We start from the raw sequence: 133338 nt of genomic DNA, 5'->3' as shown, positions 1-133338 counted from the left end.
GGTCAGTCACGCAAATAACAGTGTGAGGGCCGGGGCCGCGCGGGGGGGCGGGGGCCCGCTGCTGGCTGCGTGACAGTGATAGGGACTGGCTGTGCCGCCTACTCTGATCCGGCAGGAGGAGGCGGCGGCAGAGGCTGGCTCCTTACTCTGCGTGCAGGCGGCTGCTGCTGCTCAGCCTCTGCCTGGCGCTGCCGGGGAGCCCCTGCGGCCAAACCCCACTCCCGGGGGACAGCCAGATTTGGAGTGAATCAGATCACACAGTGCCCACTCTTGGATACCGCTCTGGGGGAAGTCTGGCGGGGCTGTGTGCTGGGATCTGAGGAGGCTGGAAGCCGTAAGCGGGAGGCTTGGCCGTGACATTTGCCCCTTGCTTACTTGCCTGTTTTCTGGGAAAGTCAGGGTAGGGCGTGGGCAGGTCGAAACAGCTCCTGAATAGTCCTGTTTCTTTACTGAGTTTCTGGAAAAGGCACTTCTTAACCTGGTATGAGCGAAGCTGTAAATGCGTGTCGATACCTCAGCTTCCTCCAACCCTCCCTCCCGCACCGCTCTTCCTCTCACTGGCTCACCTTGAACCCTGACGGCGGTGCTCCGCAGCACCCACTACTAGATCTTCTCCTCCCTGCTGATTCCCAGGAGCTATGGCTTTTCTGTTTCTTGGCTACTGTCCAGCAATCATTTTACAGACCTTAACCCTTTCCACACCCTTGTACTTGAAAGTACTGTAACTGTAACCACCAATAAACCTGAATGGAGATGTTCACTAAAGCAAATACACTGGCAAGAACCCACCTTCTTCCCCGCAGGTGCATTTCTGCACGTTGTTTGAGACTTAAAAGACAATTGCTTCTGTGAAGAAACTAAGGAAAGGCAAATTAGACATTGTATCTCTATTCAAATTCACTTAGAATACCCGACATCCCCTTTCCACAAAGGAGTCATCTGGAGAGACCTAGGAATAATTTAGCTTCGGAGTCTTGAAGTGAGTGAAATCTTTACGTACGTGTGTGTGTGTGTATATATATATATATATATATATATATATATATATATATGTATATATTTCAAATATATATATGAAATTGAAACCTACAGTGTTCTGGAATTCAGAAGAGAGATACTAAGTGAACACAAAGGTTTACTTTGGTCATATTGGGACCTTCCTTGATTATTGTCATTTTAGGATACAGATCCTTCCCCTGGGCCTGTTAAGACATACAGCCTGACACTTCTTTTCTCTTCCCTTTCTGATTTTAGCCCTACTCCATGATTTCTTTCAGTAGTCCTGAGTCCACTTACAAAAATGAGCTGTGCCACAAACTTCTTGTAGCACACAGCTTGTGTATGTGTTGCCTCTCAGTATGTTGAAACTCCTTTGGAATTCCACAGTGCAGGAAGGCCAGTGTCCTCATCCCAAGACATCATTTGCAAAAAGTGGACAGTGTTCCCTTAGCCAGGTCACCCTGTGGTAAGTGAAACAAATTAGATCCCTTGTGTGGGAAAAATTCACTTCTTTTCCAAAGTGGGTTGTTGAACTACATTTAAGAATGTGCTGGCTGGGTCCAGTGGCTCATGCCTGTAATCCCAACACTTTGGGAGGCCGAGGCGGGCAGATCACCTGAGATCAAGAGTTCGAGACCAGCCTGGCCAACATGGTGAACCCTCATCTCTACTAAAAATACAAAAAGAAAAAAAATTAGCCGGGCCTGGTGGCGCACACCTGTAGTCCCAGCTACTCCGGGAGGCTGAGGTAGGAGAATCGCTTGAACCCAGGAGGCGGAGGTTGCAGTGAGCCAAGATCGTGCCACCGCACTCAAGCCTGGGCAACAGAGGGAGACTCCATCTCAAAAAAAAAAGAATGCGCTAATGATACATTTTGGAAGCCCCTTTCTTATTTCCTCCACTGTGAGGTCATTTCATGACTCAGGTGACTGTAATTGATCAGAGTGTTATTTTACATATGAATAACCCTGAAGATTTTGAATCTTCTTTGTACACTAGAGTGTAGTACGTAGTATGTAGTTGAGTAGACATTCACTAGTATCTTTCAGAGGATCTGTAAATACCTAGGGTTAGCATCTTGTGGCAGAAGCTGCCCCTGTGTCAGTTGTTACTGGCATGCCTCCAGGCCCTACCGTGTGCCGTCTAATTTTGTGCACTCCTTATTCCAGTGTTTCTTAAAGGGAAGACATACCCAAATTCCTGGATGTGCTGAAACCTATTATCATCTCTGTAGGCTCTACCTGGACATCTGCTCTTTAAACAAATATCCCAGGTGACTTGAATAAATATCAACATTTTAAAATATTAAAATACTAAAATAAATATTTGATTTGAGAACCTTGTTTATTCCTTCGTTTTGAAAATTTGAGAACCCCTGTTTATTTGTTCCTTTCCTCCTCTTCCTTTCTTATATGTATCTATTTCTATTTCCTTTTCTATTTCCTTTCTCCTTTTTTTTTTTTTTTTTTTTTGAGACGGAGTCTCGCTCTGTCACCCAGGCTGTAGTGCAGTGGCACGATCTCGGCTCACTGCAACCTCTGCCTCCCAGGTTCAAGTGGTTCTCCTGCCTCAGTCTCCTGAGTAGCTGGGATTACAGGCACGCACCACCACGCCCAGCTAATTTTTGTATTTTTAGTAGAGATGGAGTCTCACCATGTTGGTCAGGCTGGTCTCGAACTCCTGACCTTGTGATCCACCCGCCTCGGCCTCCCAAAGTGCTGGGATTACAGGCATGAGCCACAGCGCCCGGCCTATATTTTCTACCTCTCATTTTTGTGCTCACTTCCCCTTCTACACTGCTTGCACACAGGCTTTGCAGGGAAGGAGTGATCCCTAAAAAAGAGGATGAAGCTGGCCAATAGTCTTCTATAAATGACATGAGCATACCTCATAACTACAGCACTAAGAAGTATGGGCAAGTCAAATAAAAATCATATATGCCTGAAAAAAAATCACTGTAATTGATGTTGTATATGAATTGTAATATGTGAGAAGCTTACTAGTTTATGATCTCAAAATACACAGATACAGAATTTTTTCTATGTAGGAACATTTCAAAATGCAAATTTCAATGTATTAATTTCAACAACTATAGTGTTATTGTCATTTTTCTTCCAAACAGTGAGATGTACTAGTGATGTACTGGTAGTATACTAGTGATGTAGTAGTGATGTACTAGTAGTGTAATAGTGATGTACTAAGGCTGTGATAGTTATTTAAAAGATAAAGTACTATATGAGATTTTTGGTGTCTCAAATGGCTTACAATCTATTTGAGAGGCTCAAAAGTACACACATGCAACATTAAAACAGGAACCTGAGGAAACGTGTAGGGAGGCTTTAAGTGTGTTTGTCAGCGATAAGCAGAATTTGGTTCATTTCTATCTAGTTTTCCTCTTGCTTATCTCTACTTTCTAATCTGTTGTGATTATGAGTTGGATGTCTTTTTTAAAATCTGAAAAACAAACAGTATGTCATAATAAAAGATTTCCTTTTTGTTGTTATTTATATATTTATGATTGTAGCTGATCAGTCTTGCTCTGTCGCTCAGGCAGGAGTGCAGTGATGAGATCTCGGCTCACTGCAAGCTCCATCTCCCGGGTTCAGGCCATTCTCCTGCCTCAGCCCCCCGAGTAGCTGGGACTACAGGTGCCTGCCACCACGCCTGGCTAATTTTTTTTGTATTTTTAGTACAGACAGGGTTTCACTGTGTTAGCCAGGATGGTCTTGATCTCCTGACCTCGTGATCCACCCGCTTCGGCCTCCCAAAGCGCTGGGATTACAGGCGTGAGCCAAGCTCCTTTTAAACAGGTTTGAACATATACTACCCACATAGATCAGGAAGCAAAAGCAAATCCTCCACCAAGGATAAAGGATTCCACCCAGACCTCATAGAATTTCTACATATAAAGCCTAGGCAAACATGAGCTCACAATCCAAATTACAAAACAAATGAAGAAAAAGGCCATTGTGAGCAAGAGAAAGTAGAGGGAAAAAAATTTTTTAAAACCTACACAGCCAAATTAGATTCTCAATCTGAAAAAAGAACAGATCAAGAAAAGAATAGGCCCATTTCACTTATGAATATAGACGCAAAAATTATAGGTAAAATACTAGCAAACTAAATCCAACATGCTTATTACAGTGAGCTAGAAGAAACCTTAAAATGTATTTCCCTGTCTTTAGAATGCACTTATCCGACTAGCCACCTATCTAGTCCTCTATCATGAAAACATAATAGGTCAGGTAGAATTTACTCCAGAAATTCAGGTATGATTTAACATCAGAAAGTCTATCAATATAATCCATCTCAAAAGACTAAGAAAAAGCATTTGAGAGAGTATATCACTTACTAATGATAAAAACTTTTATAAGATTAGGAATAGAAGGAAATTTACTTAATCTTACAAAGGACCAAAATGTACAGCAAGTACATTACTTAATGGATTAACTTTAAACACATTCCACATAAGTTTGAGATCAAGATAATGTTGCCTCTACTATTTAATATGACGCTGAAAGTTCTGGCTAACAGAATGATATTTTTTAAAGGAGGAGGAAATTAAATAGAAGAATTAGAAGGAAGGAAACAAAATTTGGATTGTTTGCAGTAATATGATCAACCACATAAAACATCCAATAGAAACAGCAAGCTATTAGAAATAATAAGCGTTCAGCAAGGTGACAGAGATGTTGTTCTCCCCTTCTTCCATAATACTAGGTTTTTTAGCAGGGCACAGGGCCAACCAGAATAAAAACATTTGCCAGCCTCCCTTGCAGCTAAGTATTGTCATGTCCCAGGCAACAGGTTGTAAGCAGAAGTAGTGCATACATCCTTAAAGGGAGAAAGTGTGCCTTCATCCTCTTTCCTGTCATCTGGAATGCAGACATAATGGCTGCAGTGTTAGCAGTCATCTTAGATCATAAGCTGACCTTGGATAGGGAAGCCACACATGGCAGAGCAACAAGACAGAAGACACCTGCTATAGCAGTACCAGCCCTGAGGTATCTACTCACCAATCTTCTTGAATTTCTTGAATAAACTTCTGTCTCATCATGACACTTTTATTTTAGTTTGTGTTTGTGTGTTTGCATTACTTATAGCCAAATCTAATCCCAACTGATATATCAAGATTCCCAAATAGAAAATCAATTCATGGCCCTGCATGGTGGCAACACTTTGGGAGGCTAAGGCAGGTGGATCATCTGAGGTCAGGAGTTAGAGGCCAGCCTGGCCAACATGATGAAAAACCCTGTGTCTACTAAAAATACAAAAATTAGCCCGGTGTGGTTGTGCATGCCTGAGTCCCAGCTACTCAGGAGGCTGAGGCACGAGAATTGCTTGAAGGATCAGAGGTGGAGGTTGCAGTGAACCGAGATCACGCCACTGCACTCCAGGCTCGGCAACAAAGTGAGACTCGGTTGCAAAAAAAAAAAAAGAAAAAGAAAATCAATTCATGGAAACTGAAAGTATTCATTCACACTTACACTAACAAACTAGAAAATAAGATACTATTTATAAAAGCAACAAAACTATAAAGTATCCAGGAATTAACATATTTAAATTTATTGAAGGAATTCAAAGGAAACCCAAATAAAGGTATATATAATGTTTATGGATAAGATGATGTAACATTATTAAGATCTCAGTTATCTCTAAATGTGTTTATAAATTCAATGCAAACCAAACTTGTAGCAAGATTTGGGGAATTTAAACATATTCTAAAATGCACATGGAAGACTAAATTTCTTTATAAGTTGGTAATTTTTGATAGTAGCAGACATACAGAACCATGAAACAGAATAGAGAACTCAGAAACAACTCATTTACGTAAGAGAATCTGATATGTGATCATGGTAACACCACAAATCCATGAGGAAATCATGTTGAGTTAGTCAGCTATTGCTTGCTGCAATAATAATATTATATAACAGATAATCCCAACTTATCAGTGGCTTATGGTAGTCATTTATTTTTCTCCCTTACGGGTCTATATATGAACTGAGATTCAGCTCATCTCATCTGGGCTCCTTAAGACTTGGCTGGGTTCAGCTGAATTCAGCTGGACTTGGCTTCAGGATGCAGGTCAGGTTCAAGTCTTCACCACATGTCTCCTTCTGGCACTGCCAGAAGCTCAAGAGGTCAAGCCAAATCATTCAAATACATTTAACACCTCTCCTCTCATCATATCCACCAACATTCCATTGGCCAAACAAGTCATATGGCCAAGTTGAACATCAATAGTGGAAGGTAGTGCAAAACTTCATGCCAAGGGGCACAGGTGTATAATTGTAGAGCCAGGAGCACAAGAAGGATTGGGAACAATAATCCAATCTAACACAGAGATTTAGTTTCATAGATAATGTCGGGGAAATTGGTTCACCATGAGAAAAATATAAAATTAAACCACTATCTCATACCATATGCAAAGGTGAGCTCTACATTAACATTAATAACAACCACAAAAAAAAAACCTAAAAGTAAAAGGTAAAACTAATAGAAATTAAAAATAGTAGAATAGCTTTGTAATCTTAGGGTAGAAAAAAGAAGAAAAGCATTTAAACAAGACTCAAAGCATAAACTATAAAATCAAAAAAAGATGAACTTGATGACATCAAAATTTTAAACTGTTCTGTTCAACAAAAAACATCATAGACAAGTTTAGAGAAAGTTGATAGATTGGAAAGTATTTTCAAAGTCTGAAGCCAACAAAAGATTAATATCTAGAATATACAGTAATAAGAATTCCTACAAATAACTGAGAAAACAAAGAAATGCAATAGAAAAATAGCCAAAGGATATGAACAGGCAGATTTATAGAAGGGAACCTTGAGAGACTAACAAATAGATGAAGAGATATCCAACGTCACTTATAATCAGATAACTGTACATTAAAACACCAAAACACTTACTTACATCTATTAAATAGGCAAAGATGTGAAAGTTGAGTAATATCAAGTGTTGCCTAGGATAGGAAGAAATTTGAATCCTCCTGCTTTATTATTGGGAGTTAAGTCCTGGTACAATCATTTTGGAGCATTAACTAACAATACTTAATGAAATATAGAATGTAGTAGAATGTATTTTTCCCGATGACCCAGCAGTTCCACTCCTAGGAATGTGCACCCCTAAGAAGCTCTTGCACAAGTCCATAAGTGACCACAGTTGAGGTGTTCATCACAGCAGTGCTTGAGCTAGCCAGATATTGAAGGCAACCTTAGCATATACATCACCAGCACAATGGGTAAGTACGAGGTAATGGATGCCATGGAACAACATGCAGCTGTTGGAAGTAATGCACTAAGTGTACATTTTGCAACATGGATACATTTTTTTAAATGTTTTATGAATTTTTTAAAAAAAGTAAACAGAACAAGATCAGGTAAGCCCCAGGCCTTTGAATGTCTTTCCTTATAGGGTACATCTCTTTGTTTTTCATTTCTGCTTTTAGCTGGGACACTTTGAGGGAAGAGTAGGGTAGGTATTGTCACAATTCATTTCTGACAAATATTTTCTTCCAGTTCTCACATGACGTTGAGGCAGATTTTCATTCAGTCCCCAGGCCCCCATGGTTTCTACCCTCATAGCATCCACCATCATCTTCCTGCTCCCCTTTTGCTTGTTTAAAAGACATTTATCGATTATATGTTTTCTTCCCAGGCTGGGTGCAAGATGAGTGATGGCTGTTGAGGAGTGGGCCACAGTCCGAGATATAGAAAACAATCCTGCTACTCTGCTACTCGTATCTGCTCACGTCCCCATTTCTAAGTTAAAAACATACAAACAGACCAGATGTGGTGGCTCACGCCTATAATCCCAGTACTTTGGGAGGCCGAGGTGGGCAGATCACTTGAGGTCAGGAGTTTGAGACCAGCCTGGCCAACATGGTGAAACCCTGTCTGCATTAAAAATACAAAAATTGGCTGGGTGCAGTGGCTCATGCCTGTAATCCCAGCACTTTGGGAGGCCGAGGCAGGTGGATTACCTGGTCACGAGGTCAGGAGATCGAGACCATCCTGGTTAACACGGTGAAACCCCGTCTCTACTAAAAATACAAAAACAAAATTAGCCAGGTGTGGTGGCGGGCACCTGTAGTCCCAGCTACTCGGGAGGCTGAGGCAGGAGAATGGCGTGAACCCGGGAGGCGGAGCTTGCAGTGAGCTGAGATCGTGCCACTGCACTCCAGCCTGGGCAACAGAGTGAGACTCCATCTCAAAAAAAAAAAACACCCAAACAGTCCTGGATTTTTAAAAGTTGTAAGACTGATCTAAACATATATTTGCTTATATATCTTTGTACACCTCTTAATGTGCTATCAGTTCTAATAATAACCATAAGGATAAAACAATAACAGTGATTGTAATATCAACTTTGTGTCAATAAGCAAGCAGTAGGCACAAGGGCCATTTAGAGTTGAGAAGCACGAGATGAAAAAAGAGAGTTAGCCAAAGAAGTTTAGTTAAATATCAGAAATAGCTCCCTGAAATCAGGATTGATGAACAAATGGAGTTACCAAAAGGCTGGGGATACATGGGTAGCTTTCTGAAAAAAAAATTTAAGGGTTTTCTAGCTAAAGACAGGGGAATGGATGAGATGGTTCTTGAAGTTTCTCCCAGCCGTGTTAGGTTATGAGCCCTCCAGTAGGCATGTTAAAAACAAAATCGTTTCCCACAAAGATATGCTCAGAATAACGCCTGTTGGAATTATGCGGCTTTAAAAGCCAGTCTCTGCCCGAAGCTTTTCTTAAGGGCTATTACCAGTATACTAAATTCTGACCCTTAGTAACGGCTAGGATTTCATGGCACTCAAACTCTCACATGCAGGAGCTTGCCTGAGCTCAGGTAGGGAGCTCTACAGGAAGGCCCCTGTTGTGAGGCCCAGCTGCTCACACCCTTTCCTGGTGGACTAGCAGCAGCTGCAGGCAATTCTCCAGCAAGCTTTGGGTCCCTGAATCTTGCGGAAGCCAGAATATGATCCTGCGGGGATGACTGTTCTTGGGATCTCATTTCTTACTATTCTCGCCTAGGGTCTGTAACACTCACCACTAGCTCCCAATACTGGGGCCTTAATGTTAGCTTGCATCTGTTTCATAAACTTGACCCTAAAAGGTCTAATGATTTATCCAACTGCAGTTTCTGTAACTCCTAGGAGCTGTTGATCAGTCATTCCATATTTGCTCAATAATTACTTACTGAGTTCCAGGGAGCCTTGAGAGACGTATTTGGAAAAGTAGACTGAGTCCAGATTATAGAGCATTAGATGCCTGGTTAAGAATTTCAATTTTTGGGATAAGACAATAAGGACCCTCTGGTGGTGGTTGAGAACTGTAAAAGCACAATGAAGAGTGTTTTAAATTTAATTGAACAGGCCGGTCACAGTGGCTCACGCCTATAATCCTAGCACTTTGGGAGCACGAGGCAGGCGGATCACTTGAGGTCAGGAGTTCGAAACCAGCCTGGCTAACATGGTGAAACCCCGTCTCTACTAAAAATACCAAAAAAATGACCAGGCATAGTGGCTCACGCCTGTAATCCTAGCACTTTGGGAGGCCGAGGCGGGTGGATCACGAGGTCAGGAGATCGAGACCATCCTGGCTAACACGGTGAAACCCCATCTCTACTAAAAATACAAAAAATTAGCCGAGTGTGGTGGCGGGCGCCTGTAGTCCCAGCTACTCGGGAGGCTGAGGCAGGAGAATGGTGTGAACCTGGGAGGCAGAGCTTGCAGTGAGCCGAGATCATGCCACTGCACTTCAGCCTGGGCAACAGAGCGAGACTCTGTCTCTTAAAAAAAAAAAAAAAAAAAAGAGAAAAGAAAAATTAGCCGGGGTTGGTTGGTGGCGGATTCCTGTAATCCCAGCTACAGGAAGCTGAGGCAGGAGAATTGCTTGAACCCGGGAGGTAGAGGTTGCAGTGAGCCAGGATTGCGCCACTGCACTCCAGCCTGGGCTATAGGGCAAGACTCCGTCTCAAAAAACAAAACAAAACAAAACAAAACAAAACAAAACAAAAAAAATTAATTGAACAAACACTTGTTGAGGAAAGGGACAAACAGCTATTAGGTCCTTATTACAAGAAACAAGGAAAGCACTGTGTTAAACCCAGGAGGAAGACAAAAAAGTCCTTGCCTTCAAGGAATTTACAGCTGCTAGATTTTGTTCTGTTTTTGTTTTTAATATAGGGGGGTCGTGTTTTGAGGTATTAACCAGTGTGGCTTTCCTGCATTTCCTATACTCCTGTCTGTTTTCTTGGGGTACAGAGGTAGCACAGCAGAGATTTAGAAACAAAGAAGAGAATCGATTCTTGATTTATAGTTTTCAAAATGAACGTTAAGAACTCACAACAGAGACAATAGTTTTAAAGAAGAAGCATGGGTTTTCATAAGTTACAATGCAACATAAATGACAGATTTGGAAGCAGGACCAGCTACATAATTCGTGGAGCTTGGAAATAAAAAAGGGCTGTTAAAGTACTAGAATATAAAGATGTTCCCTTTCTTCTGTAGTGTGTCTCTGAACTTGTGGTGTGGGTTTTTTTCATTTATTTAATGTCATTCTAAGTTAAAAAAATGGGAAATTTAATGTATTAGCTTGACTTTTATTGTTCATTTTTATATTGTGCACTACCAGTTTTAAGTGCAAATAGAAGAGCATTCACTTTATATGTGGAATCACTGAAATTATCCAGTTCATATTTCATAGTTTGTACATGCATATGCATTTTGTTCTTACCAGAATATTGGAAACACTGCACAACCAGCTCAATTGCTTTTATTCCTTGACATGTAAGCATTCTACCAACACTCCATCTTCAGCTTAGTGATGAGCAAGGAACGGCTGAAAGGAAAAAGAACTATACAGTGCCCAATATTTCCCATTTCTTCTATGTCTTCATGTTCAGCATATGTGATTAGCTAATACAGGGAAATATAACAAGTAAGAAAAGATATATGATCCATTTCCCTGGTCATTCCCATTTTTTAGAATGCATTGCCTTTTTTTCCGCATTGAAAACAAGTTCTGGTTTGAATGGAAAATGTGACCTCTCAGGGCTGTCAGCACCCCCACTTACCAATCAAAGATGAAACACACATGTCACTGAACCTCCAAACCTTGTAAGACAACCAGAATTCTGGGCTTGTGGGGCAGCGAGGAACAGCAGATGTACAGCTGATGAATATCTCCTCTGCTCGTGCGCCATTGTCCCAGCAGACATCACCTACAAATCATAGGTTCAAAAGGAAAATGAAGACTTTCAAGACAGCACAGCAGAGTCTTAAAACAAACCTGGGCCCTTCTGAGTGTGAGGCCCTGTACAACTGCAAGGGATCTGTAATGCCAGCCATGTCTGGAAGAATAAATGAAGAGCCAGGCTACCTAGCTGCAGACAAGATAATGATGCTGTGGACTGAGGGTAGGAAAGAAAGCCGGGGGCTCTAGATACGAATGTATCTCTGAGAAAGCGGGATCTGAGTCGTGATCTTGGCTTCAACACTCCCATCTACCCATAGGTCATGCCCCAGAAACCCCTGGGAGGTTGGAAAATGAAAGCAGGAAAGAGCTGCTGTACGTTGCTGCCAAGGCTTTATATAATCCATTGAAACCTTGGAAAATATAGAAAATCCCAATAAAATAATTAAACTATCTATAATCTTACCGTTCGGAGAGAGTCACTTTTAGAATTTTGGTTCATAAGTGATTTGAAATATATTTGTACAAAATTTGTAAATGTAACAATATATGGTAATCATTTCTCATAATACTGCATGTGCTTCTAGAAAATGATTTTTAATTCAACACTGCTTTTTAAGGTGAGTATTTGGTGGTGGTTTGTACAATGAATTCTGGAGGAAACAATCTGACAACCGAGAGCCTGGTCAGGAGAGAAACACAAGAATCCAAGAGGGGAACTATGGAGGCTTGCAGTGGGAAGAGGAAGGAAAGGACTGGATGGGGCTTAAAAAGATAGTGAAAAAAGCAAGTCACCAAAGCTTCTATCTATATATAGCTCAAAAGCAGACAAAATTAAACACCACGTTATTCAGTAATATATATGTAGGCAGTAAAACTACATAGAAAGATGAAATCCAGGATGATAGCTCCTAGGGTGGGGCCAGGGAGGCAAATGTGTTCAGAAATGGGCTCACAGTGGCTTCCAAGAGGCCAGTAATGTTCTATTTCTTAAGCTGGGTGATAGACACACGAGTGTCGATTTATGATTATTTTTTAAGCTGTACACTTTCATTTAGTATACTCTTTTGTGTGCATGATATAATATAGGCCTATATATCTTAGCCCAATTCCAAAAGATAAGGTTTTCCCCAGCCTCAGTCTCTGCATCCTGAGGTTTTGCCAGACAGGTTACAGAAACTGAGGCTCTTCCGGGAAAACACCCAACTTCTTCACCACCCACAGAATTTAATCTTGTTGCTCTCAAGTAGCTGACTGGAATATATTTGTCTGAAAGGTTATGTCTGAGCTGAGGCCAGCACCAACGCAGGAATGCACCAGAATATAGATACGCAGACATACATGGATACACAGCAGACCTAACCATGTGTGGCCAGGACTGGAAAAGCTTTCTGCTCTGGAAGTGTCTTCCTTGTAGCATGAACAGCAGGTACATGGCATGCTTTTCCAGCTTCAGGACAGCCACCCCTAACCAAATCTAGGATGTGGAAGGGGAGGAGTAGCTGCCAAGTATGTTATAAAGTCCTCTTCAGGTTATAGCATATCTGCAGGATCCTCAAGGACAAGTACGTTGTGATCTTGCCTTTCCCGTATCCCAACTGGATAGACATGCTACATGAGATACTTTCAGCAGCCTTACAAACGTTTCTTATTCTAATATACAGAATATGTTTTATTCTAATATATGAATATTGCATACTCACATATAATATATTAAATATATAATATACATATCACTGACACCTAAAAGCCATGATTATTGCTTAGAGCAAAGCTAAACTGAAGTAGAGAGCAAAGGTAGCCTGAATTAATGTTTTTAAAAGCTTTCCAAAAGAAAGGTCCCTATAAATAGCATAGCTGGCGCATAGAGAGAGTACAAATCATGAAAGTGGTCTACTTTGGTGGAAAGTTTGCACAGGAATTTTGTGGTTCTTAAGAAAGTGGAATATGGGCAGTGAGCAGCCCTACTCTATGACCCTAAACACAACTTGTGACCCAAGAGACTATTGTAAATCTCTCCCCATTCCAATAATAAATCTATTTTGAGCTCTTCTTATCTGCCAGGCTCTGGTAAAGTGCTCTGTGTACATTAGCTCATATACAGATACACTCAAAATATTTCCATTTATTCAAATATATCCCTCCTCCTCTTCTTCCTCTTTGTCTTCATCAAAATCTTCATCACAGGGCATTAATGCTGGGTCCTCTGAAGGGAAACTGCCCTGGCAGCATCAATCCTGCACCCTTTCCTATTGTACTGAAGAGTAACAACACTAACTTATATAAACTTACGTAAGAAACACCTACAATGGAACTGAAAACAAATCATTTGGCTTATTTCTGGCATGACTCCTGTAGTGCACAACCCCTTTTCTATCTCGATGCCTGTGCTTTTTCACTTTTGTAACAGGCAGAAGCACTGTGTACACATTACCTCACTGGAATATTTTGGAATCTAACTACTTGATCTCTAGTACAGAAAGCCATTGTAGGAAATGTGAATTCTGATAAACAGATCTTTGTTTTAAGTTACACTCTGGTGTAACATAAAATTGATGTTATAAATTTTTTACATAATTATTTTATAACAGATACTCAGTAGACCTTCAACTCTGCCGTTACTTCCATTCATAACATGCCACAAGAATAGAGGAAAAAATATGAACAACAGAATGCTTTTTAAAATGCTGGTAACACAGGTCTACCAAGCTTTGAGCAAAGGATTTCTATGGTGATTCATAGATTAGGTCCAGCTAGGTTGAGAGTGCTGAGAAAGAACAGTACGGAGGTTCCTCAAAAAACTAAAAACAGAACTACCATCTGATCCAGCAATCCCACTTCTAGATATATACCCAAAATAAAGGAAATCAGTATCTCAGTGAGATATTTGCACTCCCATGTTTATTGCAGCACTATTCACAATAGCCAAAACTTGGAAGCAACGTGAATGTCCATTACCAGATGAATGGATAAAGAAAATGTGGTACATATACACAATGGAGAAGTATTCAGCCATAAAAAAGAATGAGATCCTGTCATTTTCAACAACATGGATGGGACTGGAAGACATTATGTTAAGTGAAATAAGCCAGACAAAGAAAGACAAACTTCAGATGTTCTTACTCATTTGTGGGAGGTAAAAATTAAAACAATTGAACTCATGGAGATAGAGAGTAGAATGACGGTTACCAGAGGCTGGGAAAGGTAGTCGGGGATGGCAGAAGTGGGGATGGCTAATGGGTACAAAACTAGAGTTAGAATGAATAAGATCTGGTATTTGATAGCACAACAGGGTGATTACAGTCAACAATAATTCACTGCACATTTAAAAATAAGAGTATAATTGGAATGTTTCTTTTAGTATAAACTGAAAGAAAGTTAAGTGCTTGAGGTATACCCTATTTACTCTGATGTGATAAATATGTATTGTATGCCTATATCAAAATATTTCATGTACTCCATAAAATATACACCTACTGTGTACCCATAAAAATTTTTTAAAAAGCATGCTAAGGATGAAAGATTAGCTTTGTTTGTTTCCCAGTAAACTTCTCTAAAATGATAATCCCAAAACAGAACTTCTACAAATATTGAGTGTCTAGTATGTACCCTCAGGTCTCCACAGACAAGCAAAAGAGGAAACTGAAGATTTCCCTCCAAAGATTAACTCACCTATAAATTAAAGAGAGATCTGCCTGCCATATGTGCCCAAATTTAGAAAAAAAAATAAGGGTATTTTTAGTTAAAAAAATTTTTAATAGATGATACATACTCAATTCCAAGATACAAAAGGATAGATCATGGAAAATAATTTTCTCTCCCATCCTAGCCTCTCAGTTACCTCCCAGAAGGCAAACATTGTTACAGGTTTCATATATATAATTTGAATATATATACAAGTTCATATATACCATGTATACTTATTTTTCTAATGTAAATCATAGTAGTTTATATTGTTTCTGCACCTTTCTTTTTTCACTTAACAATATCTTGAAGATACTTCCCTATCAGTACAAAAAGGGATTGTTTTAATCTTCTTCAAGGCCATATAACAGTTCGTTATATAGATGTACCATGATTGTGGGACATTAATATTGTTTCTAACCTTTTGCTAGTACACACATTGCAACAACCAATGACTTCACATGTAAGTACTGCATCTGTAGCATAAACTCCTAGAAATGAAATGACTGGATCCAAGGGTAAGTGCAGTTGCCAAATTGTCTTTCATGAGGGTCCTACCATCAAATGGGTGTTTTATAATGCACTGTAACAATTGCTATTGTGGTTGTTCTTTAAGTACTCATACAGTGCTAGGGCACAGTACTCTCCTCAGCAAAACCATGTAATAATGCTGTTTTTACAGACACCCCCCACTTCATAGACTAGTTGTTAGCAAGAACAGTACATTGTATGCTACTCTACTTGAATTTTGTGGTTATACAATAATTGGCATGGTAACCAAGCCATGGTTTAGCTAGGCTTTTAAAAACAAACCTATATCTATATATGTATATCCAATCCTTTTTCTTAATAAATCAAAAAGGCAGTCGACTCTGGAGTATGTGGAGTTCAGAAAGTGAAACTGACTAGAAACCAAGATGAAAGATAATCAGGCTTCCTCTTCAGTGCTGACTGCAGCAGACCAACCAAATTATAAGAAATAAATTACCGTTAAAAAAGTACCCGTTTTAATTACTGCAAATGTTAACGTGACTAGGTAAGAATTATTTTTAATCACCTATAATTACACGGTTAGTGTACAGCTAAAAGCACGAAGTCAGTATCCAAAAGCCACAATTAAAAAAAAAAACAACACTAAGACAAACTTTGCTTTTATTTGAAATGTGCAATATTTTTCCTTTAGTTGCTCTCTCTTCCCGAATAAATTCTACGTTTAGAATTGCTAGGGTTCCGCAGATACAGAAAGCCAGCTAGAAACATCCCTTCCCTGAATTCGATGGGTTTACGTCTTATCCAGCCTGAGCAAACTCTTGGCGAGTATTTCATGAACTCACAAGAGACGAATTTGACATATTTAGAAGGGATGTAAAATAAAGTAGAGTAGGTTTTAAAGCTTTAGAAAATTGGGGAATTCCTTGGGCCAGAGAGAGATCATTAGACCTGCAATTAATACTTGGAATTACAAAGGGATACACAAAATTGAATTCTTCCCGATCATTGTGTATTAGCATCTCCCATTCTAGGTAGGATTTTTCGTTCACGATGAAGGCAAGGAGAGGGAGGGCGAGCTAGGTCTGCGGTTGGAGGAGTGTCTATAAATAGAAGGTGAAGTGTTCTAATACCGACAGGGTGCGTCATAGCGTCCCTCCCCCGAGCCGAAAGCGCCCAGGCAGCCCGCGGGAGCCACTGCGCGGCACCGGGACGCCCGCCCGGCTTCCCGCTCCCCGCCCTGGCCCGCGCCCCGCTCCCTCCTAGGAGCTGGAGACTGCAGGCAGGGGCAGGGGACCCGGTCCCCTGCAGAACCCGAGCTCAGGGTTGCGTTAGACCCACTCCGGGGCACACGGTCTTCAGCGGAGGGACGGCGGAGCGCGAAGGACCGGGGCGCCCCTGCTCGGGTGGCAGCCGATCGCCGCCTGCCGCATCCCCCGGCTGCCTCCTCCGTCCGGTCCTACCTCCTCCCTGCCTGCGAAGGGAGAACAATAACCCAAGTGCGCCTGGGAAGCGGAGACACTGGGAGGCGGGCAGACAATGCGAGGGAGTTGCGAGGGGACAGCCCCAGCGCACCGCGAGTTCCCGCCGTGTCCCAGCCGCGCCCGAGGGCTTGGCCTGGGGCAAGCGGGCCGCGGGGGCGCAGTAAGAGGCTACGTGGAAGATAATTTAGGTCTCTTGAAATCTAAAATCTCACAGCGTCTGTTCAAGGCCGGGGAGAATTTCCTCTAGTCTAGATAGAACATCAGCAGTTGGTTAAAATACACACAGACATGTGTGTATTTGGGTCCTTTTCTATTTTGGATCTGAATCTCTAAAGTCACTTGGAATTTCCATAAGCCTGTCTTTTTGTAAACAGATTTTTCTGGGATTCCCCCACCCCGACTCCTGTCTTACGCTGCTTGTTCTTCCAGCTTGACCCTGTCCAGGTATCCCTCCCTCTCTCCCTCCCTCCTTTTCCTCCTTCCCTCTCTCCCTATACACACACATTTGCCCCAGTTTGCACCATTTTTTTTTTTTTTTTTGGTGCTGCAATTCTTTCTCCCTTTTGATTGGCGCTTTCTTTGGGTTCTTCTGCCGTTTTCGAAGTGCTGGTTTTATTTCCATTCCTCTCATAATTTGTTTTCTCCAATTCATTTCCTTTTTTTTTTTTTTGGTCACAAGTAACTGTATCTGCATGAATTTTTCTTCCTACTGCCATAAGTTCTGTCCCCTTAAGGACTCAAGCCTTCCTGGGGGGCGGAGGGGACAAGAGAATTTCATTGCATTTTATCCGAGGGAAATAATGTGTTGTAGTTCCACTTTCAGGGAGTCAGGGATACTGGGATTTTATACTTATATATGGGTCAAACCATCTTAGCTGAATAAATCACAAACCTCTGTAATATCTAGGGTGCATGGGTGCTTGCTTACAATAAAAAGGCATGCAGGAAAAGCGGGGGGGGGGGAAGTATTTTCAAATTAGGTCACTAAATAGAGATTTTACAACATCCGCTTATTATTATTATTATTATTTAGAGATGGGATCTCACCATGTTGCTTAGGCCGGTCTCCAACACCTGGCCTCAAGGGATACTCCCAACTTGGCCTCTCAAAAGTGCTGGGATTACAGGTGTGAGCCAGCATGCCACCCTCCACTTATCTTAAAGCAAAATTTTGATTATGTAGTATGTGAAAGAGACTGGCATCTTTCATTCACCCATGAAGTGCCATCTCCTTGGTCTCATTTTTTGCATTTGTCCTCATCTGCGGAATGTCTGGCCACTTTGCTGTTTCCTCTGGGTGTGGCTTAGAGTACAAAGTACAACCCTTTATCAACCAAGCAAATCAGAAATAGCTCCTAGATGTGGGACCTGAGAAAAAAATCAGGCAAAAGAATGGTTAACATTTTAACAAAAAGCATGCCGTTTGTGGCTAAAATATTTGGAGGTAAGAAGGCACGTGAGTGGTCCCGGGGTGAGGGGGCGAGGTAGGAGTGGGGGTTGTGCAATTATGATAAATATCTAGGAGGCAGCTTTCTTTGCCAGGACTGACCCCCAGGTTGGGCAGGGCCTGGACATAGCGCAGATCACGTTTCTCTGCAAGTGATACCAGATAGAAATGAATGTGGTGCAGCCATGACAGAAAAACCTACAACCAGTGGCAGCAATGACAACATGCAGAGACGAGGAAGAGTCATCCAGCTGAGGAGACAGAAGTGCAGGGTAACTGACAGGTTTGTCTTTGTGGGCACCAGCTGTGGATCGGGGGCCCTTCCTCCATCCTGCCATCTCTTTTGCCTGCCTGAGTTACCAAACCTGCTTTCTGCCAGCCAGGACCTAGATTGAAAGGGGATCAAGAACAAGCTATAGGTCTTGAGCAATCCTAGCCCCACATGCCAGCCTCATACCCCTCAAAACATTGTAAATATATGGGCGTCCAAAAGTCAGGTTCTAGCCAGCAGGGTTAAGACTCTAAAATAATAATCATATTGTATCAGTATTGAAATTTATTTTATGCTAGGTACTCTGCTATGTGCTTTAACACAGTATCTCATTTAATCTATGTGCTTTAATAAATCTCAGTATCTCATTTAGCAACAAGAGGACTTTGAGATATATATTAATACTCTTATTTTACACATGAGAAAACCAAAGCAGAGAGTAGTGATTAAGGGTTTATTTGCCTTTGGTCACAAGGCTAATGAGCAGTAGACCAGGACTCAAACCCTTGTCTTGCTCCAAAGCCTGTAATATGAACCCCTCTGAACAAGGAGGAGATAAAGGCAGTTCCCAACCAGGAGGACCTGAAAACTCATCCTCTAGTGAGGGACAGTTGCAGTAGCTCTCTCTTATTTATCAGTTAGGGGCCCAGGTCTGTGTTTACAGAGGTCTACAATTTTGCAAAGAGAGCACTATGACAATCACCTTTGTTCCTTTGGAACTTGATTCAGGTCCTTTTAAGGAGAATCTGTAAACCTGAAAGAGCAAGGATTTCTGAGAGGACCCTAAACTGTCCTGAGCTGTGCTATCAAGTTTGGGGAGCCAAGCCTTTATCCGCACAGAGCAGGAGAGTTGGCTCCTTCCAGCAGCAAGAGAGCAGATCCATTACCAGGAGCAGTCGCGGCAACAGTAGCTGTCAGCAGTGATGAGGCAGGCCCCGAGCAAGACGCCGCAGCTTGGGCAGCAGTGGCAAAAGATCAGGGTGGGGAGCAGTACAGTTGTAGTGGGAAGAGCCTTGATCAGAGACAGGTTGGCAACAGCCCCAGAGATGAGCCAACACTTAGGTCAGCAGACATCGGAGGAGTCCCAGACCCTACCGGGTTGAGTGCAGGCAGCCACAGGCTGGAGGTGTTTGACTAGAAAAGAACAGTAGAACTGCAGTACTTAACAAGGACTCTGGAGCCAGCCTGCCTGCATTCACACCCTGCCTCCATCCCATCCCCACTCTGTGACCTTAGACAATTTCATTAACCTCTCTGTGCCTTAGTTTTCTTATCTGCAAAATGGAGATAATAATGCCACTAATACCTCCCTCATAGGGCTGCTGTAAGGGCTAAATTATGGAAGGCTCACAACGGACCGTCTTGGGCACATTGTAAGTCCTCTCTCAGTGTAAGGTGTTCTTATGATAATTATTCAGCATGAACAGGCTGAGCCCCCTGGAACTGACAGGGTAGGAGGGCAACAGGGAGAGTCCCACTTGGGGTGTCTATTCGCCCAGTAAGAAGATAAAGCAAAACCAGATAAAAGACTGGTGGAGTTGGAACTCCAACAAAAGACTGGGTAGAAGTTTAAGTGTAGCTTAAGACCCTAATTCCTCCCCACCACTCCACTCTAGCCCCTGCCTTTTCTGTGCTGAAGACCCTGAAATGCAAATTCCACAGAATGAACAGCAGTCTGGGTGAGTAAACCAAGCATTGGACTAAGTGACAGAAGAGTTGAGTTTAAGTACAGGTTGTACCCTTGAGTACGTCACTTAACTTCTTTGAGCTTAAATTTCCACGTTTGTAAAATGAATTAGGATGAACTCTGGGGTTGGGGTGGATCTTCCCATCATCCTTCCCTTCTTCCAGAAACTGTTTCTCTCCAGCCCCCAACTATTGGGATTACCATTTTCTTACATGACTCCGTCGCCCTGACCACAGTTGATCGGTCCATGAGTGGGCACCTGACACAAGCTGGGCCAATCAGAGGACTTCCCTGGGATTTTTTTTTGTTTTGAACTGGTACTGAGAAAAATCAGCACCTCTGTGGTGGTGAGTCTATAAAAGTAGGTAGAGTGGATCTCAGGACCATTTGGCAGCCCTATTTTCACCCTGTGAAGTCTAAGAAGCAAACATGCAGTGAAAAGCAGAGACAAGAGATAGGTCCCTCTGATGGCATTTGTATCAAGTGTTTCTGAGACCCACGTGTACCCTTGCCTTGCCTGCAGTTAAGTGGGACACTCAGATGTCCTTCCAATTGATTCGCCCCTTTTACCTAAGCTGGATCAAGTTTGTTTTCTGTCACTTGCGAAACGCTGGTTGATACAGACTAGTTTATTTCTAAGATACCTTCAACTCTAAATGTTTATGATTTATATAAAAAATTAATGAATGGTGTTCAAATAGAACTGTGTCTCTGAATTGTGGATATTCATGTGGAATAAACAAAGGTTTGTTAAAAAAAACTCTCATTTAACTCACTTAAAAGGGTAGACTAGGTTAAAGATGATCTCTAGTCTTTTATTATATCTAAATGAAAGAAAGAAATAGGTCAAGAGCTGGTGTTTTGGCAAACTGTGAGGAAATCAGCCATCAAGTTATAAAAATTGATTTCAAAACTGTTGATGTGGTGACCTGGTTTTGAAATGGAATTCATTTTTTCCTGTGACCAGTATAACACAAGAGGAGATTAGTAACTTTGGCTTGATGAAGACCAATAATTTAGAAAGGCTGGGTCACAATGTGGGTATTTTGACCTAAGTTACCTACATTGACTGTCTACACTACATAATTAGTAATGAGTGAGTAAAATCTCACTTTTGATTTAAACAGATAATGTAAATAGCTAAGTCTCCCACTTCTGGTTTTTACTCTAATCTATCCACCTGTCTGTGTATTATTAAAAATAACTTACATTTTAGCTTTTGGTAAATAATTTTTATTTAGGCTTCTTGAGAATTTATGGATTTCAATATGTAAAATTTTACATTTTTCCCATGGTAAAATAACTCAGTTATCTGATGACAACAATATCTATTTCATATTTTAAAATGTCCTAAAAATGAGCCCCCAAAACCTTTCTATTTCTAATGACCTCTTCTCAATATTAAATTTGAAATGTATACACATGTGTCTATACTTACATCTGTAATGTGTCTCAATATTTTCATCCTACTATAGTAAATTCTTGGTAATTAGTGGTAGTGGGGGATGGTGCTTTCATAGGTAATGTTAATTGAAATCCATAGAAAATTATGAGTTCTCATTTTTGCTGTTATTGTGGTTTTAATCTCCTCCCCGGGGGGAAAAAACTTTAAACCAGAGTTGAAATGTGTAGTAGAAAAATTAGCTATTTGGGTTTCACCCACTCTTGGCCCACTTTTCTTAGTGGATGACCTCCCAAGATGTAAAACTGTAGGTAAATGAGAAGTGGGAAGAGGCAGAGGAGACTGGAGATTGTATATACCATTACTGAAATGTTAATACATTTGAATAACAAAATATTGGTGATGTGGGCTAAACCCAGGATATAGTGGCACCTGTTTACTAGCCTCAGACTCCCAAGATCCTCATCTGGAGCCGAGCGCAAAAACCCGGCTCTCCACATCATCCTTACTTACAAGTCGAAGCCCATGTAGCTGTAACTACTTTCGCTTTCTTTCCGCTTAATAACTCTTGTATAATCCTTCCAGTCTGGGAATTCCTAACCAGCAGTCAGCTGTTCTCAGTAGCCTAAACTATATATAATACAATAACCCTTTCCACCTCTACTTCGCCCCTCGCCCTTCTCCAGCTTGAACTGCTCAGGGACCTTCTCACTCTGCTCTGATGTCCATCATGTCTTGGCCGCAGAGTGTCTTGCTCAGTTGACTATTTCTTGCCTTATGTTTTGGTACCACTTCATTACAGAGGATCACTGCAGGACAGGTTTTCTAGGAGACAGCCCGTGGGTGGGGCCTGAGCAGGGAGCTCTTCCGGATTCATGGCTGATCTTGGCTTTTAATCTTCTTTTGCTCTGATTACTGTGTATGGCCACGGGTGCCAATCATTTGTGCTTGTCCTTGGTACAGTTCCTGTTTTTGCCCAGGACACTTTGGATCATTCTCAGTACCCTTTATCCACCCTTTCCTACTCACACAGCTAGAAATACCCAGCTCTACCTTGCAGATAGAAATACAGGCATACCTCAGAGATATAGCAGGTCTAATTCCAGACCACTGCAATAAAGCGAGTCATCCTAATTTTTTTTGGCTTTCCCAGTGCATATAAAAGTTGTATTTACACTATGCTTGGTCTATTAAGAGTGCAACAGCATACATCTAAAAAACAATGTGCATACTGTAATTTAAAAATACTTTATTGCTAAAAAAAAATTGCTATGATCATCGGCGCCTTCATTGAATCACAATCGTTTTTGCTGGTGGAGGATCCTGACTTGATATTGATGGCTGCTGACTGATCAGGGTGGTGACTGCTGAAGGTTGGGATGATTGTGGCAATTTCTTAAAATAAGACAACAATGAGTTTGCAACATTGATTGACTCTCCCTTTCAGGGAAGATTTCTCGATAGCAAGCAATGCTGTTTGAGAGCATTTACCTACAGTAGAACTTCTTTCAAAATTGCAGCCAATTGTCTCAAACCCTGCCACTGCTTTATCAACTAAGTTGATGTAATATTCTAAATCCTTTGTTATCATTTCAACAATGTTCACAGAATCTTCACCAGGAGTAGATTCTATTTCAAGAAACCACTTTCTTTCCTTATCTGTAAGAAGCATTCATTCAAGTTTTATCATGAGGTTTTGGCAATTCAGTCACATCTTCAGGCTCCACTTCTAATTCCAGTTCTCTTGCTATTTACATCACCTCTGCAGTTACTTCCTCCACTGAAGTCTTGAACTTCTGAAGTCAGTCATGAAGATTGAAATCATCTTCTTTGAAACTCCTGTTAATGTTGATATTTTGGGCTCCTCCCATGCATCATGAATGTTCTTAATGTCATCTTGAATGGCTCATCCTTTCCAGAAGGTTTTCAATTTTCATTGCTCAGATCCATCAGAGGAATCACTATCTGTGACAGCTATAGCTTTATGAAATGTATTTTTTTTAATATTAAGACTTGAAAGTCAGGCCAGGCGTGGTGGCTCATGACTGATCCCAGCCTTTAGGAGGCTGAAGCCGGAGGATTACTTGAGCCTAGGAATTTGAGACCAGCCTGGGAAACATAGGGGGACCTTGTCTCTACAAAAAAAATTAAAAATTAGAGCAACATAGTGATGCATGCCTGTGGTCCCAGCTACTCAGGAAGCTGAGGTGGGAGGATGGCTTAGGCCCAGGAGGTTGATGCTGCAGTGAGCCACGATTGCACCACTGCACTCCAGCCTGGGTGACAGGGTGAGACTTTGTCTGAAAAAAAAAAAAAAAAGAAAGACTTGAAAGTCAAAATTACTCCTTGCTCCATGGGCTGAAGATGGATGTTGTTTTAGTGAGCATGAAAACAACATTAATCTTCTTGTACATCTCCATTGGAGCTCTTGAGTGACCAGGTACATCGTAAATGAGCAGAAATCTTTTTTTTTTTCCTCTCTGAGCAGTAGGTCTCAACAGTGAGCTTAAAATATTCAGTAAACCATGCTGTAAACAGATGTGCTGTTCTCCAGGCTTTGTTTTTCCATTTATAGAGCACAGGCAGAGTAGATTTAGCATCATTCTTAAGGGCCCTAGGATTTTCAGAATGATAAATGAGCATTTGCTCTGACTTAAAGTCATCAGCTGCATTAGCCCCTAGCAAGAGTCAGCTTGTCCTTTGAAGCTTTGAAGACAGGCATTGGCTTTTCTCCAGCTATGAAAGCCCCAGATGGCATCTTCTTCCAATAGAAGGCTGTTTTGTCTACATGGAAAATCTATTGTTTAATGTAGACATTTTTATCAATGGTCTGAGCTAGATCTGGATAACTCACTGCAGCATCTCCATCAGCACTTGCTGCTTCACCTTGCACTTTTATATTATGGAGATGACTTCTTTCCTTAAATTTCATGAAACAATCTCTGCTAGCTTCAAACTTTTCTTCAGCAGCTTTCTCATCTCTGTTAGCCTTCATAGAATTGAAAAGAGTTAGGGCTTTGCTCTGGATTAGGCTTTGGCTTAAGGGAATGTTGTGGCTGGTTTGATCTTTTGTCCAGACCACTGAAACGTTCTCCATGTCAGTAATAAGTCTGTTTCACTTTCTTGTCATTTGTGTTTTCAGTTGAGTAGCACTTCTAATTTCTTCAAGAACTTTTCCTTTGAATTCACAACTTGGCAAAAGAAGCCTTGCTTTCAGTGTATCTTGGCTTTTGATGTGCCTTCCTCACTAAGCTTATTCATTTTTAGCTTTTTATTTAAAGGGAGAGATATGTGACTCTTTCACTTGAACACTTTGAGGCCATTGCAGAGTTACTAATTGGCCTAATTTTAATATTTTTGTGTCTCAGAGAATAGGGATACCCAAGGTGGGAGAAAGAGAGGGGCAGGGAATGGCTGGTCAGTGGGGTAGATCACTATAACAAATAGAATAACTACAAAACATTTGAAATACTGTGAGAATTACCAATATGTGACACGAAGACACAAAGGGAGCACACACTGTTGGGAAAATGGCACTGATAGACTTGCTCAAGGCAAGGTTGCCACAAACCTTCAATTTGTAAAAAGAAAAATACTCAGTAGAAGAAGCCAAAACCCTGTCTGCATCTACAGAGAATTACGTACCCTCACTTTATATATAGATACAAATTCAAAAGAGGAAACAGAGCACCCATGTATGTCAACCGTGGCTCTCCTGTTTGGTTCACATTGAGCATGGGAAGACAGACAGTCAATAGACTAGTACAGAGGTGTGCAAGTGGTGGCCTGCAAATCCTAAACAGTGGGCAAACAAATTTAGAATAATCTGTGAAATGTGTTTCTACTGCACGGTAACATACAGTCACTACAATGACGTTAGCCAGGGGGTAGTGCTACTGGGTGAGAGCTGTGTACAGCTTGCTGCCAATACATTAAATACTAAAGGAGTTACACCTAATACTAGAATATGGGTAGATGCATGTAAATGTATGGCCAGGGAAATAAGCTGGTGATACCCCCGAGAAAACTGTAGACACTTTTATAGTTAATGTGAGACGTTGCTTTGTAATTACTTCTCGCTTATTTAGTCCTGTTTTGAATCTTTCAGTCTCTTCCAGTGCACAACCAAATTTTCAGGAATTTGGAAATGTGTCACGAGCACACAAAAGACACTGGATTTGAACAAATGTGAGTTATCATATGGTGTGGACTAAAACCATGTGAAACCAAGAGCAATAGCATTAAGATGGGTGATGAGGAGCAAGGGAAAATGGAAATGGCGAGACTGTGGCCAGTGTTAGGCAGACATTTCGGCAGATCTACATTCCGCCGTGAGAACAGACATGGGGACAAAAGCCCAGACCTGGTAGGTTCCTTAACCTGTGATGCGAGTGAGGACTACAGGAAATCATTCATTCATTCATTCATTCATTCATCTTTAAGCCCATTAAATAAGTATTACTGAGCCTCTATCATATGCCACATGTTGTGTCCTGGGAGATGAAGACATCACAATAAGAAAAACTGTGTCTGTCCTCATTGAGCTGTTGTCCTAGCTAGGGAGATGGACACAAACCAAGTAAACTGAGAAAACAAGGACAAGTAACAGTGTGTTATGAAGAAAGCCAACAAGGGGCTGAGATATAGAATGGTGTGTTTGGGAGATGTTATGGATTGAATGTTTACATCCTCCCAAAATTCATATGTTGAAGCCTTAACTCCCAATGTGATGGTATTTGGAGATGAGATCTTTGGAAGGTAATTAGGCCATGACCATGGAGCCCTAAGGATGGGATATGTGCCTTTATAAGATGAGACCAGAGTGCTCTCTCTCTCTCTGTTTCTCTCCAAGCAGGCACAAAGAAGGGGTCATGTGTGTGCATGCCTACCAGCCTGAAAGAGGCCTCACCCAAAACTGGCCATGCTGGCGCCCTGATCTCAGACTTCCAACCTCTAGAATGTTGTGTAAGCCACCCAGTCCACAGAATTTTATTATTGCAACTCGAGCAATAATACAGAAGGGAAGACTTGTAGTAGAGAGGGTAAGCTGGGAAGGCTTCTAAGACCTCCTAAGTTTGACTTCCCTCCTCAGCTCTTAGCACCCAGCAAAACAGCCTCTGGCGTTACATGGAGACTCCAGTTAGAGAAGCTCTGTATGTGGCCCTGTATCAAGTAAAAGGTCTTTATATTTTTTCAAATGGATGAAGAGTGGTAGGGGATCACCAGTGCAGTTCAGAATAACCTCATAAAGAGTGCTCAAAGTTTCTCAGAGGTGAAAAAAGAAAGTCTATTACTTAGGAGAACCAGTAGTGAGTGGTGTCAGAGACGTAAAAGGAGGGGATTTCAAAGATTGTAGTTAGATCATGTTAATTGATGTTTTGGTAAAGAAGCAAATATGTTACTACATCACAATTTACATGTGGATACCTTCCATTCCTATTCTCCCTTCTGTCTTTACATTTCTCTTTACCCTATCACTAACATGCTGTGTATTTTAGTGATTTTTCTGTCTGTCCTATGAGACTATAAACTCCCTGAGGGCAGAGATTTTTGTCTGCTTTTTTCACGGCTGTATCTCAGAGCCTAGAACAGGCCTTAACCAGCACATAGTTGAACAAATGCTCAACAAACAGCTGTTGATCAACTGACTGATTTTTCAGTTGACTGACTGACTCTTTTCTGAATAAAGCCATAAGCCCCTTTGTCATACAAATTCCCTCATGTCCCTTAAAACACACCTAGCAGATGTCAGATGTGTTGCAGATGACCAAGTGGATGTTGGTGATTGAACTGTCTGTCCAGAGTCCTGGACCTGACCTTTCAGGCCTCTTTTTTTTTCTCCTATTAACCCACGACTTACTGACCCTGAGAGAAATAGAGTCTGGATTGAAGACAAGCTGGTGTCCTGTAAAGAATGAGCACATAAAACAGTTCAGCAAGTGGCTTCTTTGATTTACTTGTGAAAAAAAATAACAACAAAACATTTCAGCAAGGATACCACTCCCAGGTGGCTATGCAGGCAGCACTGAAGTGTAAAGGCACTCCTGAGGCCACGATTGTGCCAGATTTCCCCCTTTGTGAAATGAAACAGATATGACCCTACCTTGCAAGGTGGTTGTCAAAATCAGGGCATGGTAAATGCAAAGTATCCATGGCAATGCTTATACACAGGATGTGTTCACTAAATGATGATGATTTGAGAACGAAGTTGGGCAGCCCTCATCCAGTGCAGCCTCAGCATTGCTAGTAATAAATATGTGACCCATTCTAAAGCTCACTTGGCAGCCTTATCTGATATAGATTCTGAGGTCACAGTCATTTCTTAAGGCCACAAGACCATGCCAAGACCCACTCAGGTATTTCACGCAGCTTATTTCCTTCCTCGTCCAGCAGCATCAATGACTTTGGACATTAAACATTGGAAGAATGCTTCTGTGTCATACTTTAAAACTGATTAGGACTGTGTCCAAAAATAACGTCAAAAGAATTCTCCAGTTTCCAGATAGGAGCCAGTGCTGTGAGCTGTCCTAATACCACAGATAAAACAAGAGGGGTGCTGCCATCTTTTCTGGGAGAGTGAATTCTCCTCTTTATATATGGAGGAAAAATTGTCTGCAGTGAGGAAATCATTGATTAATCCCACATTGGTTGCCTTTTCCTCTGAAAGTTTTACTTTTCCTTTCTTCCCTTTTTCTTTTTCTTTCTTTCTTTCTTTTCTTTCTTTTTTTTTTTTTTGAGATGGAGTTTCTCTCTTGTTTCCCAGGTTGGAGTGCAATGGCGTGATCTCGGCTCACTGCAACCTCCACCTCCCGGATTCAAGCGATTCTCCTGCCTCAGCCTTCTGAGTAGCTGGGATTACAGGCATGCACCGCCATGCCCAGCTAATTTTGTATTTTTAATAGAGAAGGGGTTTCTCCATGTTGGTCAGGCTGGTCTCGAACTCCCGACCTCAGGTGATCCATCTGCCTCGGCCTCCCAAAGTGCTGAGATTACAGGCGTGAGCCACTGCGCCCGGCTCTTTCCTCCCTTTTTCAAAAATTCCCATCCAATTATTACTTCCTCTCAGCTCCTCCCTATTAATCACTTTCCTGTTTGCTGACTTTCCTTTTCTCTCTCATGTTTGCCTGCTGTACTTAATCTTTGGTGAATCACTTTATTTTTTCACTTGCCTACTCCACAGTTCTTCCGAGTGAGATCTGAAGTTCTTTAGCTCCTTTTCTCTCTTGTGTGGCTCTTCTGACCTTTAAGATACAGTGGCTATCACTCTGGCTCACAATGCTCCAAACCTCTCTTTTCCACCAAGTCCATTTAGTTTAGAAGAAGCTTTTTCTTGTTTTTTGGTTCTTTTGTTTGTTTTTGGGATGGAGTCTCACTCTGTTGCCCAGGCTGGCGTGCAGTGGTATGATCTCTGCTCACTGCAACCTCTGCCTCCAGGGTTCAGGTAGTTCTCCTGCTTCAGCCTCCTGAGTAGCTGGGATTACAGGCGCAAGCCACCACGCCTGGCTCATTTTTGTATTTTTAGGAGAGGCAGGGTTTCACCATGTTGGCCAGGCTGGTCTCGAACTCCTAACCTCAGGTGATCCGCCAGCCTCTGCCTCCCAAAGTGCTGGGATTACAGGTTTGAGCCACTGTGCCTGGCCTAGAAGAAGCTTTAGTTCCTTCTACTTAATGGCCAAGGCCTCAGAGAAGACTCTCAGACTAGGAAAATGGCATGCTCAGTGAATCCTTGTTTCCTTACAGCCTGAAAGAGTTAACATGCAAACAGCACTTTATGAATACAAAGGATAGGCCGACATATTAGGGAAAATAGAGTGCCTTGTATGTTGCTGCCTCCTTCAGAACAATGTGAGGCCAAGAGAGCTCGTAGGCCTTGGCAGGTATTGTTAGCGCACACAGGGAGCCAGGAGAGCCCCTTGGCCTCAGGGCCATAGCTACATGCCCTCTGAGTTTTGTTAGGAAGGTCCTGCCCCTCCGTTCTTTTTTTGTTTTTTGTTTTTGTTTTTGTTTTTTGTTTTTTAGATGGAGTCTTGCTTTGTTGCTCAGGCTGTAGTGCAGTGGTGCAATTTCAGCTCACTGCAACCTCTGCCTCCCGGGTTCAAGCAATTCTCCTGCCTCAGCCTTCTAAGTAGCTGGGATTACAGGCACGTGCCACCACACCCAGCTAATTTTTTGTATTTTTAGTAGAGACGGGGTTTCACCATGTTGGCCAGGCTGGTCTCAAACTCCTGACCTCAAGTGATCCACCCACCTCGGCCTTCCAAAGTGCTGGGATTATAGGCGTGAGCCACTGCGCCCGGCCCCTGCACCTCCTTTTGTTATGGCCCCCATGAGTAACCAACTCACCTCTCACCTCTGCTCCAACTTCTTGGGGCCAACACAACACACCAGAGAGAACTGGACCTTGGCTCATTCCTTTCCAGTGGCCAACCAGCCAAGAGAACACCTGCTTTTCATTCTCTTCAGGGAAGTGTGAACTTTTCCCTTGGGGCTATAACCTGCACCTATGCTATAACCCCCTTCCCCTCCACCACCACACATCTTGTAGCCTAACTACAGAAGGTGACCAACAAACCCCCAAAGTTTGCTCTTCACAGTCTGGGGTCACCCCTCAGCTATTACCAAGCCAGGGAGGGAGACTCCATGGTGGACAATTTATCTCTATAATTTTGTTTTCCTTTGTCTACATTTGGTTGGCATAAACACTTCTGAAAAATGGGCTGCAGCTGATGCCTTTTAGTTTAGTTCCCTTTAATGGGAATTTATAAAATGACTCTTACTATGCGGAACACATGTTCTAAGTATTCAGTTACTTGATAGATTGAAACAGTGCTGAGGGATATAGAACACATGCTTAAAAATGTTCCTAAAATGCCTAATTACCCTGTGGACCCATCAGATACATAATATACATTTTAATATACCATTTAATTGTTGTTTACCAGGAGACAGGAACCTTTCTGGTCTCTTGGGTTAAACTACAGATTTTTAGAAACTGTCTAAACACATATTTACTTGATTCATTCTGATCTCTTCGGTGAAGAATCCTTTTTCCAAAGAAGTGGCTTTACATGCAAAACAAGACAATTAAATGCTCTGAGGTGGTGGTTACTCATGGAAAGACAAAGGCTTTATCTTTCATGATTCAGGAATAAAAATCCCAAAGCTCAGCCAAGCCCCAGAGTCCTAAAAATAATCTACACCAGTAACTCTACATCACTGAAGCTCACCCCACTCTGAACACCTGAATATTTTTTCATCATAACTGTCTCTGATAAAAAATGTTTAAATTGCATTATGCTGGCTTCTTTAAAAGAGAACATTAAGGATTTATGACTGGATATTTCTACCTCCAGAACCCAGCAAGTTCAAGGGAGAACTCATTATCTCCCTATCCGAAAATCCTGTTTCTCCTCCCCGATTCCCAATCTCAAGAAATAGTACTATATCCACCCAGCACTGATGTAGGAAACCAAAGCGCCCTTCTTGACTGTCTTCCCTCTCTCTCTTACCTTCACTCAATCAGAAACTATTTGGGCGTGTTATTTAGCTCCTCTGCATCTCAGTTTCCTCATCTGTAAAATGAGAATTATAATAGTTCAAACTGGGCCTGGTGCAGTGGCTCATGCCTGTAATCCCCAGCATTTTGGGAAGCTGAGGTGGGAGGATCGCTTGAACCCAGGAGTTTGAGACAAGCCTGACCAACGTAGCAAGACCTTGTCTTTATTATCTTTAAAACAATAATTTTAAAAAATAGTACAGACCTCATAAGGTTGCCATTGTAAGTTTTCAATGTCCAGTGCTTGTGATTGTGCCTAGCACATCGTAAGTGTCATATGTGGGTGTTCTTTCTCCTTCTCCCACCACATTAAACATCTCTAGAGTCGGTTTCCTTCTCCCCATTACCACCTGCCAATGCCCTAAATCAAGCTACTGTTGAATTCCTCTCACCTGTTTCTCAAACTGGTTTCCAAGCATTCACTGTCTCTGACCTCACCCAACCCCTTTCCAATCCATTCTTTGCAAGGAAGAGCCATCTCCTACACTCAAATCTGAGCATATCTTTTCTATGCCTGAAAGCCTTCCATGGCTCTCCCCAAGTCCAGCTTCTAGAAATGGCTTTCAAGGCCCTATGTGATCGGCCTCTGCTTCCCACTCCAGCCCTGTGTTCCAGAAGGTTGTGGTTAATGGAAGTCTGACTTCAGCATGAAGCGTCATGGATCCTGTCCCCCTTCCTAGTAACAAGGGAATCCTCCCAATGAGGTGGCTTCCAAAGAGTGAGGAAATCATGTTGCCTCCCCTAAGTCCTTCCTCTACCCAAAGCCTGAGGTTACATATTTAGTTTTCTTGTCCTCTTAACACAACAGTACTCCCTGGGAGGGCCAATACTCTAAGCTTCTTTCCTACTTAGCTTTGGTGGGTAACCAGCTTCTCATGAGAGATGACGAAAAAGTTTGATTTATGGCCCAAGACAGGCATGCGCTAGCAAGGTGGACCACAGCACCTAATTGAAAGTGACAAAACACAACTACATGGGAGAAACCTCAGTCTTGTTGTGATGGGAGGGAGGTGGATCTGTTTCCTCCTAAGACAGCAAGAGGATCAGGAGTCCTAAGATAATGTTTCTCAAATTGGAGTGTGCATGAAACCCACCTGGAGGGCTTGTTCAAACATATTGCGGGGTCCCACCCCAGAGATCCGGATTGAGTGGGTCTGGTGCGGAGTCTGAGAATCCGCACCTCTTACAAGTTCCTCAGTTGATGCCAAGCTGCTGGTCCCAGGGTCCCATTTGGAGAACCACTGCTCAGGGGGACTGTCACAGGAAGCCTACAGTCCTGGGCAGAGGGAGCAGGATCTTCCTTGCTTCCCCCATCTCTAAGTCCAGGGCTGGGAGGGGAAATGTAATGCAAAACATTGTTATTCACCACAATGCTTAGGGAGAGCTTGGTGTTTGTTTGGGAGGGATACTTTGATAAACCACTGGGATGGAGGGTGACCCTAACAACTTGTTTCTGCTACCAAAAGTGGACACTAAATGGCTTACCTACGACAAGTAGAGAGATTCGTTCTGGTCTTAGGGGAAGGGAGAAAGGAAGGCGAATGAGGAGAACTAGTCAGATGACAAAAGGCAGTAGGCTTCAACATGGGCCCTTCCCAATGGCACTTCCACTTTCAGAAAATTTGACTACACTCACGAAATGCCTGGGGGAGAGGCCTGTTAGTAGGTGGAGGTCTGAGCTTTTCCCAAGTGTGTGGAAACAGGCAGGAGCCACAGGACCCAGAGGTGGACAGAACTCACAAAACATCAGCCCCAGCAACTCTTGGCAATCCTGCCCCAGACTTTGGGTTACTTAGGTGTGGAAATGAGTATTTAAGCCCAGCACACACAGGCTGCCAGGGGACAGGGAGCCACAGGGGATCTGCTGGCCTGTGGGAGGAGCAGAGGTCCAGACAGGGCCTGCGGCCAGGTGGAGTGGCCTTTCCCTGCTCTGAGAGGCCTTGAGGGGTGAGCAGTTGAAGCAGGGAGGCCAGGGGGGTAGGTGCCCCCACTGTCCCGAAATCAAGGGCCTGGAGGCACTCACTCTGCCACCTGCTGCTCATGGCATCACCACCAAGAGAGGGAGGCTACAGCATGCACAGAGCAGAGGGACATGGGGCACTGTGCGTCTGCAGCAGCAGGGCCCAGGCTGGCAGGGCAAGCAGGTCCAAGTGTTCACAGGCTCACAAAGAACCACCTCTGCCTGGGCTGCCTCCTGAGACTGTGCTGTGTCTTTGTGGCCAGTGTGTGGGAACCCCTTTGTTTTTCTTTGCACTTTCCTCCCTCTGGCTGCTGGGGCCTGCGGAAACTCCTGTTGCAACTAGGCCAGAGGATGAAGACTGCAACCGGACTGACCAGGAAGACCAGCTTTGGGGAGGGCATGGCGCACGAGCAGGGCTCACCAGGAGCAGCTGCACCAAGGAGAGATGGGCAGCTGAGGCCTTTATCCTGGCACCTCAGAGCATTCATTTGGTCCTGCCCCAGGGACAGCCTTTAGCCTCCGAAGGTCTGGGGTCAGACCCCCAGCTCCAAATTCTCTGAAGAGAACTCCTCTCTACCACAGGAGCAACTGCCAGCATCTATGTCTGACATTCATGAGGCGGCCATCCACTCTCATATCCAAGTCCTTGTTCTTCCTGAGGGCGACTCGAGACTATGGGCTCAGGGTCCCACATTATAGTCACTTGACTTGCATGTGCACAAGAGAAGTTTTTGATGGGAGGGAGGGATGGAGGCAAGGGGGCAAATAGGAGGGAGAGTGCCACCTAGGAGGTGAGCACCTGAGGAGTGGGGGCAGGCAGAAAGGAGGATGCATCCCTTTGATAGCATCTGTTTCCATGGTTACAGCCCCAGAAAAGGAGCAGAGTTCTCACCAGGCCCTTGCTGCCTGCTCTAGGCCAAAGGGGAGACCCAAGACAAAAGGTTGACATAGGCCCCTGACCATCACAAAAACTTTCTATTTGCTACAGCAGCAGAGGGGAGCAGTGCCCACTCAGAGCCCCAGGGGAGGGTCTAAAGCCACGGTTCATGACTAGATTTTCAAACAGAAATCCCAGGCACGGTCAGGTTATCTGAGCAGGGGCTACAGATGCTTGGTCAAACCCTTTAGGGCTTCAGAGCACAAGTGTGGAGGCTGAGAGAAGATTAGGCAAGGAGTTGGGACTAGGGCAGGTACAACCTCTGGAATGGAATTGAAGGATCCTTCCGCCGCAAGCCAGCCAGGGCACCTGGGACCAACTGTTCTACAGGACAGTCAGCAGTCCAGTAGCCAGGGAGACCACAGCAGCTTCTGGGGAAGTCTAATAGGTGGTGATGCAAACATTGAGCTTACTTGGTGCAATAGCTGATGCAGTCCCCAGTGGAAGGGCTGTATGACAAGGGCTTACAAGAATGTCTATGGCAGAGACTGGGCACGGTGGCTCACGCCTGTAATCCCAGCACTTTGGGAGGCCGAGACGGGTGGATCACGAGGTCAGGAGATCGTGTCCATCCTGGCTAACACAGTGAAACCCCGTCTCTACTAAAAATACAAAAAAATTAGCCGGGCATGGTGGCGGGCGCCTGTAGTCCCAGCTACTCTACTCGGGAGGCTGAGGCAGGAAAATGGTGTGAACCTGGGAAGCGGAGCTTGCAGTGAGCCGAGATCGCGCCACTGCACTCCAGCCTGGGCGACAGAATGAGATTCCGTCTCAAAAAAAAAAAAAAGAATGTCTATGGCAGAAACATAATCAATAGCAAAAGAAGCTAGCAAAAATTGAAGTCCTACCTGAATCAGTAGGACCAATCCGGGTTCAAATCCTAGCTCTGCAACTTATCAACTTAGTGACCTTGGGCAAGTCACTTAAGCTCTCTGTGACTGTTTTGTCAACTTTAAGAGGTGACTATTATAGCACCTGCCTAATGAGATGGTTGAGAGGTGACATGAAATAAAAAAAATTACAGAGCTTGGTATATTGCCTGGCACAACTGAGCATGAAATTTGGTATGATTATTGACAAGCAACAATGTCTATGATATATTATTAAGTCAACAAATAAAATACACATGTATGACATAACTCCATTTATGCAAACAGGCACCTCTATATTTTCCTCTGTCTGTGTGTATTTATAAAGAGGATAATCAGGAAGGTTCAAACTTCACAGTGGTTTATTCTGGGGAGTGGAATTGGGGAAGTAAGTGAAAGGGGATTTCTTTGTTCCACTAACAAGCATCTAGACTGTTTGGTATTTTGGGGGAATGAGGGTGAGGATGGTAAAAGATGTGGGGGTGAAAGGCATCCTTTCTGTCTCAAGGGACTGTGACCTTCTCACAGAAACTTGCCAAGGCCTCAGTATGTACTTATTGGTCTGAGAACCTCATGTGTCCTCAGGTAACACTCATGGAGCTTTCTCACTGTGGATGATGCAGTTTACCAGGCACCAACTACCTGGCTGCTTGCTTCCTCTGCATAGTGGCCCTCCATTCCATGGCAAGGCCGTGTGTGCCAGCCAGGACATATCCCTGCCCCCAGCCTCCATACCAATCTAGAACCCAACTGGGAGAACCTGAAGAGCAGGAGACTGTCTTTGGTACTCAGCTTTGGGTGAGGCTCACTGCAATGACCGGAGTTTCCTGATGTTGATTGCTGGGTACTGCAGTGGCCATTCTCTCCTTCTTCCTCTTGGTAATTGAGTACTCACAGTATGCTAAATAACACCCTCCCAGAATGTCACATCCAAATCCCTGGAACCTGTCATGTTATCTCATTTGGAGAAAAGATTTTTGCAGATGTGGTTAAAAATCTCAAGATGGGGAGATTATCCTGGATATTTAGATGGGCCCTAAAAATGCAATCATACAAGTCCTTATAAGATGAAAGTGGAGGGGACATTACACAGACAGAAGAGAAGGCAGTGTGACCACAGAGTTTCTGCTTGCAGTGTCAAGCCAGCCAGTGACTATATAGGGCTTTTGCAATAGAGATACAGTGTGAATAGCAGCTACAGCGAACATACAAGTACATGTGTCTTTTTGGTAGAACAATTTATTTTCCTTGGAGTATATTTCCTCAGTAATAGAATTCCTAAGTTGAATGGTAGCCTTAACAACAGAATTTGTGTGTGTGTGTGGTTCTAGAAGCTGGGAAGTCCAAGATCAAGGCACCAGATTCTGTGTCTCATTTGTCCTCACATGGTGGAAGGGGCAAAGGGTTTCTCTCTGGCCTCTTTTATAAGGGTATTAATCCCATGCACGAGGGTTCTACCCTGTGACCTAATCACCTCTCAAAGGCCCCACTTCCTAATACTGTCACCTTAGGGATTAAGATTTCAACATAAGAATGGGCATTGGGTGGAAGACATTCAGTTCATAGCATAAAGTTTCTTGCCCTCCATATTCTCTTTCCTACAGGTTGGAACTCCAATATGGTGCTGGTAGCCAGCTGTGACCAGGAAGAGGACAACCGGAGCAACAATCTTAGACACAAGGATGGAAGCTGTAAGGCAGGGGAGGAGTTCCAGGGTCCCTGGAGAACTACATGGAGCTGAGGACGTCCTTCCTGTTTTGTAGTGTTGCATGAGAGAGGAATAACATTCTGTAATATTTGGCTGGGCACGGTGGCTCATGCCTGTAATCCTAGCACTTTGGGAGGTCAAGGTGGGCGGATCAACTGAGGTCAGGAGTTCAAGACTAGCCTGGCCAACATGGCAAAACTCCGTCTCTACTAAAAAATACAAAAATTAGCCAGGCGTGGTGGAGCATGCCTGTAATCCCAGCTACTCAGGAGGCTGAGGCAGAAGAATCACTTGAACCCTGGAGGCAGAGGTTTCAGTGAGCCGAGATAGTGCCACTGCACTCCAGCCTGGGTGACAGAATGAGACTCTCAAAAAAAAAAAAAAATCTGTATTAGTTAAGCCATGTCATATCGGATCTCTTTGTCACAGCAGCTAGTTTATGCTCTAGCTAAACCACTGTGCTTCTGTCTTATTCTGATAATCTAGGTCTCCACCCACCCATAAATCCTCCCTACAGCCTGTGCCTGGGTCCTGGTATCCTGCTGACCTACAGATATCTTCCTGGATTCCTGAATATCACCACCTCCAGGATTATTGAGCCCCACGCTCTGTCTGTTGGGACACTTCCACTGCTCTGTGTGGAGCTGCCTTATGCAGACTGCTGGCACTACCAGAGTTTGCCTGTCACCACACCCTTCAGATTGTCAAACTCTAGCTTCACTGTCCCTTCAGCTGGCTTTGTCTCCCTGGAGTCTCCCCACTCTGGATAGAAAGTTGGCCTTGAGGCCCTAACTCTTTCTTGTCCATCCTGTCCTGCAGCAATTAACTAGGCCCCTCCTCGCTATGTCCTGAGTTATATAGGGAAAGATTTGCCTGGCTCCTCACAGGAAGCATACCACGGAAGTACAAATCCCTACCCCAAATACCTTCCCTGGCTTACCCTGAAGCTGAGTAGAATTTCTGCTTGCAGTGTCAAATCAGCTAGTGACTATATAGGGCTTTTGCAATAGAGATACATTTCATTGTTTGCTAGCTTACACTTATGTTTGTTTTCCTTCCTGCAACTTTATGGCGGACATCAGATACTGATGTTTGCCTGAGGATGTGTACTGCTTCGGGAACACAAATTTCACATTTGGAATGTGCACAAGTCTAACTTCAGGTTAACAATCACCTGTGCTCATAGTAAGAAATGCTTTTGATTAACACTGGGATGTGGAACAAAACTCATCTGGTATCCTAGATTAGGCAGCTACTATTTATTTATGCAAAACAGTAAAGTCATTAGGGCCCCCATTCCTGGTAATTGTCTCAGAAATTGCATTCCCTGGCCTCACAATTCATTTTATACAAAGCAAGAAGGTATTTGGGTTAATAACCTTGAGTTTTAATGACTCAATCAATATTTTGGTTTCTGCAGGCTGCTTTGCTACTGTAAATTTTGAGTACAGTGCTTGCGGGGTATATAAATATTTAGCTAGTCACTGAAGCATCAATTAATGAACTAATTTAATCTGTTCTTTAATTTAGAAAATACTGTTGGCAATGAACTGGTACGAGGTGTTTATTTCAGCTGCTCTCATAGACTGGGAAACCAAATTGCTGCTGTGCTGTATGGTTTATTACTTTGTCACATTGCAGATCCATACTGCAAGTATCTCTTTTAGATTAATCTCCTTCAAATAGATCTTGAATAACCTAGTCACTTGCCTCAGATGGTTTTATCTTGATTTTAAATTTACAACCATGCTTCTCTGTCTGTTTTAAGATTTGCAGTATTGTGTGTTTGTGTGTGCAGTAAATTTACACATGTACTAGGAATCACAACTAGGACTGATTACAGATTTCTTCCTTTTAGAATGTGATGACTTTGAAAAAGAAAAACCTATATATTCAGAGTTCAAATACCAAATATAGCTATCAAATACCAAAATGGCCATGTGAAGCTTTCTTTCAACTGGTTATTTTGTCTGAATCAAAGCTTCCAAAAAATGTGTTCCTCGGCATACATATTCCTGGATGCTAAAACGATTCTACTTTGTTTCTGTTTGGAAATTCAAATGAAAACAAAAAAGATTATACAATCAGTTATTAGTCTCTTCACTAGCCACAGGGAATCTTGAGGTTGAAGGATTGTACATATTTAGTCCTTTATTTTTCAAGCTGAATTATTAGGAGGGATTGTCTTGGTCCTTTTTGTGCTGCTTGAACAGAATACCACATACTAGATAATTTATAATGAACAGAAATTCATTGGCTCACAATTCTGGTGTCTGGAAAGTCCAAGATAGAGGGGCCAGTGTCTTATGAGGGCCTTCTTGCTATGTCATCCCATGGCAGAAGGGCAAAGGAGGGTGGGGAACTCATCCTTGTATAAGGAATCCACTCCTGAGATAACCAAATTAATCCATTCATAAGGGCAATGTCCCCATGACCCAAACATCTTCCACTAGGCCCCACCTCCCAACACCACTGCACTGGGGATCAAGGTTCCAACACTCAAGAACTTCGAGGGACATATCCAAATGATAGCAGAGCTTTAGCTGTTTAACAGTGACCTAGAAAATAACTACCAATGATTGCAAGTTTTTCTAATATGTGATTGGTTGGTGCCAGCTCTTGGTAGTAAAATTGAATCAATAGAATCAGCAAATAGTTCCAAAGGTTTTTACTGAAAAAAAAAAAAAAGCTCTGACTTTTTAAATCAGGGACTTTGAATATAAACTGAGTATTAAATTATATTAAGGAACTATTTTAATCTTGATGGATGTGATAATGACACTTTATGTAAGAATATCTCCCCATTGTTAGATGCATACTCTGTACAATAACATACGCTGTCTGAAATTTCATTTAAGATACTTTAGGAAAAAGAAGTGACTATAGATAAAACAAATAGGACAGAATAGTGATGGTTAGTGATGGCTGGTGAAGCTCGGTGATGAGTCCAAAATGCTCTTATATTCCCCAGTTTTATTTATATTCAATTTTCATAATACAAAATAGAAAAAGAGTTCTCAAATAAGCTTTGAGAAACCTGGTTTTAATAAAATTAAATTAGGCATTTTTTTTTTTTTTTACCATATGCCTTTCTAGGTATATGTCACTGTATGTGTAAATCTTTTAATTTTTTCTTTGATTAAAAGAAAACTTTTTTTAAAGACTAATATTCTGCCAAATATGCTAACTAACTTTAGGAATGACTGCATTCTACCTAACAACCAGTTTGGATTGAATTGCCTGCACTGACCACTACTGGACTGCGTGATCAAAACAGGTGGCTTATGCTTCTTTTTTCCCCATCTCTCTATTTCAGTCATAGGCAGCAGATCCCTGTGGATGAGCTTCAACTTCAGGGAGGTCAGCCACTTACCAGCTCTCTAATCCAGGCGAGTCATTAAACCTCTCTGTCCCTCAGTTCCTTCATCTGTAAAAAGGGATAACAATATTACCTACTTCACAGGATTACCATATAGAATGAATGAGATAACACCTGCAAAGCATTTCACATCCTTCTTGGAACACGGTAAGTCCTCAATAAAATCTGGAATTAAAGAATTAAACTCATTCTCTAAAGGCCAGCTTACATAGTATGTGTAATGGAACTTTCTGAGTTTCCTCCACTCAGGATTAATTCCTTTATCTTCTGCATTCTGGCAGTTCTCTACCTCTATATGTATGATTTAATTGTAAATGTCTCAAGGATAGGGACCATGTCTTATTCATCTCAGTATTACTCCAGCATTCTAATACAGGCTATCAAGCCCCAGTGGATAAAAAAGAGGGCGGGGGGTCATCTTGGCAGATTCAGCTTCCTTTAATCCTTGAAAGACCCATACAATACCACTTACCTACCAATGCACAACCACATCTAGCTGCGAGAGGCTAAGAAATGTAGTCTTTATTCCATATATTGAAGCAACACCCTATCTATCTATCTATCTATCTATCTATCTATCTATCTATCTATCTATGTATCTATCCATCTATCTAAGATGATGCCAAAGGATCAAGACTAGTTCTGTAAAGAGTACATTGCCTGCTTTCAGTGACTCTTTCTGCCTTTAATATACTGATTTCAGGATAAGAAAAACAACAGCTTCCTGATATTATAAATATCGTTGAGCTTTTGTCATACTAGGAAATATCTTTTGTATTGACATACTCAAATACTATTCAGAAAAAAAGCCTTCAAATCCAGAAAAGAAATAACATAAGTGCCTCTGTAGCAGTAACGTCCCCACTGAGGCACAGCAAGCTCACACACTGAGCATTTTGACAGGAAAACATGCAGATATTTACTTTGGCAACAGCTAGATTTCACAGTTATTACTTTCTAGGTCTAAGCTATATAGTCATACGTCTTCCAAAAGAACACGCAGGCAGCAATATGAAACCCTGGCTTTAATCAAATTATACCTGTTTCTTTAGTGTGAGCAAAGCTCTCTGCCAATACATAAGCATCTTTTCATTTGGTTTGCCTGATGTGGTATACGAGTGAGAAATTGGGTTAATCCAGTAGTGAGGACATACCAATAACAGAGACCTGATCTCAATAAGCTTTTGGCAGGGAAAGCTTTATAGCATATCTGTTCCTTTCTAGTTGAAGTAGAAAGGAGTTCATACAAGTCAAGAGTGCAGAGCTCTTCAGTTCTCCTGGGAATGGCTAACTGATTCATGGTGCATAACAAAAAATCTGCAGATGACCTAAACCATCATACTGACTGTCAGATTACGTTTTCTTCTTTGATAATATTTTACCCAAATGACTAACAAGTATACACAATGACTACTTGTGTATTTTTCCTTTGTCTCACTTCCCTTATCACTTAGGACATTTCTTCTTATTGAAATTCATCAACAAATATTAATAGAGACATTTAATTAACAGTAATTGAAGCATTTGCTGTGCAATGTAAGAAAGACAAACTATATAAAGGCACTGCCCTCACTGAGTTTAGTTTACAATTCAATTGATTTTGTTTGGAGTTTTTGTTCATTTTTTAACCCAAATTGTGGCATATTATATAACTACTGTGTACCTTGCTTTTTTTTCACCTAATGTATCTTGGAAAGGGTTTCATATTATTATAGAAATATGGAATACATGGGACTATGGGATATTCCTATTACAAGAGTATAAAATATTCCATATATAGGAGTGTGGAAAATTCCATTTATAGAAATATGGAATTCAAAAGAATAGAACTGCCTTATTAGCCTTTTTAAACAGCTACATAATATTTCACTGTATGAAAATAACATAATTTACTTAAGTCCTTAAATAATGCACATTAAATCTTTTGCTGTTACAAATAATGCTGCAATGAATAACTTTGTACATTCACTACTTCCCACCTGGGCAAATATATCTACAGGATAAGTACCTAAAAGTTGAACCGCTGGGTTGAATTGCAGAGAGCATGTGCCCTTGTGATTTGGTACTTGTTGCAAGCAAATAGCTATTGCCAGACTATCCTCCATGAGGGAAAACAATTTACACACTCTATAAACACTCATATATTTACTTTAATGTATTTGGAACTTTACTGTTGAGTGTCCTCATCAAGAGAGGCAATTATCAAATTTTGTGAATTTTGCCAGTCAGAAAGATAAAAAATGTCACTTCCATTTTTAATTTGCATTTCTTTTATTATAAATGAATGAAGCTGAGCACTTTTCATATGTTGAAGCAGGTATTTAAGTCTATTTCTGGATTCTCCATTCTGTTTCATTGATCTGTCTGTTATCTGTCTTTTTCAGAATTGAGAAGAATGATTCTTAATTTAAAAGGTAGAAGGTAAAACTGAGTTCTACCAGTCACTAGCTAACTGTCTGATCTTGAATGAATCTCTTAATCTCTTTGATCTTAGCTTCTCCGTCTGTAAGACAATAAGATTGAACCCCATGGGTTCATTAACTCAGATACGTTTGTTGAGCTTTAAACTGCTTTGCTGGGTGCTGGTGATGTCAGGGAGAGCAAAAGCAGACACTGTCCCTGCTCACATGAAGTTTACCGTCAGCGCAGGAGGGTCCAGCACTACTGGAATAATGACTTAGAGCACTGACAGTCCTAACTTAGGAGACTTGGAGAGGAGAAAGCAGGGAGAGGGCTGGAAAGTTTCCCAGAGGAAGTGAAGGAAGTAATGTGGAAACTGAGATCAGGTGGGAAAAGAGTTAGCCAGGTGAAGCCAGGAGATGGTGGAGAGGAAGGCATGTGAGGACTTGGCATGAAAAAAGAACTCTCTATTGTAGTTGGAGATAGATAGGAAAGTGGTAAGTGAGAGACGAGAGAAGCTAACGAAGTACACAGGAATCAGTTCGTGTAGAGCTTGGATAGATATTATGGTTTTTATCCTAAGCATTTGTCTTGCCTGGGACCTCTAAGAAGTAAAACCTGAGTTAAAGACCAAAGTGGTGACACTTTCTTGGAAGGCAAAAGCCAGGACAGTGAGGGTGAGGAAAAGGGAGGTAAAGTGAGGAAAGATGAGGAGCAAGGCAATGCTGTGTTATCACTCTGGTTACTGCACCACAGTGAGCTCCAGCTGCAAGGAAACACAGCAGGTTGGTTACCAGGTGTGTTTGTTAAGCACACAGGACTTCTCCAGAAAGTTAATGTGGAAAATCATATCTCAGAGCAATTCTTAGCAGGCAGAAAGGAAGGAATAATTTATCTGCCTGGTATTCTCCCATCTTGCGTTGCCCGTTGTTCATGTTTAATTCTACAGAAGCTAACTCCCATGTCCTTCCAGGGTGCATCACCCAGCCTCTCATTGGTTGTGCCTGCGGTGTGGCATTTCATCCAAACCTGGAAGTGGAAGTGCAGGTGGAAGACCAGCCAATAGAGAAAAAAGGACACAGTCAAGGGAATCTGAGAAGGCACGCAGGGTTTGTGTCCAACATACCATTAAAGAACTCCATGCAAAAGAGTGACATGGTCTGGCAACACTGGGGGGACAGCTTAGAGAGGGTTGAGAATGGATGTAGGGAGACCAGTGGCGGAGTATTGCCATGATCCAGATGAGAGAAGACAGTGTCTGGGGCTGGCATTTGATGTGGAGATGGAGAAAGTGAATAGACATCAGAAATTTTAGGAGGTAAAATTGCCAAGGTTGAGGGATAGGTTGAATTTGAGAAATAGAGAAAGGCATCAAGGATGTCTGGGTTTCTGATGTGAGCAGCCCAGCGGATGGTGGTATCATTGGCTGAGACAAGAATCTGAGGTAGGGAGGCAAGTCTGGGAGGAAAGATCCTTGGGATTTGAACTTGTGCCTATGAAAAGCCCAACTGGAGACTTGGCATAGGCAACTGCAAGTAGGAGCCTGATTATCGGAGTAGTGGATGTGGGTAGCAGGGATTGCATATAGATGAGAAAAGGAAGCTTAAATAACCTAAACATTTAATGGCTCTGTAGAGAAGATTGGGCCTGCAAAGGAGAAAAAGAAAGAGCAGGCAAAGGGGCAGGAGGAAAATGAGAAGGGCTTTTGGTCCTTGAAGCCCAGGGACTTGGGTTTTAGGAGGGAATGATCCCACAGAGGCCAGGGGAGGTAAGGACTGAGTTCTTTCTGGCAACGTGGTGGTCATTAATTATTTTAGCTAAAGTGATGAGGCTGAGGAGTGAGGGGAGCAGAGGAGATTGAAGTGGAGTATAGACGACTCATTTGAGAAGTTTCACTGGGAAGGAGAGAAGAAAGAATAGTTGTAGGAAGGGGCTGTGGTTTCAGAGAGATGTTTTTGTTTTGTGCTGAGAGAGACTCAAGCATGCTTAAGTGTAAATGGGAAGGATTCAGGTGTCAGAGAAGCGTTGGAAATAGAAGGGAGAGGAGACATTTTCTAGTGTGGGGCTCTGGGGGCTGCGATCCAGAACACAGGTGCAGGGCTTGACCTAAGGGCAGGACACATCTGCCAAGGGATGGGAGGAAAGGAAGTGGGGATGGAGCCAGGGAAAGTGGGGCTGCAGCAGGAAGCTGGGGGCCTGGCTCTATGGCATCAATTTTTGAAAAGTAAAGGCAGGTCGTATGCAGAAATGTGAGGTGTTATGACAGGGGAAAGAAAAAAGAAATGTGAGGTTGGGGTAGGGAGATGTTTAAGGAGAATGGAAAAGATTTGAAAGAGAAGAAACTCTCAACCTCGTGATTTTTTTTTTTTTTTTTTTTTTTTTGAGACAAGGTCTCGCTCTGTCACCCAGGCTTGAGTACAGTGGTGCAAACACAGCTCACTGCAACCTCAACCTCTTGGGCTCAAGCGATCCTCCCACCTCAGCCTCCCTACTAGCTGGGACTATAGGTGTAGTCCCAGGTGGCCAATTTTTGTGTTTTTTGTAGAGATGGGCTGACCTAGTGATCTTGAGAGAACTTCAGTTCATGGGCAACTTGGAGGAGTGGTAACTGGGTGAATGGACGGGGGATGTGCAGAGGGAAGATTGGATGGGGTCACCTGCCGACCCCACAAATCCTGCCTCCCCAGCTTACCCTTTAGCCAACCTTAGCTCTGGCCTTCCAGCTCAAAGACAAGGAAGCAAATGAGGTGGATCTGATACAACAGCCACAGCTTTTGGCCTTCAGATAACTAAGAAGGTGTCACTTTTATGACTCACAAACATTCACTTAACACAAGGACCAATTCATTTTTGAAAAATCTTTTATTGTGGCATACTGGTGATACTGTCAAATGTGGACGTTGGAAAATAAAACATTGTGAGCATCCACTAAAATTTTAGCACAGAAGTATGGTAAAAGTCTTTTGTTTCTTGGGCTTTTCGTTCAAGCAAGCACAGGACCTAACTGTTTAACTTGTGGTTAAGGATTATTTGTGCAGGGCACCTCAGTAGGTGAAATGTAGTGGATTTGGCATTTTGCCTGTGGAACACTGGGCAGGAGCTCCAGTTACAAATTGCAGCTGTATAAAATAACAGGAAATGTGGGGCTTTGAAAGATCCCACTGGAAAGATTAATTATTTGGAAAAGAGTTATGCATCAGCTTCATGTGTTTTTAGAGAAAAGGTGGCCCATGCCATTTTTAATAGTGCAAAAGAAAATTCTGCTACCAGGCAAAAGAGGGGAAGAGAGAAACTCTTGTTCAGTCTTTTTCTGGAAGGGCTCACATTTAGTTTTAAAACCATCTTTATTCTCTTTGTTAGAAGACAAGGGGTTAGAAATGAAAGCCAGATGGAATCCTGGAAAGATTTGAGGCTTATAAAAGAAAAGATCTGGATTTCCTAATTCTCTGAGATGACCTCCCTGGGTTTTTGGGTTTTGTCTAATTCTTCTACCATCCCCCATCCTGCCCCTCAACATTTAACAATTTCCTACACATCAGTTCACCACGGACATTCATTTTCCTGTAGGCATAAGCATGTTATTCAAATAAACTCAAAACTTCTGGGTGGACGCTGGCTCTGGATTTAGTGTCTCTGTAATGGCCAAAAGGATAAACCAACATTTATTGCACAGCTGGGACCCTAAATGATCAGACAGGCTGATACTCAGATAGACTTCAGCAGTTTTCTGAGAACAGTGTGTTTCTACACATTTGAAGTAAAATAATTCAATCTCTCCAGTGCACTCTAATTGTGAACTGCCAAGAAAATGTAGGGGAGTTGGTACTTTTTTTGGCGAAAAAAGGCATTTTCTTGAATTCCTAAGACATCCACCCATAAATGTATATAGAGAAGGGACATATGTTTTCATGTAGGTTCATCACTTTCTTTCAGCTTGAACATCCTTCATCTGAAGTCAGCCCTGGAGAGATTTATTTGGCATGAACGTTTACTTGAGCAATGGAGGGAGGAAATTTTCTCTCATAGTTGAGCGCCTGACCACCAAATATGATCAATATTTATTCTCTGACATGACTGGGGAATGAGATCGTCAGGTTAGTCAATTATTTGGGCCAATAAAAAGCAACCATTTGAAGACTTTTATGAACAGAAACACACTTCAAGCCCAATTTTGGCTGCTGTGGAACTCAGACTTTCTGAGATGACCAGGACTTCAGAATCTTTCAGTGCCTCAGGTCTCAGGCCATCACTAGAAACAAATCATCCTTGTGTAAAGTAGATGTGTAGTAAACCAGATATTTCCAGTTAGGAGAAGGCCAGAAAAACTTAGTTTTTACTGTAGCTCTGTTAAGTTTCAGATTTTTTTTTTTTTTTAAGATAGGGTCTCGCTCTTTCACCCAGGCTGGAGGGCAGTGGCATGATCATAGCTCCCTGCAGCTTCCAACTCCTGGACACAAGTGGTCCTCCCGCCAAGTAGCTGGGACTGCAGGTGTGCACCACCATGCTTTGGCTCTTTAAAAATAAATGTATTTTAGAGACAGGGTCTTGCTATTTTGCCCAAAGTGGTCTTGACCTCCTGGGCTCAAGCCATCCATCCTCCCACCTCAGCCTCCCAAGTAACTGGGATTACAGGCATGAGCCACCACATTAAACTCCTCAAATTGAATTTTTAAAGGTCAGAGAAGTGTGGCTTTGGAGACATTATGATGGAAGTCCATGGTTTTCTTTATCCCTGAGACCTTATAGCCCAGAGAGGGCTGTCTCAGATATGAAGGGAGAGAAGGAGCTGGCACCTTGCCTATTGAATGCATCGCTTCCATTTTCCACACTCTCCCTCTTCCATCATCTTCTGTATACCTTGATGCTGATGCCCAGCGTCTTTCCTCCTTTTCAATAATAAACTTTTAATAGCCTTTGTGTTAGGGGCTAAGGAAGAGAAGAAACACAGCCTCTGGCTTCAGGGGACCTTCATTTTAGCTGGAGAGACATGAAGCACATGCCAATCCAGGGAGGCAGCTGCTCAGAGCCAGGGGCAGGTTTTCCTGGCCTGTGTTCAGAGAAAGAACCTAGAGAGGGAGAGGCCAAAGCTGCACTGTCGACTACCAGGGTTGTCACCCTGAGTCACTGGGCCGAGCAGTGGGCCTGAAATCTAGAGATGGCTTTGTTTTTCTCACACCTGCTATGTTGGGTCCCCATCTGGGGATGATATGAGAAGGTCAATCCCACCGCTTTTCCAGTCTCACTCAGAAATTCATCAACAGTCAGCTACTAGCCCAGCTGCAACCAAACCCATCCTGTATTTCTCATTTTTTTTCTACCCTAGTCTTCTGTTCCTCCTTCAGCCTCTGACTCCTCCAGGATGTGGCATGGGGAGCAAAGACAGGTAAAGGACAGAAACTGCCTACCTGACTGGGGCCGTTGTAAAAATCCATTATGCAGTGGTCCAGGTGACCCCTCATGCCTCATTAACTGTTTTGAAACCTGGGGAGGCAATGGCCATGCACTAACTGCTGCTTAGCCAGGGCTGCAACCCTGCAGCCCACCACTTTAACCTTATCGTGACTTTGGTTTTTGTTGATAGGTTTATATGCACCATTCCCTACCACTGTGGTCAGCCGCCCCAGCAAGCAGATCTCTTGCCCTTGAAAGAAATTTGAAAACAATTCAAGCCAACTCTCTTTCCAAGTTGTCCATTCTGCCCGAGAGATACTCCCAGATGCCCTGTGGGGCATAGGCTCCTTCCTCTGCAGCATTCTCCTTGCCCAGCTGTCAGGAGCAGGGCAGCCAGCACCTCACCTTTCAACTTTCCCAGTCCTCCCAAGTGCAGGAACCCCATGTCAAGCACTCTGGGTCCATCTCTCGGGTCCTCTCACTAGGCTTCAGGGCAAGGGAAATGCCTATGAATCCAGGGCAACTCTGTCCCCAGTATTTTTGTCAGAGGCATTTGAACCAGAGCAACTCCATCTTGAGTAGGGTCTGTGTAAAATAAGGCTGAGACCTACTGGGCCACATTGGTTAAGGCATTCTAAGTCACAGGATGGTGTGACTTAGAATTAAGGCATTCTAAGTCACAGGATGAGATAGGAGGTCAGCACAAGATAAAGGTCATAAAGACCTTGCTGATAACACAGGTTGCAATAAAGAAGCCAGCCAAAACCCACCAAAACCAAGATGGTGATGAAAGTCACCTCTGGTTGTCGTCACTGCTACACTCCCACCAGTGCCATGAGAGTTTACCAATGCCATGGCAACATCAGAAAGTTACCCAATATGGTCTAAAAAGGGGAGGCATGAATAACCCACCCCTTGTGTAGTGTATCATCAGAAAATAATAAAAATGGGCAACCAGCAGCCCTCAGGGCTGCTCTGTCTGTGGAGTAGCCATTGTTTTATTCCTTTACTTTTTTAATAAGCTTGCTTTCACTTTATGGACTCGCCTTGAATTCTTTCTTGTGCAAGATCCAAGAACCTTCTCTTGGGGTCTGAATCTGGATCCCTTTCCAGTAACATTTCACTACCAACATTTAGAATGAATCGCAGAACTAACTCTGTTTCTGTTTTGTTTTTTTGTTTTTGTTTTTGTCTTTTATTTAACAAGTCCTGCCCAGAAGGCCGAGAATGTTTCTTTTAAAAGGTGTTCTTGTCACCTAATGTATCAATGTAGAGGCCTCAGCTGTGCCTACCGCAACAATAAAAGTCCTATATTATCTCTCTGTTATTCTTAGTAAAAGTAATAACTAAAAGTTTTATAGAGCTTTCTCAGGTACCACCAGACATTGTGATTTACAATGGTGATTTACAACTTAACGTATAACTTACGTAACATAAAAAAAAATCTATGAGATAGAAATTAATGTGTTTTGTTGTTTTTTCAGGTTTTTTGTTTGTTTGTTTGTTTTGAGACAGGGTCTCATTCTGTCACTCAGGCTGGAGTGCAGTGGCACAAACATGGCTCACTGTAGCCTTGATGTCCTTGGCTCAAGTGTTCCTCCCACCTCAGCCTCCCAAGTAGCTGGGACAACATGCATGTGTCACCACACCTGGCTAATTTATGTGTTTTTTTGGAAGAGATGGGCTTCGTCATAATGCCCAGGCTGGTCTCAACGTCCTGGTCTCAAAAGATCCTCCTACCTCAGCTTCCCGAAGTTCTGGGACTACAGGCTTGAGCCACCATGACTGATCTTCTATTTGGTTTTGAAGGTTTTTGTTTGTTTGTTTGTTTTGTGAGACAGAATCTCGCTCTGTCACCCGGTCTGGAGTGCAGTGGCACGATCTCGGCTCACTGCAACTTCCACCTCCCGGGTTCAAGTGATTCTCCTGCCTCAGCCTCCCTAGTAGCTGGGATTACAGGCATGCTCCGCCACGCCCGGCTACTTTTTGAAGTTTTAGTAGAGACAAGGCTGTTGGCCAGGCTGGTCTCGAACTCCTGACTTCAAGTGATCCACCTGCCTTGGCCTCCCAAAGTGCTAGGATTACAGACGTGAGCCACCACCTCCAGCCTGTTTTGTTGTTGTTGTTGTTTTTCAAAATGAACCTTAACTTTTCCACACTATATTCATTGTTCCCATTTCCTCTCCTTTCAGTCTCTCTTGAACACCCTCCAGTCAGGCTTTCGTTCCTGTATCTCCACCAAAACTGCTCTTGCCCTAAGTCCCTAACAACCTCCATGTAACCAGATCCTGTGGTCATTTCAGTCTACATGAAAGACTTTCTTCTTGTGACCTCTGGACTCTTCTTCCACCTCATTGATTATTTCTTATTAGTTTTTGTTTAACTTTTTATTTTGGAATAATTTAAGACTTACAAGAAGTTGCAAAAATACTATAGAGAGATCCCATATACCTGTTCCCAGCTTTCCTGTAAAGATAGCTTTTGACGTAACCATGGTATATAATCAAAAGCAGTAAACTGACATTGTCACAATACTCTTAGTGAAACTACAGAACTGGCCGGCTGCGGGTGGCTCACATCTGTAATCCCAGCACTTTGGGAGGCCGAGGCAGGCAGATCACTTGCGGTCAGGAGTTCAAGACTAGCCTGGCCAACATGGTGAAAAACCATCTCTATTAAAAACACAAGCATTAGCCAGGCATGGTGGCGGGTGCCTGTAATCCCAGCTACTCAGGAGGCTGAGGCAGGAGAATCCTTGAACCTGGGAGGTGGAGGTTGCAGTGAGCCGAGATCATGCCACTGCCCTCCAGCCTGGGCCACAAGAGTGAAACTGAAGAAAGAAAGAAAGAGAGAAAGAGAGAAGGAGAGAAAGAGAGGAAGGGAGGAAGGGAGGAAGGAAGAAAGAACAGAAACTATGGAACTGAATGAACTTAATGAAACTACAGAACTATAGAACTAGTGGATTTCACCAGTTTTTATATATGTTTACTTTGAGGGGTGAGTGTATAGTACAGATTCATGTAACCACCACCACAATCAGGACACAGAACTAGTCCATTGCCGCAAAGAAACTTCCTTTGCTACCTCTTTATAATTATACCCTATCCCTAGCCCCTGCCAACCATTAATCTGTTCTCATCATTAAAATTTTATCATTTCAAGAGTGTCATATAAATTGAATATTTTGAGAAACAACACAGCAAATTGTCTTTTTTTCACTCAGCATAATAACATGAGAAAACATGAGAAAAAACATAATTCAAGTTGTTACATGTATCAGTAATATATTCCTTGTTCTGCCCGAGTAGTAGTCCACTGTATGGATGTACCAGTTTACCTATTTGCCCATTAAAGGGCATTTGGCTTGTTCAGAGTTTCTATTACAAATACAGCTACTATGAACATTACTTATGGGTAATGCATCGTTTTTCTCTGACTGCTTTCAAGAATTTTTCCTTTGTCATTACTTTTCAGAAATTTGATTATGATGTGTCTGACTGTGGATTCCTTTAGGTCTATCCTGTTAGGATTTGCTCAGCTTCTTAAGTTTTTAGGTTTATGTCTTTTACTAAATTTTGTTATTGTCCCATAGGTCCCTGAGGCTCTGTTCATTATTTTCCAGTCTATTTTCTCTCTTATTCATATTGGGTAATTCCTATTGATCTATCTTTAAGTTCACTGGTTTTCCTCTGTCATTTCCATTCTGTTATTGAGCCCATCAAGTGAGTTATTTCAGTTATTGTACAGCTCTACACTTCCCATTTGGTTCATTTTTATATCTTTTATTTCTTTGCTGAGGCTTTCTATTTTTAAATTAGTTTCAAGAATGTTCATGACTGCTTGTTGGAGCACTTTTATCATAGTTGTTTCAAAATTATTGTCAAATAATTCCAATGCCTGTGTCATCTCAATGTTGGCTAGTGTTGGTTGTCTTTTCTCATTCAGGCTGAGATTCTCATAATTCTTGGTATGATGGGTCATTTTTATTACATCCTAGACAGTTTGAGTATTATTTTATGAGACTTTGGTTCTTATTCAAATCTATTATAGCAGGCAGTCAACCTGTTTAGGTTAAGAACACATGTCTTGGCTTATGTATTAGTCCATTTTCACACTGCTGATAAAGACATACCCAAGACTGGCTAATTTATAAAGAAAAGGAGGTTTAATGGATTCACAGTTCCACATGGCATGGGAGGCCTCATAATCATGGCAGAAGGCAAAAGGCACATCTTACATGGCAGTGGGCAAGAGAGAATGTGAGCCAAGCAAAAGGGGAAACTCCTTATAAAACCATCAGATCTTGTGAGACTTATTCACTAGCACAAGAACAGTTAGGGGAAAACTGCCCCCATGATTCAATTATCTCCACCAGGCCCCTCCTACAACACATGGGAATTATGGGAGCTACAATTCAAGATGAGATTTGGGTGGGGACACAGCCAAAGCCTATCAGCCTACTTTTGTGGGCTGTGGTCCAAATACACATTTAGTTTTCAAAGGCTTTGCAAATACTATTTTGGTCTGCTCATGTGTGTGCTACCCACAGGTCAATATGAAACCTGGGTGATGTTCCAGACCATTGTTCAGTCCTGAAGCTTTTTGTTGTGTTATTTCTAGTCAGTTTCACATGAGTTGTTCAGAGGTCTGCCAAGGATTTCATACACAGATTTTAAAGATCACTTTCTTTAGCTCCCTTTTCTCAGTAATCCTCTTTCCACTTTCTAGTTAGGAGAGAGAGGAGTGAGGCTTTACTTGCGGTGTTCACCTGGAATAAGGCAGGTATAATCAAAATGTTTCTGTCCTGCTGAGCCACCCTTTTCCTGATTTTTTGGCAAAGGAAAGTAGGCTTTTCTTGGGGCATTTTTCTGGTCTGTGCTCACTGACATTTCTGGAATGTGGGCTTCTCCAGGGAGCAGGCTATTGTATATAGGAGACAAAACAAAACAAATAAACAGGAAAGTCACCTCTGGATTGTTTCTTAATTCTCAAGGTTCCCAATCATTCCACCTTTTTTCTTCACATTTCAGAGTCTTCTGATGGGTGCTTTATCAAATTTGTATAGGCTTTTTGTATGTTTGTTTTGTTTTCGTTTTTGTTTTTTGAGATAGAGTCTCACTCTGTCGCCCAGGCTGGAGTGCAGTGGCACGATCTTGGCTCACTGCAAACTCCACCTCCTGGGCTCAAGAGATTCTCCTGCCTCAGCCTCCTGAGTAGCTGGGACTACAGGCACGCACCACCATGCCTGGCTATTTTTTGTATTTTTTGTAGGGGTGGAGTTCTGCCACGTTGCCCAGGCTTGTCTCAAACTCCTGAGCTCAAGTGATCTACCTGCCTCAGCCTCCCGAAGACCCAGGATTACAGGTGAGAGCCACTCCCATTTTTTAAATTAATGAGAGTGATAGGGTGGAACATTCCACCCTATCTGAAACCTGGGTGAAACCCTATCACTCCCATCAATTTGAAGAAAACCCAGACAGCCAGTCTAGGTTTTTGGTTTTGGTCCTTCTTCATATTCCCCGTGACTCTCTCTTGAGACCTCTTTTTTTCTGTAGCTGTGTTCATCTCTATCTAGTCTCAGCAAATGCTGTGACTTTAATTGCCATCATAAGTAGCTCTCAAATAAACATCTTCAACTATGACCATTCTCTCGAACCCTAGACTCACATATTCAACCACCTTAGTTGTCTAGTAGACACCTCAAACTAAACACTTACAGAACCAAATTCAACTTTTCTGTTCGAACTTTCTCCTTAATTCTTATTCATCTCAGTAAATAGAAACCTTATTCTGCTAGGTGCTTAGATTATCTTTGATTCCTCTCTTTTTCTCATACCCCAGTCTAATCCATCAGGACTTCTTGTTGGTACTACCTTCAAAATAAAACCAAAATCTCATCATTTCCACAGCTACCTTCCTGGTCCAACCTAATATCAACTCTTACTTGAATTAGTGGAATAGCATGCTAACTGGTTGCCCTGCTTTCTTTCTTGCCTTCCCCATATGCTGGTCTTCGCATCAAAGCAAGGCTTTTACGTGCAAATCAGATCACGTCACACCTCTGCTAAAAAATTCCTGAGTCAAACTCAGAGTCCTTATCATTCTCCTCCCTGATCTGGTGCTGCTACTCCTCTGCCTTGATCTCCTACCAATCTTCTTTTTGCCCACTGTGCCCTATCCACACTGGCTTTTGTGCTGTTCTTAGACTAAGCCAAACATTTCCTGCCTTTCAGCGTCAATATTTGCTGTCTCTTCCACCTGGAATGCACTTGTTCCAGATAGCCAAATAGCCTGGTCACTCAGTGCCCTTAGGTTTCTGCTCAAATGACTCTTCCCTTATCAGAGAGGCCCTCCCTGATCATTCTATCTAAAATAGTACCCTTACCTGTCTTTCTTTCTTTGCCCTCATTTATTTTTCTCCTTAGCATTTGTCCCAGTTAGCTACTGCTGCCTAACAAGCCATCCCAAAACTTAGTGGTTTTAAATAACAACCATTTTACTCACAATTTTGTGGGATAGGTGTTCAGGCATCCTGAGGCCGGGAGCGGTGGCTCATGCCTGTAATCCTAGCACTTTGGGAGGCTGAGGCAGCAGATCACCTGAGGTCAGGAGTTTGAGACCAGCCTGGCTAACATGGCAAAACGCTGTCTCTACTAAAAATACAAAAATTAGCCAGGAGTGGTGGTGGGCACTTGTAATCCCAGCCACTAGGGAGGCTAAGGCAAGAGAATCACTTGAACCTGGGAGGCGGGGGTTGCAGTGAGCCGAGATCGGGCCATTGCACTCCAGCCTGGGTGACAGAGTAAGATTCCGTCTCAAAAAAAAAAAAAGAAAGAAAAAAGTTCAAGCATCTTGGGGCCTCAGTTGGGATGGATTTAATGGCTGAGAGTGAGCCTCACATGCATTGGGTCTCACTTTTGCTGTATCTGAGCTCCTCACATCTCCTGCATAAAGGACTCTCCATGTAGCTAGCTTGGAATTCCTCATTCCTCACAGCGAGGTGGTCTCAGAGTAGTTGGATATCTTACATGGTGGCTGGCTTCTCTCTTAGATGAAGTGGAAATTGCCAGGCTTTTACAGAGGTAGGCCCGGAACTGATATAGCAACACTTCTGCAACATGCTCTTGGTCAAGGAAGGAAACAAGGCCAGCTCATAGAAGAAGAGAGAAAATATATTCTACCACTTGGCAGAAGGAACAGCATGCATGTGCAGGAAGGGAAAGAACTGATGATAGCCATGGCTATCTTTGGAGATTATTTATAATACCACAGAATTTACCACCTGACATTATTCATATTAGGTTTTGTTTGTTTGTTTGTTCTGTTTGTTTGTTTGTTTTTGAGATACAGTCTCTCTCTGTTGCCCAGGCTGGAGTGCAATGGTAGGATCTTGGCTCACTGCAACCTCCACCTCCCAGGCTCAAGTGATCCTCACACCTCAGCCTCCCAAGTAGCTGAGACTACAGGTGCACACCACCATGCCTGGCTAATTTTTGTATTTTTTGTAGAGATGGGGTTTTGCTCTGTTGCCAAGGCTGGTCTCAAACTCCTGAGCTCAAGCGATCTACCAGTCTTGGTCTCCCAAAGTGCTGGGATTGCAGGGTGAGCCACTGTGCTTGGCCCTCATATTTGTTTATATCACTAGGTCTGTGAGAGCAAGAGGTTATCTATAAGTTCACTATTATACCCCCAGTACCCAGAACAGTACTTGGCACATAGTAGGTGATCAACTATTTTGTTAATAAATTCAAGAGGTAAACTTTGGTGATTCCTTACTAAACACACACACACACACACACACACACACACACACACACACACACACCAAAAAACAATTGAATTACTGTTCCTACAATTGTTAAGCTCTACTGACATCTGGTTCAATATTTTACTATATATCTTTGATTACAATTTTATGGGTTGGGCGTGGTGGCTCACACCTGTAATTGCAGCACTTTGGGAGGCCAAGGCAGGGGGACTGCTTGAGCCCAGACCAGTATGGGCAACACAGGGAGACCCCATCTCTACAAAAATTGTTTTTTAAAAAATTAGCCAGGCATGGTGGTGCACACCTGTGGTCCCAGCTACTCAGGAGGCTGAGGTGGGAGGATTGCTTGAGCCCAGGAAGTGAAGGTGGCAGTGAGCCATGATCGTGCCACTGCACTCCAGCTTGGGCAACAGAGTGTGACCCTGCCTCAAATAATAATAATAATCATCATCATCATCATCGTCTTACAATACAAACAGAAGTTTATAGATTTTACCTGTGGTGAAAACATGCACCGTAGAAGAATAGAGGTGAAGTCCTCAGGGGTTTGTGGACCTGGAAAGAGGCACACTTCTGTCTATACCAAAGCTTAAGGATATTATTACATAAGCCTCCTCTTCAGAAAAGTCATATCCAGAGTCAAAGGGAAATTTTCTTGTTGCCAGTCACAGTCCCTACTCATTCTTAACCTTTCAAGTAGCCCCCAGATTTCTGAGACACTTTATTGAAGGCAAGCAAATAAGATATATGTAATAACCAGTAACGAAATCAGCCAGTTAATTGAGTACAAGGAGGCAGAGGACTTTGTATCCACAAGTGAAGTATACTGTAGGCCCCACCCACAGCTCCTACTCAAGAGACAGCCATTAGGCTTGTACCGTTTCCCCAAGATGTCTTACTAGCCACATATGTCACTTTAAACTGAAGGTCTGGCCCAAAAGCACCAAATCCATAGACATGTGTGTAATCTATGATTTCGCCTGCAAAGAAGAGATTAGCTGAGTCACAATCCGTGCTCAGGCATTTCACTGGGAAATGCCAAAGAAATTGGATGACTGGTGTCTATGATGGGCCATGTGTAAGGAGAAATTATGAGAAAACAGAATGTAGGAATAAAATAAGCTATGAGGCCAGGTGCAGTGGCTCATGCCTGTAATCCCAGCACTTTGAGAGGCCAAGGTGGGCGGATCACCTGAGGTCAGGAGTTCGAGACCGGCCTGGTCAACATGGTGAAACCTGGTCTTTAGTAAAATACAAAAAAATTAGCAGGGAGTGGTGGTGAGTTCCTGTAATCCCAGCAACTCAGGAGGCTGAGGCAGGAGAATCACTTGAATCTGGGAGGCCGGAGGTTGCAGTGAGCTGAGATCACGCCATTGCACTCCAGACTGGGCAACAAGGGTGAAAATCCATCTCAAAAAAAAAAAAAAAAAAAAGCTATGAGGTACTGAAAAGATGTAGAGTGAGAAGGTAAATGGTAGTTAGATAGAAACAAACAGACATGTGGAGAGTAGCTTAAGCATAATAACAGTGGGGCACTAGGATAAAGAGCCACAAATGCTTCTGTCTCTCCTGTCATCTTAGATTCCTCCCACTCTAACCTCCAATAGAAGCCCAAGGCAAATGCTTCAATAATGTATTTGGAAGGAGCTTTCCCTATGCTCATAAACAATGCATGAAGGGACTTTTTTGTTATTATGATTACAATATTTAATCCAATAACTTTTCTGCTTATTTTCTAATGCTGATAAGAACCACAAAAGGTGGAAAAAAACCTTATCCTCTTGGTAGAATTCCAGGGAATAGGAAATGAACAGTGCTATTGTACTACACATTTAGAAGATGAGTCAAATTAGATCCCCTACACTTCAAACCAACAAAGAGAAATATGGGGTGAAAATTAAACTTAGATTATTTTGATTATAGACAGTCATATTAAGTTTGCTCAATTCTTCTCTTTTTCTGACTCAAGGTGACAATACACCAACAAAGCTACAAAGGGAGAAAATATATTAAATACTTCTTTTCTAGATTCTATAAAGGGAGTTTTTCTGGCCACCCAGGAAAGGAATCTGGCTACTATCATAACTGCAATGCCAACTGAATGGAAGCCAAATAGAAACACTTTGGTACATGGAATATTGATTCACAGAAGAGCTGGCTCTAAACTGGGGTATGCTGACTTGGCTCCTTTTCCCTAAAATCTTCCTCCTTCTGCAAATACATCAGAGAGGTTGGGACAGGTTTGGCTATTAACAATCAATGATGGGCCGGGCACGGTAGCTCACACCAGTAATCCCAGCACTTTGGGAGGCCAAGGTGGGCGGATCACTTGAGGTCAGGAGTTCAAGACCAGCCTGGCCAACATGGCAAAACCCTGTCTCTGTTAAAAATACAAAAATTAGCAGGGCATGGTGGTGGGAGCCTATAATCCCAGCTACTTGGGAGGCTGAGGCAGGAGAATCACTTGAACCTGGGAGGTAGAGGTTGCAGTGAGCTGAGATCGTGCCACTGCACTCCAGCCTGCTGGGAGACAGAGTGAGACTCCATCTCGAAAAAAATAAGAATAAAAATAAATAAATGATGAGTCCTGGGGCTGGTCCACCCACGTCTTCTGAGTCTTGCCAGTCCGAATAACAACATAGTCTGCCTTTTGCTGTTGTTCAAAATAAATCTACCAAGATTAAAAAGTTCAATAGCATTTTTCAGACCTCAGTTTAGATAACTGAGCAGGCTAAAATTCTCCATTTTACATCTACTAGAGAGTGCTTTAACAAGATGAAATAGAAATAGCTAATTGACCAACATATACTGGAAGTTTAGGATTTTCTGAACTTGGAAAGGCAGAGGTGGAATAAGACAGTACTGTCAGTGAGTGTAGACACACACACAAACCCCATCAATCCACTGTGAGAGAAAAGTATCTGGGTGGTTGAGGCAGTAATCACAGGCCTCCCATTGCCTCCTCCCCTTCTGAGACTGTGGACAGGAAGGTAGGAAGGTGGGGAAAAGGAGGCTTCGGAGGCAACACAGACATGGGCTGCCCAGCTCCAATGCCCTCTCTCTACTTCTATATACACTGGCTCTCAGGAATGCATGTCATTGGCTTGTACCTGTAGTATCATCATCTATCCTTTTCCTTTGTTCATTAGTTTGCTAGGGCTGCCATAACAGAATACCATAGACTTGAGTGACTTTGAACAGAAATTTATTTTCTTATGGTTCCAGAGGCTGGAAAGTCCAAGATCAAGGTGCCAGCAGGTTTGGGTGCTTCTAAGCCCTCTCTCCTTGGCTTGAAGATCACCACCTTCTCACTTTGTCCTCATGGTCTTTCCTTTGTGGGCATGCATGTCTGTGTGTTACCTTCCTCTTCTTATAAGGACACTGGTCAGACTGGATCGGGGCCCACCCATGTGACCTCATTTTACCTCATTTTAAATGCCCTATCTCCAAATAACAGTCATATTCCAAGGCAGTTGGAGTTAGGACTTTCAAATATGAATTGGGTTGGGGGGGGCACAATTCAGCCTATATATACCAACTTGCAAGAGTGTTTATTTTATTTATTTTACTTCATTGTAATTATTTTTTAGAGACAGGATTGTACTTTGTCACCCAGGTTGGAGTGCAGTAGCATCATCACAGTTCACTGCCACCTCAAATTCCTAGGCTCAAGCAATCGTCCTACCTCAGTCTCCCAAGTAGCTGGGTCTACAGGCATGTGCTACCATGCCCAGCTAATTTTTTACTTTTGGTAGAGACAAGATCTTGCTATGTTGCCCAGGCTGGTCTCAAAATCCTGGGTTTAAGTGATTCCCCCACCTCAGCCTCCCAAAGTGCTGGGACTACAAGCATGAGCCACTGCACCCAGCCAGTGTGTTGATTTTATGCAAGAGGATGTCAGAAGCTTCCTATCACACCTTCTTGACTTCATACTAGTAGCTGCCCAACATTACGGCAATGTTGAGAAAGTCATAACAGCTTTCCATTTTTCTGAGACAAGGATATGAGAAACCTTTTTGTGGCTTGTCAAAGTTAGAACTCTCTTAATACTCCTTGGTGTGCAGCTCCCTGAGATGGATGGTTAGAGAACCTTGTCACTCTGGATCTGGGTGGCTCCAATTAAGATTTACTGGAAGGAAAGGATGTCAATGATCCCAAAAAGGAATTTACTGGGAGGAAAGGAGAAATTGGGATGGGAAACCCCAGCCCAGCACTAGGGGTAAGGGTTGATAAGGCTGACGCTAGAGGCCTCCCAAGACAAAACCATCCTGGTGTGGTGTTTCGGTAGAGGCAAGCTGCTCAGCATGCAACTGTGAACCGCAGAGCCATAACCTTTGAGGCTATGGGAGTGACATCATCTAGGTCTATAGGAGGACCCATCTGAAAATGAGCATCCTTGCTGAGAGGACAAATGTCCATATGACTGGCCAGGACCAGGCTTCAAAAGCCACTCTGAGGACCATTGGAAACAAGAGCAGTAGGGACCTTACTCCACTTTCTAGTTCTTGCTGGAGGCAGCCTATGTAGTGGTTTAGAACAAGCTCAGAGCCATGTGCCAGGGATCAGAGCCCAGCTTACCCACTTACTGTGCAACGTTGGGCAAGTTATTCTCTGGGTTTCAATCTCCTCATCTGCAAAACTGGAATAATAAGAGTCCCTCCTCATAGACTGTTTAGAAGAACTAAATGATTTGATAACTTGGAATTGTGTTTGCCACATCAAGAGGTCAATAAATAGTAGTTTTTCTTATTATTCTTGTACCTGGTTTCAAAATTGTTATTAGGGAGTGGGACAGAGCAAGACTGCAGAACAAATGGCTCCACCAATTTTCTCCCTCTCCTCCTGCTACAAGGAAACTAATTTAACAACTATCAACACACAGAACAAGCACATTCATAAAAAACAAAATCAGGTGAGCACTCACGCTACTTGGTATTAATATCATTAAAAGAGGCATTGAAGAAGGTAAGAGACAGTTTTGCACTGCCGATGCCACCCCTTCCCCATCCCCTGGCAGTGGCCATGTTGTGTGCTTGGGAGAGAGAGAGCACAGCAATTGCAAGACATTGCATTGAACTCAGTGGTGCCCTGTCACAGCAGAAAGCCAGAACAGGCTGAAATCAGCTGACGCCCACTAACGGAGAGAATATTTAAACCAGCTCTAGCCAGAGGGGAAATGCCCATCCCAGCAGCTGGAACTTGAATTCTTTCAAGCCTCACCACTGTGGGCTAGAGTACTCTGAGGCCCTAAATAAACTCGAAAGGCAGTCTAGGCCACAAGGACTACAACTGCTAGGCAAGTCCTAGTGCTGAACTGGGCTCAGAGCCAGTGGACCAGGGGAGCCCACAACCTACTGAGACAATAGCCAGGGTGGCCAAGGGAGTGCTTGTGCCACCCCTATTCCTACCCCAGGCTGCACAGCTCACAGCTTAAAAAGAGACCCCTTCCATCTGCTTGAGGAGAGGAGCGAGAAAAGAGGACTTTGTACTTTGTCTTGCATCTTGGATACTAGCTCAGTCACAGTAGGATAGGGCACTGGTCAGGGTCACAAGGACCCCTTTCCAGGCCCGACCTCCCAGACAACATTTCTAGACACATCCTGGGCCAGAGTGGAACCTGCTGCCTTGAAGGTAGGACCCAGTCCCGGCAGGACCTATCACCTGCTGACTAAAGAGACCCTGGGCCCTGAATAACAAGCAGCAATACCCAGGTTGTACACCATGGGCCTTGGGTGAGACTCTGAGACTTGCCAGTTTTAGGTGAGACTCAGTACATTCCCAGCTATAGTAGCTTAGGGAGAGACTCCTACTTGAGAAAAGTGGAGGGAAAAGGAAAGAGGACTTTGTCTTGCACCTTATGTACCATCTTGGCTATAGGGGATAGAGCACGAAGTGGGCTCCTTAGGGTCCCCAATTTCAGGCCTTGGCTCTTAGATGGCATTTCTGGGCCTGGCCTGGGCCAAAGGGGAGTCCACTACCCTGAAGAGTGAGTCCCAGTCCAGACAGCATTCACCAAGAGTTGACTGAAGAGCCCTTGGGCCTTAAGGAAGCATCAGCAGTAGCTTGGCAGTACTCCCTGTGGGCCTGTGATGGTGGTGGCCATGGGGTGAGCCTCCTCTGCCTGTGGAAAGGGGAGGGAAGAGTGGGAAGGACTTTGTCTTGCAGTTTGAGTGCCAGTTCAGCCACAGTACACTAAAACACCAGGTAGATTTCTAAGGTTTTCGACTCCAGTCTCTGGCTCCCAGATAGCACCTATGGACCTACCCAGGGCCTGGGGGAACTTACTGCCCAGAAAGAAAGGACACATGCCTGGCTGGCTTTGCCACCTGCTGATTGTAGAGCCTCAGGGCCTTGAGTGAACATAGATGGTAGCCATGTGGTGGTTACAGAGGGCCTTGGGCAAGATCCAGTGTTGTGTTGTGCCGGCTTCAGGTCTGACCCAGAACAATCCCAGTGATGGTGGCCACAGGGGTGCTTGTGTCGCCCCACCCCCAGCTCCAAGCAGCTCAGAACAGAGAGAGAGAGGAGAAAGAGACTCTATTTGTGAGAAGATAAAAGTCTCTGCCTGGTAATCCAGAGAAATTTTCCAGATCTTATCTAAGAACATCAAGGCAGTACCTCTATGAGTCTGCAAGAACCACAGCATTTTTGGGCTGGGGGTGTATCTCCTAATGCAGATATGGCTTAGATCATAACACCCAAGTCCTTTCAAATACCTGGACAGCCTTCCTAAGAAGGACAGGTAGAAACAAGCCCAGACTGCAAAGACTGTAATAAACACCTAATGCTTCAATGCCCGGACACAGACAAACATCCACAAACATCAAGACCATCCAGGAAAACATGACCTCACCAAATGAATGAAATAAGGAACCAGGGACCAATTCTAAGGAAACTCAGAGAATCAAGATAACACAGAGTAGGAATTCAGAATTCTACCACATAAGTTTAACAAAGATATTGAAATAATTTAAAAGAATCAAGTAGAAATTCTGGAGCTGAAAAATGCAATTGGCATATTGAAGAATGCATGAGTCTTTTAATAGCAGAATTGATCAAGCAGAAGAAAGAATTAGTGACCTTGAAGACAGGCTATATGAGGAGACAGAAGAAAAAAGAATAAAAAACAATAATGCACACCTACAAGATCTAGAAAATAGCCTCAAAAGGGCAAATCTAAGAGCTATCGGCCTTAAAGAGGAGGTAGAGAAAGAGATAGGGATAGAGAATTTACCCAAAGGGATAATAACAGAGAACATTCCAAGCCTAGAGAAAGATACCAATATCCAAGTACAAGAAGGTTATAGAACACCAAGCAGATTTAACCCAAAGAAGACTACCCCAAGGCATTTAATAATCAAACTCCCAAAGATCAAGGATAAAGGACCCTAAAGGCAGCAGGAGAAAAGAAACAAATAACATACAATGGAGCTCCACTACATCCGGAAGCAGATTTTCAGTGGAAACCTTACAGGCCAGGAGAGAGTGGCATGATATATTTAAAGTCCTGAGGGGAAAAAAAACACTTTTACCCTAGAATAGTTTATCTGGTGAAAATATTCTTCAAACATGAAGGAGAAATAAAAACTTCCCCAGACAAAGAAAAGCTGAGGGTTTTTATTCAATGCCAGACCTGTCCTACGAAAAAAGCTAAAGGGAGTATTTTGATCAAGAACCAAAGGACATTAGTGAGCTATTGCTTTTATTAGGGCTCATCTGAAGGTAAAAAAATCACTAGTAATATTTAATAGTAAGTACACAGAAAAACACTATAACACTGTAACTGTGGTATGTAAACTACTCTTATCCTAAGTAGAAAGACTAAATGATGAACCAATAAAAAATAATAACTACAGTAACTTTTCAAGACATAGGCAATACAATAAGATATAAATAGAAACAATAAAAAGTTAAAAAATGAGGGGATGAAGTTGAACTGTAGAGTTTTTGTTAGTTTTCTTTTTGTTTGTTTGTTTATGCAGTGTTGTTGTTATCAGGTTAAAATTATGGGTTATAAGATAGTATTTACAAGCCTCATGGTAACCTCAAATCAAAAACATGCAATGAATACGAAAAAATAAAAAGCAAGAAACTGAATCATACCACCAAAGAAACTCACCTTTACTAAAAAAGATGACAGGAAGGAAGGAAGGAAAGAGAAAGACACAAAACAGCTAGTCAACAAATAACAAAACGGCAGGAGTAAATCCTTACTTATCAATAATAGCATTGAATGTAAACGACAAAACTATCCAATCAAAGGACATAGAGTGTATGAATGGATTAAAAAACAAGAGTCAATGATCTATTGCCTACAAGAAACATGCTTCACCTATAAAGACACACATAGACTGAAAATAAAGGGACGGGAAAATATATTCCATGCCAATGGAAACAAAAAAAAGAGCAGGAGTTGCTGTACTTCTATCAGACAAAATAGATATCAAGACAAAACTTACAAGAAGAGAAAAAGAAGGTCATTATATAATGATAAAGGGGTCAATTCAGCAAAAGGATATAACAATTTTAAATATATATGCATCCAACAAAAAATAGTTAGAATAAGACTTAGTATTTGCTACCATAACAGGATGACTATAGGCAAAAATCTTTTTTTTTTTTTTTTTTTTGAGATGGAGTCTCGCTCTTGTTGCTCAGGCTGGAGTGCAATGGCACGATCTCAGCTCACTGCAACCTCCACCTCCCAGGTTCAAGCGATTCTCCTGTGTCAGCCTCCCAAGTAGCTGGGATTACAGGTACCCGCCACCACACCCGGCTAACTTTTGCATTTTTAGTAGAGACAGGGTTTCACCATATTGGTCAGGCTGGTCTCAAACTCCTGACCTCAGGTGATCCACCCGCCTCGGCCTCCCAAAGTGCTGGGATTACAGGCATGAGCCACTGTGCCCAGCCAGGAATAAACATTTTTAAAGCTCTTTCTACATATTGCCAATTTGCTTTCCTGAAAGGTGGTACCTGCTTGCTCCCTGACTCTTGCCAGCACTTTGTTAATTTTAGTCTTCACATTTTCATTACTAGTGCAATTAAATATATTAAATATTTTAAGTATTTAATAGTTCTTTGCATTTCCATGATTGTCAATTGTTTGTTCATGTCATTTGCCTATTTATTTGTTGCTCTTTTTAATCAAATCCCACCAATATAAAAACATTAAAGGACTGTGAGTGGAGGTAGGTTTGGAGGAAGAAAATAAGGGTGTTCTGGTTCTGAAAATTGGAGGACACACTCTGATTTGCCCCAGGAAAACTTTTCCACACTCTCTCTTCCCACAAGTTCTTGGCCTTTCTAACCACCTGGACAGCAGGGGAAATGCATGTCAAGCACAAGGCAAGTCTAGGCCTGACAGACTCTACAACAAGCACTTTTTAGATTCAGACAGTTTATTACTTACAAAGACAGTGAAAGGAAGGGTAGCCAAGGGTGCCAGCTCCCCATGGCCTTTGAGCAGGGCAACACTAAAACAAAGAGCTAAATGACTACAACACAAATGATATGACACCCTGTCACTGAGGGGCCCATTCCAGACTACAGCAGAGTGATTTTTATGGCCTGCAGCTGTGCCCTAAGTGGGTGAGACAGAAAGCTGCTTCATCAAAATCCAGAAGGCTATAAGAAACTATGGTGGCCAGGCACGGTGGCTCATGCCTGTAATCACAGCACTTTGGGAGGCCAAGGCAGGTGGATCACTTGAGGACAGGAGTTCAAGACCAGCCTGGCCAACATGGCAAAACGCTCTCTACTAAAAATAAGAAAATTAGCCGGGCATAGTGGCGGGTGCCTGTGATCCCAGCTCCTCAGGAGGCTGAGGCATGAGAATCGCTTGAACCCAGGAGGCAGAGGCTGCAGTGAGCCAAGATCTCACCACTGCAGTCCAACCAGGGCAACAGAGTGAGACTCTGTCTCAAAAAACAAACAAACAAACAAACGAAAAAACTCAAATAAAAAAAGAAACTACCTGATGACAGCTTTCCAGGCCGATATCTTCCAGGGAAGATAGGGAGGTTAGTGGGAAATAGCTTTGTTACAGCTCCTCACAAACCTCCTGTCAGCTTGTGTTCCAGAAAGATCACAAGGTGTTCTGCCAAGACTTTGATTCAGCTGTGTCCTATGTGGATATATGCAAGGTTACCAGAACACCATGGTGGAGCCACTGCTGCATACGATGCAGGTAAAGAGTCTTGGAATTCTGTGTTTTATTTTGAGACAGGGTATCACTCTGTCACCCAGGCTGGAGTGCAGTGATGTGATCACTGCTCACTGTAGCCTCGACCTCCTGTGCTCAAGCAATCCTCCCATCTCAGCCTCCCGAGTAGCTTGGACCATAGGTGCACGCCACCATGCCTGGCTAATTCATTTTTTTATTATTTGTCGAGACAGGGGCTCCCTATGTTGCCCAGGCTGGTCTTAAACTCCTGGGTTCAGGTGATCCTCCAGCTTCAGCCTCCCAAAGTCCTGGGATTACAGGCGTGAACCACTGTGCCCAGCCTGGAATTCTATTTGGACCTTTTTTCAATTTAGGGAGTTTTGAGGAAACTTCATTTCTTTCTTTCTTTCATTTTTTTCTTTTTTTTTTTTTTTCGTGAGACAGGATCTCTCTCTGTCGCCCAGGCTGGAGTGCAGTGGCATGATCTTGGCTCACTGCAGCCTCTGCCTCCCGGTTCAAGCCATTCTCCTGCCTCAGCCTCCAGAATAGCTGGGATTACAGGTGTGCGCCACCACACCAGGCTAATCTGTTTTGTTTGTTTGTTTGTTTGTTTGTTTTGAGATGGAGTCTTGCTCTGTCACCCAGGCTGGAATGCAATGGCGCCATCTTCTTGGCTCACTGCAACCTCTGCATCCTGGGCTCAAATGATCCTCCTTCCTCAGCCTCCCAAGTAGCTGGGACTACAGGCATGTGCCACCATGTCTGGCTAACTTTTGCATTTTTTTGTAGAGACAGGGTTTTGCCATGTTGCCCAGGCTGGTCTTGAACTCCTGGACTCAAGTGATCCAGGCGCCTCAGCCTCCCAAAGTGCTGGGATTACAGGCATGAGCCACTGCACCTGACCTTGAATTTGTTCTAAGAATCAGTTCCAAGCTTTTTTTTTTGGTGGAGTCTTTAGATTTTTCTGTATATAAGATTATGTCTTCTGCAAAGAGGGACAATCTGACTTTCCTTTTTCCAATTTGAATTCCCTTTATTTCTTTCTCTTGCCAAACTTTTTAAGAGTTTGACTAAATTTGTGCCTCTGGTCATCTGAATGCTTGATTGTGTTGTTGCCTCTGCTTATTACTAACAAGTCAGTACAGGTTGCATTAGAAATTTTGTTTTGTGTACATCTGGCCCCATTAGCTAATTTTTTATGCTGCTCCTTGTGGAGCAGGGCTACCCCATAGGCAGTGTGCCCAGAGTAGTATTAATAGCTAATTTTTTATTGGCTTTTATGAGCTTGCACCTATTGATTTCTCTGTTCCCATTGAGGTTTTTAATAAGTTGTGGCAGATTGGCAGCACTGCTAGGAGAATATGGTCTTCTTAGTCCTTTGTCTGTGTAATGTGCTGTCACGTAGACATTTTGAAGCCAATCGGTATATGAAAAACAGGTAGCCTTTGTGAATTAAATCCTGACTCTTCAAGAGATAATATTCTGAATACCACTGGACAGGTAATTTTATAATATAGTTAATGAAATATAAACTTGAGATCCCTTTGCTTGTATGGGTCCTGTATACACCCCAAGAAAGGTCCTGGAAATTTTACACTAATAATCAGTGTTATTTTTCTTCAGAGGACCCAAACCACATCGTATAGATGTTAGAGCCTACAAATCCTGAAATTTTCCCTGTCTCAGAGTGAATTACTATTTATTAGGTGCCATTCTGAGCATTGTGATAACTAGGGAATATATGAAAGAAGTGATAAAGGCCGGGCACAGTGGCTCATGCCTGTAATCCCAGCACTTTTGGAGGCTGAGGTGGCAGATCACCTGAGGTCAGGAGTTCGAGACCAGCCTGACCAACATGGAGAAACCCCGTCTCTACTAAAAATACAAAATTAGCCAGGCATGGTGGCCCATGCCTGTAACCCAGCTACTCGGGAGGCTGAGGCAGGAGAATCGCTTGAACCTGGGAGGTGGTAGTTGTGGTGAGCTGAGATCACGCCATTGCCATTGTGCTCCAGCCTGGGCAACAAGAGTGAAACTCTGTCAAAAAAAAGAAAGAGAAAGAAAGAAATAAAGGAAGGAAGGAAGGAAGGAAGGAAGGAAGGAAGGAAGGAAGGAAGGAAGGAAGGAGTGATAGAGAGATATCTTCCTCCCCAATTCACTTTCTTATCCTGAATGTAAGAAATCTAAGAATGTACTGTGCAGCTGGATGTATGTGTTGGGCGAGGTGAGGAAGTGGGAATTATACCAAGCCTAGCAGAGCATCTCTGAAGGAAGATTTTATCTAGAATTACCCCTAACTTTTGTTCACTTTGTTCAAAACCAGGGGAGAGAAGGAGTGGAAAGTAGGAAAGGGATCCTACTCTTATAAATCCAGGGACTGTTGGGACTGCCTAGGTATTGGCCATCTATATGATATTAACCATTTTCTTCTGTAAGATTTAGGAAATGTTATTCTTTTACTGACACTTTTTTCTTGTGGCATCAGTTATCTTGCTCAAATCTTTTTTTCACTACCTTGAAATTATTTTTAAACTATATAAATGTTGATGAGTAGCAATTATGTGAGTTGGGATCTTCTAAATGTCAGACTGAGAGTCTGGTAAACATTAAGAAGAGGCAACTAGGCTGGGCACGGTGGCTCACGCCTGTAATCCCAGCACTTTGGGAGGCCGAGGCGGATGGATCGTCTGAGGTCAGAAGTTCAAGACTAGCCTGGCCAACATGGCAAAACCCCGTCTCTACTAAAAATACAAAAATTAGCCAGGCATAGTGGTGGGTGCCCATAATCCCAGCTACTTGGGAGGCTGAGGCAAGAGAATGGCTTGAACTCGGGAAGCAGAGGTTGCAGTGAGCTGAGATCGCACCACTGCACTCCAGTCTGGGTGACAGAGCCAGACACTGTCTAAAAAAGAAGAAGAAGAAAGGAGAAGGAGAAGGAGAAGCAGAAGGAGAAGGAGAAGGGGAAGGGGAAGGGGAAGGGGAAGAAGAAGAGGAAGAAGAAAGAAGAAGGAGAAGGAGAAGGAGAAGGAGAAGAAGAAGAAGAAGAAGAAGAGGAAGAGGAAGAGGAAGAAGAAGAAGAAAGAAGAAAGAAGAAGAAGAAGAAGAAGAAGAAGAAGAAGAAGAAGAAGAAGAAGAAGAAGAAGAAGAAGAAGAAGAAGAAGAGGAAGAAGAAGAAGAAAGAAGAAAGAAGAAGAAGAAGAAGAAACTAGCACTATATCTCTTATTTAGCTTGGATGAAATGGGAAGTAGCTCTAATAAAATCCCAAGGATGAAAACAGATTTTCTAACATACTCTAATTAACTCTGTAGTTTTAGTTTGCTCAGAGTTTGTCCCTTTCCTGAAAAGCATTAAAAGGAATGTTTAGAACATGGGAAAACTGGCCTGGGCACAGTGGCTCACACCTGTAATCCCAGCACTTTGGGAGGCCAAGGCAGGTGGATCACTTGAGATCAGGAGTTCGAGACCAGCCTGGCCAACATGGTGAAACCCCGTCTCTACCAAAAATACAAAAGAAAATTAGCCAGGCATTGTGGTGAGTGCCTGTAATCCTAGACGCTCGGGAGGCTGAGGCGGGAGAATCGCTTGAACCCAGGAGGCGGAGGTTGCAGTGAGCCGAGACTGCACCACTGTACTCCAGCCTGGGCGAAAGAGTGAGACGCTGTCTCAGGAAAAAAAAAGAAAAAAGAAAGAGAGAGAGAGGGAGGGAGGGAGGGAATGAAAGGAAGGAAGGAAGGAAGGAAGGAAGGAAGGAAGGAAGGAAGGAAGGAAGGAAAATGGGAATTCTGCTAGGACAAAAAAAAGATTTTTGTAAGTCCATAAACTATCTTTTTTTTTTTTTTTCTGAGATGGACTCTCATTCTGTCACCCAGGGTGAAGTGCTGTGATGCAATCTTGGCCCACTGCAACCTCGGTCTCCCGGGTTCAAGCGATTCTCCTGCCTCAGCCTCTCGAGTAGCTGGGACTACAGGCGCGTGCCACCATGCCCAGCTAATTTTTCCATTTTTAGTAGAGAAGAAGTTTCACCATGTTGGCCAGGATGGTCTCGATCTCCTAACCTCGGGAACCGCCTGCCTCAGCCTCCCAAAGTGCTGGGATTGCAGGCGTGAGCCACCGCACCCAGTCAAAACTATCTTTTAAAAATAGTCTCCATTGGGTAGGCCAGGAGTGGTGGCTCATGCCTGTTATCCCAGCACTTTGGGAAGCCGAGGAGGGTAGATCTTTCTTGAGCTCAGGAGTTCGAGACCAACCTGGGCAACACGGTGAAAAGCTGTTTCTACTAAAAATACAAAAATTAGCCGGGCATGGTGATGCATGCCTGTAATACCAGCTACTCGGGAAACTGAGGCATGAGAATTGCTGGAACCCGGGAGTCAGAGGCTGCAGTGAACTGAGATCATTCCACTACACTCCAGCCTGGGTAACACAGTGAGACTCTGTCTAAAAAAAAAAAAAAAAAGCCAGGTGCGGGGGCTCACGCCTGTAATCCCAGCACTTTGGGAGGCCGAAGAGGGCAGATCATGAGGTCAAGAGATCAAGACCATCCTGGCCAGCATGGTGAAACCCCATCTCTACTAAAAATACAAAAATTAGCTGGGCATGATGGTGGGTGCCTGTAGTCTCAGCTACTAGGGAGGCTGAGACAGGAGAATCCCTTGAACTCGGGAGGCAGAGGTTGCAGTGAGGCAAGATCGTGCCACTGCACTCCAGCCTGGCGACAGAGCAAGACTCTGTCACAAAAAAAAAAAAAAAAGAAAAAAGAAAAAAAGTCCCCACTGGAACTGCTTTGATGTAAAAAGTTACTAGAATTCATAATTTTCTGCTGCTAAGACCATTTACTTCTGAGAAGCCTTTCTTGACTCTTCTATCCTCCCCACCCCTGTCTGAGTTAGAAGTCTGTTTCCCCTGTTTTTCCTCTTTTGTACTAACTTCCAAATCTCTGTTATATCTTTACTATAACATTGTACCGTGATCATTTATTTTTTGGACTATCTTTTCCACTAAACTGACAGTTTGATGCTTTTTCATTTCATTACCTAGCACAGTGCCTAGCACACTGGGATATTCATGAACTTTTTAAATAAGAATGAATGATAGTGTTGTCAGACAGCCCAGTATGACATCACAGTCTATGAGTTCACGTGTACATGGGAGGATAGAGTCACTGGTTAGTAATAGAAGAAGGAAAAAACACACAGAATTCAATAAATGTTACAGTCACGTACTCAGAAAGCTGACTAGGAAGTCAGATCATTGACGGACAAATATTTTTTACTTTGCCTAAATTAAGAGTTTTACCAACAACAGTGAATAAGATACCTTATGGTATGAAAAAAATATATAGTCTTTATAAATTGATTATACACAATTTTCAATGCTTTTAAAAATAATTGGAACTGGTCAATAAGATATTGAAAGAAAATTGATAAGAATTATTTAAAAGTTAAGTGTGAGAGGATCGCTTGAGACCAGGAGTTTAAGACCAGCCTGGGCAACACAGTGAGACCCTGTCTCTAGAAAAAAAAATTAAAAAAAATTAGCCCCCATCTCTAAAAAATTTAACAAGTAAGTAGCTGGGCACAGTGTTGCACACATGTAGTTTCAGTTACTTGGGAGGTTGAGGTAGGAAGATCGCTTGAGTCCAGGAGTTAGAAGTTGCAGTGATCTCAAGATTCCATCTCAAAAAAAAAAAACAAAAACAGAAAGAAAAAAATAAAGAGGGAGAAGAAATGCTGACTCAAAAACTTCTGAAAAGGAGCCGAGCATGGTGGGTCATGCCTGTAATCCCAGCACTTTGGGAGGCTGAGACAGGATTGCTGAGCCCAGGAGTTTGAGACCACCCTGGGCAACATAGTGAGCCCCCGTCTCCACAAAAAATTTGAAAAACTAGCCAGGTGTGGCCAGGCACTTTGGCTCATGCCTGTAATCCCAGCACTTTGGGAGGCCAAGGTGGGTGGATTGCTTGAGTCCAGGAGTTTGAGACCAGCCTGGGCAACATGGTGAAACACGGTCTCTACAAAAAGTACAAAAATTAGCCTTGTGTGGTGGCATGGGCCTGTAGTCCCAGCTACGGGAGGCTGAGGTTGGAGGATCATTTGAGCCCAGAAGACAGAAGTTGCAGTGAGCCAAGATTGTGCACTCCAACCTGGGTGACAAAGTGAGGCCCTGTCTCAAAAAAGAAAAAAAAAAAATTAGCCAGGTGTGGTGGTGGGCACTTACGGTCCTAGCTACTCAGGAGGCTGAGATGGGAGGATTGCTTAAGCCCAGAAGGTCGAGGCTGCAGTAAGCCATGATTGCACCACTGCACTTTAGCCTGGGTGACAGAGTGAGACCCTTTTAAAAAAAAAACAAAAAAAAACTTATGAAAAGGGGAAAAAAGTTATCTGCCTATATATTTTTTTAAACCTTCCAATCCTCTTCATCAGTATATGAATTGAACAGATTTGACTCCTGCCATGGAGACTAGCCACAGAGATGACACCTCAAAGATCTGCACCTTCGAGTATTCATGTCCCTTGTTTCGTCTCCTCCCTTAGTGAGTCAGGGCCAGCCCTGGGTGACCAATCGAATCCAGTGAAGTGATGTTGCATGGCTTCTGAGGCTGCACCATAAGAAGCCTTGCAGCTTCCACGTTGGTCTCATGGAACACTCACTCTTGCAGCCCTGAGCATGATATATGGAGTTCAAATACCCTAAAGCCACCTTGCAGGAGAGACTGGGTGGAGAGGCTCTGAGATTTCATGTAGAATGATTCTTGGCCAGCACCCCAGCCATTTGAGTCATCCCAGCTGAGGCTCCAGATGTACTGTGGAACAGAATTGAGTTGTCCCCACCAAGCCCTGCCTAAAATGCAGGTTCATGAGTAAAAGAAATATTAAGTAATTATTGCTTTACATTTCAGGTGGTTTGTTACTCAGCAATAGATGACTGAAACACTCCTCTTTCACTTGATGTGAAGTATTTCCTTAGGTGAGTGCAGAGTGAGCAAGGATGTGTCAGGTCAACTCAAACATAGGGAATTTTCCAGCCATCATTGCTGGGGTAATTGACTTATTCATGCTGTAGAGATACACTGCTTCAGGACTGCCTTTTTGTTGTTATTGTTGTTTTTGAGACGGAGTCTCACTCTGTTGCCCAGGCTGGAGTGCAGTGGTGTGATCTCGGCTCACTACAGCCTCTGCCTCCCGGGTTCAAGCAATTCTCCCACCTCAGCCTCCTGAGTAGCTGGGATTACAGGGGCGCACCACCACGCCTGACTAATTTTTGCATTTTTAGTATGTTTAGTATTTTCACCATGTTGGCCAAGCTGGTCTCGAACTCCTGACCTCAGGTGATCCACCTGCCTCGGCCTCCCAAAGTGCTGGGATTACAGGCGTGAGCCACTGCGCCCGGCCAGGACTGTCTTCTGAAAAGTAACTATATCACTTCTGTGGTCAAGACTCAGGGGACCCAGAACCATCTCTGGAGCTTGTGGCCAGGTAAACCCACAACTCAACATTTTAATATAGATGAATATACACATTAAGCTGAACATGAAGGGCAGCCTTCTATAGAAAAGAAATCACAAGAATATAAATAGCAAGAGGAGTACAGGCAGAAGAAGCAACCAACTTCTGCCTGAACTCTGCAGAGTTAGCGTTCCCTTTTCAGGACCTGCTTCCCACCCATATCTGTAACACCCATGTTTGGAATTCACCCCTGCAGCTGCAGCAATGGGACCAGGGGTGCACACCAACCTAGAGCCAATCTGTTATCGACTGGCCAGCGATGTATATGATTATCTGCCTTGAGAGTCTGAGACTGTGTAGCATGCCCTTGGACAGAAAGGCCATGAGGAATCAGGGTGGGATAGCTGTTGTCAGCCATGTAAATGCTGATGAGTAAGTAGAGAGCCGGTTTGCAAAAATAAGTAGTGATGAGAATTCATGGGGACAGGCGAAAAAGAGAGGGGGCAGAAAAGAAAGAAAGAGTAAGAGAGAAAGAAAAAGGATGAGACAGCACTAGTATTAGCTCTGTTTATTATCTTTCTAGTCCCCAGTTCTTAACATTTAATTTAATTTTCTTTTTGTAATTTTGTTTTTGGTCAAGAGTGATGGTAGGATGGGAATGAACAGAAAAGGGACTTTATCTTCACTTTTAAGGGTCCCTGAAAAGATCACTCTTGGATATATGTTTTATTGTAGGTTTGAGCTTTTCTCATTAATGAATACTTCAAAACAGTGAGAGTTTCAGAGGTTGTTTCTCTAGAATTAGTTTTGTTATTGTTTGTTAATTAAGAGGAATAGCATCACTATGGGACAGAGCTCCCATAGGCATCAGAAGGCCAAGGCAGATACTTCTTTATTTCAGATGAATTAGAGAGGAACAAACTTAAGGCAGGAGGAGGCACTGGGAAACACAGGCTGTGGGTTTTTCCAGTCCCTGCTCAGCCACTCTCATCGTGACCACAGATTCATCCCTTCACCTCTCTGGATCTCTGCCTCCTCTGCTACACTACGTGGTGGTCATAGTTATATATTTATATCTGGTCACAGATGTTTTATAATCATAGACCATAGATTATAAATATAATAATAGATTATAAAATATCGAATGAGGGTCTTATCCAAAAACATCTTCACATAAGGCCGGGAGCGGTGGCTCACGCTTGTACTCCCAGCACTTTGGGAGGCCGAGGCGGGCGGATCACGAGGTCAGGAGATCGAGACCACGGTGAAACCCCATCTCTACTAAAAATACAAAAAAATTAGCCGGGCGTGGTGGCGGGCGCCTGTAGTCCCAGCTACTCGGAGAGGCTGAGGCAGGAGAATGGCGTGAACCCAGGAGGCGGAGCTTGCAGTGAGCCGAGATTGCGCCACTGCATTCCAGCCTGGGCGACAGAGCGAGACTCCGTCTCAAAAAAAAAAAAAAAAAAAAAATCACATAAAACTTTCATCTCACTCTGAAGGAGAAACAGTGTGCACTGGCTAAAGACTATTGCCTAAGATCTGGAACTTAAATTTGCAGTAATTTCTAATACTTCAGCACATGTACTTTTCTTCCCAATTGTGCAATAAAGGATGGCAAGTAAAAAGGGGAACATTCTTTATGTTCAAATTAAGTCGGCCAGGCACTGTAGCTCACGCCTGTAATCCCAACACTTTGGGAGGCCGAGGTGGGTGGATCACCTGAGATCAGGAGATCGAGACCAGCCTGGCCAACATGGTGAAACCCCGTCTCTACTAAAAATACAAAAATTAGCCGGGTGTGGTTGTGTGCGCCTGTAGCCCCAGCTACTCGGGAGGCTGAGGCAGGAGAATTGCTTGAACCTGGGAGGTGGAGGTTGCAGTGAGCGGAGATCATGCCATTGCACTCCAGCCTGGGTGATAGAGCGAGACTCCGTCTCAAAAAAAAAAAAAAAAAAAAAAAAAAAAAGTCAGAGGCTCATTTAGGATACAAACTAGATGTGAATAAGTATGGGAAATTTAAAAGATAACCAAATTTGAACCTGAAGTGATCAGCATTTGATATCCTACTGAGATGTCAAAATACTGTTTCTCAGAGAAACTGACCTACCTTTCTTTTCTATTACATAGGCAATGCATGTGTATTGCAGTAAAATTCGACCCAAGTATGAGAAATGTTAATATTTAGTGTATATATCTTTAAATATATTCTGACAAACCCTATGCCATTTGCTTAGAACAGATCTGATTGTTCATATGCAATGCTTATGTCCTCAATGAGTCTATAAACTCCATGAGGAGAACCCCTTTATCATAAATCCACATGCCTCCCACCCCCACAGTTCGGTCACTTTCTTTGGGAAGGGATGGGGGAAGTTTATAAATGCTTCCTTCACTAGCACCTATGCATGCATTCATTCATTTGACAAACGTATTGAGCACCTAGTATGGACTTGGGCCAGGTGTAGGAGATTCAAAGGTACATCCCTCCCCCCAGCTTTCCTCCCCCCTGCCTTTTTTTTTTTTTTTTTGAGACGGAGTCTCGCTCTGTCGCCCAGGCTGGAGTGGAGTGGCACCATCTCGGCTCACTGCAACCTCCGCCTCCTGGGTTCAAGCTATTCTCCTGCCTCAGCCTCCCAAGTAGGTGAGACTACAGGCGCCCGCCACCATGCCCGGTTAATTTTTGTATTTTTAGTAGGGACAGGGTTTCACCATATTGGCCAGGCTGGTCTCGAACTCCTGACCTTGCGATCCACCCGCCTTGGCTTCCCAAAGTGCTGGGATTACAGGCGTGAGCCACCGTGCCCGCCCCGCCCCCCCGCCCTGCTTTTTTTTTTTTTTTTTTTTTTTTGAGACAGAGTCTCCCTCTGTCGTCCAGACTGTAGTGCAGTGGCGCCATCTTGGCTCACTGCAACCTCCATCTCCTGGGTTCAAGCAATTCTCCTGCCTCAGCCTCCCGAGTAGCTGGGACTACAGGCGCACGCCACTATGCCTGGCTAATTTTTGTATTTTTAGTAGAGACGGGGTTTCACCAGACGGGGTTTCACCATGTTGGGCAGGATGGTCTCGATCTCCTGACCTCATGATCCTACCGCCTCGGCCTCCCAAAGTGCTGGGATAACAGCCATGAGCCGCCGCGCCCGGCCCTACATGCCCTTTATGACATACCTTTTAGGCCAGGCGCAGTGGCTCATGCCTGTCATCCCAGCACTTTGGGAGGCCGAGGCGGGCAGATCACCTGAGGTCAGGAGATCGAGACCAGCCTGCCCAACATGGTGAAACCCCATCTCTACTAAAAATACAAAAATTAGCCGGGCGTGGTGGCAGGCGCCTGTAGTCCCAGCTACTCTGGAGGCTGAGGCAGGATAATCACTTGAACCCGGGAGGCGGAGGTTGCAGTGAGCCGAGATGGCGCTGCTGCACTCCAGCCTGGGCGACAAGAACAAAAACTCCATCAAAAAAAAAAAGAAAGATATACTTTTTTGATCTCAGGAAAGTCACAGTTCGAATAGGGAAACAATACACAATTAACTATTTTACTAAGTACTTGTGCAATTTTAGAGCCATATGTGAAAGTCTTAAGAAAACACAAAAGCAGCCTGGGGTGCGGTGGGGTCCTGCCTGTAATCCCAGCACTTTGAGAGGCTGAGGCAGGATGATTGCTTGGGCCCAGGAGTTCAAGACCAGCCTGGGTGACATAGCAAGACCCCATTTCTACAAAAGTAAAAAAAAAAAAAAAAAAAAATAGGTGGGCATGGTGGTGCTTGCTTGTAGTTCCAGCTACTCAGGAGGGAGGCTGAGGCAGGAGGATCGCTTGAGCCCAGGAAGTCAAGGTTGCAAGGTTGCAGTGAGTTATGATTGTGCTACTGCAGCCTGAGTGACATAGCGAGACCCTGTGAAAGAAAAAAAGAAAGAAAGAAAGAAAGAAAGAAAGAAAGAAAGAAAGAAAGAAAGAAAGCAAGCAAGCAAGCAAGCAAGCAAGCACAGAAGAGGATTGGGAGGTTAAGGGGTACAATTCTTGAGGGGGTGACCCTGGCCAGGCGATGAGAGGGCGGTAGGAAGGGTGATGAGGGGAGAAGAGGATTTAGAAATACAAATTTCAGGGTCTTCTTTTGTCAGCGGGAATTTCTGTCCCTCACAACTTTCATCATAAGATAAATCTAATGTTCAACTAGAGACCTCTCCCCGCCTTGAACTTGCAAATTTATGAATCAGGGGCAAAAAAAACCCGGATGCCGAGCTTGGCCTCCCACCAGCTAGAGAGCCCACCAAGTCCCAAGAGGGGCGGGGCCGAGGGCGGTCCGTGCCATAGCTGTGGGCGGGGTTGTCCGTGCTTGCGCCAGAGCCGGCCTGCCCCGCCGCCAGGGGCTGTCGCAGGAGCCAGGCGTGGATTGGTGTGTGGGTACGTCGGCCTCTCTTCATAGGCCGTGCAGGATTGCTCGAGAGGCTTTGATTGGCTCAACAGGCGCTGAGCGTTCATTGGCTGCGCCGGGTCGTCAGGGCGACGAAAAAGGGGACGGGGTGCCGGGCCTGGCGGGCAAACTAAGGCTGCGGACTGTTGGGCGGCTCCTCGGGGCGATGCCCGGAGAGCTGCAAGCCGGGGTTCCCAGGGTTCACGCCACACTCTACGAAGTGCCTGAGCTAGTGAGATGCCCAACGACCTACGCGGGCTGGGACCATGGGCTGCTGCTTCTCCAAGAGACGGAAGGCTGACAAGGAGTCGCGGCCCGAGAACGAGGAGGAGCGGCCAAAGCAGAATAGCTGGTATCAGCGCGAGAAGGTAATGAAAGTCGTGTAGCCGCCGTCTCAGCCTCCCTGAGCCGCTCCGCCAGGGTCCCTTACGGCCCGGGACCGCTGATGGGGCCGACCCAACTGCTGCCGCCCTCTCTTGAACGCGGATAGCTGAAGTCGGGGTGCACGACTTTTTTCGGGAGCGGGGGTGTGAAGTACAGCGCTAGAGAGGGCGCCCAGAGAGCTGTGGAGCTCCGGAAGGAGCCTTAGGAGTTTGTTGTCATGGTAGACAGACTCCCCTGGGAGCTTTCTCTGGCTCCGAACCCTGCCTTGCTCTGACTTCCTGTTGGAGATGATCGATTCGAGAGAGGGAAAGAGCCGAGAACGCCCTGAATCTCAAATCACCTCGTTTCACCCACCGGCAGCGTCAAGAGGGGTTTTGTCCAGTCGTCGAGTTACGTATATGGGACTGATTCTCATCTCTTCCGGGGCTTAATGTTCTGTGGCTGTTTTCTCTTTTGTCTGCCCTCCCCGGCAAATCTCTTTGGTGCCTCGTGATATATTTCACTGCTGAATTTTCTCAATTACCAAGTGGACTGTTTAATGTACAGCTTTACTCTCCCTCCTCTTCCATTATCCGAAAGAAACAATGAGTATCCCATCAGTCTTGGAATGTGTATTAAGACTGTAAGGTGAAAATAAGCGGCATAAACCAGGCAGTATTTTACTGCTGGTTTAAATGAATGAAAACGCCCTTATTTTTATTTTTGTATGTAGCCAGAAACCAAAAAACTTTGAAAACCTCCATTAGTCTTACACAAAACACACTCGGTCATACATTTCATAATAGTTCCTCTTTCTACATAGTTCTCCATTTGTGCTTACTAAACTACTTTGATGGACTTACCAATTATTTCTCCCAAACAAAATGAGAGATTTTTCAAATGGGTATTATGAACAGTTAACTCCTTGCTTAAGGCAACATATCTTTACCCAAGATTACTTTATAATAAATGTATTAACGTTTTGGAATCACAGACCTTTCTGCATGATTTCCAATCCCCAGCAGAATGTATTCAGGTAAGCTCTGGTCTCTAAGAGTCAGAGTTAAGAAATTGAAAGCTTTTTGCAGCTTTTCTCAGCCCCGTCTTTCTGCCCCACTTCTCATACACACCCTTCTTGGGTCACATGGTACCTTTATTCTCTGTTAGTCATACTCGATAGTAGCATTTTATAATGTAGGGGAAGAAAGTACTATGCTTTCTATTTCATAAGAAGATTGCACCTGCCATTTAAAGTTATTTGATGGGCGGTTTTTAAAAGATATCATTTTCCTCAGCCTTTGGCTTTCTAACAATATTCTTTTAGCTTGAATTGTCTGCCATAGAGAAAGTTGTGTATTTCATTTTTATTTTAGTTTTTTCTTTTGAACTCAGGCTAAATCTAAGCTAAATAAAATGCCTTTATTTTTTATTTATAGTAGTCTTGGCTGCCTATGACTCATCGTTTCACAATAAATTGTTTTACAGTTAATGTTTATTAACATAATATTCAGGTTAGTTAGGATTTCTCATGTTAATCCTTCTTTTAGATAAGTGTGTGTGTCCTGTGATTTTTTTTCTTCTTTTGCCCATTGGCTAAGTAAATGCATTGAGAAATATAATATTGGACACCAACATCTAAGCTTTTTCCCCACAAATGAGTGTGTAATAAACTTTCAATTGTAGAAACTGTTTTGAGCTTACAGAGAACCTTTTTTTTTGAGAACACTACTAAGTTCTGTAGTTGTAGAGATGTAAGAGATGTTATAGGATATATAAAATAAGCTCATGCTTCTGAGTGTGTGTATAATAAAAGTTAAAATCTTGATCAACTCAGCCAATCAGAATGAGAATTTCTAACCAAATGAGCATTCTGAAAAAATCCCCAGTTTTAAAATCTTTTGGACTGTTGAAGAGAATTACCAGCTTACATTTTGAGACAATGCAGATACCACATTTCCCAACATAGCTTTTTCTTTTTAGATTTTTTTTTCTTTTGGAATTACTAGGAATTCTTTCTAAGGTGCCTCATTTATGATAGCTTGTTAAATTTTATACAATTTAAAATATTTTTTTCTAGGGCCAGGCATGGTGACTCATGCCTGTAATCCCAGGACTTTGGGAGGCCAAGACTGGTGGCTCTCTTGAGCCCAGGAGTTCCAGACCAGCCTGGGCAATATGGCGAAACCTCATTCCTACTAAAAATACAAAAATTAGTGGGGCATGGTGGTGCACACCTGTAGTCCCAGCTACTCAGTAGGCTGAGGTGGGAGGATCACCTGAGCCTGGGACTTAGAGGCTGCAGTGAGCCATGATCGGGCCACTGCCCTCCAGCTTGGGCAACAGAGTGAGACCCTGTTTCCAAAATAAATAAATAAATAAATGAAATATTTTTTCCTAGTTCCTTGCCTCCCATGAGGTTAATTTGGGCTAGTGTGCAAATGTTCTGTATTAGTCCAATGATACATTTACTGAGCATGGCCTTGCTTGCTCCTAGAAGATTTTAGTTGTACCTTAAAAGGAACAGAATGCAAATACAGCCCAGAGAACATAAATGAGATATGATGCATGCATATTAATAGAAATGATTTATATTAAAAGTTTAGGCTTCTGGAATGTGGTTATGGATTATAGCATATACAGTTTTAAAGTTATATCAGACAATTACCATTCAACTTGTAAGACTTTTACATGTAAAAACAAAATGGGTTGCCTGAAAAATTTCCTTGCAACTTGGAAAAGGGTATTTACATTTTTCCTTAGGTTGTGTAATCAGAGTATCTTTTTTTGACGTTTTCTTTTTGAGATGGAGTCTGGCTCTGTCATCGCTCAGGCTGGAATGCAGTGGCACGATCTCGGCTCACTGCAACCTCCACCTCCTGGGTTCAAGCGATTCTCCAGCCTCAGCCTCCCGAGTAGCTGGAATTACAGGTGCGCACCACCACACCTGGCTAATTTTTGTATGTTTTTAGTAGAGACAGGGTTTCACCTTGTTGGCCAGGGTAGTCTTGAACTCCTGACCTCAGGTGATCCACCTGCCTCAGCCTCCCAAAGTGCTGGGATTACAGGCGTGAGCCACCGTTCCCAGCCCAGAGTATCTTTATTGAAGGGCACCCCTTGGGTTTTGGTGTTTAAGTTGTGTAACTGGGTCAGTCTTAAGGGACTGAAGGGGGGAGAAATTGTCTCAATTAGAAGGAATGCCTGGGGACTAAGCATTGTCATAGCAACTGACATACTGTAGTCAACAGTGTAAGAAGCATTTTCTATTGCTACTGACTTTGAAAAAGAAAAAAGATTACAATTCTTACACTGATGTGATGAGAAATATTTTTGGATTGTAAGACTTGTGTTTAAATTTTTTCAAAAGAAATGTTTTTATCCTTATCTGTATGCTGCCACCCATAGGTAGGCTAATTATTCAGTATATATGTACTCAAACACCAAGTAAGTCTCAAAATTGTAAGACTTATCCCTGCCCTGAAAGAGTTTACTGGCTTTCTGGAGTTAAAACAGGAAACATTTAAGTACACATGAGGTGAGGAAGAGTGATACGGAAAAGTAGTTTTCATCTTCCAGTTATTCATGCCCATACTCTTCCTCCTAGATAATAGAAATGAGGATTAACTCTAAACAATTATGGCTTAAGCGTGAAAATTGTGTTTGAGTAAGGACAACACATGTTGTGTCTGTTATATTTGTCTCATATTCAATAGAAATAATACTAAACAAAAATCTTATACCAGAAATTCAAGTATCTATTGTGTAACTTAGATAGATATTGGTAAAGCAGCCAATTTGTGCACTTCAGGTTCCTCAGCTATATAGTAGGACAATGCTAAAGATTTCTCTACTGTTTAGTAAGGTAAAGGCCTGTCCTGAAGAAGAGGTTTAGACAGTAATGGTCACCTCTGAGGAAAGAACTTAAACCAGAGGTTGGGCAAGACAGAACTGGTTTTAACATAAGGCAGATCATAATTCCCAGGATTGGTCATCAGTGGAAGGGGTGGCTTTGTTGAGGACCTGATCTCCATGTTAGTCAAAATTGTCAGACAGTTAGGGTGGTAATCTGCTAGAAAGAAGTGTCTGCACTAAGTAGGAGGAGGCTAGATACTGTTTTTAGCCTTAAGTATGAAAAGTATTCTAGTCACCCATTGCTGTGTACCAAACCACCCTAAAACCTAATGGTTTAAAATAATGGCAGATATTTTGTTCACAACTCTTTAATTTGCATAAGGTTAAGCAGGGTTGACTCTGCTCAATGTGGCATCAACCGTGACAGCTTTCAAGATGGCTTGACCACATAGCTGGCTGGCAAGTTGATGCTGGCTTTGGGCTGGGAGCTCAGCTGAGGCCTCTCCATGTATCCCTGGCTTCCTTACAGTGTGATGGCAGGGTTCCAAGGGCAAGCATCCTAAGAGAGACTGGCAGAAGCTGCATGGTTTTTTCTAACTAGCTTCTTAAGTAAATTCTTAAGTCACTTAATTAGACTTAATTTGGATGTGGCAGGAGTAATGCTGAGGCAGTCACAAATGCCCACCCAGTTCCAAGAGGAGGTGACTTCTTAATGGGAGGAGTGTCAAAGAATTTGCCAGTAGGTTTTAAATCCTCTATATAAAGTTTTTTAAAGGATATAACTAGTTCTTTGTTTATTAATTTTAAAAATAGCTTTTTAGAGATATAATTCATATGCCATACAATTCACTCATTTAAAGCATATAATTCATTCTATCTAACTGTATATATATATTTGAGATGGAGTCTCGCTCTGTTGCCCAGGCTGGAATGCAGTGGTATGATCTCTGCTCACTGCAACCTCCGCCTCCTGGATTCAAGTGATTCTCTCACCTCAGCCTCCCAAGTAGCTGGGATTACAGGTGCGTGCCACCACACCCAGCTAGTTTTTGTATTTTTTAGTAGAGATGGGGTTTCACCATGTTGGCCAGGCTGGTCTCGAAACTCCTGGCCGCAGGCAGTCTGCCTGCCTCGACCTCTCAATGTGCTGGGATTACAGGCATGAGCCACCATGCCTAGCCGTCTAACTGTGTTTTTGTACTCATTAACCAACCACTCTTCATCCTCTCCTCCCCACTACCCACCACAGCCAACTACTGTTGATAATAATTTATTGTATGTTTCAAAGTAGCTAGAAGAGGAAGTGTGGAATGTTCCCAACACAAAGACATGATAAATGTTTGAGGTAATGGATATCCCAGTTACCCATATTTGATCATTACATTGTTGTATGCTTGTATGAAAATATCACATGTACCCCATAAATGCATACTACTATTATTATATATCCATAAAAATTTAAAATTTGTTTAAAAATAAAGTATGTAATTCAGTATTTTTTAGTAAGTTCACAGGCTTATCACCATGGTCTAATTTTAGAACATTTTCATCCCTGGAAAAAGAAACCCTGTACCCATTAGTAGTCATTCCCTATTCTCGTCTCCCCGAGCCCCTGGAAACCACAAACTTATTTTCTGTCTCTATAAGTGTTCCTATTTTGGAAATTTCACTTCATTGGAGCCACAATATCTAGCCTTTTGTGACTGGCATCTTTCACTTAGCATGTTTTTGAAGTTTGTCCATATCGTAACATGTATCAAGACTTTATTCTATTGTGTGGATATACCACATTTTATTTATCTATTCATCAGCTGATGGACATTTGGGTTGTTTCTACTTTTTGTCTATTATGGATAATGGTGCTATGAACATTTGTATACAAGTTTTTGTCTGGACATGTTTTCATTTCTCTTGTGTACACATCTAGGTTTGGAATTGCTGGGTCATATGGTAATTCTATGTTTAACTTTTTTTTTTTTTTTTTTTGAGACAGAGTCTCGCTCTGTCGCCCAGGCTGGAGTGCAGTGGTGTGATCTCAGCTCACTGCAAGCTCCGCCTCCCGGGTTCATGCCATTCTCCTGCCTCAGCCTCCCCAGCAGCTGGGATTACAGGCACCCGCCGCCACGCCCAGCTAATTTTTTGTATTTTTAGTAGAGATGGGGTTTCACCATGTTAGCCAGGATATTCTCGATCTCCTGACCGCGTGATCTGCCCGCCTTGGCCTCCCAAAGTGCTGGGATTACAGGCGTGAGCCACTGCGACCGGCCTATGTTTAACTTTTTGAGGAACTGCTAAACTGTTTTTTAGAGTGCCTGCACCATTTATATTTCCACCAGCAATGTGCGAGTGTTCAGTTTCTTCACCCATATAAAATTTTGATAAAGGTAAAAAGCATAGAGAGTGAAAAGTATATGGGGCTGGAATTTTAATTTGTATTCTGCACCTAACTACACCTCACTGGTAAAGTAATTTAGCTTTTAGCTCTCAGTTTCCTACGATCCCTTCCAGTTCTTGAATTCTTTGAGCAGCTCATGAGGGGAGGTAAGCATTGCTAGAAACATTCAGGCAAATCTGGTGAACAAAGGGAATGTGATAGGATGTAAAAATATATTCAGATTAGATTAGATATGGGGAATCTTTTCAATACTAAAATTTCACAATTCTATTTTGTTGTTATATATTTCACAAAATGGTAAGCTAATATAAATGTAGTACTTCAGTTTCTCGAATCATCAATAGTATATAAGCTCAAGATACTGGTCTTGAGCTTACAGTATATAAGCTCAAGATACTGGTCTTGAGCTTACAGTATATAAGCTCAAGATACTGGTCTTGAGCTTACAGTATATAAGCTCAAGATACAGGGTAATTTTTGTATTTTTAATAGAGACGGGCTTTTGCCATGTTGGCCAGGCTGGTCTCGAACTCCTGGTCTCATCTGATCCTCCCACCTTGGCCTCCCAAAGTGCTGGGATTAAAAGCAAGAGACACTGCACGCAGCCTCAGAATTTTTTATAGAAGTAGAAGTTTTAAGAATGAAGCATCAAAAAAGAAAAGGTATCAGAAAGCTGAAATAGCAAGGTCGTGGTTAAGATCATTAGATACATAGGCTATGAGTTGAATTTTTCATAGCCCCTTTTATTAAAACAATCATTTAAAAATATATTTTTGACCCTGGTACTCTACAAAGCTTAGTACTTTTTAAAAATTTTTTATTTATTTTTTTATTTTTTTTATTATACTTGTAGGGTACATGTGCACAACGTGCAGGTTTGTTACATATGTATACATGTGCCATGTTGGTGTGCTGCACCCATTAACTCGTCATTTACATTAGGTATATCTCCTAATGCTATCCCTCCCCCTCCCCCCACCCCATGACAGGCCCCGGTGTGTGATGTTCCCCTTCCTGTGTCCAAGTATTCTCATTGTTCAATTCCTACCTATGAGTGAGAATATGTGGTGTTTGGTTTTTTGTCCTTGCTATAGTTTGCTGAGAATGATGGTTTCCAGCTTCATCCATGTCCCTACAAAGGACATGAACTCATCCTTTTTTATGGCTGCATAGTATTCCATGGTGTATATGTGCCACATTTTCTTAATCCAGTCTATCATTGATGGACATTTGGGTTGGTTCCAAGTCTTTGCTATTGTGAATAGTGCCGCAATAAACATATGTGTGCATGTGTCTTTATAGCAGCATGATTTATAATCCTTTGGATATATACCCAGTAATGGGATGGCTGGGTCAAATGGTATTTCTAGTTCTAGATCCTTGAGGAATCGCCACACTGTCTTCCACAATGGTTGAACTAGTTTACAGTCCCACCAACAGTGTAAAAGTGTTCCTATTTCTCCACATCCTCTCCAGCACCTGTTGTTTCCTGACTTTTTAATGATTGCCATTCTAACTGGTGTGAGATGGTATCTCACTGTGGTTTTGATTTGCATTTCTCTGATGGCCAGTGATGATGAATATTTTTTCATGTACCTGTTGGCTGCATAAATGCCTTCTTTTGAGAAGTGTCTGTTCATAAAAGCTTAGTACATTTTTTATTTGTATAAATTCCAAATAGGCTAAAAGCCTACTGACAATATTGACAGTAGCAATGATAATATAGGTGTCACTTGGGTTAAGTCACAGGAAAACTCAAACCATAGTGTCACAGAGGCTACCCTTTAGCTTTGCATGCCCAGAACACAATTTAATAGCAAAGATAGTGGATCTGTCTTCTGGGAGGTGTGTATATTGACTAAGATCATAAGTTTTATATTATTATTGAGAGAAACTATTTGTTCTGTTCATTTTCTTATTGTGTTTCAAAGTCATTGAGATTAAGAATTTATATTTCAGCACTATTAGTTCTATAATTATGTGGCACTAATGTTTTCATTTGTGAAATAACCTCTCAGCTACATAGCTATCTAGCCCTGAAGCTGACTTAACAATGTTTAAATTTTAAGTATTTGTTTTAATTGAAATGTAATTTATATACAGTAAAAATTACCCTTGTTAAGTGTACGGTTCTATGAGTTTTGACAAATAAATACAGTTGTGGAGCTATCACCAATCAAGATACAAAATGGTTCCATCGCCCCCAAAAGTTCTTCCTTTGTATAGTCAGTTTGCTCCTTTGTAGTCAGCCCCATTCCCAGCTCCTGATAAGTTTTCTATCCCTATAGTTTTGTCTTTTTGAGAATGTCATATACATGGAATCATACAATACGTAACCTTTTGAATCTGGCTTCTTTCACTTAACCATAATGCATTTAAGATTTATCCATGTTGTTGCATGTATCAAGAGTTCCTTTTTTTTTTTTTTGAGATGGGGTCTCACTGTGTCACCCAGGCTGGAATGCAGTGGCACAGTCTCGGCACACTGCAGCCTCAGCCTCTGGGGCTCAAGTGATCTCCCATCTCAGCCTCCCAAGTAGTGGAGACAACAGGCGAGTGCCACCATACTCAGCTAATTTTTTGTATCTTTTTGGTAGAGATGGGGTTTCAACACATTGCCCAGGCTGGTCTTGCACTCCTGAGCTCAGGTGATCCGCCCACCTTGGCCTCCCAAAGTGCTGGAATTATAGGCATGAGCCACCACATCCAGCCAGGAGTTCCTTTTTAATTGCTGAGTGGTATTCCGTTGTATGGATATATCACAGTTTGTTTATCCATTCATCAGTTAAAGGACATTTGGGTTGTTCCCAATTTTGGTAATTATGAATAAAGCTACCATAAATATTTGTGTACAGGTTTTTGAGTGAACATAAGTTTTCATTTCACTTGGGTAAATACCCATGGGTGGGATTGCTGATCATATGGAAATTGTTTATTAAACTTTACAAAAAACTGCCAGGTCAGTGGCTCACACCTGTAATCGCAGCACTTTGGGAAGTGAAGGCAGAAGGATCGCTTGAGGCCAGGAGTTCAAGACCAGCCTGGGCAACTTAGTGAGACCCTACCTCTACAAAATGGATAAACATAGCCAGGCAGAGTGGCATATGCCTGTAGTCCCAGCTACTTGGGAGGCTGAGACAGCAGGATTGCTTGAGCCCAGGAGTTTGAAGCTGCAGTGAGCTCTGATTGCACCACTGCACTCCAGTGTGGGCAACAGAGCAAGACCTTGTCTCTATTAAAAAAAAAAAATTAATTAAAATTTAAAAAAGAAACTGCCAAACTATTTTTCAAAGTGGCTATGCCATTTTGCCTACTAGCAGTATATGAGAGATACAGTTGCTCTGCATCCTCACATCACTTGCTTGGTATTGTCAGGTTAATTTTTTTTTAAGAATCAGGGTCTGCTCAGTCTCCCAGGTTGGCGTACAGTGGCATGATCATGGCTCACTGCAGCCTGGACCGCCTGGGCTCCAGCAATCTTCCCACTTCAGCCTCCCAAGTAGCTAGGACTGCACTACATGTGTCTGCCACCACACTCGGCTAATATTTTTATTTTTTTGTAGAGACAAGGTCTCGCTATGTTGCTCAGGCTGGTCTGAAACTCCTGGCTTCAAGCGATCGTCCCACCTTGGCCTCCCAAAGTGCTGGCATTACAGCTGTGAGCTACTGCACCTTGCCTAGCTTTAAAAAAAATGTTTAGCCATTCTAATAGGTGTGTAGTGATGTTTCATTGTAGTTTAACTTGCATTTCCCTAATGACTTGTGTTTCCCTAAATGTTGAGCATTTTTCATGTACTTATTTGCCATCCATATATCTTTGGTAAAATATTTATTCAAATCATTTGCCCATTTTTTTATTGGGTTATTTGTTTTCTTATTATTGAGTTTTTCAGAGCTCTTTATATATCCTGGATACAAGTCCCCTGTTATATGTATGTTTTGCAAATACTTTTTTCCCAGTTAATAACTTGCCTTCTCTTAAGAGTGTGTGTCTTTTGAAGAGCAAACATTTTCAATTTGAGTAAAAGTCCAATTTCCACTCACTTTTTCTTTTGTGGATTGTGTTTTTGGTTTCACATCTAGGAATTTTTTTTCTTTTTCTGAGACAGAGTCTTGCTCTGTCGCCAGGCTGGAGTACAGTGGCGTGATCTCGGCTCACTGCACTATATATATATGTATGTATGTATATATATGTATATATATACACGTACACCATATATGTGTGTGTGTATATATATATATATATATACATACATACATATACAAAAGAATTGCTTACTAGATGCACAAATCAGTGGAATAGAGAGTTCATAAACCGGCATATCTCTCTTTACATATATATATCTATATCGATCACACTATATGTATGGGTGTATATATATGTGTATATATGTGTGTATATATATACACGCATATATATGTGTATATACATATATATATGGACTCACAGTGTGTCCTTGGACAAGTTATGTAGTCTCTGTGTGCCTCAATTTTCTCAAGTATACAACAGAGATAATTATAGTACACAACCCTTATAGGGGTTTTTATGGATTGAGTGAATGATTATAGAGCACTTAGTATGGTGCCTGGTACATATATAGTGCTTCTTATACTCCTGAATCTTTTTACTTCTATTCAGACTGGATTTTCATTGGAATTAACAAATCCCATTATTTTATCTCACATTATCATTATGGAAATTTAACTGTGGAGATGAATTTTAATGAAAAATTTGTATTGCTGCTTAGTAAGATAATAAGATGTTCATTTTTGTTTTCTGTTAGGAAAATAATGCTTAACTTGGTTTAATAGCTGTAGGACATTAAATTGATCAGATGAATTACAACTCTTGAAATTTTTCTTTGATTTTTTTTTTTTTTTTTGAGACAGAATTTGGCTCTTCCACGCTGCAGTGCAGTGGTGCGATCTTGGCTCACTGCAACCTCTGCCTCCTGGGTTCAAGAGATCTCCTGCCTCAGCCTCCCAAGTAGCTGGGATTACAGGCGCCCACCACCACGCCCAGCTAACTTTTGTATTTTTAGTAGAGACGGGGTTTCACCATGTTGGCCAGGCTGGTCTCGAACTCCTGACCTCAGGTGATCCACCCGCCTCGGCGTCCCACTGTGCTGGGATTACAGGCGTGAGCCACCACGCCCGGCCACTTTCCTTGATTTTTTAAAGTATATCCATTACCTTTTAAGGATTGTAGTAAGAAATAGTCTAGGCCAGACATGGTGGCACATGCCTGTAATTCCAGCACTTTGGGAGGCTGAGGTGGGTGGATCGCTTGAGTCCAGGAGTTCGAGTCCAGCCTGGACAACATGGCGAAACCCCATCTCGACAGAAAATACAAAAATTAGTGCATGGTGGTGTGCGCTTGTAGTCCCAGCTACTCAGGAGACTGAGGCGGGGAGGATTGCTTGAACAATGGAGGTTGAGGCTGCAGTGAGCTGTGAGTGTGCCACTGCATTCCAACCTGGGCAACAGAGTGAGACCCCGTGTCAGAAAAAAAAAAAATACAGTCTAAACTAAACTCACTTCATAAATGGCTCTTAGGAAAAAATAATTTAAAACATGACCTTTCCATGTTTGTGATTCTAGACACTTTATTTCAGAACTAGTAACCTGCAAAATTACGAAGGATTTCAGTTTTGGTTGTTTATTATTACTTTTTTTTTTTTTTTAAAGTGTCAGGGTCTTGCTTTGTCACCCAGGCTGGAGTGCAGTGGCATGATCATGGCTCACTGCAGCCTTGAACTCCCAGGCACAAGCAGTCCTCCTGCCTCAGCCTTCTGAGTAGCTAGGACTACAGGTGCACACCACCATGCCCAGCTAAGGGTTTTTTTTTTTTTTTTTTTTACCCCCCTTCCACCAACTCACTTCAAATGATCTTCTAAGTTTTAAAAAACTTTTTTAGAGCTGGGGGGGTGTCACTGTGTCACCCAGGCCAGTCTCAAACTCCTAGTCTTACTAGGCCACTGGCCCACTCAAGTAGCTGGGATTACAGATGTGAGCCACTGTGTCTAGCTCCTATTACTTTTTGTTTTGAAAAACTTTCAGGAATTGTTGAGAAAGTACAGCAACACAAATCTTAAATTTCTCCTTGGAAGACTGTGCTGACAATCCAAATAATTTTATACTACAGAACTATTTAGCTATAAAATCTTTAGCTATCAGATTAATTTCTCCCTATGAGCTAGGAAAACTGGAGTGTCCAGAGAAAATACTTAGGATAGTAAATTACATTTAACTCCTCAGCATTGGCAGCTGTTATGGACTGAATGTTTGTCAAATTCATATGTTGAAGCCCTACCCCCCTACACATGGCTGTATTTGGAGATGGGACCTCTAAGGAAATAATTATGGTTAAGTGAGGTCATAAAGGTAGAGTGCTGATCTGATAGGATTAGTGTCCTTGTAAGAAGATTCAGTTAGCTTGCACTTGCTCCCTCCCTCTCCTTCACACAGAGGACAGGTCTGGTGATGACAAGCAAGAGGTTGGCTTTTGCAGTCTGAGCAGGCTAAAACAGGCTGCCATAACAAAATACCACAGACTGGTGGCTTAAGTAACAGAAGTTTATTTCTCACAGCTCTGGAGCCTGGGAAGTCCAAGATCAAGGTGCCAGCAGATTCAGTGTCTGGTGAGGGCTCTCTTCCTGGCTTACAGACAGCTGCCTTCTTGCCGTGTCCTCATGTGGCCTTTCCTCTGTGATTCATCCTTCTGCCTTACCTCCTACAGCCATTGAATTACCAGTCTGCTGATTCTCTTTCCTCAGTATTTCTCAAATTCATCCCATCTTCTTCTTCCCTACCATCTACAGCTCTGGTTCCAGCCCTTTCTGTATGACTACAATAGTCTCTCCGATCAATCCATGTTGCATGTGTCCTTATCTCATCAGAGTAATTATCCTGACATGTAAATTTTGCTTATTTAAATCTTTCTGTGGTTCCCTCTTGTCTGTGGATAACTTCTAAGCTTTATATAATACGGTTTCTGCCTACCTCTGTAGCTTCATCTACTAGCATTCTGATAGCATGTGTAACACCAAACTACTTTCAGTTTTCCTCCCACTCCCTGAAGAATTTTACTTTGTTCCTTCTGTTACTTTTGCCTGGCATGGGAAGGGAGGGTCCTTTATTCCTACCCTTTTTACCTAACCATTCTCACGTTTTGCAGAACTTCCACCCCACTTCTCTTCCCCGCCCCAGATGTCCCTTCTCTGTCCCCTCCAAAATATTCTCAGCATCTCTCATTACATGGTCAAGTTGTTTTTAGTTTAGTTTAGATGAATGTTTACTTCTTTTATGGAAAGAGCTGGTCCTATTCATTTTAGTGCCTAAAAGAATGTCTGGCTCATACTCGGTATTCAGATATTGGATGTTCAGTGAATACTGAATATCCAGAAATTAAGGTGACTTTTTCAAGATCAGGTCGCTTATAGGGGACAAAATTGGGACTGGAAAACGAGTACTTCTTTTATTGCCTCATACTGCAGACCAGTGTTCCTCCTAGTATAGCATGTAAAACTGGCTAAGTACAGTATCTATTGTGCAATTACTAAGTCAATTTAAGCTCATTTGCTAATCATTAAGATGATTAAATTTTGCTTTGTAAATCAAATTTTTACATATGGTATGTACGGGAGCCTATGTTGCATGAACAGTTTTGCATGAAGTTTATATAGTCACAAACAGTTACAACAGTTGAAGTAGATAAGAAAGTCACATGGAAGAAACAAAAATAGGCTTTTAGTGACCATATTTTGATAGCTCAGTTAAAATAAAAAAAAATTAATGTGACATTTTCCAGGCATACTGTTTAAAAGATTATGTGGGCCGGGCTTGGTGGCTCACACCTGTAATCCCAGCACTTTGGGAGGCCAAGGCGGGTGGATCATCCAAGGTCAGGAGTTTAAGACCAGCCCGGCTAACATGGTGAAACCCCATCTCTACTAAAAATACAAAATTACCTGGGCATGGTTGCACACGCCTGTAATCCCAGCTACTCAGGAGGCTGAGGCAGGAGAATCGCTTGAACCCGGGAGGTGGAGGTTGCAGTGAGCCAAGATCGCGCCATTGCACTCCAGCCTGGGTGACAAGAGTGAAACTCCATCTCAAAAAAAAAAAAAAAAAGAAAAAGAAACAGGCCAGGCACGGTGGCTCACACCTGTAATCCCAGCACTTTGGGAGGCCAAGGCAGGTGGATCACAAGGCCAGGAGATCGAGACCATCCTGGCTAACATGGTGAAACCCCATCTCTACTAAAAATACAAAAACGGGTCAGGCGTGGTGGCTCACGCCTGTAATCCCAACATTTTGGGAGGCTGAGGCGGGCGGATCACGAGGTCAGGAGATCGAGACCATCCTGGGTAACATGGTGAAACCCCGTCTCTACTAAAAAATACAAAAAATTAGCCAGGCATGGTGGCGGGTGCCTGTAGTCCCAGCTACTCAGGAGGCTGAGACAGGAGAGAGCCGAGTTCATGCCACTGCACTCCAGCCTGGGCAACAGGGCGAGACTCCGTCTCAGAAAAAAAAAAAAAAAAAAAAAATACAAAAACAAAATTAGCCAGGCATGGTGGTGGGCGCCTGTGGTCCCAGCTACTCAGGAGGCTGAGGCGGAGAATGGCCTGAACCCGGGAGGTGGAGCTTGCAGTGAGCTGAGATTGCGCCATTGCATTCCAGCCTGGGCGACAGAGCGAGACTCCATCTCAAAAGAAAGAAAGAAAGAGAGAGAGACAGAAAGGAGGGAGGGAAGGAAGGGAAGGAAGGGAGGGAAGAGAGGAAGGAAGGAAGGAACGAAGGAAGGAAGGAAACCAAGGAAGGAAGGAAGGAAGAGCGAAGGAAGGAGCGAGCTATAGTTTGGAAGATCTAAGAATAGAAATGGCCAAATTTGAATAATTGTGTTGTAGCTTAATAAATGCTTGAATCAAATTTGCTTGCATTTACATATTTTGATTCTTGTGCCTTCAGGTTCTTCTGTTTTCTGTAGCATATTGCAGAAATCAGTTGGGGTTTAGAAAACTGAGACCATACATTGATTTGAAAAAGGATAGAGAAATATATTCAGTCTGGGTACATTCCCAATTTCAGAATTTTATTTTATTATTATTATTTTTTGAGACAGAGTCTCACTCTGTCCCCCAAGCTGGAGTGCAGTGGTGCGATCTCGGCTCACTGCAACCTCCACCTCCGAGGCTCAAGCTATTCTTGTGCCTCAGCCTCCTGAGTAGCTGGTATTACAGACATGCGCCACCACGCCTGGATAATTTTTGTATTTTTAATAGAGACAGGGTTTCGCCATGTTGGCCAGGCTGATCTCGAACTCCTGGTCTCATCTGATCCTCCCACCTCGGCCTCCCAAAGTGCTGGGATTAAAAGCAAGATCTACTGCACCCAGCCTCAGAATTTTTTAGAAACTAGAAGTTTTAAAAATGAAGCATCAAAAAAGAAAAAGTTTCAGAAAGCTGAAATAACAAGGTCATGGTTAAGATCATTAGATACATAGGATATGAGTTGAATTTTTCATAGCCCCTTTTATTAAAACAATCATTTAAAAATATATTTTTGACTCTGGTACTCTACAAAGCTTAGTACATTTTTTACTTTTATAAATTCCAAATAGGCTAAAAGCCTACTGACAATATTGACAGTAGCAATGATGATGTAGGTGTCACTTGGGTTAAGTCATGGGAAAATTCAAACCATAGTGTCACAGAGGCTACCCTTTAGCTTTGCATGCCTAGAACACAATTTAATAGCAAAGAGAGGGGATGTGTCTTCTGGGAGGTGTATATATTGACTAAGATCATAGGTTTTATATTATTATTGAGAGAAACAATTTGTTCATTTTCTTACTGTGTTTCAAAGTCATTGAGATTAAGAATTTATATTTCAGCACTAAGAACTGTGCCTGGCAGCCAATAGGCCTTTAGTTGATATTTGTTGAATAATGTTAATAATACTCAAGGTCTGTGTTTTGTTCCTGCAGGTTGATCCAAAATACTACATGTTCAGTGGACTGAAGGATGAAACAGTAGGTCGCTTACCTGGGACAGTAGCAGGACAACAGTTTTTCATTCAAGACTGTGAGAACTCTAACATCTATATTTTTGATCACTCTGCTACAGTTACCATTGATGACTGTACTAACTGCATAATTTTTCTGGGACCCATGAAAGGCAGTGTGTTTTTCCGGAATTGCAGCGATTCCAAGTGCACATTAGCCTGCCAACAATTTCGTATGCGTGATTGTAGAAATCTGGAAGTCTTTTTGTGTTGTGCCACTCAACCCATCATTGAGTCTTCCTCAAATATCAAATTTGGATGTTTTCAATGGTACTATCCTGAATTAGCTTTCCAGTTCAAAGAAGCAGGGCTCAGTATCTTCAACAATACATGGAGTAACATTCATGACTTTACACCTGTGTCAGGAGAACTCAACTGGAGCCTTCTTCCAGAAGATGCTGTGGTTCAGGACTATGTTCCTATACCTACTACTGAAGAGCTCAAAGCTGTTCGTGTTTCCACAGAAGCCAATAGAAGCATTGTTCCAATATCCCGGGGTCAGAGACAGAAGAGCAGTGATGAATCATGCTTAGTGATATTATTTGCTGGTGATTACACTATTGCAAATGCCAGGAAACTAATTGATGAGGTAAGGAGAAAGAGAAGAGAAATAGTCATACACCTAGATTTAAAAATGTACCACTCTGGAGTACTTCCATTCTTTTCAAATTGGCTATTGGAAATACAGGCAACCCTCAAGTTATAGTCCTTTGCCACCACCCCCTCTCCCAGTAGATTCATCTGTAAGTAGATTGCTTGGGCCTCAAAATACTTTCTCAAAGAAACTTTAAAAAAAATATAATTCAACTCAGTAAGCATTAAGGATTTGTTTGTAAGTTTTTGGGGAGGGAGCCAAGATGGCCAAATAGGAACAGCTCCGGTCTACAGCTCCCAGCATGAGCGACGCAGAAGACAGGTGATTTCTGCATTTCCATCTGAGCTACTGGGTTCATCTTACTAGGGAGTGCCAGACAGTGGGCGCAGGACAGTGGGTGCAGCGCACCGTGCATGAGCCGAAGCAGGACGAGGCATTGCCTCACTTGGGAAGCACAAGGGGTCAGGGAGTTCCCTTTCCTAGTCAAAGAAAGGGGTGACAGATGGCACCTGGAAAATCAGGTCACTCCCACCCTAATACTGCACTTTTCCGACAGGCTTAAAAAACGGCACACCAGGAGATTATATCCCGCACCTGGCTCAGAGGGTCCTACGCCCACAGAGTCTCGCTGATTGCTAGCACGGCAGTCTGAGATCAAACTTCAAGGTGGCAGCGAGGGTGGGGGAGGGGCTCTCACCATTGCCCAGGCTTGCTTAGGTAAACAAAGCAGCCGGGAAGCTCGAACCGGGTGGAGCCCACCACAGCTCAAAGAGGCCTGCCTGCCTCTGTAGGCTTCACTCTGGGGGCAGGGCACAGACAAACAAAAAGACAGCAGTAACCTCTGCAGACTTAAATGTCCCTGTCTGACAGCTTTGAAGAGAGTAGTGGTTCTCCCAGCACACAGTTGTAGATCTGAGAATGGGCAGACTGCCTCCTCAGGTGGGTCCCTGACCCCTGAGCAGCCTAACTGGGAGGCACCCCCAAGTAGGAGCAGACTGACACCTCACATGGCTGGGTACTCCTCTGAGACAAAACTTCCAGAGGAATGATCAGGCAGCAGCATTCGCGGTTCACGAAAATCCGCTGTTCTGCAGCCTCCGCTGCTGATACCCAGGCAAACAGAGTCTGGAGTGGACCTCTAGCAAACTCCAACAGACCTGCAGTTGAGGGTCCTGTCTGTTAGAAGGAAAACTAACAAACAGAAAGGACATCTACACCAAAAACCCATCTGTACATCACCATCATCAAAGACCAAAAGTAGATAAAACCACAAAGATGGGGAAAAAACAGAGCAGAAAAACTGAAAATTCTAAAAAGCAGAGCGCCTCTCCTCCTCCAAAGGAACGCAGTTCCTCACCAGCAACGGAACAAAGCTGGACGGAGAATGACTTTGACGAATTAAGAGAAGAAGGCTTCTGATGATCAAACTACTCCAAGCTACAGGAGGAAATTCAAACCAAAGGCAAAGAAGTTAAAAAACTTTGAAGAAAATTTAGACGAATGTATAACTAGAATAACCTATACAGAGAAGTGCTTAAAGGAGCTGATGGAGCTGAAAGCCAAGGCTCGAGAACTACGTGAAGAATGCAGAAGCCTCACAAGCCGATGCGATCAACTGGAAGAAAGGGTATCAGTGATGGAAGATGAAATGAATGAAATGAAGTGAGAAGGGAAGTTTAGAGAAAAAAGAATAAAAAGAAATGAACAAAGCCTCCAAGAAATATGGGACTATGTGAAAAGACCAAATCTACGTCTGATTGGTGTACCTGAAAGTGACGGGGAGAATGGAACCAAGTTGGAAAACACTCTGCAGGATATTATCCAGGAGAATTTCCCCAATCTAGCAAGGCAGGCCAACATTCAGATTCAGGAAATACACCACAAAGATACTCCTCAAGAAGAGCAACTCCAAGACACATAAGTGTCAGATTCACCAAAGTTGAAATGAAGGAAAAAATGTTAAGAGCAGCCAGAGAGAAAGGTCGGGTTACCCACAAAGGGAAGCCCATCAGACTAACAGCTGATCTCTCGGCAGAAACTCTACAAGCCAGAAGAGAGTGGGGGCCAATATTCAACATTCTTAAAAGAATTTTCAACCCAGAATTTCATATCCAGCCAAACTAAGCTTCATAACTGAAGGAGAAATAAAATACTTAACAGACAAGCAAATGCTGAGAGATTTTGTCACCACCAGGCCTTCCCTAAAAGAGCTCCTGAAGGAAGCACTAAACATGGAAAGGAACAACCGGTACCAGCCACTGCAAAATCATGCCAAATTGTAAAGATCATCAAGGCTAGGAAGAAACTGCATCAATAACTTTAAATGTAAATAGACTAAATACTCCAGTTAAAAGACACAGACTGGCAAATTGGATAAAGAGTCAAGACCCATCAGTGTGCTGTATTCAGGAAACCCATCTCACGTGCAGAGACACACATAGGCTCAAAATAAAAGGATGGAGGAAGATCTACCAAGCAAATGGAAAACCAAAAAAGGCAGGGGTTCCAATCCTAGTCTCTGATAAAACAGACTTTAAACCAACAAAGATCAAAAGAGACAAAGAAGGCAATTACATAATGGTAAAAGGAGCAATTCAACAAGAAGAGCTAACTATCCTAAATATATATGCACCCAATACAGGAGCACGCAGATTCATAAAGCAAGTCCTTAGTGACCTACAAAGAGACTTAGGCTCCCACACAATAATAATGGGAGACTTTAACACCCCACTGTTAACATTAGATCAACGAGACAGAAAGTTAACAAGGATACCCAGGAATTGAACTCAGCTCTGCACCAAGCGGACCTAATAGACATCTACAAACTCTCCACCCCAAATCAACAGAATATACATTTTTTTCAGCACCACACCACACCTATTCCAAAATTGACCACATAGTTGGAAGTAAAGCTCTCCTCAGCAAATGTAAAAGAACAGAAATTATAACAAACTGTCTCTCAGACCACAGTGCAATCAAACTAGAACTCAGGATTAAGAAACTCACTCAAAACTGCTCAACTACATGGAAACTGATCAACCTGCTCCTGAATGACTACTGGGTACATAACGAAATGAAGGCAGAAATAAAGATGTTCTTTGAAACCAACGAGAACAAAGACACAACATACCAGAATCTCTGGGACACATTCAAAGCAGAGTGTAGAGGGAAATTTATAGCACTAAATGCCCACAAGAGAAAGCAGGAAAGATCCAAAATTGACACCCTAACATCACAATTAAAAGAACTAGAAAAGCAAGAGCAAACACATTCAAAAGCTAGCAGAAGGCAAGAAATAACTAAAATCAGCAGAACTGAAGGGAATAGAGACACAAAAAACCCTTCAAAAAATTAATGTCCTTCCTTCCCTCCCTCCCTCCCTCCTTCCTTCCTTTTCAACGGTCTCCCTCTGTTGCCCAGACTGGAGTGCAGCGGCATAATCTCGGCTGACTGTGACCTCCCTACCATGGGCTCCCGTGATTCTCCTGCCTCGGCCTGCCGAATATCTGGGATTGCAGGCGCACACCACCATGCCTGGCTGGTTTTTGCATTTTTGGTGGAGACGGGGTTTCGCTGTGTTGGCCAGCCTGGTGTCTAACTCCTGACCTCCAGTGATCTGCCCGCCTCAGCCTCCCAAAGTGCTGGGATTACAGATGGAGTCTCGCTCACTCAATGCTCAAAGTTGCCCAGGCTGGAGTGTAGTGGCGTGATCTCGGCTCGCTACAATCTCCACCTCCCAGCCGCCTGCCTTAGCCTCCCAAAGTGCTAAGATTACAGCCTCTGCCTGGCCGCCACCCCATCTAGGAAGTGAGGAGCGTCTCTGCCTGGCTGCCCATCATCTGGGATGTGAGGAGTGCCTCTGCCTGGCTGCGACCCCATCTGGGAAGTGAGGAGTGCCTCTGCCTGGCCGCCACCCCGTATAGGAAGTGAGGAACGTCTCTGCCTGGCCACCCATCATCTGGGATATGAGGAGCGCCTCTGCCCTGCTGCCCCATCTGGGAAGTGAGGAGCGCCTCTGCCCGGCCGCCTATCGTCTGGGATGTGAGGAGCACCTCTGCCCGGCTGCCCCGTCTGGGATGTGAGGAGCACCTCTGCCCGGCTGCCCCGTCTGGGAAGTGAGGAGCACCTCTGCCTGGCCCCCCAGTCGGGGAAGTGAGGAGCACCTCTGCCCGGCCGCCACCCCATCTAGGAAGTGAGGAGCATCTCTGCCCGGCCGCCCCATCTGGGAAGTGAGGAGCGCCTCTGCCCGGCCACCCGGTCTGGGAAGTGAGGAGCGCCTCTGCCCGGCCGCCCCGTCTGGGAAGTGAGGAGCGCCTCTGCCCGGCCGCCCCGTCTGGGAAGTGAGGAGCGCCTCTGCCCGGCCGCCCAGTCTGGGAAGTGAGGAGCGCCTCTGCCCGGCCGCCCATCGTCTGGGAAGTGAGGAGCGCCTCTGCCCGGCCGCCCCGTCTGGGAAGTGAGGAGTGCCTCTGCCCGGCCGCCCCGTCTGGGAAGTGAGGAGCGCCTCTGCCTGGCCACCCCTTCTGGGAAGTGAGGAGCCCCTCTGTCCGGCCACCCCATCTGGGAAGTGAGGAGCGCCTCTGCGTGGCCACTGTGCAACCTTCCAAGTGTGAAGTGACAGCCTTCATTGTAGAATGAATGAAGACACTGGCACTGATTATATAACACCTTGGCAGCTATCTCAAGTCGTTGATGGTGGAGGTATTGGAATTATAGAAGAAAGCAAACACACAAATTTGACTAAAGGCGATTTTGTGACTTCTTTCTATTGGCCCTGGCAAACCAAGGTTATTCTGGATGGAAATAGCCTTGAAAAGGTGATATATATATGAACGTATCTGATTTTTTTTTCCCCGTATAATTCTTACTTTGTGCATTTGATATTCAGTTGTGTTTGTAATGACGGAAAAATAAAAGCATATATTAAAAAAAAAGAAAAAAAAATCAATGAATCCAGGAGCTGGTTTTTTGAAAAGATCAACAAAATTGATAGACCGCTAGCAAGACTAATAAAGAAGAAAAGAGAGAAGAATCAAATAGACGCAATAAAAAATGATAAAGGGGATGTCACCACCAATCCCACAGAAATACAAACTACCATCAGAGAATACTACAAACACCTCTACGCAAATAAACTAGAAAATCTAAAAGAAATGGATACATTCCTCGACACATATACCCTCCCAAGACTAAACCAGGAAGAAGTTGAATCTCTGAATAGACCAATAACAGGCTCTGAAATTGTGGCAGTAATCAATAGCTTACCAACCAAAAAGAGTCCAGGACCAGATGGATTCGCAGCTGAATTCTACCAGAGGTACAAGGAGGAACTGGTACCATTCCTTCTGAAACTATTCCAATCAATAGAAAAAGAGGGAATCCTCCCTAACTCATTTTATGAGGCCAGCATCATCCTGATACCAAAGCCAGGCAGAGACACAACCAAAAAAGAGAATTTTAGACCAATATCCTTGATGAACATTGATGCAAAAATCCTCAATAAAATACTGGCAAACCGAATCCAGCAGCACATCAAAAAGCTTATCCACCATGATCAAGTGGGCTTCATCCCTGGGATGCAAGGCTGGTTCAACATACGCAAACCAATAAATGTAATCCAGCATATAAACAGAACCAAAGACAAAAACCACATGATTATCTCAATAGATGCAGAAAAGGCCTTTGACAAAATTCAACAACCCTTCATGCTAAAAACTCTCAATAAATTAGGTATTGATGGGATGTATCTCAAAATAATAAGAGCTATCTATGACAAACCCACAGCCAATATCATACTGAATGGGCAAAAACTGGAAGCATTCCCTTTGAAAACTGGCACAAGACAGGGATGCCCTCTCTCACCACTCCTATTCAACATAGTGTTGGAAGTTCTGGCCAGGGCAATCAGGCAGGAGAAGGAAATAAAGGGTATTCAATTAGGAAAAGAGGAAGTCAAACTGTCCTTGTTTGCAGATGACATGATTGTATATCTAGAAAACCCCATTGTCTCAGCCCAAAATCTCCTTAAGCTGATAAGCAACTTCAGCAAAGTCTCAGGATACAAAATCAATGTACAAAAATCACAAGCATTCTTGTACACCAATAACAGACAGTCAAATCATAAGTGAACTCCCATTCACAATTGCTTCAAAGAGAATAAAATACCTAGGAATCCAACTTACAAGGGACATGAAGGACCTCTTCAAGGAGAACTACAAACCACTGCTCAATGAAATAAAAGAGGATACAAACAAATGGAAGAACATTCCATGCTCATGGGTTGGAAGAATCAATATCGTGAAAACAGCCATACTGCCCAAGGTAAATTATAGATTCAATGCCATCCCCATCAAGCTACCAATGACTTTCCTCACAGAATTGGAAAAAACTATTTTAAAGTTCATATGGAACCAAAAAAGAGCCCGCATTGCCAAGTCAATCCTAAGCCCAAAGAACAAAGCTGGAGGCATCACACTACCTGACTTCAAACTATACTACAAGGCTACAGTAACCAAAACAGCATGGTACTGGTACCAAAACAGAGATATAGATCAATGGAACAGAACAGAGCCCTCAGAAATAACGCTGCATATCTACAACTATCTGATCTTTGACAAACTTGATAAAAACAAGAAATGGGGAAAGGATTCCCTATTTAATAAATGGTGCTGGGAAAACTGGCTAGCCATATGTAGAAAGCTGAAACTGGATCCCTTCTTTACACCTTATACAAAAATTAATTCAAGATGGATTAAAGACTTACATGTTAGACCTAAAACCATAAAAACCCTAGAAGAAAACCTAGGCATCACCATTCAGGACATAGTCATGGGCAAGGACTTCATGTCTAAAACACCAAAAGCAATGGCAACAAAAGCCAAAATTGACAAATGGGATCTAATTAAACTAAAGAGCTTCTGCACAGCAAAAGAAACTACCATCAGAGTGAACAGGCAACCTACAAAATGGGAGAAAATTTTTGCAACCTACTCATCTGACAAAGGGCTAATATCCAGAATCACAATGAACTCAAACAAATTTACAAGAAAAAAACAACCCCATCAAAAAGTGGGCAAAGGACATGAACAGACACTTCTCAAAAGAAGACATTTATGCAGCCAAAAAACACATGAAAAAATGTTCATCAATCACTGGCCATCAGAGAAATGCAATCAAAACCACAATGAGATACCATCTCACACCAGTTAGAATGGCTATCATTAAAAAGTCAGGAAACAACAGGTGCTGGAGAGGAGGTGGAGAAATAGGAACACTTTTACACTGTTGGTGGGACTGTAAACTAGTTCAACCATTGTGGAAGTCAGTGTGGCAATTCCTCAGGGATCTAGAACTAGAAATACCATTTGACCCAGCCATCCCATTACTGGGTATATACCCAAAGGACGATAAATCATGCTGCTATAAAGACACATGCACACGTATGTTTATTGCAGCACTATTCACAATAGCAAAGACTTGGAACCAACCCAAATGTCCAACAACGATAGACTGGATTAAGAAAATGTGGCAAATGTACACCATGGAATACTATGCAGCCATAAAAAATGATGAGTTCATGTCCTTTGTAGGGACATGGATGAAACTGGAAATCATAATTCTCAGTAAACTATTGCAAGGACAAAAAACCAAACACTGCATATTCTCACTCATAGGTGGGAATTGAACAATGAGAACACATGGATACAGGAAGGGGAACATCACACTCTGGGGACTGTTGTGGGGTGGTGGGAGGGGGGAGGGATAGCATTAGGAGATATACCTGATGCTAAATGACGAGTTAATGGGTGCAGCAAAACAACATGGCACATGGATACATATGTCACAAACTTGCACATTGTGCACATGTACCCTAAAACCTAAAGTATAATAATAAAAAAAAGAAAAAAAAATGAATAAAAGATGAAAGCAAAAAATAAAAATAAAAAGAGATATACCTAATGCTAAATGACGAGTTAATGGGTGCAGCACACCAACATGGCACATGTATACATATGTAACAAACCTGCACATTGTGCACATGTACCCTAAAACTTAAAGTATAATAATAATAAAATAAAAAAAATAAAAAAAAAGCATTTGTTTGTAAGTAGATTGCTTGGGCCTCAAAATACTTTCCCAAAGAAACTTTAAAAATATATAATTCAATTCAGTAAGCATTAAGCACCTATTATTTGCTAGTTACTGTTAGCATATTTCACTGATGATAGGATGCCTATTTGTTTTCCATGATTTTGCTTATCTGGAATGCATCTTATAATTGATAGCAACTCAGAAATGATGAACTACAGTATGTGCTGGAGATGAAGATACATAGACAAAATTCTCTGCCCTTAAAGAGTTTCCATTATACTAGATGATTTCCAGAGAAGCTCACAAAAGTAGTACTGCTTAGTAAAGCATGACATTTTATAATTATTTAGTGGGGAAATTTCTTTGGAGTTCTAATTGGTTAGGGGGTAAGAAAATGCAATTTTGTGTGTGTGTGTGTGTGTGTGTGTGCGACAGGGTCTCGCTCTGTCGCCAGGCTGGAGTGCAGTGGTGCGATCTCGGCTCACTGCAACCTCTGCCTCCTGGGTTCAAGCAATTTTCCTGCCTCAGCCTCCCAAGTAGCTGGGACTACAGGTGGGTGCCACCACGCCCAGCTAATTTTTTTTGTATTGTTAGTAGAGACGGGGTTTCACCATGTTGGCCAGGATGGTCTCAATCTTTTGACCTTGTGATCCACCTGCCTCAGCCTCCCAAAGTGCTGGGATTACAGGCATAAGCCACCACGCCAGCCAAAAGTACATTTAGGAATACAACTTTTGGACCCTGTTGTGACTGTGAGAGCAACCTCCACATTATGTTCCTTATTTTCCTTTATTGCCATAGAAAGGAGCTTGATGCAGAAGAGTGGGATGGAAGCTAGGTTGGCAAAGCTCATAGGCTCATGAACAGTGGGTCTTGGTGAGCTCATGAATAGAGAAGGGTTTTTGGGGTAGCAGCTTCTGCTTGAAAAATAATTGGAGATACAGAGGTTAGGGGCTCCAGAAGCAGCAGTTCCTTAGTTGGGTGCTCCAGTGGGAAGGCAGCAGTAGGATGTATTGATTATCCATTAATCAGGTTCCTTCAGGAGGGATCTGTTTGAATTTAAAAACCAAACTTAAAGAAATGGAGAAGTGAATGGAAAACTCATCAAGTCTCTTCTTCTTTTTTTGAGACGGAGTCTCACTTTGTCTCCCAGGCTGGAGTGCAGTGGCGCGATCTCAGCTCACTGCAACCTCTGCCTCCCGGGTTTAAGCGATTCTCCTGCCTCAGCCTCCCGAGTAGCTAGGATTACAGATGCCTGCCACTATGCCCACTAATTTTTGTATTTTTAGTAGAGACAGGGTTTTGCCATGTTGGTTAGGCTGGTCTCGAACTCCTGACCTCAAGCAATCCATCCGCCTCGGCCTCCCAAAGTTCTGGGATTATAGGCGAGAGCCACCACACTCGGCTGGAAAACTCATGAAGTCTCTTTTTGAATGGATTTTTTTTTTTAAAGTTGGAACATATCAAAAGGAATGATTTTAGGAAAATACTAAAAACAAATACCTCTCAATAGCTATATATTCCACAATGTAGAAAACCCATGTAGAAATGTCTGAAATCTACAAAGTATATCTGAGGTATAGTTTTTAAACCAACAAGCCAAAGTATAATTTTTAAGACTTTTATATATTCTTTTTTGCTTATGCCTATGTGATAAAAACATTCTATGAATCTGGTAAGATACAGAAAAATGTGCTTCTGGCTTTTGAGCTATCTGATCACATGTTAATCCAACATCTGAGAGGTAAATGTTTTCATTATGCAGTATGGTGATTTTAAAAAAAACTACATACAATTTTCAAAATATGTAATTATTTAGGTTAAACTCCTTTTTCATAGGTAATGAGGAGTGGACATAAAGAATATTTAGCATGTTTAAAGAAAAAGCCATCAAAACAGTGTTTCTTCATGATTCATCAAATGTTCTTAACCTTTTAACCTTTGGTATCTGGTATGTGAAATGGCAGTATTGTGTACCCTTGAAAAGAATATGACCAGGAAGAATGGTGTTCTTTAGATATCCTCTGGAATACAATATAAACAATAATCCCACAGCAATAATAATAACTAACACTTACATAGTGTTTACTATATGCCGGGCACTATTGTAAGGAATTTAAATGAATTAACTCAATACTCAAAACAACTCTATGAAATAGGTGCTATTATTCCCCATTTTACAGATATGAAAAATAGACCATAAAGAGGGTAAGTACCTTGCAAAAGGTCATTCAGCTGGTAAACAGCAGAGCCATGATTCCAATCCAGGCAGTCTGGCTGTGTAGGCCACACCTTAACCCTTAAACATGATGCTGTTATGCTCCCTCAGTGGTAAAGGAAAGTTGCTGAATGCCTGGTGGAGCAGGAATGTGACTGAAAGCATGTGGACTCTAGGGCCTTCCAGTCTAGGGACTATTTGGCTATAGTTATCCTATCTTATTCTGAAAGTACAGAATTAAGGAATGAAGAGAACAAACAAACAAAAAAATAAAATACCAAGTACATGTGAAGAGGGTATCAAAACATGCTGAAAGACAAAAGATTTATGTACTATATTGAGAGATTACATTTTTTTAAAAAATGAGATGAGTTCTCAGGGAAATATGTATAGAAGCTAGTGAATCTTGAGATGAAAAAATAAAACTTGAGTCTCATGTCATAACACAAATGTCTTAGGACAGCTTAGACTGAAACTATGATTGCTAACTCTATATTTGTTAAACCCCAGGAGGATTACAGAATTTTGTTTCACATTGTTTTAATGCATTAAATAATGATTTTTTTTTTTTTTTTTTTTTTTTTTTTGCAATAGGAAGTATACAGTTTGAGAGAGGTTAGGAAGTCCAAAAAGGCTAGGTAAAGCAGAAAGACATTCCATAGGGAGCCAAGAGAAGTTACTAGACTTTGGTCTTCTCACCTAAAAATCAGATTCCAGCTGGGCACAGTGGCTCATGCCTGTAATCCCAGCACTTTGGGAGGCCGAGGCGGGTGGATCACGAGGTCAGGAGTTCAAGACCAGCCTGGCCAAGATGGTGAAACCCCATCTGTACTAAAAATACAAAAATTAGCCGGGCATGGTGATGGGTGCTTGTAATCCCAGCTACTCGGGAGGCTGTGGCAGGGAATTGCCTGCACCCACAAGGCGGAGGTTGCAGTGAGCCGAGATCCCACCACTGCACTCCAGCCTGGGCGAGAGAGCAAGACTCCGTCTCAAAAACAAACAAACAATAAAAATTGTGTTTTTTTCCTCGACTTCTCTTACCTACATCACAGATATGTACAGGATAAAATAGAGTAAAATAGTTTGAATTGTTTGGGAGTATTTCATCATCTGAAATTGAAGTTGGGTAGTTACCACTATTTTCAAGTCTTTAAAAGTAGAATTTTCATGAAAAGGAGTCTCTCCAAATATCTGCAGTGAAATATTAAAATATAGTTTATTATTTAGGTAACATTATTTTGAAGTAATCATCATAATCTCATCAGTTTGTGTTTATAAAATGAGAGATGATAAGCACTCTAGAAAATAAGAGAGGTAGAATTGTTCCTGATATTTTTATTTTACAGTCTTCTGGCAGTGATGTTCATGTAATTCTCTACAATTTTTAAATGTATGTTTCTTTTTTCGGAGGCAGCATTGAATGAGGGTTCTGAAATAGGATTTGAGTTTGATAAAATTTGATGGAATGGTATGGAATAATGTAGCCATAGGATAAAATACTATCAGCCATTAAAACTGATTTTATGTAGAAAATGTCACAATCAAGTAAGTGAAAATTTGTAGAATATTAGGTAAATAACTGATTTTTTTAAGTAGTTAAGTCTGGAAAGTTATAGATACTTAAATGTTAACAGTCATGCTTATTCTTAGGCAGTTGATTAAGAGCGAGATTTTCTTTTTTTTGTAGTTCTATGGATTTAACAATGAGCATATATTATTTCTGTAATGGGAGAAAAAGAAAACTGGGAGAGTATACCTGTATGGCAGTAGCATCTTTTAGTTGCAGCACCCTGGCTGATATTTCTTCATTTCTATTTTTTATTTTTCAAATGTTCTGTGTTGAGAATATATGTTACTTTTAATTATTAAAAACCTAACAAGCTTTGCTAAAAATTAAGTGGTTGGAATGACTACTTTTTTTTTTGTTTTTTTTTTAGAGACAAGGTTTTGCTCTATTGTCCAGGCTGGAATGCAATGGTAAGATCATAGCTCAGTGTAGCCTCTAACTCCTGGGCTAAAGGGATCCTCCCACTTCAGCCTCCTGAGTAGCTAGGACTACAAGCACATACCACCACACCTGGCTAATTTTAAAAAATTTTTTATAAAGATGGGGTCTTGCTGTGTTGCCCAGACTGGTCTCAAACTCCTGGTCTCAAGCAATCCTCCCACCTTGGCCTCTCAGAATGCTTGGGATGCACGTGTGAGCCATGATGCTGGGCTGACTTTGCATTTTTAAAAACTACTTTCGGCCGGGCGCGGTGGCTCACGCTTGTAATCCCAGCACTTTGGGAGGCCGAGGCGGGCGGATCACGAGGTCAGGAGATCGAGACCACGGTGAAACCCCGTCTCTACTAAAAATACAAAAAATTAGCCGGGCGCGGTGGCTGGCGCCTGTAGTCCCAGCTACTCGGAGAGGCTGAGGCGGGAGAATGGCGTGAACCCGGGAGGCGGAGCTTGCAGTGAGCCGAGATTGCGCCACTGCACTCCAGCCTGGGTGACAGAGCGAGACTCCGTCTCAAAAAAAAAAAAAAAAAAAACTACTTTCATAATTACTTTAAAAATTAATATGCCCTCATTGTGGAGAATTATAGAAATAAGAAAGAATAAAATAAGTTTAAAATCAATACATAATTGTACCATACCTTGAATAATCTTTTTAGGAATCATTTTTAAATTTATTTAGTCTGTAATCAGATTCACTAGGTTTGAATCACAGCTCTGTCACTTAATTGTTAAATGTCCTTGGGCAAGTTCCTTAATCACTGTGCGCCTTAGTTTTCACATCTGTACAATGAGGGTAATGATACCTACTTCATGAGAGGGTTAAATATATATTTCTAAAGTACATAAAACTGCCTGCCACATAGTAAGTGCTCCATAAGTGTGATCTACCATTATTGTGCTATACTATATAAATTTGTATCATGCCTTTTAAAATTAACATTATTGGCCAGGTACAGTGGCTCATGCTTATAATTCCAGCATCTTGGGTGGCTGAGGCAGGAGGATGGCTTGAGCCCAGGAGTTCAAGATCAGCCTGGCAACATGGCGAGAACCTGTTTCTACAAAAAAATTTTAAAAATTAGCCAGGCATGGTGGCACGGGCCTGTAGTCCTAGCTGCTTGGGAGGCTGAGGTGGGACAATCGTTTGAACCCAGGCGTTTGAGGCTGCAGTGAGCTATGATTGCACCACTACATTCCAGCCAGGGCAACAGAGTGACACCCTATCTCAAAAAAAAAGAAAAAAAGGAAAAACAAATAAAAGTAAAATTAACATTATTACATAAGCTTTTCCTCATTTTATTATAACATTTTTGTTGCATTTAATGAACTATGATAAATGTAATGAACTGTGGCATTTCATCACGTGACTGTACCATAATTTACTTAACCATTCTCTTCTTATTGGACATTTGCAGTATCACCAAACTAAAACTTCCATCTGGTCGTAGAAAAATTTTAATCATGTTTTAAACTTGAGAGATAATTCACATTTATTTGACCCTTAATCTTAACTGCAATACTAAACCAGAACCACCTATCTGTAAGAAAGAATCTCATATAGTGAGAACTTATTATAGCAAACACCCTGAATTAGACTTATAATTAAAACAAAAATCAGTGTGCTCTTGTTGCATTTTATACAGAGAAATACTAGAATAGGAAATCATTGTTTTAGTCTCAGAAGTTCATTTTAAAATCTCAATCAAATTTTATTTTCACAGATGGTTGGTAAAGGCTTTTTCCTAGTTCAGACAAAGGAAGTGTCCATGAAAGCTGAGGATGCTCAATGGGTTTTTCGGGAAAAAGCACCTGACTTCCTTCCTCTTCTGAACAAAGGTACCTTCTGAATGATTGGTATACTTTTGTGGATATTTTCTTTACATGCTGATTTGATTTACTTTTGCCTTTAACATTTGTTTTACATTGCCTTCTCTTTCTCATTTGTTCTTTTTTTTCTATTATTGTTCAGAAATGTCAAAATTTCACATCACTCAAGGAGCCCTAGATAACTAACTAGAAATTAGGCATTCTTTTTTTTCCCCTATCCTCTGTGCTTAGTACTGAAAGTCACATTTTATTATGTATCTTATTATTATTTTAATTATTGTATTATTGTTGTACCTTTATAGTGTAGTGAGTAAATATTTCATACTCCCTGCTCAGAGTTGCAAAGCACTTGATAAAGATTCTTTCCACCTTCAGTGTGCTTTAATCATACTGGAAAAGAAATAAGAAATATAAAGTGGTATACTATTTTATGTGTTTAATATGATTGATTAACTTCCCATGTATAATTAGAAGTGTTTTTCCTAATGGGTAAATGCCACCAATAAATTTCAGATACTGGATATAGGTCTTCAAAGAGAGGAACTTGAGTATGTGTGCCCACTTGAAGGGTTACTGTCTGCCTACCTGTATTTGAAGGTGTATTGATTTTAGAGGACAGAGTACTCTTTATCTGTTCAGAGTGGGGACATTGTTTGCTCAAGGCTCATCAGGCTTTCCTTGACTAGCCTGAGCCAATATGTATAGTAATACACAGTGTTGATTGGGTATACCCTAGAGAGAGGGCACATCTGCATTTTATGTGCTCTTTATGTATAAAAATATTATAATAAACTGCAAAAATCTGTATGCAAATGTTAGAGGATTGTTAGGATAATAAATAATGCTGGGTGTAACTCAGCTGGTAAGTATTAATGCAGTATTTGATAATACTTTTGTGGTTACTGTAGTGGTAGCAAGGACTTGCTGTGACCCACTGCATGAATCTACCCCAGAATATATGTAGGAAATTCTGACCTGGCCCCTTTGATGCAACCATTTTGACATGGGAACATTTGGAAGCTTGAAAATGAACGTTTAACCTCTTAGCAGCTTTTGGAAATTGAATCAGGTAATAAGTGTATTGGACATCCTAAAGTGTGAGAGTCAGGAATAAAGTGAGCATATCGGTAGGGCTAAATTAATGATTTATATACTTGTGTGATGTTAGTGAAGTCGTATTGTAGAATTGTTCCAACCCAAATATAGTATCTGCATTTAAATAACAGAACATTCCACGTGGAAGGAGTAAAATGTTCTATTGCTGCAAAAAGTAGAACTAAAACCAATAAGCAGATGTTGCAGGAATTTCAGCAAATAAATATTATATAAACAAGTCTTAAAAACCAGAGATGCCTATAGGAAGTATTCAAAGACTGGTGAGTTCATATCAAAAGATCTTAGGAGCCAGCTTGAAGGAGTTTCCATGGGCCAAATTCAGGACAATTTAACAATTAAAAAGAATACTGGGACTGGATGTAGTGCCTAACCCCTGTAATCCCAGCATTTTGGGAGGGTGAGGTGGAAGGATTGCTTAAGGCCAGGAGTTTGAAACCCATCTGGGCAACGTAGCAAGTCCTTGTCTCTACAAAAAATACAAAAATTAGCTAGGGGTGATGCACACCTGTAGTCCCAGCTACTCAGGAGCTGAGGTGGGAGGGTCGCTTGAGCCCAGGAGCTTGAGGCTGCAGTGAGTTATGCTCATGCCACTGCACCGCAGCCTGGGCAACAGAGCAAGACCTTGTCTCAAAAAAAGAGAAGAATGAAGGTAATGATTTAACAACAGAAATCTATGCATCCATATTGTTAAAAAGGGGAGAGAAGAAAAGAAAGTTCATCTGCTGTTTATAGAATATTGTGAGCTAAAAAATGCAGAAGGAATGCTGGACTTTGGAAATCACCATTTCCAACCCCAATGTAATAATTATTTCAGACAAAGATTATCAGTGGGTGCTAAAACTATTGGGGTAAAAGTTGCTAAGAAGTAGGATATTTGGCTGGGCGTAGTGGCTCATGCCTGTAATCCCAACACTTTGGGAGGCTGAGGCGAGTGGATTACGAGGTCAGGAGTTCGAGACCAGCCTGGCCAACATGGTGAAACCCTGTCTCTACTAAAAATACAAAAATTAGCCGGGTATGATGGTGGACGCCTGTAATCACTCACAGCTACTAGGGAGGCTGAGGCAGGTAATTGCTTGAACCTGGGAGGTGGAGGTTGCAGTGAGCCGAGATTGCGCCACTGCACTCCAGCCTGGGCGAAAGAGCAAGACTCTGTCTCAAAAAAAATGGCCAGGCACGGTGGCTCATGCCTGTAATCCCAACACTTTAGGAGGCCGAGGTGGGCGGATCACGAGGTCAGGAGATCAAGATCATCCTGGCTAACCTGGTGAAACCCCATCTCTACTAAAAATACAAAAAATTAGCCGGGCGTGGTGGCAGGCGCCTGTAGTCCCAGCTACTCAGGAGGCTGAGGCAGGAGAATGGCGTGAACCCGGGAGGTGGAGCTTGCAGTGAGCTGAGATCGCGCCACTGCACTCCAGCCTGGGCGACAGAGTGAAACTCCGTCTCAAAAAAAAAAAAACAACCCAAGAGGATATTTATACATCCTAATTCAAAGGGGAAGTGTACCTTTACAGCACAGATTTGGTGATCACCATATTAACCCAGTGATCAAACAGCATCATTGATGGACAGCCTAACGTGTAGAGTGTTCTTGCCAAAGTAACCTGAATCTAATTGAGCCAAGACTTAACTTCTAGTTTGTAGGAAGAAAAGAAATATGTTAAATGACACCATAAGGAAATAAGAAAATCCAAAATAGAAGACATTCTACAAGACAACTGGCTAGGTCTCTTCAGACAGTATAATGGAAAACAAAAAATATGGGGGAATTATTCTGGATTAAGAGACTAAACTAAATAGAGTGAGTGAACCTTGATTGGATCTTAGGTTGGGTTGGAGTGAGCTGTAAAAAGCATTTTTGGGACAAGTGGGGAAGTTTGAAGATGAGATAGAATTATCGTTGATCCTTTGGTATGATAATGGTGGTGTGGTTATGCAGGAGATACATGCTGAAGTGTTCTTATGTCTGCTACTTTCAAATGACTCAGCAAAACAAAGCATATATGTGCAGATAGATGGTGTTTATTTTGTAATAAAGCAAATGGGGACAAATGTTAACTTTTGGTCGGTGTAGGTGAAGGGCAAATGCATATTTATGCTATTCTTTCAACTCTTCTATAATGTATAGAAATTTTCAAAATTAAAAGTTGGGAAAAACTTTTAAGCTGCTCAGCAGTGCGTTGATGCTTGTGGAATAGTGAGTAGGCTGGCAGTGAAGATATTCTAGCAGGAGTTGGATGGACTGGGCCCTTATCTAAAAGTGGCCATCAGTCATTCTAAGGCAGGGTTTCTCAACTGTGGCACTACAGACATTTTAGGCCAGACAATTCTTTGTTATGAGAGGCTGTCCTATACCTTACAAGATGTTTGGCAGCATCTCTGGCCTCTACCCATTAGATGCCAATAAAACATCACCCAGTTGTGGCAACCAAAATGTTTCCAGATGTCCCCAGGGGTGTGGGAGGGAGGCAAAATTGCTCCCAGTTGAGAATCACTGTACTGAACTAAGGGTGGTCTTATTTATTTATTTTTTTTGAGAATTCACATGTATCTTAAATAGTTTGCACCTCAGAGTCTCTCAATTTTCCTCTTTAGTTGCAATAGTCACATTTATTTTTAATATTTAATAAAGCTATTTGACTGCTTAATAAGAGAATTCATTGTTTTCCATCATGAGGATCTCCAAATCTGACTAATCCTGAGAACCATCCAGGGTGCTTTTAAAAATGTAAATTTTCAGCCAGGTACGGTGGCTCACACCTGTAATTCCAGCACTTTGGGAGGCTGAGGCAGGTGGATCGCTTGAGCCTAGGAGTTCAAGACCAGCCTGGGCAACATGGCAAAACCCTGTCTCTACAAAAATTAGCTGGGTGTGACGGTGTGCACCTGTAGTCCCAGCTACTTGGAGGCTGAGGTGGGAGGATCACCTGAGCCCAGGGAGGTTGAGGCTGCAGTGACCCATGATCACGCCACTGCACTCGAGCTTGGGCAGCAGAGCGAGACCTTGTCTCAAATACATAAATACATAAACAAATTTTCTATCTTTCTTTCTTTTCTTTCTTTTCTCTCTCTCTCTCTTCTTTCTTTCTTTCCTTCCTTCCTTCTTTCTCTCTCTCTCTTTTTTCTTTCTTTCTTCCTTTCCTTTCCTTTCCTTTCTTTTTCTTTCTTTCTTTTCTTTCTTTCTTTCTTTCTTTCTGACAGGGTCTCACTCTGTTGCCCAGACTACAATGCAGTGGTGCAATCTCGGCTCACTGCAACCTCTGTCTCCGGGGCTCAAGCAGTCCTCCCACCTCTGACTCCTGGGCTCAAGTGATCCATTCACCTCAGCCTCCCAGGTAGCTGGGACTACAGGCGTGCGCCACCATACCCAGCTAATTTTTGTATTTTTTGTGGAGACGGCATTTTGCCATGTTGTCCAGGCTAGTCTCAAACTCCTGGGCTCATGTGATCCGTCCGCCTCAGCCTCCTCAAGTGCTGAGATTATAGGCATAAGCCACCAAGCCCAGCCAATAAACAAATTTTCTACTCCCACCCCAGAAAGCCTGATTCAGAAATGTTTGAGATGTACCCCTGGAATGTTCCTTTTTTGATAGTTCTCCAGATTAGTCAGACTTGGGTTCTTTTGTTTTAGGGAGTAACTCATTCAATTATTCAACAAACATAGTAGATGAGGCCTGAGAAGTAGAGAGTCAGATAATGAAGGGCCTTGTAGGCCACTGTAGAGACTTTGGCTTCTATAATAGTCTGAGTGAGATGAGATGCTGCCGGACATTTGTGGGCTTTTTTTTAAATAAACTTTTTATACTGGAATGATTTTAGGTTTACAGAAAAATTGCAAAGATAGTACAGAAAGTTTCTGTATATCCCTCACCCAGCTTCCCTAAATGTTAACATAACCATAGTACATTTGTCAAAGCTAAGAAATTTACATTGGTAAAATGCTAACTTAAAACTACAGACTGTATTCAAATTTTACCAGTTTTTCAACTTATGTCCTTTTTCAGTTCCAGAATTCAATCCAAGATCCCACATTGCTTTTTGTTGCCATGTCTCCTTAATTTCCTGTGACAGATGTGACATTTCTTCAGTCTTCCTTGTTTCTCATAATCTTGAAACTTTTGAATAGTAGTGGTCAATTATTTTGTAGAATGTTCCTCAATTTATGTTTATCTGACATTTTCCTCTGGTTAGACTAGGGTTATGGGTTTTTAGGAGGAGGAAGTGCCCTTCTCATCACAACATCACAGGGCACATGATGTCAATATGAGGTGGTATCTGCCAGATTTCTGTGCTGTAAAGTTTCCATGTTTCCCTTTCCATACTCCGTTCTTTGAAAATGAGTCACTAAGATCAACACACAGTCAAGGAGAGGAGAATTAAGCTCTACCATCGGGAGACAGGAATATCCACATACATTATTTGGAATTCTGTAAGAAACATTTGTCCTGGCTGGGTGTGGTGGCTCACGCCTATAATCCCAGCACTTTGGGAGGCTGAGGCGGGCGGATCACGAGGTCAAGAGATCGAGACCATCCTGGCCAACATGGTGAAACCCCATCTCTACTAAAAATACATAAATTAGCTGGACGTGGTGGCGCATGCCTGTAGTCCCAGCCACTCGGAAGGCTGAGGCAGGAGAATCACTTGAACCTGGGAGGCGGAGATTGCAGTGAGCCAAGATTGCCACTGCAGTCCAGCCTGGGTGACAGAGACCCTGTCTCAAAAAAAAAAAAAAAAAAAAGATTTGTCCCTTCTCCCCATTTATTCAGTCATTTATTTCTCAAGGGTGTGTATTTTATTCTTTTAAGTTATAATCCAATACTATCAAATTGTTCTGGTTTTAACCATCTGGAGCTCTTTTAGGGTGGCTTTTTTGTCCCTTTGACATGTCCCATCCTTTTGAATTTTGAACACTTCCTTACTTTCTGGCCCTACAAGATGCTCCAGGCTCATCCTGTATTTTTCCTTGCTCCAGAACTAGTATCAACCATTTCTCCAAGGAACCCTGGTTTCTTTTATTCTAGAATGATAGTTAGAAACCAAGATCTGGATGCTAGGTGTGCCCTTTACTAATGGGGTACCACTGGTTCTAGGCCCTTTCAACAGACAAAGGTAAAAAATACATGTATGACTATTAACCTGTATATACACACACATCTATAATCCTGTATCCATCTATTAAAATACCTCTGACCCTAATCCAGCACCACAGGGTTCATTCTAGGATCCCTTCCCTTGCTTTTTTGTGACTTCTTACTCTGAAGGTGAGAAACCTGGCTTCCATTATGTACATTTTATTCACTTATTTGTTTAACTCTAGTATAAATATAATACAGTTTTAGAATTACTAACCCATACCCCTGTGAGAAACTTATTTACCAACTAGAGTGCAGTTGGTATTGTACAGTCTTGTCTTTAGCCTTACAGTAGCCACTCAAAACAGTTTTCCAAAGTCCTGAGGTCAGCTCCTTTTTCCCTTATCCCCTTCATTGAAGTATTGGCACACATTTATAATACTGTTAGATTCATTTGTCACAAGCTGCATTCCATCCTTGGATACCGTGACATCTTGGTTAATTTTTTTAAATTTGCATGCAGTAACATTCAGTTGGCATGAGTTTTATAAGTGCATAAAGTCCACCACCCCATTTATCGCCCCAGTACCATGGAAAACAGTTCTCCCTAAAAATTTCCCTTGTGTGGCCCCTTTAGTCAGTCAACCACAACTCCTGGCAACTGATATGTCTCCTGTCCTTATGATTTTGTCTTTTCCGGAGTGTACCATAAATGGAATCAGACAACATGTAGCCTTTTGAGTCTGGCTTCATTTATTAAAATGCATTTGTGATTCAGTCTTCTTGCTAGGTGACTCAATAACTTGCTCCTTCTTTTTTTCTTTTGTCTTTTTTTTTTTGACAAGAAGTCTCACTCTGTTGCCCAGGCTGGAGTGCAATGGCACGATCTTGGCTCACTGCAACCTCCACCTCCTGGGTTCAAGCGATTCTCCTGCCTCAGCTTCCTGAGTAGCTGGGATTACAGGTGCCTGCCACCATGCCCAACTAATTTTTGTATTTTTAGTAGAGATGGGGTTTCACCATGCTGGCTAGGCTGGTCTCAAACTCCCGACCTCAGGCGATCCGCCCACCTCGGCCTCCCAAAGTGCTGGGATTACGGGCGTGAGCCACCGCTCCCAGCCAACTTGTTCCTTTTTATTGCTGAATAGTATTCCTTGTATTGATGTACCAGTTTGTTTTTCCATTCAATTGTTGGACATCCTGCTTGTTTCCAGTTTTGCCAATTATGAATAAAGCCACTATAAACATTTGTGTGTAAGTTTTTTTATTGAGGTAAAATATACATACATAATTTGCCATCTTTACCATTTTTAAGTATACAGTTCAGTGGTAATACATTTACATTCTCTTTTTTTCTCCACATTCCCCCCCACCCCACCGTCCCCTTTTCCAGCCTCTGATAACCACCAATCTACTCTATCTTCATGAGATCCACTTTTTTTAGCCCCCACATATGAGCGAGAGCATGTGATATTTGTCTTTCTGTGCTTGGCTTATTTCACTTAACCTAGTGGTCCCTAGTTCCATCCATGTTGCTGCAAATGACAGGATTTCATTCCTTTTATGGCTGAATAATATTCCATTGTATAAGTGTAACACATTTTCTTTATCCATTTATCTGTTGATAGGCAATTAGGCCGATTTCATATTTTGACAATTATGAATAGTGCTGCAGTGATCACAAGTACAAATATCTCTTTGACATACTGATTTCCTTGCTTTTGGATCTGTACCCAGTTGTGGAATTGCTGGATCATGTTGTAGTTCTATTTTTAGTTTTTTGAGGGACCTGCATTGTATATAGGTTTTTGAGTGTACATAACTTTTCAAATCACTTGGGTAGTTTGCTAGCATTTGGTATTGTCAGTTTTCCAATAGGTGTGTCATGGTATCTCATTGTGTTTTTTAAATCAACTTTTAATTTTGAAACAATTTTAGATTCACAGGAAAGTTGTCAAGATAGGCCAGGCATGGTGGCTCATGCCTGTAATCTCAACACTTTGGGAGGCCAAGGCAGGAGGATTGCTTGAGCCCAGGAGTTCGAAACCAGCCTAGGCAACATAATGAGACTTTGTCTCTACAAAAAGAAAAAAAAATGAGCTGAGCTTGGTGTCATGCGCCTGTAGCCCCAGCTACTCTGAAGGCTGATCTCAGGAGCAAAGCAAAGATGCCCTCCATCAATATTCTGCAAGTGTTCAGTCTCACCTTTAGGAATGATGTAGGCCGGGCGCGGTGGCTCACACCTGTAATCCCAGCACTTTGGGAAGCCAAGGTGGGTGGATCACTTGTGGCCAGGAGTTCGAGACCAGCTTGGCCAACATGGTGAAACCCTGTCTCTACTAAAAATACAAAAAATTAGCCGGGCGTGGTGGCACTTGCCTGTAATCCCAGCTACTCGGGAGGCTGAGGCAGGAAGAATCGCTTGAGCCCGGGAGGTGGAGGTTGCAGTGAGCCAACATCGTGCCACTGCACTCCAGCCTAGGAGACAGGGCGATACTCCGTCTCAAAAAAAAAAAGAAAAAAAAAAAGAATAATGTCAGTGGCCAGGTGCAGTGGCTCATGCCTGTAGTCCCAGCACTTAGGGAGGCTGAGGCAGGTGGATCACTTGAGCCCAGGAGTTTGAGACCAGCGTGGGCAACAAGGCAAAGCCTCATCTCTACAAAAAAATACAAAAATTAGTTGGGTGTGTGATAGTGCGTGCCTGTAGTTCCAGCTACTTGGGAGACTGAGGTGGAAGGATCACTTGAGCCTGGGAGGCAGAGGTTGCAGTTAGCTGAGATCACATCACTGCACTCCAGCCTGGGGGGCGGTGACCCAAGGAGATCCTGTCTCAAAATAACAAAAACAATGATGTCAGGTTTAGGCACAGTTGCTTATGCCTGTAATCCCAGCAATTTGGGAGGCCAAGACAGGAAGATTGCTTGAAGCCAAGAGTTCAAGACCAGCCTGAACAACAAAGTGAGACCCCCATCTCTTAAAAAAAATTAAATTAAATTAAAATTTTAAAAGGAATTATGTCAGTTGTAGGTTTTCCTTTCCTTTTTTTTTTGATTTTTTATTTATTTATTTTTTATGGGTGCAGCACACCAACATGGCACATGGATACATATGTAACAAACCTGCACATTGTGCACATGTACCCTAAAACTTAAAGTATAATAATAATAATAAATTAATTAATTAATTTAAAAAATTTAAAAAAAGAAAATCAGTTGCTTGAGGGCCAGGTGCAGTGGTTCACACCTGTAATCCCAGCACTTTGGGAGGATGAGGAGGGTGGATCACAAGATCAGGAGTTCAAGACCTTTCCTTTTTTTTTTAAGACAGAGTTTCGCTCTTTGTTGCCCAGGCTGGACTGCGATGGCTCGATCTCGGCTCACCGCAACCTCTGCCTCCCAGGTTCAAGTGATTCTCCTGCCTCAGCCACGCAAGTAGCTGGGATTACAGGCGCGCCATCACGCCCAGCTAATTTTGTATTTTTAATGAAGACGGGGTTTCTCCATGTTGGTCAGGCTGGTCTCGGTGATCCACCCGCCTTGGCCTCCCAAAGTGCTGGGATTACAGGCGTGAGCTACCATGCCCGGCCGTCAGTTGTAGGTTTTTATACATACTTTTTTTTTTTTTTTGAGGCAGAGTTTTGCTCTTGTTCCCCAGGCTGGAGTGCAATGGTGTGATTTTGGCTCACCGCAACCCCCCCTCCCGGGTTCAGGTGATTCTCCTGCCTCAGCCTCCTGAGTAGCTTAGATTACAGGCATGTGCCACCACTCCCGGCTAATTTTGTATTTTTAGTAGAGACGGGGTTTCTCCATGTTGGTCAGGCTGGTCTCAAACTCCTGACCTCAGGTGATCCGCCTGCCTCGGCCTCCCAAAGTGCTGGGATTACAGGCTTGAGCCACCGCGCCTGGTGCAATACATAACTTTGTTTAACGTGTGTTTCTGTTTAAAGATACCTTATTTAGCATATACTATTGATTCATTAACATTGAACTCACAGCCAACAGCACTAGAACTGATGCTGGAGCAAAGCTTATCTAACACATTTTCTCATGAGGCACATCACAACCTTCCTCAGTTTAGGAGCCATTAGACAGCACTTCAGCACTGTGTTTGGGGGCTGTTTTATTTTTTTGGAGACAGGGTCTTGCTCTGTCACTCAGGCTAGAGTGCAGTGGTATGACCATAGCTCACTGTAACCTCAAACTCATGGGCTCAGGTGATCCTCCCACCTCAGACTCCCAAGGAGCTAGGACTACAGGTGCACTCCACCATGCCCAGCTATTTTTTTTAAACATAAAAGAGACAGGGTCTTGCTTTGTTGCCCAGGCTGGTCTTGAACTCCTGGGCTCAGGTGATCCACCCAACTTGGCTTCCCAAAGTGCTGGGATTACAGGCATGAGCCACCATGTCCAGCCGCCAGCTATTTTTTTAAACAATGTTGTAGAGTTGGGGTCTTGCCATGTTACCCAGGCTGATCTTGAACTTCTGGCCTCAAGCAATCCTCCCTCCTCAGCCTCCCAAAGTGCTGGGATTACAGGCATGAGCCACTGTGCCTGGCCTAGGGGATATTTTAAACAGGCAAAATCACCAACAAAAAGCACAAAAATGTGAAAAATACGGCACTACCTAGACCTCACAAAGGACACTTTCTTATAGTACGATAGCTGAAACAAAAAGCAGAGTGTCACCTTGTTCAACCTCAGCTGGGAGCATGCACATCAGGCAATTCTAATTTTCTGCCACTGTGCATGTCCACAAACAACCATGAAAGCACTGCAAGCATTGATTTGGGGAGTTACAAATGAATTTTAGCAAGTAGGTGAATTTGAAATGAAGGGATCTGCATATAACGAGGATTGACTATATCTGTTATTTAATGTTACAATTTTTCCTTTAAGTACTGCTTTAGCTGCATCTCACAAATTTTGATATGTTGTAGTTTCATTTTTATGTAATTCAGAGTTTGGCAAATTATGGCCCACTGCCTGCTTTAATAAATGAAGTCTTATTGGAGCACAGCCACGCTCATTCCTTTTTTTTTTTTTTTTTTTTTTTTGAGATGGAGTTTTGCTCTCGTCACCCAGGCTGGAGTGCAGTGGCACACTGCAACCTCTGCCTCCCGGGTTCAAGCGATTCTCCTGCCTCAGCCTCCAGAGTAGCTGGGATTACAGGTGCCCGCCACCACGCCCGGCTAATTTTTGTATTTTCAGTAGAGATGGGGTTTCACCATGTTGGCCAGGCTAGTCTCAAACTCCTGACATCAGGTGATCTGCCTGCCTCAGCCTCCCAAAGTGCTGGGATTACAGGCGTGAGCCACCACACCCGGCCACTCATTCTTTTATCTATTACATTATGGTGCACAAAGCCTGAAATATTTCCTGTCTGGCCCTTTACAGAAAAAGTATGTTGACCCCTGATTTAGTTAAAAATATTTTTTAGTTTCCCTTGAGACCTTACCTGATCCACGGATTATTTAGAAGTATAATTGTTTAATTTCCAAACATTTGGGGATTGCCCAGGTATATTTCTATTATTGATATCTAAATCCAGTTATGGTCCAAAAATACACATTTGTATGATTTCTGTTTTCTATATTAAAATGTATTTTATGGCACAGAATATGGCTTATCTTGGTGAATATTCTATGTGCATGTGAGAAGAATGTGTAATCTGCTGTTGCTTGGTTGAATTTTCTATAAATGTCCACTAGGTCAAGTTGGTTGATAGTGCTATTCAGGTTATCTGTATCCTTGCTGATTTTCTGCCTACTTGTTCCATAAATCAGTGAGAGAGGAGTGTTGAAGTCTTCAACTGTAATTGTGGATTTGTCTGTTTCTCTTTTCAGATCCTGTCAGGTTTTGTCTCATGTATTTTGAAGCTCTGTTATTATGTACATACACATTTAGGATTGTTATATCTTCTTGGAGAATCCTTCATCATTATGTGATGTCCCTCATTTTTTTTAAGAGAGGGGTTCTTGCTCTGTCAGCCAGTCTGGGGTACAGTGGTGCAGTCATAGCTCACTGCAGCCTCGAACTCCTGGGGCTCAAGTAATCCTCCCACCTCAGCCTCCTGAGTAGCTGGGATTACAGGCACAAGCCACCATGTCTGACTGTGATGTCTTTCTTCATCTCTGATAATTTTCCTTGCTCTGAAATCTACTTCATCTCAAATTAATACAGCTACTCTAGCTTTCATTTGGTTAGTGTTTTATTGTAAAGATTTATCTTTCTTCTTGTAGCTTATCAAGGCTGTATATTTAAAGTGAGTGTTTTGTAGACAGCATGTAGTTGGTTTTTGCTTTTCAGTCCAGTCTCTTTTAACTGCTGTATTTAGACCATTCACATTGAAAGGGATTATTGATACAGTTGGATCAAAATCTTTCATTTTGCTAGCTGATTTGTTCCATTTGTTCTTTTTTTCTTACTACTTCTTTTTCTTTTTAGCAATTTTATAATTCCACTTAATCTCGTCTATTGACTTATATTTATACCCCTTCTTCAAAAACTTATTTAATGGTTATGTTGGGTTTTACTGCAAATATTTTTAAATAATTTGAGTCTACCTTCTATTACACAACTTCACCTGTCATCTAAGGACCTGATAACATTATATTCTTAATTCTTCCTTCTCATCCCTGTGTCATTATTGTCATATATTACTGTTGTATATACTATAAACACCTAATACGTTGTTAATGTTATTGCTTTGAACTGTCTGGTTTTTTTTGTTTGTTTGTGTGTTTGTTTTTGAGACAGGATCTCACTTTGATGCCCAGGCTGGAGCGCAGTGGCTTGATCTCGGCTCACTGCAGCCTCGACCTCCAGAGCTCAGGTGATTCTTCTACCTCAGTCTCCCAAATAGCTGGGACTACAGACATGGGCTACTACGCCTGGCTAATTTTTGTTATTTTTTTGTAGAGATGGGGCTTTGCCATGTTGCCTAGGCTGGTCTTGAACTCCTGGGCTAAAGCAATCTGCCTGCCTCAGCCTCCCAAAGTGCTAGGAATACAGGAGTGAGCCACTGTGCCTGGCCTGAACTGTCACTTATTTTTAGAGCAATTAAAAATAAAAATATAGATCATACTTTATAGGCAGTTTTAGAGCAGAGGAATGTCATGGTCCTTTTAAAGTGTAAATCCTGTCACTGGTTGCTTTAATGGGGAAGCAGAGAGAACAGCTAGGAGGCTGTTGCAGTAATCTAATTGAGACATAGTGGCTTGTTCCAAGGTCGTGTTAGGTAACTCAGAAGGGTTCACTAGATAAGACATCCAGAAATCTTGTCTGCTTCAGTCTCACAATTTTTCATGACAGCTGAAATATTTAGATCTAAAGCTACCATGAACTCTCTGAATAAGATGTTCATATTAAAACACTAAAAACATGACCAGTAATCCTTGTTGACCTCATAGTTCAGTTAGAAATAATCACAGTAATTGGCATCATCATTAGATAGAGGGACAAATAGCAGGGTTTAACAAGTGTGTTGTCAACATTGTAGTTTTAAAAAAATTTAGTAGGGCTTAGCAAGTTCATTGTCAACATTGTAGTTTTTTTAAGGGTTTTTGTTTGTTTAATACATATGAAAAGAATGCATAAACAAAGAATTGAGACATGAAAAAGCATTGGTTCAACACTAATGAATCTAAAGAATTAGGATTTGGGAAGGTGGAAAAGATTACCTAAACATTTTCAAAAATTGGAAACTGCAACCAAAATAAGCTGATAAAAATCCCTATTAACACTTATGAAGAGTCTTCAGACTCTTCCCATGATTTTTATTAAACTAGAGAGCCTCACCTGGCTGCTGTAGGAGTCTTCATATGCAAAACAGAAATAAGGAGATTCCCCTGACGGTTCCCCATGTTGTTAAGTGTTTTCCCCACCCCCACCTGACCCTGAGCTTCTTAATGAAGCAGGCCTCCATCCTTCTAATTTGAGAGGATGTGAATCATTCCACAGATGTCTGTCTTCTAGCACCACCCCTCATATTTCCTCTACATACCAGGTCTTCAGCTGCGTTCTAGGAATACCATATACTACTGAGTTGCGAATCTATGTCAAGCATATAAGACAAACGTTGTAGTCTTTTTAAATTTAAGATTATCCACACATGTTAAAACAAATGCATTTGTCCACTCTTTTGTTGGAAAATTATTAGGTCATTTATTGGAAGTTTATCATATTCTAGTCAAAGAATATCAATCAAGTTATATACCTGAGTAATTCTACCAAGATTGTATTTCTGAATTCTAGATTACATGTTCTTTATAGAAGGACTGGAACTTTTAATAATAAATGTCTAACTTAAATACACACACACACTGTATTTCCTTGTAGTGATGAAACTATATTCTACATTAATTCAAACTTTCTACCTTGCAAAACTGGAAACCCTACATTTATTATCAACTTTTTCTTTTTAGTTCAGTATTTATTAGGTTTAAAGTACTTTTTAAACTCATTTTGCAAATTTCCAAATGCACTAAATGTAGAGAGTACAATGACCCCCATGTGTACCCATCACCCAGTTTCATCAACTTCTTGCCATACTTAAATAAAAATCTCATGTTTGCTAAAACATTTTAATCAAATTGATTCATCCTGTCATTTCATCCCTAAATATTTCATTATCTTAAAATTAAAAATGTTTTCTTAAGTAACTACAGTGCATTATCACATTTAACAGAATTAACAATAATTCCTTAATATCCTCTAATATTCAGTCCATATGCAAATTTACCTTACTAAAATAATTCTTTGTGTTTTTACAGTTAATTTGATCCAGATCTAAAATAGACCCACTTACTGTATTTGTTTTTTAATCTTATATCACTCTTAATCAAAAACAGGTGTTCCCCCTTTACTTCTTTTTTCTTGCCTTTGTCTTGGGAAAGAAGCTTGGTCAATTATGTTATAGTATTCATGAGGTTGTTTAATTTGTTCCTCCATATTTCTTGTAGACTAGAAGTTAGATCAAAGCCTTGTTTATATTCAGGTTTAGTTCTTTTTTTATTTTTATTTTTTATTTTTTTTTGGCAGGAATACATAGATGGTACCGTTTCCTGTTGCATTAATTGAGAAGGCACATAATGTTTGATTGTTGTACTTTTAGGGATACTAAGTTTTAATGGTTGGGTTTACACGGTGACAACCTTATCTTTTTATTGTAGAGTTTCCTGCAGTCTTCTCTGTGGGATGCTAAAACCATTGATGATTGTTGCCTGAACCAATTGTTTTAATAGGCGTTGCAAAATGACTGTTTTCTGTATTTTCTTTCTTTCTTTTTTTTTTTGGCAAACTTACGTTTTAATCTTGTCACTACCTCTGCATTTATTAACAGATGTTAACAGAACTCCTTGTATGCCAGAGCTGTTTGGTTAACTTGAAATATGCTTCATGTCAAAAAAGCAGAATAAATAAAGAGAAAAATAAAACATCAATTTTCAGAGTAGTGAATTGGTGCCCTAGCAACCTCCATTGGTATACAGTGAATTTTGTTTCTCTCTTCTTTTTTTATTTTCCTTAAAAACATCTGGTAGTAAGGAGGATCTCTCTAAGTATCATTATGAACTCATGACTTTTTATATATTTAGTACATTTTAATAAATCAGAGTCATTATTCCTTCTGTTTCACCATGTCTCATCTTTGGCCATTGGGAGCCCCTTCAGGCTGGCTTCTGTCTCCTTTTGATAGAACCCCATTGACCTTTGATAGCTTCATTACTTTTTGGCTAAAGAAAATATTCCACGTTGATCTTAATCCATTTCTTGCCGCAGACATGGAATCATCTATTTTTCTAAGATTACTTAGTTATTTTTAGTGGGGAATGATATTTAGAATGATATTTAGAAATACATGTTAGGTGCTGTGTATTACTGGGTTGTCATTTCTTTTAAGCTTTTTCAGTGGACATAGCTAGAAACTATGTATTTTTAAAAAGGAAAAGATCATGAGTTTACATTGATATTTCTAAATAAAAATTTAAGATTTTAAGCTTTTCTTTTGTAAGGTTAGATGTTTTATTACAATATGTTCTTGAACTCCTGGCCGGGGTGAAGGCAAGAGGATTGCTTGAAGCCAAGAGTTTGAGACCAGACTGAGCAATATAGACCCCATATCTATTTTTTTTTTTTTTTTTTAAGACATGGTCTCGCTTTGTTGTCCAGGTTAGAGTGCAGTGGCTTCATCATGGCTTGCTGTAACCTCAAACTCCTGGGCTCAAGTGATCTTTCTATCTCAGTCCCTGGAGTAGCGGCAACTACAGGCCTGTGACCCTGCACCCAGCTAATTTTTTAATTTTTTGTAGAGACGGGGTCTTGCTTTGTTGCCTAGGCTGGTCTTGAACTCCAGGGCTTGTGATCCTCCTGCCTCGGCCTCCCAAAATGCTAGAATTACAAGCATGAACCACTGTGCCCAGCCGTGAGATTCTATCTCTAAAAAAATTTTAAATACATTTTTAATAAATTATACAGGAGGATGTGCATAAGTTATATGCAAATACTATACCATTTTATTAATATATAAGGGATTTGAGCAACCAATGGAATCAATCCTATGCAGATACCTAGGGACCACTATATCCTGCCTTTTCTGTATTTGTTGTCTGTATTATATCACAAGCCTCCAAGAAAAAAAAAATCACAAGCCTTCAGTTATCTTGATGCCCAATGTAGTGTAACCTTTTCTTTCTCATTCTTGTACCTTGTACTGCAGCACATGGTTACATTCAATTTAGTGTTTCATATTCATTCACTCTAGTATTTCATTACTTAGTACTTCATTATTCTATGTTGGTTTGTATTTGCTTAATGGGTTTATGTCTTCTTTCAATACATTTGTAATTTCCTGGAGATCAAGACTTTTCCATCACTGTAGGAGGTTTTTAATGTTTTCAAATTAATGTATGAGAAAGGAGGCACAAATATTCTATTAAAAGGATTAAAAAATAAAAACTTTGTCTATGTTTCTAGAATGTAGCTTTAAGACACACTCAAGGAAAATACTTTCAGATGGTCATCACTTTTGGTGCCTGGCCTCAATTCCTATTTGGCTTAGCTTCATTATTGGTGGCCTAGAACTTGGCTGGTAAGTAGGAGAGTTGGAAGCAAGGCTGGCTGCCTGGCAAAACCTACTTATGTTGACTTGGATTGCTTTTGATCTTATTTGCTATTTTATCAACTATTTTTATACTCCTAAATGAGTAGAATTTCTGTGGTTTTTATAGAAGAATGAGAACCAGAAAAGCCAGACTATTTACAACACTTTAAAAATGTGACACTAGTCCTATAATAGTACTGAAGCTACTTGTTATGAGACTGTGTTAATTTGTTTTATGATTAGCGTAGGAAGAAGCAGCTGAGGTGATATGCCCCATCTGTCTGCTTTCCTCTTCCTTCTCTTTCACCCTCAAAGAAGATGCTGGAGATTCTTCAGGGAAGAATAAAAAGATTAAATTTAGAATATACTTGTATTTGTGTTAAGAAAACGTTTCTTGGGTTTGCTTATAGGCCCTGTTACTGCCTTGGAGTTTAATGGAGATGGTGCTGTAGAAGGATGTCAACTTATTGTAAATGAGATATTCAATGGGACCAAGGTACAAGATTTTATTGACTGTATTTCAATCTAACTTTTCATCTCCTTTTCCTTACAGTCAAATAATACTTTTATACTTTTGTCCCTAATGTTGCTTGGAATTTTTGTTGTGTGTGTGCGTGTGTGTGTGCGTGTGTGTGTGTGTGTGTGTGTTTTTAAAGCAGATCATGATTTTTAGAACCTTTGATAAATAATTGGGAACTAAGCTGTGATTTTTCTCTTGCCAAACTAAAACTTTAATTGTTTAAAATAATTACAAAATAAGAATCTATTTATTAAAAACCTTCTATAGTATGTAAGTTTCTAAGGTAAAAAGTCTCATCAAATGTCTTTTCAAGTCATTGCATTTTTAAAAATACTGATTTGTTGAAAATATTTTATTTCTAAGATTATAGTCTTTAGATGGACGATCCTGTTGCCCAGGGTTCATTTTTACTTGCTTCAGTAATGCTTCACCAAAAATTGAACTTCAGGTATACATAGAAATCATCACATGTAGGCATTTTCTAAATATATTGATGAAGTTGCTGTATCTAAGAATTTCAGACATAAATAAATTTAAAACCAAACATAGAGGATTACATTAGCAAATCTATAATTGACTACTTTGTGATAAATACCTGGGAGGACATTTTGGTTTTATCATCTGATTTGGCTTATGATTCCTTGAATTTACAAAAATTAAAGTACTTTATCTTTGATCTCATTTTATCATCACAGTAGTACTAAGGGAGAGGGAAAATACCAGGTTGAATAGAAAAGGAAACTGAGAGATAAAATGGTTATAATTTGGACTTTTAGAGCTGAATGATTTAGAGATTATCTAATCCAGCTTTCTCATTTTACAGGTGTAGTTACTGAGCCCACAGAGGTTTATTAGATTGTCAGCATCATATGCTAGTTTACGACAAAGCTAGAATAGAACCCACATCTGCTCTAATTCCTTGCTGACATTTGTAAAAGCTACTTTAGAAGGGTTCTATTGAGTATTGCTTCATTGATGTTTAGCAGATAGTTTATTTAAAAATAGTAGGCTGGGTGTGGTGGCTCACACCTGTAATCCCAGCACTTTGGGAGGCTGAAGCGGGAAGACTGCTTGAGCCCAGGAGTTCAAGACCAGTCTGGGCAACATAGTGAGACTCTACAAAAAGTAAAAAACAAACAAACAAACAAACAAACAAACAAACTAGCTAGGCGTGGTGGTGCACACCTGTAGTCCCAGCTACTTGGGAGGCTGAGGCAGGAGAATCACTTGAGTCCAGAAGTCTAGGCTGCAGTGAGCCATGATTGCACCACTGCACTCCAGCCTGGGCAACAGAGCAAGGATCTGTCTCAAAAATAAATAAAATAAAAAATAGTAATATAGCAGCTTTGAAAGGGATAATCTCAAGTTTTGCTGCTTAGATTACTGAGATTATTATTAGAAAACAGAAGAAACAAAGACTTTTTTAAGCGACTCTAACTCAGTAGCTTCCATAATATTGAGTGTTGTGAAAGTCCAGATGTAATAAAATACGACTCAAGTATTATGAAAGCAGAGACCTTAATTATATGTGCTTCCAAAAGAGCTTAATTTACATGATAGCTATTCAAACTGTATTACATGAATTCTAAAGAAAATCTACAGATTAAATATTGTCATTATAAATGGTGTACTTGAACTTCTTTTGAATAATTAGCTTGGGACTTTGTTCTGTGGAGAACATGGGCTTTGGCATTCTGAAGTACTTGGTACTTATTTTTTTTTAAATTTTCTATTTAAAATAGATGTTTGTATCTGAAAGCAAGGGGACGGCATCTGGAGATGTAGACAGCTTCTACAAATTTGCTAATACACAGATGGGAATATGAAGTGCAATGTGGAACCAGGACTTGGTATTAAGCCTTTCCCAACTTGTGAATATAGAATTTGATAATATACTCTTGTGTATTAGCAATGGTTTTTACTAATGCTAAAACTGTTAAAGTTTATTTTTTAATAAATTGTTGACTATTACATCATTTACTTGAGGTTCAAAAATAATTCATTTTAAATTAAGTAGTTTTAATCAGCGTAAAAGCTATTTAACCCATTTTAATAAGCTTGTAGTTTTGTTTTTCTGCATATGATATTCTTATTAGAAAACAGAAATAGCTAACAGTTTATTATTTTAATCTTATTTAAATGTTCTTTCAAATCTCTAATAATTTAAACTTTCCTCAGTGCTCCATGATACTGTTTTTGAGACTCCATATCATTGCTTATTTTACCTTTTTCAATTTAGAGGGATTTGTTACTAGTCGATCAATTAGAATGAACCTATGCACATTTTTATGTACACATATCCAGTTATATAATTGCTTCCTAGTTGCATTATATGGCAAATGAGATTTTGTACATGGAGTTGACATAATACTTTGTAAATTGAATTTTTTAAAGAAATAGGCATTTGATAACCAGCTTGGCAAGTAACTCTACTAACAGATGTTGGTATAGCTATTTAAAGACTACTTCGTAAGTAGTATGATTATTTGAATAAATTACACATTGTTTAGTTTTTTAATGCAACTGCTATATGACTCTTCTGGGTCCTGATAGGAAAAGGTATATGCAATGCTAAAACTGTAGAAACCCAATCACCAGCAGTTTTTAAAAAGGTGATAACTTTTATTAGCTCTTGTGGACGATCAAGAGAATTAGAACAAAACCTTGTGACTTTTAGGTCAGAAATAGGCATGATGATAAGCTATGCAGATTATTAAAAAGCTTGTTACATTTGATTTTTCATTAGATATGCCATTCATATCAAGTAATGTTCAAGTATGATAAAATTATTTTGGTTGCTTTAAAGCACTGTTTTCCAAATCTATCTGATCATAATAATTTACCAGGAAGCAGACGAGAGCTACTTGTTTAAAAATCCACATTCTTGGACCCAATCCTCAGATGCACGGATTCAGTCTTCAGGGGAAACTCTGTTTTAAGGGTTATCTTGTAATCTAAAGTAATTGGTTCAGGAGGTGTCAATAGGTTGAACTTGTGAGAAGGCACTGAATCTGCCATCCATATCACATATAGCAGCTATTATGAAATCAGCTTTCATAGGCCTATTTTTAAAAGGAATCTGAAATTTAATTCTATTTTGATAAAACTAAGATTGAAAATAACCACTTGTAAACATTCCTATGATTGTTACTAAAATGTATTTTCATGTTTAAAATGTTTTTGGATATTTTGGGGTTAATAACTACTACACTGAATTGCATGTTAAGGTGCAGAAATAATACATTAAAAGATTTTCACTTTAAATTAATTAGTAATATTGAGCGCTCACCCTGTGCGTGGCCTTGTGCTAACCATTAGCACTGCATCATTTCAATTCTTTTATAAGGGCATTCAATACTACAAAATCAATATGATTTCATAAGATGCAAATAAAAGTTGGTGACAGATTTAATATAATTTTGATCACAATTTACAAATGATCTTTGCAAATAGTGGTCAGAGGGCATTAGTTTTTCCCTTAGTTAAGCTAAATTAAAGGGACTCCATCCTGTTATGATTATATTATTATTTTTGAGATGGAGTTTCACTCTTCTTCCCCAGGCTGGGGTGTAATGGTGTGATCTCGGCTCACCACAACATCCACCTCCTGGGTTCAAGCGATTCTCCTGCCTCAGCCTCCTGAGTAGCTGGGAATACAGGCATGCGCCACTACGCCTGGCTAATTTTTGTATTTTTAGTTGAGATGGGGTTTCTCCATGTTGGTCAGGCTGGTCTCGAACTCCTGACCTCAGGTGATCCGTCCACCTCGGCCTCCCTAAGTGCTGGGATTACAGTGTGAGCTACCGCGCCCGGCCATGATAATATTATTAAACACCATTATTGACATTTAAAATAATAACAATACTTTTTGTTTTTCAAAAATAAAATGCAATGTTATATAAAGCTATAAACTGAGTTCTTTATGATATTTGAGCAACAACTCAGGAATATAACATATAAGGGAGATGTTAATTTAAAATTTTCCACTACACTTATTATCTATTAATCAAAGCTTAAAATTTTGTATTCTTCAGTTAGATAAGACCTTTTACCCATTTAATTTGTCTTTAAGGACAGTCATTTGGCTTCTGAATGTTTGAAACGATTTTTAAAAATAAGTAGTGCTATGGTGGTTGTTTCTATAATTCTAACCTTTGATAGTAATCACAATGTATTTCATTTCTGAATAGCTTTTGAATTTATGAAAAATTATTAACAATGAAAAACTGGTAATTTTATTAAGTTATATTGTTTAAATATTATATTAGCTTATTTCTCTTGCATTAATAGTACTGCTGTTTTTGTTTTGCTTCGTTATATTTATGTCTAGCTTTTATATGTAATTTATCTAGTGTTTATAAAATGTGATTTGTAATAAGTGTTGTTAAAATGAAAATGACTGCAATGGTTTAGATATGGTCTGTTTGTCCCCACCAAAGCTCATGTTGAAATTTGATCCCCAATGTGGCAGTGTTGGGAGATGGGGCCTAGTGGGAGGTGTTTGAATTATGCAGCCCAATCCCTCCTGAATGGCTTGGTCCTGTCTCTAGAGAGACTGGATTAGCTCCCGTGAGAGTGAGTTGTTATAAAGCAGGGTTATAAAGCCCTTAGGGTTTCCTTCTCTTTGCTAATGTCCACTTCCCCATTAACCTTCTCCACAATGTTGTGATGTAGCACAAAAGCCTTCACCAGAAGCCAGAGCCATGCCCTTGAACCTCTCAGCCTACAGAACCCCTTTTTTTATATAAAGAACCTCTTTTCTTTATAAAGAACCTCTTTTCTTTAAGAGAGCCTACAGAACCTCTTTTTGTTTTTTCTTTATTTATTTTTTTGAGACGGAATCTCCTTCTGTCGCCCAGGCTGGAGTGCAGTGGCGTGATCTCAGCTCACTGCAACCTCCACCTCCCAGGTTCAAACGATTCTTCTTCCTCAGCCTCCCAAGTAGCTGAGATTACAGGCACATGCCACCACACCCAGCTAATTTTTGAATTTTTAGTAGAGATGGGGTTTCGCCATGTTGGCTAGACTGGTCTCGAACTCCTGACCTCCAGTGATCCACCCACCATGGCCTCCCAGAGTGCTGGGATTACAGGCGTGAGCCACCTTGCCCGGCCCAGAAACTCTTTTCTTTATAAATTACCCAGTCTCAGACATTCTTTTATAGCAACCTGAAATGGACTGATGATAAAATGACTTACCACTAAGAGCACTCTATAACATGCATTTACTCCTATATGTGCCAAAACTTGACGTAATTTTTTAAATATTAAATGTAAAATACTCTAATCTACATCTTATGTTAATGAGATATGAGCTGTGAGCTGTGTGTGTGTGTGTGTGTGTGTGTGTGTGTAAGACACTGGAGCAATGCGAAGGAAGTAGAAAACCTATTTTAATCTAAGGAATTTCCAATATAATGCTTCCTTTGCTAAAAGGAATTTTATTTTGAATGTTATTATGAATGGATAGTAAGATTAGGTATCTTTCTCTTCCCTATTTAACAAAAATAGTGATACACTTTCAGATTTATACAAATGGACCTTATTTTAAAATTACAAATTTTCCAGTCTTTTGTACCCAACTTCTCCCTCTCCTAGCCCACAAATCAGAAGGACTGAAACAACTACAGATTGGTTAATTTTTAAAATAACATTTATTATTTTTATAAAGGTTCTGCACGTACATTTGGAGCACTGAGAAAAAACATGCACAAGACAATAACAAAAATTATTTTTTATTGGATAATTTTTTTTTAAGTAGTGACAGCCTGGATTACTGGATAATTTTTTTTTTTTTTCTGAGATGGAGTTTCACTCTTGTTGCCCAGGCTGGAGTGCAATGGCATGATCTTGGCTCACTGCAACCTCCACCTCTTGGGTTCAAGTGATTCTCCTGCCTCAGCCTCCCCAGTAGCTGGGATTACAGATGCATGCCACCATGCCCACCTAAGTTTTGTATTTTTAGTAGAGACAGGGTTTCACCATGTTGGCCAGGCTGGTGTCAAACTCCTGACCTGAGGTGATCTGCCCACCTAGGCCTTCCAAAGTGCTGGGATTATAGGCATGAGCCACTGCGCCCAGCCAGATTATTGGATAATTCTTGATGTTTAAAATTTGTTTTTCTCATTTAAAAGGTACATACTTAGCTGTTTGTTGTTGTTTTGGAGACGGAGTTTTGCTATGGAGTGCAGTGATGCAGTCTCGGCTCACTGCAACCTCTGCCTCCTCAGTTCAAGCGATTGTCCTGGCTCAGCCTCTCGAGTAGCCGGGATTACAGGTGCACACCACCATGCCCGGCTAATCCAGCTATTTTTTGTATTTTTAGTAGAGATGGAGTTTTACCATATTGGCCAAGCTGGTCTCAAACTCCTCACCTCAAATGATCTGACTGCCTTGGCCTCCCAAAGTGCTGGGATTATAGGCGTGAGCCCCGGCACCTAGCCATACTTAACCATTCTCTATACAAAGAGAAAGTATT

General features: G+C 41.8%; 1 protein-coding gene across 3 annotated transcripts; it reads left to right on the top strand.

The window, feature by feature from the left end:
- The first annotated feature begins 72731 nt into the window (after positions 1 to 72731).
- On the top strand, positions 72732 to 131271 carry LOC129462191 (protein XRP2-like). 3 transcript variants are annotated; one of them, XM_055241968.2, is made up of 5 exons: positions 72732 to 72752; positions 94239 to 94904; positions 108945 to 109059; positions 126752 to 126837; positions 128604 to 131271. In XM_055241968.2, exons 2-5 carry the CDS (start codon positions 94257 to 94259, stop codon positions 128685 to 128687), a joined length of 933 nt encoding a protein of 310 aa, XP_055097943.1. In that variant the 5' UTR covers positions 72732 to 72752; positions 94239 to 94256; the 3' UTR covers positions 128688 to 131271. The 3 variants fall into 3 exon arrangements, with proteins under 3 accessions (XP_055097943.1, XP_055097941.1, XP_055097942.1); XM_055241966.2 differs by lacking the exon at positions 72732 to 72752 and adding an exon at positions 77598 to 78008; XM_055241967.2 differs by lacking the exon at positions 72732 to 72752 and adding an exon at positions 91751 to 91768.
- The last annotated feature ends 2067 nt before the right edge of the window (positions 131272 to 133338 follow it).

This window comes from Symphalangus syndactylus, chromosome 14 (genome assembly GCF_028878055.3).
Source record: "Symphalangus syndactylus isolate Jambi chromosome 14, NHGRI_mSymSyn1-v2.1_pri, whole genome shotgun sequence".
NCBI lineage: Eukaryota > Metazoa > Chordata > Mammalia > Primates > Hylobatidae > Symphalangus > Symphalangus syndactylus.
The sequence above is the reverse complement of the archived record's forward strand: the minus strand, read 5'-3'. Positions and strand labels throughout refer to the sequence as shown.

Excerpts from the sequence above, each read along its gene's own strand:
- LOC129462191 (XM_055241966.2), top strand. The coding sequence starts at position 77,907 with ATGGGCTGCTGCTTCTCCAAGAGACGGAAGGCTGACAAGGAGTCGCGG. Across the intron at positions 109,060-126,751 it reads CCTTCCTCTTCTGAACAAAG|GCCCTGTTACTGCCTTGGAG; the intron begins GTACCTTCTGAA and ends GTTTGCTTATAG. Across the intron at positions 126,838-128,603 it reads AGATATTCAATGGGACCAAG|ATGTTTGTATCTGAAAGCAA; the intron begins GTACAAGATTTT and ends TATTTAAAATAG.